Source organism: Cetorhinus maximus, chromosome 18, assembly GCF_964194155.1.
Source record: "Cetorhinus maximus chromosome 18, sCetMax3.hap1.1, whole genome shotgun sequence".
NCBI classification, from domain to species: Eukaryota; Metazoa; Chordata; class Chondrichthyes; order Lamniformes; family Cetorhinidae; genus Cetorhinus; species Cetorhinus maximus.
This window is the reverse complement of record NC_135896.1, coordinates 100,390,785-100,534,963: the sequence shown is the minus strand read 5'-3', so window position 1 is coordinate 100,534,963 and position 144,179 is coordinate 100,390,785.

Sequence of the window (144,179 nt, the reverse complement as noted above, 5' to 3'; positions counted from 1 at the left end):
CTACTCTCACTTTAATACCCATCTAAAGAGTCGTGCTGAAAATGTCACTGTAATGCCTGGTCTCACAAGGCAGCCTGAAAGAAAAATTGATTAGCTTTACGCCTTGAGGAAATGGAACAACCAGTGGAGAATTTCTCTTCAATGCTACTAGAGGCATTAATAAGCCTTAACAGTTATTTTTGTTTTGCAGTTTTCATGTTGTTTGCCTTTCAGCCGTGAAGGAACCTTTGTGAATAATGATAACAACACTTTTTTATTCCACTTTCAGTAACAAGTTATTTTCCTGATTGTTAATATATTACAAAATTCTCATTAGCCTCAACATCACAAGAAAACTATGGCCTAAAATTAGTCAGGCTAATCTGCAATTATTGCTTACAAATGGGGTTTCTATTGGTCAGATAATAATTCCTGCAGATGCTACCCTTTAACTATATGTATGTGGATCTCGAATGCAACACAAGAATACCAACGCATAAATGCAACCAATTCTTGCGTAAATGATGTGTCAGTCAGATCAAGGCACTTAAACCTGATAAAACTGCACCCTAATGACTTTGTTATATTTATTCGTTCATTCGTTTATGGCATCAATCACGGACACAACCAACATTTATTGCCCATCCTTAATTTTCCTGGAGAATGTGATGGTAAACTTCCTTTTTATCTATTGCAGCCCATGTAGTGAAGGTATTCTTGCAAAGCTAATTAGAAAGGAGTTCCAAGGTATTGAAGGAATGGTGATATATTTCCAAGTCAGGATAGAATACAAGATTATGAAGGGCATGAACAGGGTGGATAGGGAGCAGCTGTTCCCCTTAGTTGAAGGGTCAGTCACAAGGGGACATAAGTTCAAGGTGAGGGGCAGGAGGTTTAGGAGGGATGTGAGGAAAAACATTTTTAGCCAGAGGGTGATGACGGTCTGGAATGTGCTGCTTCGGAGGGTGGTGGAGGCGGGTTGCCTCACATCCTTTAAAAAGTACCTGGATGAGCACTTGGCACGTCATAACATTCAAGGCTATGGGCCAAGTGCTGGTAAATGGGATTAGGTAGGTAGGTCAGGTGTTTCTCACATGTCGGTACAGACTCAATGGGCCGAAGGGCCTCTTCTGCACTGTGTGATTCTGTGATTCTGTGTGTGACTTGGAGGGGGACTTGCAGGCGGTGGTGTTCCCATCTATCTGCTGCCCTTGTCCTTCTAAGTGGTAGAGGTCACAGGTTTGGGAAGTGCTATTAAAGAAGATTTGGTGTGCTGCTGTGGTGCATCTTGTAGACAGTGTACACTGCAGCCTGGCATAATCTTCTTTTACCAAATTATATCCCTTTACTTTTTGAAACAGTTTTTATTCAAAATGCAAACATATTAAATCTTTATTACATAAGTCCCTATTTATGAAATTCTTATTGAAAATACTTAGCTTTAATAAGTCTTTAATGATCAAACAGTGACTGGCATTATAAAAAGGACATGAGATTTTTAGGTGTTCTGTATTTTTGGGTACCAATTTGTTATATTTAATTAGTCCAGAGTACAGTAAAGCCAGGATAAAAATGAAAAGGGAAAACACAGAGTGCGGTCATTGGAAAATACTGGTACATTTTATAATAAATTTGAAGGGGTATAGACATAGCTTATGTACAAGTTTATGGCAGTTTCTTCATATAACTGTGTTAATATTATAGCTGTATGTAACATTAGATTAATTGTCAACAAATGTGCATTTGATTGGCATCAATGGTTACGTAGTTAGCTCACAATGAAGCCTAGTAGTTGATGAAGGTCCAAGAGAGCGATCAAGTACCCAGGAAGGGCACTGTTGCAAGGGTCAGTATCATTAGGACAGAATGGGGTTAAAAGAGGGAGAAAAGCTGTCTGCTGATCAGGACAACAGAATGAAACCAGTGCTTATGGCATTACTAACAGTCAGCATTGTTATGCAATCTGTTGTGTTCAGGTTTACAAGGAATAAGCCCAAACTCTGGGGCTTCAGCAGAAAGTGTCTCCTTGTGTTTTCGTTTATTGACCCTGGAGATGCTCATTTTCACCTCCAATTGATTGGAAGTGTCTGCAGCATTTCTGTTAATTATAATCAACACTGCAGAATCAGTTGGCTGCCGTTTGCATTAGGAGAGGACATGTTTAGGCTTCACACACACACACACACACACACATTTACTTACTGATTGTCACCTAGTATTAAAAGGCTCTAATTTAATTGTATGGGTTATGATTAGCAAAAAGTCTATGAGATAGTGATGAGAATCAGACCCAAGGCTGATTATAGCCATCTACCCCTCCCAAGTATTTGCTATTTTATATAACATATACCATAGAGAATTTTTGTGTTTAAGATTGAAGTTCACTACTTGACCTGTTAGACCTGGTGCTGTACAATATTTCACACATTCTCCATATTCTTTTAGAAGTTTGGATACACCATGTGTAATGTTTCACTGCCAATGCTTCTCTTCTCACCCGCTACGAAAAGAATGGATTGAAATTGCTTAGATCTCTTGTAATTAACTTTAAAAAAAATCTTATGGGAAGTGGGGCTGGAGAAAGCTGCAGTATAAATGAACTCAGAGATAAGGGGGATGAACCACTGGTGCGATTGTGTTCTAGAGATTGAACAGTTCATAAAAGGGTGCTGAAAATCACAGAAAAAGAAAAAAACTCTGAAGTCATGGTTGGATAGTGGGAGGAATATTAAAAGTTCTAATTTACATCAGAAAAAGATTAGATATTACAGCCTTTAATACGTTCATCATCAGTGATCACTGCATTCCTTTGGTTTCTTCGACCTCTAAATACTTTGATGAGAGAACTGCTTATAAGGTTTAATAAAAATGGGAGAGAGCCTGTTTTCCTCCACAATAAACAGCCGGCAAATAAAACTGTACTTTGCATTTCCAGAAATCATCAACCCAATTCTAACTCTGTGCACTCGACGAAATGGGACCGTTAAGTTAATGATGGAACTCTTATTGCTGTATTCCCAATGCTCTGCCAACTGGTAACTGTGCAGATTTGAATCAGCTGACACATCCAACAGAAGTGGTGGGGCTTCATAGTAAATTAGGATCCTATGAAGTAATTAGAACCCTCAACATCATTTTTACGAGAAACTGTGAAAGCTACACCCAGTGCCTAACACCAGCCCCCTCCCCCAAAGTATTGTTCTCTCGGAGCCACTGGAGCGCTTGAAGGGGTGTTCCCCTGCAGGTTATTGGATCACACCCTCTGTACCCATCCACTCCTCTTGAAGGGGAGTCACGGAATTCAGTCATGCGTGTGGTCCTTGTGGTTCTGCTGGAATGTGGGATCTGTAAGGATTCTAAGGTCGGTTTGCAATTGCTGGAATATGCTAATGTCGATGCATTGAGTGTGGCACATCTCTTACACTTAACTAGGTCCCTCCTTTGTGCACCTCATGTTTTTTCACTTTCCCACAGCATATGAGGCTTTCACACAGAAACTTAATGATAGACACTTAATGGATCCAAAGAAGGTCATGAAGGTCACTAGATATGATAGGTTTTAGTGGAGGATTCACTGACCATCAATGTCCACCATTTAAAATGAGCATTAAAGGAAGTCTGAATTATTGCATGTGGGGGAAAAAGAGCTCATTAAGAGTTCAGAAGCATTTTTATTCAAAGCAGTTTTTAATAATGAAGGGATAAAAACAAAACACTAGAAAAACTCAGCAGGTCTGGCAACATCTGTGGAAAGAGAAATAGAGTTAATGTCTCGAGTCTGTTCTGGAGAAGTCATATTTGACTTGAAACATTAACTCGGTTTCTCTCTCCACAGATTCTGTCAGGCCTGCTGAGTTTTTCCAGCATTTTCTGTTTTTATTTCAGATTTCTAATGTCTAGAGTATTTTGCCTTAATTTTAATGAGGATGGAGTTTGATTTTAGCACAACAACAACAGTTTTAACACCTGAAATGGTCAAAGGTGAAAGCTAACATGCCAGGGAGATTGCTGGATGATCCACGCCCTCCATTATACTATAAACCACAGCTGCAGACCTTCAGACACCTACCTGACAATTACAGAATGAAGCTCTAGTTCAGCATTGGAAATGATGTGTCAAACATTCATCACAAGGACAGCGCTTCCCGTGGCAACTGGGGTCACCTTCCTTTGCCTGGTTCTGGTTTAGAAAAGTGATCTGCAGTATCAGTCACTGACGTGTCCATTGGCAGCACAACCAGATGGCAGAAGCATCATTTAACAGAAACATCACTTACAACTTTGACCCACTAAATATCAACAGGTACAAACTTCCTGCTGCCAATAAGGGGAGGTGGGGCGAGGGGGCAGTGGACAAATAAAGTTACAACAGGCACAAAGTCTCATGAAAACCTAATTGTTGAAAAGAATAAAACAAACCAAATTATAAAAAAGGACTTTTTTTAAAAAGTCCTGAAACGTGTTAAAATCAACAGTTTGAGGCCTTCTTCCCATGAGGTTTTCAAGGGCATTCTGGGGGACTTGGTGACTAGCACCAAGCTAATGTAATCATGTCTTTCTCCTCCTGAGATTGAATAAATAAATAAACCTGCATCTGTGTCAGACGCGACGTCCACGTGCTTGACCATGTCCTCACTATGTCACCTGCTGCAGCTGCATCTGTCCATGACAGTGTTGGTGGGAGTGACCACCACAAAGTCCCTGTGGAGATGAAGTCCTGCCCTCATTTTGAGGATACCCTCCATCATGTTGTGTGGCACTGCCACCATGCTAAAATGGAATAGATTTCAAACAGATCACACAACTCAAGACTGGGCCTCCAGGAGGTGCTTTGGGCCATCAGCAGCAGCAGAATTGTACTCAGCCACAATCTGTAACCTCATGGCCCAGCATATCCCCCACTGTACCATTAACATCAAGCCAGGGAATCAAACCTGGTTCAATGAAGAGTGCAGGAGGACATGCACATGGTGCAAAAGGAGAGGCTCAAGTATTTGCAACCACTTTCACCCAGAAGTGCCGAGTGGATGACCCATCTCGGTCTTGTACTGAGGTTCCAAGAGCACAGATGCCAGTCTTCAGCCAATTTGATTCACTCCACGTGATATCAAGAAACAGCTGAAGGCACTGGGTACTACAAAGGCTATGGGCCCTAACAATATTCTGGCAATAGTACTGAAAACTTGTGCTCCAGAACTTGCTGTGTCCCTAGCCAAGCTGTTCCAGCACAGCTACAACACTGGCATCTACCCAGCTATGTGAAAAATTGCCCAGTTTTGTCCTGTCCACAAAAATCAGGACAAATCCAACCTGACCAATTGCTGTTCAATCAGTTGATTCTCAATCATCGGTAAAGAGATGGAAGGGGTCATCAACATTCCAAAAAGCAGCACTTGCTTAGCAATAACCTGCTCATTAATGCACAGTTTGGGTTCCACCAGGGCCACTCAGCTCCAGACCTCATTACAGCCTTGGTTCAAACATGGACAAAAGAGCTGAACTACAGAGGTGAGGTGAGAGTGACTGCCATTGACATCAAGGCAGCATTTGACTGAGTGTGGCATCAAGCAGCCCTAGCAAAACTGGAGTCAATGGGAATCAGGGGGAAAACTCTCCACTGGTTGGAGTCATACCTAGCACAAAGGAAGATGGTTCTGGTTGCTGGAGGTCAGTCATCTCAGCTCCAGGACATCACTGCAGGAGTTCCTCAGGGTAGTGTCCTAGGCACAACCATCTTCAGCTGCTTCATCAATAACCTTCCTTCCATCATAAGGTCAGAAGTGAGGATGTTCCCTGATGATTGCACAATATTCAGAAGCATTCTCAACTCCTCAGATAGAGAGCAATCTTGTCCATATACAGCAAGACATGGACAATATCCAGGCTTGGGCTGATGTGCGGCATGAAGGTTACTTGCCACTTAAGTTCAAGGCAATGACCATCTCCAACAAGACAGAATTTAACCATCACCCCTTGACATTCAACAGCATTATCATCACTGAATCCCCCACTATCAACATCCTGAGGGTTACCATTGAGCATAAACTGAACTGGACTAGCCATATAAATACTGTGGCTACAAGAGCAGGTCAGAGGCTGGGAACTTTGCGGTGAGTAACTCACCTGACTCCTCAAAGCCTGTCCACCATCTACAAGGCACAAGTCAGGAGTGTGATGGAATGCTATCCACTTGCCTGGATGAGTGCAGCTTGACACATCCAGGACAAAGCAGCCCACTTGATTGGCACCCCATCCACCACCTTCAACATCCATTCCCTCCACCATTGACACACAGTGGCAGCAGTGTGTATCATCTGCAAGATACACTGCAGGAATTCACCAAGGTGCCTTAGACAGCCCCCTCCAAACCTGTGGCATCTACCACTTGGAAGGACAAGGGAAGCAGACACATGGGAACACCACCACCTGCAAGTTCCCTTCCAAGTCACGCACCATCCTGACTTGGAAATATATCGCTGTTTCTTCACTTTCGCTGGATCAAAATCCTGGAACTCCTTCCCTAATAGCACTGTGGGTGTACCTACACCATATGGACTGCAGCGGTTCAAGAAGGCAGCTCACCACCACCTTCTCAAGGGCAATTAGGGATGGGCAATAAATGCTGGCCCAGCCCGAAGTGCCCACAGCCTGAAAACAAGTAAATAGTGAAAAAAGATGGTGTACGAACCCTATCTTAGCCTTACAGTGAGGACATGAGATGTTAGCTAGCAGTTGTGATGGCAGATTGTTGGCTTGAGGAGCTGCCCTCTTTGCCGTCTCTTTCGTCGTTTTCCCTCGATACTGCTTGTGTTAATTGGAAGATTTTGACACCATTTCTGATAATGAATTGCCATTTTGGTTGCAGTTGGGTATCTGCTTCCCATATGTTGTTGTTAAAGAACAGACCTGCATGGAGACTTTGAAATAGTCTGTGTGTGAAACATTGCCTTAACCCCCTGTGTCAATGGGCTCTCTGGTGTAGCTCTGAGTAGAGCACTTGCTGGGCAGTTATGTGTAGGTCATTCTGACGATATGTCCCATCCATCTCAGCTGATGTGAGTTTATCATTGGCATCTCTACTTGGTGTGTCCGCATCTTAGAGGATGCCCATATTTGCTCTTTTGTCCTTCCAGTTGATTTGCAACATCTGGCTAAGACGGTGCTCCTGTTGTTCTAGGGCCACAATATGGTGTCCATATGTTGTCCAAGGTTCAGCACCACAGAGACCCTTGGGGAGAATCACTGCCCAATAGGCTTTGAGTTTACTGTGGGGTATGACATCACAATTCTGAAACCTGAGTATGTAATGTACTCTAGGCTGGGCTGGCACATTGGATTAGGTGATGTATCTCTTCATCAATGTCAACTTTTTGAGTTAAGTGGTTTCCAGGGAATGGGAAGTGAGGTACATTTTCCAAAACTTCACCATGATTTTCAATTGAAGGCATTTGATACTTTGTGTGGGTTGGTGGAGGACTTTGTTCTTCCTGGTGTTTGAGGCAAGTCACATGCTCTCGTAGGTTTTAATCAATACATCAACTATCTGTTATAGTCCTTCTTCAGAGTGAGCACTAACTTTTGCATCGTCAGCATACTTAGGTCTACTACAGATATGATTGTTGTCTTGATATTGGCCTTGGTTGAAGTCGAAGAGTACCATCAGTCTGATAAGTTATTACCATACTTAGTGGGGAGTGTTGCTGCAAGAAAGACTGAGAATAGTGTTGGTGTATTGACAGACCCCTGCTTAGACAGGGAAGGGGTCTGTGGTGGAACCATTGCATAGGACTGCTATTTGCATATTGTCATGTTGGAGATGGATGATATTTGTGAACTTAGCTGGCCATCCATATTGCTGAGCACCAAAGGGCAGGTCAATTCACTGAGTTGAAGGTGTTGGAGACTAAATAATTTTATTAAAAATATGTATATAGATATCCTCATGGTTAATTTCTAAAATTTTAAAAACTGGACAAAGACCCTTGTAAAATGACTAAAGTTATGTCTGTCTGTGACCCTCGAACAATAAGAACTTCTATGACAGTTTCATAGAAACTGACACCTCATTAACTCTGAAGAGCCCCTAACGACCCCCTGTGGGCTACAGAGACCAAACTCAAAGGCAAATATTTTAAAAAAGGCCATCTATATATCACAAGCCAGGCCTGGCCAACCAGAGCCGATTCATCTGCTAGGACAAATGACTCTGCAACCTCCCTTTAAGACTCAATGGTTGGAACATTAACAATCTCAGGGTCCCAGACAAAGGGATACACTCCCTTTGTCAAAGCCAATGTGGAGAGGTGGGAGTCATGTGACATGACCCCCTAGCTGGGGGAACCAGATATATTGCGTTGCGGTACTAGGAAACCTCAGTGTGTCATTTTTATCATCTGCAAGCAGCAGCACAGAAAGGGGGCTCTGTCCAGCTTTGAATGCCTGTCCCCATCTACACTCTCTATTGGAATCTCTGTGCCATCGCCTACAAGATTAATTCATCCCTGCATGCCTATCTCACTGTGGAAGTCATCCCTACTGGAAAAATGAATTATCCAGCATCAGTCTTCAACCTGCTGATCTCTGTGAAAGAACACACCATTGGACTATTATTCTGGACTCTGGACTCATGTGAAACAATAATTATTTTCTCTGTTAGCTTTGCCCTGTAAATCTTTCTTTCTCTATCACCCTTTAACTGTATGAGCACACAGGGGGCTACACAGCAACCCCTCTCCCATGTTTTGAGTGTTTGAAAATAAACTAATCCACTGAGTTCATCCTATCATGAGTTTGCTATGGGGTTATTAATGGAAAATTGGATTACATCACAACTGAGGGTTTGGGAAACTTGCCACCTCTTATAAAGGGGATGCAAAATCAAACACCTTTCTGTTTGCAGATGGGTGCTGAGAGAAGAAATCAGGACTGTTTAAATTAATCCCCCTCCTGTCATAACAGAAGGTTTTTGTGAAATTCCATGTACAAAGGGATGTTCTGCTCTCTGCACTTTTCCTCAAGTCAGTGAAGTGCTATGAAGATCATATCAGTTGTTCCTCTGGTGGGTCAGAAGCCACACTGGGATTCTGGAAGGGCCTCCTCAGCAATTGGTGAGAGGCAGATCAGGAGTAACCCAGCTTGAAGTCTGCCAACAGTCGATAGCAAACAATGCTGTGTCGCTTTAGTTGCTACAGTTCGACTTGTCTCCTTTCTTGAAGATTGCAACCATCATGGCATGTTAGCTGCCAGTCTCTTCTCATACTCTCTTTTTGCTTCTCTTATTTGATTTTCTTCATTTACTCTCTGAACCTTCTGTGTTCAGCCTAGTTCTCAATTGTATTATGCATCTGACATCTATCATAAGTGTTGTTTTATACAAACTTCTAAAAGTCATTCAATAAACTTTTGCAAATAGGCTAATGGCTTAAACTTAAGCTCTTAGATTTGAAGACAAATTATTGGCCTGGTGAGGAGATTGTCTTCTACCAAAGACAAAGAGTAGGGATATTGGGTATGAACTCCAATTGAAAGTAAATGACTAGTGGTTCTCACAAGGATATGTGCTGTTGCCTCAACTATTCATTCTCATTATTAATGACAGTGATAATGCAATCGAGAACCATATATTCAAGTTTACAGATGACACTAAGATTGGTGTCCTACTAAGTAGTGTAGATGGGAACATAAAATTACAGAGACATTAATAGATCAAACAGGTGGGCAAAACCATGGCAGATGGATTTCAACACAGGTAAAATTGAGATCATAAATTTTAGATCAAAACACGATATATCCAAATAATTTTATTAAATGTTGAAAAGCTAACAGCAGTCAAAACGGATATATGCATCTATGTACACAATCTCTAAAATGCAGTCATACAAATAATAAAAAGATTACACAAATGTTAGCTTTTATATCTAGAGAGTTGAATATAAAAGGAGAAAGATTTTATTACAGCTAAACAAATCTCAGGTTAGACCACATCTAGAGGACTGTGTACAGTTCTGAGCACCTCACAGAGGATACATTGGCCTTGGGAAGAGTGCAGCACAGATTCACCAGAATGTTATCAGGCCTCCAAGGTTAGATTACGAGGAGAGGGAATATAAACTAAACTTGTATTCCCTGGAAAATAAAGGTTAAGTGGTGATTTAATTGAGGTTTTTACCATTTTGAAATGAATTGTTGGAATAGTTAGAGGGGAACTCTTTCTGCTAGTGGGGAGTCTAGATCAAGGGGTTGTAACATTAAAATCAGAATCAAGCCTTTCAGAAGAGAAGTTCAGAAGCACTTCTTCACATAAATCATAGAATGGCTACAGCACAGAAGGTCATAAGCAGCTCACCTGGTCCCACTCCCCAACCTTTTCCCTGTAGCTCTGCTAATTTTGTCACTTCAGATAATTACTCAGTTTCCTCTTGAAGGCCTCAATCAAATATGCCTCCACCATGGACAGTAGGAGTATGGAAGATTCTCCCACAAAAACCGGTAGGTGCTAGCTCAATTAACAACGTTAGAATCTGGAATCAATAGATACTTGCTCGAAAAATCCAGGACAGGAAAATGGAATTAGGATGCAGATCATGCATGATTTCATTTGAATGGCAGAGCAGGACCAGGGGGTGGTGAATGACCTAGTCTTGTTCCTATGTCCTTTTCATTTCCTTCCTTCATCCCCCCCACCCCCCCCCCCCAATTTAGTTATTTTATGCTTACTGAAAAAAATTGCACAAATTTTAAGCAGAAAGCAATTTACCCCCATCACTACACTAAATGTTCTAGTCTTGCAAAAGGTTATATTGTACACTATTTGCTGCTGGAGAATAATGGAAACATTTTGCCAGTAAACCCATTGATTCATTCTCAAAGTAGTAATGCCGTACTTTCTGCTTTCAATATGATGTTAAACACACCAGCAATAAATCTCTCTCCATCCCAGTGAAATACAAACAGAATCAAGCAAATCGGATCAGTTGAACAAGTCAGAAATGAGCTGTTTGACATTTTCAAATCAATCTAATATTGCTTCTACTGTTGATGAGAGCTGGAAAATGGCTCAGGAAATGCCACAAATCACACGACAGGGAGAAAAATATAGTTTTTCATTGAGGAAACTTTGATAGTGACTTGAATATATGAGGTAAATTTTTTGAGCCAATTGATGAGGCACCTTGCCTGCTGCTATTGCATGTTAGAAAATCATAGACTGTGCTGCCTGCAATATTTGATCCTTCCAGGAAGAAAATAGCAGGAACAGGCTTGCAATTATCTGCATTGGTACATGTTTGGAACGTTTAGTTTTATATCTGATCTCAACAACAACTTGAATTTAGATAAGGCCCTTTAAAATAGTCAGGAGTGTTATCAAGAAACAAAATGACAACAAACCAGAAGGAGATATTGGGACAAATAGCCAAAAAACTGTCCATGAGACATGTGAACGGAGACTTGCCCTATGCACCTCCGTTGCTTTTAGAAAGCTGCACCAGTTTCAACGGGAGTTATGTTGCTTGATTTTTTTTCCAATAAATTCATTAGTTGCTCATATATTATGCAACTCTTCAGAGACAGAGGAAGCAACTAAAAGTTGCAAATTTCATTGAATTATATTAAATATTGCATAATTTGTGATGCAGATGTTATATGGAGCATTAACCTTGATTATACTGCTAAATGCTTCTTGACACTTGCGCTTCCATTGGAAAAATAGAAAAGGTTTTTATTCATTAAAGAGTCTGATTTTCAAAGTTGCAGTATCTGTTCCATTCTTCTCTTTGATGTAAATGTACCATCATGTGCCAAGGATAGAGGAAACAATAATTGAAGATAAGACTATATACAGTCTGAGTTAACTAGGTGAATAAATATATGCATCTGATTCATACAATCTGTTGCTTGCAGACCGAGTACAAGTCATGGGACTAATACATCACAACCTGTTGAGGTGGTAGTGATTGACAGCAGTTTAAGATATGCTCCCTTAAATATGTAGCTCATATCACAACACCTCCCCCCCACCCTTTTTCCAACCAAAGGTTGGATTCTTAAAGAATCAAACTATTTATGTGACAGCAAAAGAAAATGACATTGTGTCCGAATAAACCATTATGAAAAGGCAATAAATGTACAAGTCTCTGAAACATATTGGTGGTTTGCTTAGCTGTCCAGATGTAGCTATGGTGATTTTTGCTGGAGGCTGCTGTGCGTTTTCAGAATGCTGGTTAAGGTGCTGTTATTGTTTTGTGTCTTAGACTGTGTTCTGTTCACTATAGGACTGCTCGGTGTTATATTGTTCTGTTTGGGCATCTGTTTCATCACACTGACATGCCATTTGGTGTTCATACTTGATACACTCTTGGTTCTGGGCCTATGCTGATGATTTCTACTGGATCCCAGGTGCCATCAGTTGGGTTTTTGTACTGGAACTTTCTGTCTGATGTTCAGGTTTCAGGCCGGTCATGGGTATCTTTCACCTTCCCCTGTTTTTAAGTAGTGGATCATGTACTCCTGGAACTATCAACGAGTGATAGCTGAGGAGGTTTGTCCACATTTCTCTGCCAAATAGTAATTCTGCGTTGGTTCCGCAGTATGATGAACTTTGCAAGCTCAGGATGGGTTTACATATTCAGTACAAATTGTGCCACACAGCCTGTTGGTTGCTGAACTGCATTGTAGAGTTAGGTGGTCATCTCCCCGTGTAAGTACAGGCTTTCCAAAGGCACCCCTTGTAGCCTGTGCTCTTCATCATTGTCTTGACGATACCATGGATGGTGACCAAGGACAGGCTGGTAAGCCTCTGATCAATAAACCTGTGGTACCCACAACATTAATTATCTGGGGTGACCAGGGTGAGATTTCTTAGTAACATTTGAATGTAATGGATCCCAGGATGGAATCTCCGAGCCATTGTACGTGGTGAATTTGGCAGCGGTTGTTCAAACCATCACTTGGCACTTTCATTGGGTACGCACATTTCCATGTATGAAGTGGAGGATGTTTGCACCTGCACTGGTATCCAGTTTTGCATACAGGTTATGCTGACTCTTCATCTGTGGGCATATAATCTGGATGGTGGTAAAGGCTTCTGTTGGTACCACTGTGCCAATACATTCTTTGATGTCCACCATGTTGAATGTCTGCTCAGTTTCTGTGTCAATGGTCTGGTCATCCTCATCATCTGACCATGTAGCTTGGCTAGATATTTTGTGGGTCTTGTCTTGACGATGCCTGGTACACGCTCTTGGTTGTTTACAATGTTGTACCTGGCTGGCTTTGGATTGTGGCTTCTCATGATGTTGAACCACTTGTTCAGGCCTTTGCTTTCTGCACTGGCACCTCCAGTACCCTCTGGTACCACATGCCTTGCAAACACTGTTAAAAGGTGATCAATTTCTGGGTGCATGAGACTGCAAAGCCCACTTTGCTCACTAATCTTGTCTGCATTGGCTATCGTGCCATTGGTGGATGAATTACGCAGAGTCTGTAGACTCTGACTACCCTGTAGTAAGGTTTTCTATTTGCATCCGCTTTGTAGTGGTGCTTCCATCGTGTAATCTTTGGGTTGGTCCAAGAGGTCTTTTTGGAACACTTCTATTGGGATAGATACTAATACAAACTCAACTCTTCTGTCAGCTAGCTCAGCTACTGTAACGTTGAAATCACACCCTCTATCTCTGCACCTACTTATGAACTGACCAATGTCCCTGTCAGTTATTGCCTAAAAGACATGAATTCCAGACAGTGTATTCTGAATTTGACCTTCACTCACAATTGATCTTCGAGTGTTGACTATATTTTCTCTGGAATTTGAAGATAGTCGTTGGACAGACCTGACATGTTCATAAAAACAAAAAGCTAAAAGCTACTGCGGATGCTGGAAATCCAAAACAAAATAAAAACAGAATTACCTGGAAAAACTCAGCAAGTCTGGCAGCATCGGCGGAGAAGAAATCAGTCAACGTTTCGAGCCCTCATGGCCCTTCAGCAGAACTGAAGCATAGTTTCAACAAGGGAGAAATATAAATTGGTTTAAGGTGGGTGGGGGGGAAGAGACACATTGAGGGTGTGGTGTGAGCAGATAATCAAAAGATGTCAGAGACAAAAGGGTCAAAGAGGTGTTGAAGGTGGTGGTCTTTGTCTGAGAAAAGTGCTAATTAAGAATGCAAGACAGGATATTCAAAGTACAGCTCTAGTGGGGGTGGGGTGGAAAGACTAAAGGTTTTAGTTTTAGATTTAAAAATAATGGAAATAGGTGGGGAAAGAAGAATCTATATAAATTATTGAAAAAAAAGGCGGGTGGGGGAGGGAAAGAAACGGGGTGGGGATGGGGGGAGGGGGAGTTTAAGATCTAAAGTTGTTGAATTCAATATTCAGCCCAGAAGGCTGTAAAGTGCCTAGTCGGAAGATGAGGTGCTGTTCCTCCAGTTTGCGTTGGGCTTCACTGGAACAATGCAGCAAGCCAAGGACAGACATGTGGGCAAGAGAACAGGGTGGACTGTTAAAATGGCAAGCGACAGGGAGGTTTGGGTCTTTCTTGCGGACAGACCGCAGGTGTTCCGCAAAACGGTCGCCCAGTTTGCGTTTGGTCTCTCCAATGTAGAGGAGACCGCATTGGGAGCAACGAATGCAGTAGACTAAGTTAGGGGAAATGCAAGTGAAATGCTGCTTCACTTGAAAGGAGTGTTTGGGCCCTTGGACGGTGAGGAGAGAGGAAGTGAAGGGGCAGGTGTTGCATCTTCTGCGTGGGCATGGGGAGGTGCCATAAGTGGGGGTTGAGGAGTAGGGGGTGATGGAGGAGTGGACCAGGGTGTCCCGGAGGGAACGATCCCTACGGAATGCTGTCAAGGGGGGTGAAGGGAAGGTGTGTTTGGTGGTGGCATCATGCTGGAGTTGGCGGAAATGGCGGAGGATGATCCTTTGAATGCGGAGGCTGGTGGGGTGATAAGTGAGGACAAGGGGGACCCTATCATGTTTCTGGGAAGGAGGAGAAGGCGTGAGGGAGGATGCGCGGGATATGGGCCGGACACGGTTGAGGGCCATGTTCAGTCTGTTTATAGCAATGTTAATTGTAATGGCTTGTTTATCTAGTTCAGGAATATTGAGGTCCAGAAAGCACAGCTCCACGCATTGTTAGAACAAAGTGAACTCAGGTAGGAGATCCACTGCCTTCCAACTGATTGTTGGAAATTTTGTGGTCATATTTTAGATTTTTGCTGAGTTTTTTAATGTTATCTCAAACACTTGACAACTATTCAGGCTGTTTTTACTTATCTTCTAAAATTAATTTAGCTCTGAGCTGCAGTGCCTTTAGTTACCACTGTCGTACCTGGTCATATCTCTTTCTGTTTTTTCCCCAAGATTACTCTAAGCTCCACCCACAAAGCAGTGATTTAGGCACAAATAGGAACTGCTGACTTCAAAAGTAAAATAAACCGGTATAAAAGGATTTTTAAAAAAAATTCTTCTGGCTGTTCAGAGCTGTTACTGGATGAATTCTTCTTCCCAGCCCAGCCTGCAGGTATTTTAACTTCCCCAGACCTCCTGGAGGGACAGGAAGAAACAGTAATGGAGTTGCTCCCGTCTGTGAGTTCTGATTGAAGTTAGACTTTCCAGAGTCAGCTATTTAATTTCTGCTCCTGCTTAAACTTCAAAGCTGGTAGACTTATACTAATTAAGTCCTCCAAAATTTGAAGAGTCTTACTGGGACCTGGTGCCTGCTGACTGGAGCAAAGTGCAATCCCAGAATGAAGGCGTGGCGTGTAGGATCCCTACAGAGCTGCACCAGTTGCTGTTCTGCTAGATGTGGAAGGTTAAGGCTTGTATTCCACTAAGTCAAATCTTCAAAGTCATGCTAAATTCTTGTCTTCAATGTTAAAGTACCAATCACAATACAAGGATTGGTGAAGCAATAATATGGGCTCCTTATTTGAAGATAAGACTATATGCAGATAGAGTTAGCTAAGAGGCTAAGTAAATGTATATCCCTACCATCTGATCCTTATAGACTGAATACAAGTCATGGGTATAATACAACACATCCTGTTGAGGTGGTCGTAATTGACAGCATCTTAAGGTACGCCTTCTTAAAGGTACATGCATCTCATGTCACAATAGTACCATGATTCTAATGCTATAATTACACTCTGCCATGTATAATTTGAAATATTAGGTTAACTATTCCATCACATGGAACTGTTGGAATGGGTGAAAAACAATTTATTAGAACTATCCCAGGGATGAGGGATTTAATTTATGTGGAGAGACTGGAGGTGCTGTGATTGGTCTGCTTAGAGCACAGAAGGTTAAGTGTTTATTTAATAGGAGTGTTCAAAATTCTGAACAGTTTTGTTAGACTGAACAAAACACCACTGGCAGGAGGGATGGTAACTAGAAGACACAGATGTAAGGTGACAGGCAGAAGAGCCAAGGGATAGCTGAGAAACGTTTAATGCAGCAAGCATTGCCTAAAAGGGCGGTTGATGCAGATTCAATGACAATTTTCCAAAAGATATTGGATATGCGCTTTAAATGCAAAGATTTGCAGGGTTATGAGGAAAGAATGCATGAGAGGAACTAATTGGATAGCCCTTCAACACATTCCTGGCTGAATAGGCTATGGGCTCTGACAATTTTCTGGCAATAGTACTGAAGACTTGTGCTCCAGAACTTGACGCGCCCCTAGCCAAGCAGTTCCAGTACAGCTACAACACTGGCATCTACCCGGCTATGTGGATGATTGCCCAGGTATGCTCCATCCACAAAAAGCAGGACAAATCTAAGCCAGCCAATTTCCACCCCACCAGTCTACTCTCGATCATCAGTAAAGTGATGGAAAGGGTCATCAATAGTACTATCAAGAAGCACTTGCTTAGCAATAACCTGCTCACTGAAGCTCAGTTTGGGTTCCGCAGGGTCACTCAGCTCCTGACCTCATTACAGCCTTGGCCCAAAATGGACAAAAGAGGTGAGAGTGACTGACCTTGACATCAAGGCAGCATTTGGCCAAGTGTGGCATCAAGGAGCCCTAGGAAAACTGGAGTCAATGAGAATCAGGGGGTAAACACCCCATTGGTTGGAATCATACCTATCACAAAGAAAGTTAGTTGTGGTTGTTGGAGGTCAGTTATCTCAGTTCCAAGACATCACCACAGGAGTTCCTCAGGTTAGAGTCGTCGGCCCAACCATCTTCAGCTACTTCATCAGTGACCTTCCTTCCATCATAAGGTCAGGAGTGGGGATGTTCGCTGATGATTGCACAATGTTCAGCACCATTCGCGACTCCTCAGATACTGAAGCAGCCCATGTCCAAATGCAGCAAGACCTGGACAATATCCAAGCTTGGGCTGACAAGTGGCAAGTAACATTCATGCCACATTTGGTTCCAGGCAATGACCATCTCCAACAAGAGAGAATCTAACCATCACCCCTTGATGTTCAATGGCATTATCATCATTGAATCTCCCACCATCAACATCCTGGGGGTTACCATTGAGCAGAAACTGAACTGGACCAGCCATATAAATACTGTGGCTACAAGAGCAGGTCAGAGGCTGGGAATTTTATGGTGAGTCACTCACCTCCGGACTCCCCAAACCCTGTCCACCATCTACAAGGTGCAAGTCAGGAGCGTGATGGAACACTCTGCACTTGCCTGGGTGAGTGACAACACTCAAGAAGCTTGACATCATCCAGGACAACACAGCCCTCTTAATTGACACCACATCCACAAACATTCACTCCCTCCACCACTGATGCACAGTAGCAGCAGTGTGTACCATCTACAAGATGCACTGCAGGAATTCACCAAGGCTCCTTCGACAGCACCTTCCAAACCCACAATAACGACCCAAAAGGACAAAACAGTTCAGACCAGTACTCTTATTTCTCAGTTTTTACTGTTTTTTTTCCTTCTGGGTGCCATCTAGAAGGACAAGGACATGGGAAAACCACCACCTGGGAATTCCCCTCCAAGCCACTCACCATCTTGACATGGAAATATTCCTTCACTGTCGCTGGGTTAAAATCCGGGAACTCCCTCCCTAACAGCACTGTGGGTGTACCTACACCACATGGACTGCAGCGGTTCAAGAAGGCAGCTCACCACCACCTCCTTAAGGGCAATTAGGGATGGGCAATTAATGCTGGCCTAGCCAGCAGCACCTACATCCCATGGATAAAAAAGTAGCCTCTGTAGGTTGTTTATGGGCAGAATCTATGGCCATCGCGATATTTCAGTGGGCGGGCGTGCTCAGTTTGCCCGCCATTAATTGAAGGGCTCGTTAAGCCCCTTAACTTGCCAATTGTGTACGATTTTGAGGGGCCCGTGCGAATTTCGGGCTGGAGCATGGGCCAAACAGGCAGGCGGGTAGGAGATTATTTAAGAAAACTTTTGCAATGTCGGGATACGTGGACTCAGAGGGGTTGTTCATGTTTTTGATGAAGTTATAATTGCTGAAAGTGTTTAAAAGTTGCCTGTGTGATTGTTAGCAGTTCTCATCGATTTCCAAGAGCTTCTTGTGTACTTTGAACCCAGTCTGCAGACAGTAAACTTTCTCAGGCCTGCAGCTCTCTGGAGGCCTCCATTTAGCCTGGGGATATGGGTTCTGACATCTCCACTGGCGGCAGCTCCCCTGAGGAGGAAGAAAGGGATAGAATAAGGAGGAGGCCAGGACTGGACAATCAGCCTCCAGGGGAGCCACCTTTGGGAGGCCAGGCGCAGGCACAAGGGGCACAGGGCCAAGAAGTTGTGCAAGGGGCCACAGAAGACGCCACTATCCTGCTGCCAGGGTTTACAGGCGGTGAGGCAGCTACCTCAGTATGACAGAGGTGCAGTGCCGAAGGAGGCTCTGACTCTCAAGGGAGACAGTCAACTATATCTGTCAGATGATTGGCCCTGAGATCTCCCCTAACTGTGTGGGTGGACACCTCATGCCAGCGGCTCTGAAGATCACAGTTGCCCTCCACTTCTATGCCTCTGGCTCCTTCCAGGGCTCGGTGGGTGATCTTTGCGGTGTCTCCCAATCAGCTGTCCACACTTGTGTCAAGCAGGTTACAGACGCTCTGTTCAGACGGGCATTGACCTTCATCCAGTTCTGCTGCAACCAGGCAAGTCAGACACAGTGAGCCAGAGACTTCGCGGCCATTGCTGGCTTCCCCCACATCCAGGGTGCTATAGACTGTACACATGTGGCCATCAAGGCGCCAGCAGGTGAGCCCGGTGCCAGCAGGTGAGCCCGGTGCCTTCATCAACAGGAAGGGCTCCCACTCCATGAACGTGCAGATAGTGTGTGACCACAGTATGCTGATTCTACAAGTCTGTGCAAGGTACCCAGGCAGCTCCCACGACGCCTACATCTTCAGACATCTTCCACCTGTTCAGCTGCAAATAAGGGCTTAGTACAGAAACATCAATGTCCACTCAAACACTCATGATAAATATGTGAAAAAGAAAAATGCACCACAAATAAAAGACCCTCAGCCATGGTAACAAAGGTGAACTTTATTTTGTCCAAAACAAAAACACACACCACGTGTTAGCGATCACAAAAATATGGGTCCCCATTCTAAGGCCAACACAAAATCACCAGGGACATACCCGTGGAGTACCTAGCGTGCCTTATGCTTACGTTTGCGGGTGCTACGTCTAGGTGCCGCCCCATCGCTCGGAGTGGCTTGTGAGACAGCCTGCTGACTCTGCTGTCCGATTGGCCTCGATGACCTTGGCGGGCATCTTCTGGCCCGTGGAGCCTGTGATGGCCCCGCCTTGGAGGGAGTGGCCAGTTCCTGAACTGGCACCTCCCCAGTTGTCGCAGCCTCAATGGAAGAAACGTTGACTGGCAGAGGGGCAGAGGTGTTGCTGCCCTCATCCGGAGCGCCCTTAGAGGAGCTCACAGCGAAGATAGGCAGCTGCTGCGCTGACGTGAGGTCCAAATCTACCTCCCTGCTCACCACAGATGCATGGGCACCGAGTGCCGACGCTTGGTGTCCACAACATCTCCCACAATGGGAAACACCACCTATGGGCAGAACCGCTGTGAAGGCTTGCAGGTCAGAGCGTAACCCAATCATATTTTGATCCATTCGATTGAAGTCCCTCTCTATGAGAGTGGCCAATCTCTCATTGGAGGAAGCTTGAAGCTCTGCTCTGAGGGTCAAACCTTCACATGCACTCTGCCTGGACTCCTCCATCGCAGAGAGCAACTGAAGCATTCCCTCATGCAACCCTGCCAGATGCAAACACACTTCCTGCCACCTGTCCTGCAGCTGCTACACTGGGGACAACTCCAGAGGCATGTCATCAGTGCCGGACTCAGCATGTGCCTCGTCCCCTGCAGCCCTCCGTCTGCTGGAGCCATCGGCACTCTCTACCTCTACCATCTCCTCTAGCGATTGTGATGTGCCCTCTCCACTGTGACCCGGGACACTAGCCGACAGTAAGGTCCCCACCGAGGTGTGTGTGTCTGCGCTGGTGCCTGGCTGGCTGAAATGATGTGCCGCAAGTTGTACATGTTGGCCTTCAGGTGTGGAGGGGGGGCTGCGGGGTTGAGATGCGGGTCGCTCTGGTGGCGATGCTGAAATTAACAACAAGGACAGTGTGTCAGTTAGCGTACATTCAGTTCAACCTTTCATCCCTTTCCCCCCCCCAGCCTCATAAGTCACTCACCCTTCAAGACCCTAAGGAGAGGAACATTGGTGAGGTGGGAAAGAAAGAGTCAAGAGGAGCCCCAACCATTAAACGCACATGCAGACAGGCTGATCAGATGGCCTCAGGAATGCCACATGGCACGTTATGTACCATAGGAGTGGGGAGAGTGCAGAGGTACCGACCTGGATGTATTCTGGCCTGGATAGTTGCAGGGCTGAGGAAACATCGCAAACAGTTGCGACATTTGCCGTGGATCAGAGGAGATTGAGAGGTCACATTATTGGCCTGAATTCTGTTAGGAGCATAGACCGGGTGTGCAGAAGGCAACATTTCCCCTTGGCGCAGGGATGAGTAACGTGGTGGCATTTATTTAAGCTGAGTGCCATGAGGTTCACAGCTGAGGTGCCCGCCCGGGGAAAATGGCAGCGCCGCCCGTTCCTCCAGGGGCAATCGGCCGCCCGCCCGCCTGACCAGCAAATGAAAAATTTTGCCCTAAGTCCCGCGGGCGGGCAAGCGCCCGGCCCGATCATGCACGAAATAGTGTGCGCTGATATCGGGTGAGCATCCCGTCGTCATTACGCACTCACGTGATATTCCGATCGGTGAGGTGCCAGCAAGTGCCGGAAACGCGCCTGCTATTCATTAAGGGGCCACTTAAGGCCATTAAAAAGCCAATTGACGGTGATTTTTCGTTGCCCGTGCGATTTCACACTTGTCGCACAGGCAAAACAGGCAGGCGGCCAGCTAACAATTTCAAAAACTTACTCCACGGGCGGGATAAAAGGGGTGAGCGGCATTGCCAGTGTGAAAAACCACTACATAGTCGCAAAAAAGGAATGAAACCGGACAGATCGACTTAGGCACCGGAAACGACAACGGCCCCTGTCGACCCTGCAAAGTCCTCCTTACTAACATCTGGGGGCTAGTGCCAAAATTGGGAGAGCTGTCTCACAGACTAGTCAAGCAACAGCCTGACATAGTCATCCTCACAGAATCATACCTGACAGATAATGTCCTAGACTCCAGCATCACCATCCCTGGGTATGTCCTGACCCACCAGCAGGACAGACCCAGCAGAGGTGATGGCACAGTGGTGTTCAGTCAGGAGGGAGTTGCCCTGGGAGTCCTCAAGATCGATTCCAGACCTCATGAAGTCTCACAGCATCAGGTCAAACATGGGCAAGGAAACCTCCTGCTGACTACCATGTACCGCCCTCCCTCAGCTGATGAATCAGTTCTCCTCCATGTTGAACATCACTTGGAGGAAGTACTGAGGGTGGCAAGGGCACAGAATGTACTCTGGGTGGGGGACTTCAATGTCCATCTCTAAGAGTGGCTCGGTAGCACCACTACTGACCGAGCTGTCCGAGTCCGAAATGACATAGCTGCTAGACTGGGTCTGCAGCAGGTGGCCCAACCATCTTCAGCTGCTTCATCAATGACCTTCCTTCCATCATAAGGTCAGAAGTGGGGATGTTCGCTGATTATTGCACAATGTTCAGCACCATTCGCGACTCCTCAGATACTGAAGCAGTCCATGTCCAAATGCAGCAAGATCTGGACAATATCCAGGCTTGGGCTGACAAGTGGCAAGTAACATTCGTGCCACACAAGTGCCAGGCAATGACCATCTCCAACAAGAGAGAATCCAACCATCGCCCCTTGATGTTCAATAGCATTAGCATCACTGCATCCCCCACTATCAACATCCTGCGTGTTACCATTGACCAGAAACTGAACTGGACCAGCCATATAAATACTGTGGTTACAAGAGCAGGTCAGAGGCTGGGAATTCTGTGGTGAGTAACTCACCTCCTGACTCCCCAAAGCCTGTCCACCATCTACAAGGCACAAGTCAGGAGTGTGATGGAATACTCCCCGCTTGCATGAATGAGTGCAGCTCCCACAACACTCAAGAAGCTTGACACCACCCAGGACAGAGCAGCCTGTTTGATTGGCACCCCATCCACAAACATTCACTCCCTCCACCACCGACGCACAGTAACAGCAGTGTGTGTACCATCTACAAGATGCACTGCAGCAATTCACCAAGGCTCCTTAGACAGCACCTTCCAAACCCACAACCACTACCATCTAGGAGGACAAGGGCAGCAGATAGATGGGAACACCACCACCTGGAAGTTCCCCTCCAAGTCACTCACCATCCTGATTTGGAAATATATCGGCTGTTCCTTCACTGTCGCTGGGTCAAAATCCTGGACCTCCCTCCCTAACAGCACTGTGGGTGTACCTACACCACATGGACTGCAGCGGTTCAAGAAGGCAGCTCACCACCACCTTCTCAAGGGCAACTAGGGATGGGCAATAAATGCTGGCCCAGCCAGCGAAGCCCACATCCCATGAATGAATTTTTTAAAAAGTAGTGAGGAATTTTGGAGATAGTTTGCTGCTGCTGGCTTATTGGCACTTGGCAGCTTCATCTCAGTTCGGGGCTTCATTCGTAGCATTTCCAGACTTCATTTCAGGTCTCCTTGGTGTCTCCAAAGCTCCCAGAGGATTCAGACCATGTGGACCATTCCAAGTATCAGACAGCCTTTTGTTAGGATTCTGGTCTCTGCTGGTGGCACCTCCTCTGAGGAGGGAGAAAGGGGCAGAAGGGAGAGGAGGCCAGGTGTCCCAATGCAGCTTCCAGGGAGAGGTGCAGGCACAAGGGGCACAGGGCCAGCAGGTAGTCCAAGGCTTCAGGGGCCGCAGAAAACACCAAGGTTTACAGGCTGTGATGCAGCTACCTCAATATGTCTGAGGTGCAATGCCGCAGGAGACTCCGCCTCTCAAGGGAGTCAGTGACCTCCATTTGTCAGACGATCGGGCCTGAGTTCAGCTCCGACTGTGTGGGTGGACACCCCATGCCAGTGGCTCTGAAGGTCACAGTGGCCCTCAACCTCTATGCCTCCAGCTCTTTCCAGGGGTCAGTGGGGGATCTGTGTGGAGTCTCCCAATCAGCTGTTCACAGTTGCGTCAAGCTGGTGACAGAAGCTTTGTTCAGGCAGGTACTGACCCTTATTGTTTACTGCCAGCCAGGCTGAGCAAGCCATCCCAGGTGTCTGAAAGGACCCTCTCATTTGCACCCAAACTCCACTCAATGCCTGTGCAATGAAGTATCCAGCCACTCACATCCAGCATTACATACTGGCGTACCCTGCACCAGAAAGTAAAAAGGTGAAGCATGCTCAGGACATCAGAACCAAAGCAAATTTAACGTTATCGTCACATTGAAATGATTATGACACTACAATTACCGCTGCTGATGTCCACACCAGCAGACATGTAAACCAAACATAAGTGAACAGAAAATCACCAATGAACTGTCCCTCTCATGCTCATGCTGCCATAGACTTACATTTGTGAGCGCTATGTCTTGGTGCCCCACCTCGCTGGCACTGGCATTGGAGCCAGCCTGCTGACTCTGCTGTCTTGTTGGCCTCGATGACCTTGGCGGCCGTCCTCTGGCCAGTGGAGCCTGTGTTGGCCCCGCCTGGGAGGGAGCAGCCAGTGCCATGGCTGGCATCTCCCCAATCGCTGCAGCCTCATCAGATGCGACAGTCACTGGGAGAGGGGTGGAGAAGCTGCAGCCGTCATCCAGAGCGCCCTGAGAGGAGCCCACAGAGACAACAAGCAGCTCGTGCCTCAACGTCATGTCGCTTTGGACCTCCCTGCTCACCATTGATGGACGGGCACCTAGCTGGGATACTGGGTGCCTCATCCATCTCCCACACTGGCACTGACACCTGAGGTCATTTCCTGTGTGGGGATTTGCAGGTCCGAGCACAACCCCAGGAACCCCCTGATTCTGTCACTGGAGCTGCCTCTCCATGAGAGTCGCCACTATCTCCATGGAGGAGACAGTGCGCTCAGCCATGAAGGTCAACATAGTGCTCACGCTCCACATGGACTCCTCCACAACGGAGATCATGGCACGCAGAACCTCATGGGTCTCAGCCAGATCCCCCTGCACACCCCGCTGGACATCCAGCATCTGCCGCCAAATGGGCGATTCCAGAGGCTTAATTTTGCCTTCGACTCAGCATCGTCCCGGTCCCCAACAGTCCTCCTAATGCTGGCACCATGGGCACTCTCTGCCTCCACCCGCATGTCAAGCGAGTGTGAATTGCCCTCACCGCTGTGCACCGACATTCTAGCCACCGATCTAATGCCCACCGAGATGCTGGTATCTGCGCTGGTGCCTGCTTCAGAGAGCGGGTGTACATAAGAACATAAGAAATAGGAACAGGAGTAGACCATTCGGCCTCTCGAGCCTGCTCCGCCATTCAATAAGATCATGGCTGATCTTCTTGTGTTTCGAATTCCACATTCCCATCTACCCCGATAACCTTTGATTCCCTTACCTAACAAGAATCTATCTACCTCTACCTTAAAAATATTCAGTGACCCCGACTCCACCTCCTTCTGAGGCAGAGAATTCCAAAGTAGCAGACACTGAGGGAAAAATATTTCTCCTCATCTCAGTCCAAAGAGGGCAAACCCTAATTTTAAAACAGTGCCCCCTAGTTCTGGACTCACCTACAAGAGCAAACATCCTTTCCACACCCACCTTGTCAATACCAATCAGGGTCTTGCATACTTCAATCAAATCACCCCTTACTCTTCTAAACTCCAGTGGAAATAAACCCAGTCTATCCAACCTTTCCTCATAAGACAACCCATTTATTCCAGGTATCAATCTAGTAAACCTCCTTTGAACCATCTCCAATGCATTTACATCCTTCCTTAAATAAGGAGACCAAAACTGCATACAGTACTCGAGGTGCGGTCCTGTACAACTGAAGTATAACCTTACTTTTATGTTCAGTTCCTCTCATTATAAAGGATTGCATTCCATTACCCTTCTTAGTTACTCACTGCACCTGGATACTAACTTCTTGTGACTCGTACTAGAACATCTAGATCCTTCTGCACCTCAGAATTATGTAGCCGCTCTCCATTTAAGTGACACTCTGCTTTTTTGTTCTTCCTGCCAAAGTGAACAACTTCACATTTTCCTACATCGCATTTGCCAGATCTTTGCCCACTCACTCAACTTATCTTTATCCATCTGCAACCTCCTCATGTCCTTTTCACAATGTACTTTCCTACCTATCCTTGTGTCATCTGCTAATTCAGCTACCATGCCTTCCTCATCTAAGTCATTGATGTAAATCATAAAAAAGTTCAGGCCCCAGTACAGACCCCTGTGGGACTCCACTAGCCTGATCCCGCCAATCCAAAAAAGACCTATTTATGCATACTCTCTGTTTTCTGCCAGCCAGCCAATCTTCTATCCACGCTAATATGTTACCCACTACACTATGCGCTTTTATTTTCCATAATAATCTTAAATGTGGCAACTTATCAAATGCCTTCTGGAAATCCAAGTACTGTACATCTGCAGTCTCCCCTTTATCCAATGTGCATGTTACTCCTTCAAAAAACTCCAATAAATTGGTTAAACATGATTTTCCTTTCACAAAACCATGCTGACTCTTCCCGATTGCCTTGAGCTCTTCTAAGTGCCCAGCTATAATCTCCTTAATTGCCAATTCTAATAACTTCCCCATGACAGACGTCAAGCTAAATGGCCGATAGTTTCCTGTTTTCTGCCTCCCTCCCTTCTTAAATAAAGGGGTTATATTTACAACTTTCCAGCCTGATGGAACCTTTCCAGAATCTAGTGAATTTTGGACAATTGACACCAGCGCATTGACTACCTCATTAGCCACCTCTTTTAAGACCCTAGGATGTAGACCATCAGGACCCGGAGACTTGTCAGCCCACAGCTCCATCAGTTTGCTCAGTACCATTTCCCTAGTGATTTCAATTTCACCAAGTTCCTTTCTCCTGTTCACCTCCTGATTTGCAGCTATTACTGGAATGTTTATATCCTCTATAGTGAACACAGGAGCAAAATATTTGTTCATTTCTTCCGCCTTTTCCTTATTATCTACTATTAACTCTCCACTGTCACTCTCTAGAAGACCAACACTCACTTTACTTACTCTTTTGATTTTTAAATAGCTGTAGAAACTCTTGCTATCCGTTTTTACATTTCTAGCTAGCTTCCTCTCATACTCTAATTTCTTTCTCCTGATTAACCTTTTCATCATTCTCTGCCGTTCTTTATATTCTGTCCAATCATCTGTCCTGCCACTTGTCATTGCAGAGGTGTATGCTTTTTCCTTAAGTTTGATGCTTTCCTTAACTTTTTTAGTAAATCACGGATGTTGGGTCTTCCCCTTAGAATTTTTCTTTATAGTAGGAATATACTTATCCTGAATGCTCTGAAATATCCCATTAAATGTCTGCCATTGCTTCTCTATTGATCTACCCTCTAGCCTAGTTTCCCAGTTCACTTCAGCTAGCTCAGCTTTCATCCCCAAATAGTTTCCCTTATTTAAGTTTAAGATACTAGTCTTAGACCCACTCTTCTCCCTTTCAAACTGGACGTAAAATTCAATCATATTGTGGTGGTCGCTACCTAGGGATGCCTTTGCTATGAGGTCATTAATTAATCCTGTCACATTACATAATACCAAGTCTAATATAACCTGCTCTCTGGCTGGTTCCAGAATGTGCTGCTCTAAGAAACTATGGCCAGGATTCTCCGGCCCCGTTCTGGGTGAGGCGGTGCCCCAGCCAGGAGTCCATTGACTTGCAGTGGGACCGGAAGATTCCGGCAGTGGCCGGGTGTGGAAAATCCCGCCCTACATCTCAAAAGCATTCTAAGAACTCCTCATCCAGACTACTACTGCAAATCTGATTTCTTTCAGTTTATGTGTAGATTAAAATCACCCATGATTATTGCCATCCCTTTATCACAAGCACACAATATTTTCTCTTAAATACTTTGTGCTGCACTGTGGCTACTGTTGGGGGGCATGTAGACCACTCCCACCAATGACTTTTTTCCCTCACTATTTCTCATCCCCACCCAAACCAATTCTACATCCTGATCCCCTGAACCAAGATCATCTCTAACTATTGCACCAATGCCCTCTTTGATTAACAGTGCTACCCCTCCACCTTTACCTCACTTCCTATTCTTCTTGAATGTCATGCACCCCTCAATATAAAGGACCCAATCTTTGTCGTAGTTAAGGTTTGGAATGCACTGCCTGGAAGTGTGGTGGAGGCAGGTTCAATTGAGGCATTCAAGTGGGCATCGGATGATTATCTAAATAGAGACAATGAGCAGGGTTACGGGGAAAAGGTAGGAGATTGGTACTAAGTTAAAATGCTCAGAGAGCTGGTGCAGACATGATGGGCTGAATGGCCTCCCTCTACACTGTAACAGTTGTGTGATTCTGTGATCCTGTCCTGCAGCCAGGCCTCATGATTGCTATCAGATCATCTTTATTTACTTCAATGTGGGCCATCAATTCATTTACTTTGTTATGAATGCTACATGCATTAAGATGGAGCCTTCAGTTTTGTCTTTTTGTTACCTTTGTAACATCTAGTCTTGACTGTTTGATGTATTCTTAGGCTTTTTCTCTCTGTCCCTTCCTGCTATTCTCTGACCCTCATTTCTCATATTACTGTTTTGCTCTCCTGTCTTGACTCTACACCTTGAATTGCTACCTCTACCCAAGCTTGATCCCTCACCCCTCTTGTTTAGTTTAGAGCTCTCTCTACTTCTCTAGTTATACGATTTACGAGGACACTCGTCCCAGCATGATTCAGGTATAAACCATCCCAATGGTACAGCCCCCACTTTCCCCAGTACTGGTGCCAGTGCTCCACAAACCGGAACCCACTTCTCCCACACCAGGCTTTGAGCCATGCATTCGTCTCTCTAATCTTATTTGTCCTATGCCAATTTGCACGTGGCTCCATTAATAATGCAGAGATTATTACCTTTGAGGTTCTGCTTCTTACTTTGGTACCTTGCTCCTTATAATGATGTTGCAGAACCTCTTTCCTAGTCCTACCTATGTCAATGGTGCCTACATGGACCACGACAACTAGATCCTCCCCCTCCCACTGCAAGTCCCTCTCCAGCCCTGAGCGGATGTCCTGAACCCTGGCACCGGCAGGCAACACAGCCATCTGGACTCTCGCTCTTTGCTGCAGAGAACAGTGTCAATCTCCCTCACTATACTGTCCCCTACAAATACTACAATCCATTTTTCTCCCCCTGCGTGAACAGCTTCCTGTACCATGGTGCCATGGCCAGTCAGCTCATCCACCTTGCAGACCTCGCTTTCATCCACAGGTTGTGAACACCTCAAACCTGTTTGACAATTGCAAAGTCTGAGGCTCCTCCACTACTGTCTACTCGGTCCCGTTACCTACCTCACTGACAATACATCCCCCTGTCCCTCACTGCTGACCAAAACAGATGACCCTATTCTAAGAGGTGTGACTGTCTTCTGGAACAAAGTACCCAGGTATTTCTCCCCCTCCCCTATGTTGTGCAGTGTTACGGGGAAATAAAGGGATACAGTAATTATTAGGGGGAATATAGAGGTACAGTAAGAACTTATTGAAAGGGAATGAACTACTTAAAATCTCCAAGCACATTGGCAGCTAAAGGTTACCAGATTAACCTTGCACAGTCTTAAGGGCCTTCAAACAACAGAAAGGCCTTGGAGCCAGACTGTAGTCAGAGGATGGCAAAAACAACTAAGATTAAGTGTGCTCTTCAACAGATAGGGGAAGAACAAATGGTTCTAGTTTAGATAGGAGAGAAGGTCTCTGCCTGGGTGAAAAATAGGGACATATGATGCATGTGCCTGTTACCAGAGATGTCTGTTTAATGCAAACCTATATATTGACGAGATCGGAATCTGGAAACTCTTCTTGTACGTGACCAATAATGTATAAATATGTTGAACACTTGTAATTTGGCAGAGTGCTATCTCAAGCTGCATTGAGATGGTTCTCCCCTTGCAATTGCTCGAATAAACGATCGTGACCTGTACCTGAGACTCCTACGGTCCGTTTGTCAAAGTGACCACATCATGCAGTATCTGCATTTTGGTTTCCAGATCAATAATCCTGATCTGGAACTCCTCAAGCTGTTTACACTTCCTGCAGACATGTTCATCATGGATCGCCTTGGTGTCCAAAAGTTCCCACATTCCACAGCTGCAACATAACATCTGTCCCGCCATTCTAACTTATGTTATTTAGTTAATTTACTTTAATTACTTTCTTCCTATGTATGCTACAACTTACTGTCTTTATTAAACGCTAGTACCACTGACAAATAAAGGTTATATGCTTCTTAACTACAAGTTATGTTTTAGATGTTTGTTTAAATGACTTTATTTTTATTGCTTTTTTTCTTAATTGTTTTATTTTAATTTTAAAGTTTTCAAATTTTGGTTTATTATTTTCAGGTTTATTTCTTTTATTTATAAATCTACCTTAACTCGCCTGCCCTAAGCTGGTTTCACACACACTGTACCTTAGACTGAGCATTTACTGTCCAATCAACTTACGAGCTTCCTGTGACACCACAGTTGCTTTTTTCCACCCCCTCATGCAACCTTACAGCAGCTGAAACAGCACACCCCTCAGCTCCGCACCACTCCGACTCCCAGCAAGGTAAGCCTCACTCAAATCCCCGGTCTGTATTTATAAATGCAACTCAGCTCCCAACTGTCTCCCGTAAGTCTGCTCCACTTCAACTCCCAGCAGGTTGCAAGCAAAGCCCAGTGGTTCTCTGGCATCAGGGGTGGCCCTTCAGGGTCCAGAGAACGAGCGCGTGCTGGTGAATCTAAGGGAGAACAAGGACATGTCATTAGTTAAATCCATCACACTGTCACTGTGCATGCCAGGCACCCTGGTGAGACAATGGAGATCTGCATCATGGTGCCATCGGCTTTCAATGATCCATGGGGACTCCAGGTTTGAGGCTCCCATTAATGAAGAGACTGCACTAGAATGGTTTCACAATCTGAAACTCTCACCTCTGTGCACTGCGCTCTTACCTTTGTCTGACACCCCCGCCTCTCCACACCCGGTTGTACAGGGACCATGCTGGCTCTCGAGCTCCAGGGCCTCCTGCTCGTACCTGCTGAGCAGCAGCAGGTTGGGCGGGGCCTTTGCCTGTACGTGATTTCTCTGCTTGGTTTTGGCTCATCTTCTCCTGAAAGGACAGAGGAGCATGGATTAGTCCACTCTCTACCTGCAGCCCCATTACAGCCTGGCCAACCCCACCTGAGGAACACCTCGCAGGGCACATCCGAATCACGGCCCTCGAGCCACAAGGCACTCAGTCCAACAGCCAGGGCTCACCCCCTTGGCCAGCTCCAATGTGATTGACAGTTGGCACTCAGACTCTAGCATCCCTGAGGTCCATAGGGGGATGGCCACACCTTAACATTTCAGCACACTGACCCACGCCAGCATGGTACTCACCCTTCCTGAGCACAGCAGGTCATTGAACCGCTTCTGGCCCTGCCCCCATGTGTGCCGCACCACGTCATGGTTGCTCACCAGTGCTGCCACCTCCTTCCGTGCCCTCTTGGTGAGGTGTGGTGGCCTCCTCCTCCCAACTCTAGGGACAAGGGTGTCCCTCCTGGCACCATCTCCTTCAACAAGACCACAAGGCACTCATCAGGAAAGCAGGGGGGTCGAATGCCCACCCGACCTGCCTCCCACCTGGCACATCCAGCCGCACTCGACTCCATCAAGACAACAGGAAACAGACGTCCTCCTGTGGCAGCCTTTCTGGGGCTGCCTGGGCTGTTTGTAAGCCGGCTGCCGGGTCGCCATTGGGCCCAGCGGCTGACAGGTCCCCGTCCCCGCTCAGCCCTTCCCAGCCAATGAGGAGCCGTGTTTCTCGCTGGATCGGCCTTAATTGGCTCATCAGTGTGAAATCCCGATCGCGGGCGGCGGGCTGTTTCCCGGCTGCACCTACCCGCCAACCTCAACATTCTGCCCTACGTCTCTATGATCACATGTCTAACTGTTTTGCTTAATAATGCGTAATTGTCATTAAATAGGTTTCAGTCAAGAGCCTACGGATACTGCAGTGTTCACAGTAATAGGTGAAGAGTTGTCCTTTTTAATCCTTACTGATGATGAGATAGCAGTGTGTCTGCGCACGTGTAAAAGAAAATCAGCACTGCAGCATCTGGGGGGAGTAGGACATGTGCTACTCACAACTATCAACCAGTTAAAATCAGGTGCGGGTGGGGGCTGGAGGTAAAATTTCACTTTTGTCCATAAAAGTGTGTACAAAAAAAATGTGACAATAAGAAAATAGGATTGATATCATTCCTGTAACTTAAGCTGCTATTTTATTAAACAACTGATAAAAAATAGAAGCACATTTCATGAGTGACTGAAATGAGGACAACCTGCAACAAGAGGACAGACACGAAAATGCAGAGGGTGATAATGAAAAGTTGAGCTAAGAGATCCAGTCATTAATATGATAAAGAACTGAACTAGATTGCAAGGCTATGAATAATTTAGTTGGAATAGAAAAGCTAATATGTAAGAAAGCTAAATTCATTTCTTCAGCATCAAATATTTAGATGTGTTGTGCTCTGAGAAGGCTATGCTGACTATTAACGCTGCTTTACGTCATACATAAAATTCTTTATTTTCAAATAACCTTTTGCAGCCTTTTAAATCATTCTGATTGTTAATTAATGAGAATTGTGAATAGATTGTATCCTGTACATTTGTCCCACAACTGGGAAACCCATGTAAAAGATATTAGAACCTATTAAACACTTAACTCAGTATTACATTTTTTACTGTGAGATTGAAGCTATAACATGTCCCCAGATGGTGGTAACTTGTTTATAATGGATCATTTCCCCAATATTTTAAATTGCTGTATTAGACTGGTTTGTGGAAAAAATCGAAGGGAAACTTGCAGGATGCAGAAATCTCTTCCCATTGACTTCAAATATACTTACATATTTTATAGTTTTCTAGGTAATCAACTCCTTTTCATATTTAAAAGTGAACGTACTTAGGAAGAATGTTTCACAGACGATCCCAGTTCCAGCTTATTTGCTGCACAGCGCTGCCTTGTGTAATACACATTGTACCTCCCCAACACCTTCCTTCAAAGATCACTTCCCTGACCAAGCTTTTGGTCACCCCTCCTAATCTTTATTTAATGCGATGCCTTGGGACGTTTTTCTGTTAAATACGTGACACAAAGTTGTTATTATAAAATGTTCAGAAGGCCATTCACCCTTTCACACGGCTACCTGGTCTTGATGATGTCTAAAGTTTCATGTTTAATATGCATCACCAAATGTAAACATATTCTTTTTAAAAAGACGGAGCTTTTCAACAAATACATGAGCCTAGAGTTGCCTCACCACTGTTGCCGCTTTTAACAGATAAACGTACATATGCCCTTGGCCTGCAGAGGAACTTTCCTGCATCTTCTCATTTACATTGCCATTGGTCTAAAGCCAGTGGAAGCAGCTGAACCACCTGGTAATCTCTGCATCACCTTTTAAAACATTAGTTCAGTGTGCTCACTTCAGCAGCAGACTGGTTAGAGAGGAGCAGTGCTTGTCTCTTTTTATTTCATTATCAAATAACTTTACTGCATGTCTTAGCAATATTTTCAATTCTATTTGTACTGAATTATGAACACTTGAGGACCATCTGAGGCCACAGTTGTACCGAGACTCAGCACCGAGTCAGAGGAGAAAAAGGAGTGCACAATTTCACTCATTCAACCCACCAGGCATTCCTGGAGGATATTGAATTCAGGACACACTCTTGTGTATGGCTGGCATTAAACCATTCCAAGGTATCACTCATGCAACCTGGAAGAGGTAACCCTGAAGCTGAGTGCCAACAGTACCATTAAATGTTCCACCCCCTCAGCAGGGCATGCAAGATAACACATCTGGGTGCTCTCTCTTTGTTTACTTGCCAAGCCTGGGCACCAGCAGACCCTTCACCCTTTTAAAGCAATTTGGATGATTGACTATACTGATGACCTGCTGTATCATCCTGGCATTCCTAAAAGCCCCATAACCCACCTCTGTCTCCTTAATGCCAAGCTGACCCTTGTCCATTTGTGATTTCTACCCTCCTTTGCTGCTAGCCTACCACAGGAATGGCTAGCACAGGAGGAGGAAGATGTTGATGATGATGAAGAATGACGAGCGCCAAGCCTTTCACAAGTCATAGCTGAATAATACTGCCACCTCACATTCCAAACCTCTTGTTGATCCACCCCTAACCCCTGCCACAGTATATACCAGTGCAACATGGGAGCAAGAAGTCATGAAACAAGAACCAACTCAATCCCCTGAGCCTTCTAAACAGCACAGCAGCCATCCTGCAGTCCTGGCTGTCAGATTGCACTTGGAAAAGGTACATGAATAGATTTTTTAAAAAGATACATGTAGACACACAGGAGAATCTTAATGTGAGGGAGTAGGCTGATTGTGTGTACTTGGAATCCACTGTGTTAAAATAAAAGACCATGTCAGTGTTTATTCTGTTATTGATGGATGTTTGAGTTATACAAGAAAGGGTGCATTCAATTGGAGTTGACCTATTCACTCAGGTGATGATTAATGGCACTGTCACATAAGGGCAAAGAAGCTTGATGTGTTGTCATGTGGTAGGATGGTTTGCGGGAATGTTTTATTATTTATGAGTGGGGTAGAGGAGTTAAGGCTGTGGTGTCAAGAAATTCTTTATACAGAAGAGAAAACTTCAGTGTTGAGATGTGCTGTGATGCCTCTTTCAAAAAATCCTGCCCGAGTCTCCTTTGCTCCAATGGTGCCGCTCTCTCTCCCCATTAATGCTATACAAGACGACAGGGAATGTTAAACCAGCTCCTGAAAAGCCCTTGATGTGGCTTGGTGGTGGTGGGCCAAGGGGAGTGGAGTGGGGGGCGGGTTAGGGGTTAAAATTTTATCAATTTCTGACCCTATGAGGAGCAGTAGGAAGCAGATGCAGTTATCTTTACGGAGAAGGCAAAATAAGCTTTACAAAGAGTGTTTCAGAGCTCCAGGAATCTATATGCGAAGAACTCCAGATTCTTCTGGGTTAGGGGCTCCTCTGATCCTACAGTGCCCCCTGACTGAACGTATTTTACCCCGAGTGTATGAACGGAGCAAATCCAGGAAACTCTCAGCCATTGGTGATTGTTTTGACAATATGCAAGTGAGGCCAGTGATGACTGGACAGGTAGATTACAGGAAGATTAAAACATTGCAGAGAAACTGACAGGAAAAGTTTTTCAGCAGAAGCAGCATCGACACTTAAAAGAATTCAAATTAAAGAAAGAAAGAAATGAAAAATGGCAAGGATGTTGCCATTCTGCGGCAGGTGGTGAGAGAACCAACAGAAGGGAAAAGCTTACTTAGCTTCGTCCCTGTATACAGCAAGGTTTTACTGCAAAGTGGCGCAGATGTTACTTGCCATGTGGTGCCAGGTAATGACTATCTGAAATGACAGAGCACCTCATCAGCTCAGTTTGACATTCAATGCCATTACCAGCACTGAATGAATGTGCAACATTATGGGATAAGGGGAGTGGGATTAGGCAGGATGCTCTTTCAGCAAGTCAGTGCAGACTCAATGGGCGGAATGGCCTCCTTCTGCACTGTAAAGATTCTGTGATTCGGTGAATACTCTATGATCAACATCCTGGGGTGGGGGGGGGAGTTACCATTGAGCAGAAACTGAACTGGACCAGCCATATAAATACTGTGGCTACAAGAGCAGGTCAGAGGCTAGGAATTAGAGGCTAATGCGATGAGTAACTCATCTGACTCTCCAAAGCCTGTCCACCATTTACAAGGCACAAGTCAGGATGTGAGGGAATACTCTCCATGTGCTTGGGTAAGTGCAGCTCTATTAATGGTTAACACATTCCAGGATAAAGCAACCCCTTGATTAGTATACCCTCCAACATCAATGCATTGTCACTTCAGTGTGTACCATCTACAAGATACATTGCAGCAACTCTCCAAGGCTCCTTCGACAGTCCCTTGCAAACTTACGACCTCTATCACCGAGAAGGACAAGGGCAGCAGATGCCTGGGAACACCACCACCCGGATGTTCCCCACCAGCTCTCACACCAACCTGACTTGGAACCATATCACCATTCCTTTAACATCCTTGGATCAAAATCTTAGAATTTCCTCCTTAACAGCTCTGTGGGTGTATCTGCACCACATGGACTGCAGCAGCTCAAGAAGGCGGCTCACCACCACCTTTTCAGGGGCAATTAGAGATAGGCAACAATGGCTGGCCGATCCAATGATGCCCACATCCCTCAAATGAATTTAAAAGAAAACATTCATCCTCTTTATAAATTGGAAAATGTTCTGAGAAAACATTTTGCACGTTAGATTTATTACATTCAATTTCACAAGTATTATCTTACTCAGCAGTTTATAATCCTCACCTTCCAACCTGAATAGATGAAAATATTAAATCCTGACTGCAGTAAATCATTCCTGACATAATCTTGAATTATTGAAATGATTTTAGCTTGAAAGTATGTAGATTTTGTTAAACTCTGTGTATTTTTCCATTACAAATCTTCCTACTTCTCAATGTCCCCGAATGACCAAATCCACAGCTAGGTTCAGTCAACCTTGACCTTCCATGTTTCCATCTGAAAATATTAGCTTCTGTTCTTAACCAAAGTAAATCCCAGCTTTGAGAAATGCTGCACACGTAAATGTTCTGATTAAGTTAAACCTGACTTCAGCGTTCATGATCAGGAAAGTCTGAATTCAGAACACACCAATCGATTTCGGGATCTGACCGACACACAACAGGTGGGCTGAGAGGGCATCTACTCTGCCTGCCCAATTTAAGTCAGCAGGATGTCTACAGTTGGGCTTCATGATAGCAGAATTGATACATTAACTAGTGCTGAGTCCGCACTAAGAGGCTGCTCAGGCATCCTGAGGGCCGACGGGTGGGAGCAGAAAACCAGGTGGCTCCTATTTGCAGAGCTAGGGCAAACACTCGTTATGGGCGAGGGGCCCAAGGAAAGTCTGACAGTGGGCAGGAATTGCTATGGGAACAGACATTCTCACACTCACCCTGACCCCAGAGGAATTATTTAAACATATTTTTGTGAACTATTTTGAAGCAGACTGTAGTGGTTCCATTTTAAGGACTGCTGCTTTGTCTGTTCTATACACTTTACCACGTGCACTCCCCACCTCAATTTAAATATATATTAATGAGTCTGTTGCCGGTTTCAAGTGGCAGTGCCAGTGGCTTAAATTGAGGTTCATTGTAAATTGAAACAAATGAACAATAGTTGCTTTTACGTTCATATCTTTCCCTCTCAACCCGCTTACATACAAACTGGACAAGGGAGATCACAGAATCACTGAACCTTTACAGTGCAGAAGGAGGCCATTCAGCCCATCAAGTCTACACTGGCTCTCTGAAAGAGTACTCCAACTCATCCCACTCCCCTGCCCTATCCCCATAACTTTGCACATTCTCTCTTTTCAGGTAGCAATCCAATTCCTTTTTGAATACCTCGATCGAACCTGCCTCCACCACCCTCTCAGGAAGTTCGTTCCAGACTCCAACCGCCCTCTAGGTGAAAAAACTTTTACTCACATCACATTTACTCCTTTTGCCAATTATTTTGAATCTGTGCCCTTTGGTTCTTGATGCTCTCTTGAGTGGGAACAGTTTCCCACTAATTACACTGTCCATACCCCTCAGGATCTTGAATACCTCTATCAAGTGTCCTCTCAGCCTTCTTTTCTCCAAGGAAAAGTGTCCCGACCCCTCCCATTTATCCTCATATCTACAGTTCTTCATCCCGGGAATTGTTCTTGTGAATCTCCTCTGTAGTCTCTCCTATGTCTTCACATCCTTCCTCGAGTATGGTGCCCAGAACTGGACACAATGTTCCAGATGAAACCTAACTAGTGTCTTACACAAGTTCAACATGACCTCCTTGCTTTTGTACTCAATGTCCTATTAATAAAGCCTAAGATACTAAATGCTTTGTTAACTGCTCTCTCAACATGCCCTTCCATCTTCAATGACATATGTACACCAACACTGAGGTCCCTCTTTCCCTGCACCTCCTTTAGAGTCTCTCCCTTTATTTTGTACTGTCTCATCATAGTTTTCCTGCTAAAATGAATCACCTCATACTCCTCTGCATTGAACTTCATCTTCCACTTCTCTGCCCAATCCACCAACATGTCTATGTCCTTTTGAAATTCAAAACTTTCCTCATCACAGTTGACATCATTTCCAATCTTTGTATCATCGGCAAATTTTGAAATCATGCCCTGCACACCACAGTCTAGGTCATTAATATATATCAGGAAGAGCAAGGGTCCCAACACTGACCCCTGGGGAACTTCACTACAAACCTTCCTCCAATTTGAAAAACAACCATTTATCACTACTCTCTGTTTCCTGTCACACAGTCAATTTCTCGTCCAAGTGCCTACTTTCCCTTTTATTCCATGACCTAGAACTTTTCTCACAAGTCTGTTGTGTGGCACTGTATCAAATGCCTTTTGAAAATCCATATACACCACACCAACAGCGTTTCCCTTATTAACTTTCTCTGTTGCCGCCTCAAAAAACTCCAGCAAGTTATTTAAACAAGATTTTCCCTTAATGAATCCATGCTGGCTTTCCTTAATTATCCTGCACTTGTCTGAGTGACTATTGATTTTATCCCGACTATAGTTTCCAGAAGTTTCCCTGCCACTGAGGTCAAACTGATTGGTCTGTAGTTGCTGGCTTGATCCTTGCACCCCTTTTTGAACAAGGGTGTAACATTCACAATTCTCCAAACCTCTGGCACCTCCCCTGTGTTTAAGGAAAACTGGAAGATTATCACTAGTGCCTCTGCAATTTCTACTTTCACTTCCCTCAGTACACTTGGATGCATCTCATCTGGTCCTGGTACCTTATCTATTTTAAGTAAAGGTAGCCTTTCTGGCACCACCTCCTTCTCAATTGTAAACTCTTCTAGTGTACCAGTTACATCCTCTCTCACCCTGGCCTGGGTAGAATCTTCTTCCTTTGTAAAGACAGATGCAAATTACTCGTTCGACACCTCCACTATTTCTCCAGCCTCCACATGCAAGTCCACTTTTTTGTCCCTAATCGGCACCAATCTTTCTTTTACCACCCTTTTATTATTTACATGTTTATAGAAGACCTGGGGATTCCCTTTTATTGTTTGCTGCCAGTCTCTTTTCATGCTCTCTCCTTGCTTTTCTTATTAGTTTCTTCACTTCCCCTCTGGTCCCTCTATATTCAGCCTGATTCTCCATTGTATTTTCAGCCTGAAATCTGTCATACATGCACTTCTTCCTTTTCATCATCATCTCTATCTCTCTCGTCATCCAGAGCGCTGTGAATTTATTTGTCCTATCTTTCCCCTTCAAGGGGATATACCTTGACATTTCCTGCAATACCTTTTCTATGAAGGTGGCCCATTGTTCAGCCACCGTCTTTTCTGCCAACATTTGATTCCTGCTCCTTGGACTCAGGTGCATTCTCATCCCATTGAAGTTGGTTTTCCCCAATTAATTATCCCTGCTCTGGATTGTTCCCTGTCCTTTTCCATGATTAACCTAAACTTTATGATACAATGGTCACTGTGTCTAGAGGCTCTCCCACTGACATTTGATTCACTTGGGCCAACTCATTCCCCAGAACCAGGTCCAAAAGTGCCTGTCCTCTCGTTGGACTGGAAACATACTGCTGCAGAAAATTATCTAGAACACATTCCAGGAACTGCACAGGTCCCACCTGCCCCAGAACCAGTCCCAATGCCTCAGAAATCTAAAGTCCTCCCTCCTACTCCATTTCTCCAGCTACGTGTTGAACTGCTCAATCTTCCTATTCTTATACTCACTGGGACGTGGCACTGGGGGTAATTCTGAGATTACTGCTCTTGAGATCCTTCTTTTTAATTCCCTTCCTAACTCCCTAAATATGTTTTCAGGACCTCATCCCTTTTCCTACCTATGTCATTGGTCCCAATGTGGACCATGACCTCTGGCTGTTCACCCTCCCCCAAAAGAATGTCCTGTAGCTGCTCTGTAACATCCTTGACCCTGGCACCAGAGAGGCAACATATCATCCTGGAGTCATGTCTATGGCCACAAAAATGCCTGTCTGCTCCCCTAACTATGGAATCCCCTACCACTATAGCACTACCACTCTTCCTCCTCCCTCCTCCTGTGCAGCTCAGCCACCTGTGGTCCCACGAATTTGGCTCTTGCTACAGTCCCTCCGAGGAACCATCTCGCTCACCAGTACCCAAAATGAAAATGCAGTTAGAGAGCGAAATAGCCTCAGGGATTCCTGCATTATGCCCTGTTTCTCTTAGATACTCTGGTGGTCACCTATTCCCTCTCTGCCTGTGTACTTCATGACTGCGGGGTAACCACCTCTCTAAATGTGCTGTCCAGGTAATCCTCAGCCTTACGGATGCACCACAGTAACTCCAGCCCGCCACTCAAGCTCCATAACTTGGAGCTCAAGTTTCTGCAGCTGATGACACTTCCTGCAAGTGTAGTCATCGAGTGCACTTTATCCTGCACAACTTCCCACATCCCACAGGATGCACATTCCACATGGCCGAGCTGCTCTGACATACCTTAAATTTTATATAAAGTATTTACTACCGAATTTATTTACTCATTTATTTAAAATATTTTCTTAATTAATTTAGGATAATTCCAATGTATACTATAATTTACTGTGCTTATTAAATGCTAGTACCACCCACAAATACAACTAAAAGTTATACCTTTCTTAATTACACAAATATGTGTTTTGGGACTTGCACTGTTGTCAGCTCCTGACTGTCTCTCTTGTGCTGTTTTCAATCTCCATAAAATTTTCCCCATAGATTCACTAAATCTAGGCTTATTAACATTAAACGGATTATCTAGATGGTTTTATGTTCAATATAATGGACATACGATTGAACACAGTTTAATATATGGGCACTAATCAATAATTGATTAATTATTTTTTCATCCTACAAATTGCATACCTATTTACTGTTACTTTTCTAGTCAAGATTATTAAGGTCTTTGGTGTTTTACATTTTTATCTACATTTATTGACGTTAACTGTTTTAAATCTTATTCGGGGGATCTGTACAGCTTTTCCTAATTTACAAGAATTGTGGAACTATTTATTCAGTTGCCAACACAGCTCTCCTTTTCCTCCATTTCATGCCATCGCTAAAACCATCGAATTCCACCTCTGAAAGATTGCTCGACTCCTGACTGAACTCCTACATTCCACCCTCCGTAAACTTGAGGTCATCCAATACTCAGCTGCTCATGTCTTAACTCACCCCATTGCCCTATCACCCCGTGCTCACTGGCTGCCAGTCAAGCAACACCTTGGCTTTAAAATTTCTTTGTTGTTTTCAACTCTCTCCATGTCCTCGCCCCACCCTATCTCTGCAACCTCCTCCAGCCCACAATCCTCCAAGATATCCGTGATCCTCAAGTTTTGGCTCCGAAGTCCCAATTATAATTGCTCCGCCGTCTGTAGCTGTGCCTTCGGTTGCCTGGGCCATAAGCTCTGGAATTCCCTCCCTACACCTCTTTACCCCTCTACTTCACTTTCCTCCTTTAAGGCATTCCTTAAAACCTACCTTTTTGTCCATGCTTTCGCTTATCTGATCTTAATATCTTCTTATGTGCCTTGGTACATACACATGTTTTATAATACTCCAGTGATGTACTTTGGGGTGTTTCATTACATTAAAGCTGCCATATAAATGAAAGTTGTTGCTTTCCATTTGAATTCACAGGTGTGAGCTTTTGTAATTCTGACAACGTTTGACAACATTAAAATTCTTTATTCAGTTTCTCATTGGTGCAAAGCCATTTCAGTTTCATTGCCACTTAGTTAATGGAGTTTGAATTGAATGTCAAGATATGCACTTATTCCAAATTAGAATGGAGTATAACTATATCTTGCAGGACATCTTATACAACTGCCAGTTTAACACAATGATATAAATCTTCTGAGCCTGAAGGTTGTCGGTTCAAACCTCCGCTTTTGAGTTCAACACACGAGTAAGGCTGACAGTGTTGAGGGAATGTGGCATTGTCACAGTTTGAGGGAATGTTGAGGGAATGTGGCGCTGTCACCGTTTGAGGGAATGTTGAGGGAATGTGGCGCTGTCACAGTTTGAGGGAATGTGGAGGGAATGTGGCGCTGTCACAGTTTGAGGGAATGTTGAGAGAATGTGGCGCTGTCACAGTTTGAGGGAATGTTGAGGGAATGTGGCGCTGTCACAGTTTGAGGGAATGTGGCGCTGTCACAGTTTGAGGGAATGTTGAGGGAATGTGGCGCTGTCACAGTTTGAGGGAATGTGGAGGGAATGTGGCGCTGTCACAGTTTGAGGGAATGTTGAGAGAATGTGGCGCTGTCACAGTTTGAGGGAATGTTGAGGGAATGTGGCGCTGTCACAGTTTGAGGGAATGTGGCGCTGTCACAGTTTGAGGGAATTTTGAGGGAATGTGGCGCTGTCACAGTTTGAGGGAATGTGGAGGGAATGTGGCGCTGTCACAGTTTGAGGGAGTGTTGAGGGAATGTGGCGCTGTCACAGTTTGAGGGAATGTGGCGCTGTCACAGTTTGAGGGAATGTGGCGCTGTCACAGTTTGAGGGAATGTTGAGGGAATGTGGCGCTGTCACAGTTTGAGGGAATGTGGCGCTGTCACAGTTTGAGGGAATGTGGTGCTGTCACAGTTTGAGGGAATGTGGCGCTGTCACAGTTTGAGGGAATGTTGAGGGAATGTGGCGCTGTCACAGTTTGGGGGAATGTGGAGGGAATGTGGCGCTGTCACAGTTTGAGGGAATGTGGCGCTGTCACAGTTTGAGGGAATGTTAAGGGAATGTGGCGCTGTCACAGTTTGAGGGAATTTTGAGGGAATGTGGCGCTGTTACAGTTTGAGGGAATGTTGAGGGAATGTGGCGCTGTCACAGTTTGAGGGAATTTTGAGGGAATGTGGCGCTGTCACAGTTTGAGGGAATGTGGCACTGTCACAGTTTGAGGGAATGTTGAGGGAATGTGGCGCAGTCACAGTTTGAGGGAATGTTGAGGGAATGTGGCGCTGTCACAGTTTGAGGGAATGTTGAGGGAATGTGGCGCTGTCACAGTTTGAGGGAATGTTGAGGGAATGTGGCGCTGTCACAGTTTGAGGGAATGTGGAGGGAATGTGGCGCTGTCACAGTTTGAGGGAATGTGGCGCTGTCACAGTTTGAGGGAATGTGGCGCTGTCACAGTTTGAGGGAATGTTGAGGGAATGTGGCGCTGTGACAGTTTGAGGGAATGTTGAGGGAATGTGGCGCTGTGACAGTTTGAGGGAATGTTAAGGGAATGTGGCGCTATCACAGTCTGAGGGAATGTGGAGGGAATGAGGCGCTGTCACAGTTTGAGGGAATGTGGAGGGAATGAAGCGCTGTCACAGTTTGAGGGAATGTGGAGGGAATGTGGCGCTGTGACAGTTTGAGGGAATGTGGAGGGAATGTGGCACCGTGACAGTTTGAGGGAATGTGGAGGGAATGTGGCGCTGTGACAGTTTGAGGGAATGTGGAGGGAATGTGGTGCTTTGACAGTTTTCCTTCATTCAGGTGAGGCAAAAAAAATGAGAGCTGGTTTCTCCAGGACAAAAGCAAAATACTGTGGATGTTGGAAATTTGAAATAAAAACAAAACTCTGGAAATGCTCAGCAGATCAGACAGCATGTCTGAGAGAGAAACAGAGTAAACATTTCAGGTCTTTGAGCTTTGTCTTGCTTTGAAATGTTATTGACCAGAAATGTTAACTTTGTTTCTCTCAGTTATTTAGGGCTGCTTTCTCTACATGGCTAAGTCAGGGTAAGTACAGACACGAGTTATTCATGCTCTGCTATGCCATATCAAGAATATAATATCCCATTTTTAAACATTGGCGTGAATGAATTGTCATTATCGTGTTTCCTCCTCCATTTTCTGCCACTTGGATTTGCCAGTCTGTTACCTCTTATAATTTTGAATGCTCAACAGCGATCAGATTGAATTTCTTCATCGTGGAACTTGGTGTCCACCATTTGAGACCCAGTTGTACACTTACACGGGCACACCAATCTTGTGTCATGTTAGCCTACTTTTATCACTTTTTCCCAAGTCTTTGCTGACAAGAACAGCAAGAAATTCAAAGGTACAAGCAAAAAACTGCGGATGCTGGAAATCTATTCTGTTGAAGGGTCATTCGGACTCGAAACGTTAACTGTGGTCCTCTCCGCAGATGCTGCCAGACCTGCTGAGCTTTTCCAGGTATTTTTGTTGTTGTTGAGCATGAAATTCAGTCTGGGGGGGGAGGTACTGTACATTCATCTTGTTCACAAGTACTGGCCACCTGGGTACAAGCAGAAAACATTGAGGCTTCACATGGAAAGTGTTAATAAACCCCCAAATTAGGAACATTTATACCCAATGCTCTGAAAGCAGAAGGTACATCCTAAAGAGACAAGCTTGCAATGCCTGATGGCCTTTTCTGTTCTGAAAAAAACATCTCCCTGTGCTCATGAACCTGGACTGATGTAAATACAGCGTGTGAATGCTCATCACCTTATAAATATTCGGTGAGACCACATCTCTAGTTCTGTATGTAGTTTTGCTTCCTTATTTAAGAAAGGATATAAATGCGTTAGAAGCAGTTCAGAGAAGGTTCACCCGAATGATACCTGGGATGGTGGAGTCATCTTATGAGAAAAGGCTGGGCCTGTGTCCATTGGAGTTTAGAAGAATGAGAGGTGATCTTATTGAAACATATAAGATCCTGAGGGGACTTGCCAGGGTGGATGCTGAAGGACATTTCCCCTTGTGGGAGAGACTAGAACTAGGGGACAGAGTTTAAAGATATGGGGCCTCCCACTTAAAGTGGAGATGAGAAAACTTCTTTTCTCTGAGGGTTGTGAATCTTTGGAACTGTCTTCCCCAGAAAGCGGCGGAGGCGGAATCAATGAATATTTTTAAGGATGAGCTAGATAGATTCTTGATTAACAAGAGAGTCAAAGGTCATTGGGGGTAGGCAGAATGTGGAGTTGAGGCCACAATCAGATCAGCAATGATCTTATCGAATGGCGGAGCAGACTCGAGGGCCGAATGGCCAACTCCTGTTCCTAATTTGTATGTTCGTATTGTTGAGTGCTAGCAGCAGTAGAAACATTTAGGCTCAAATTCACATGTTCACTGTGTTAACATTATTCTTTACAACTTAACTCAAAGGACAATAAATCCTTTGCATTTCACTAACATTATTTAACTAGAAAACATTTGTAGCATATCTTTCATCTGAAAGAAACCAACTAAAACCACTGGCTTAAAGAGAAAGGTGTTTGAATAATTGCATTGTCTTAGATGAAACATCAATTTTAACTTATTTTTTACAACTTTGGCACGATGATACATTTAAATAACAGGTGCAGCATCGGGAACATGAAACCCATGGAGTATGTTTAGGGCTCCAAATGGATGCAGAGAACGCACACCTATGTAATGTGAGGAGCAGATTTGTGACTAGTTTTGACAATTTATCACTCACTTAGTCTGTCTCACCCCGTTCTGACTTCCTGCTACCATCCACACAACTCACTGTACCTCCTAACACCATCTGCAAACTTGGATATAAAACTCTCTGGGCAGGATTTTGCCTCAAGGGCCAGGAAACCGATGTTGGGATCTTATCTAAATCCCGACACTGCCTCGGACCCAGTGGGGGGGTGGAGGGGGGACCGAAGGGAGAAGGAAGTAGCCACAGCCTGTGGCGTTTGGAGAGGTGGGCTGTGAATTGGCTGGCGGGCGGGTTGGGCACCCCATTTAGGGATGGATGTGGTATTCTGATGTCACCATGGCATCCATTACTGGGGCCGTTGTTTGAAGAGAGGAACACAAGCCCAGGGAGGTGGAGGAAAGGCAAAGGCTTGGCAGCTGCAGTAGGGCCTGCCCTCCCTTCTCAGAGACAAAGTTCAAGGTCCTCCTGGAGGCTGTAAGGGGGAAGGGAGGTCCTCTTTCCAGAGATGGGAGGACAAGGCCACCCAGCCAAACAAAGCTGGCAAAGCTGGACGTGACTGGGACAGTCTGCAGCAGAATTGTGTTCTGGAGGAACTGTTGATGAATCTCACAGCAACAGAGGTGAATTCCACTGCCCTCTGTTGCACAAGGCCCCATCTGTCTGGAATTAAATGTACTGTCCAGCTGTCTCAGACAGAGAGAGCATCAGTGACCAGCGCAATGTAGTGTGGTGTACAGCTGTTTGGGAGATGCCACTCGGGCCTGCAGGTGATTCTTGGAAGGAACCAGAGGCAAAGAGGATCAAGGCCGTAGTAACTTTAACAGCTCCTGGCAGGACACGACAAGCAGCGCTGCGAGGCCTGAGACCTTCCCGAATGAGGACACAAATCTTGGTGGCCACCTGCTGGGTAGGCCAAGTCTCTTATGGCACTGTCCAGGTAGCTTCTTCTTCACTGGTACACTCGGTGTTGAGGATATGATCTCCGTTACTTTCCTGCTCCTCATTCCTCTCCTCCGCCCTCCTCACACCTGCAGTTTTGCCTCTGCTGCTGAGGATGTTGATCCTCAGCACCACCTGGCCCAATACCTGAGAACCTTAATCTCATTGTCAGATGTTGCCTTAGTGTATTCAGCCGCACTCGATAGTTTCTGGAGCCCTAACCCCTCTCCCCTTATGCCGCATGACGCCAGGTGTGTCACAGCCCCCATACGCCACACAACCTGTGCAGGCTCGATGGCACTTGTGTGCCAATGGCTGACTGCCCCTCTCAGCCGTGGTTTCTTTTTGGGGCCCACCTAGCTCTCTGGTCATCCATGACTGGCTCTTGGCTGTGTTGCCACTTCCATGCACCTGATCTGTCCCTGATCCGGTGTGCAACACCACCAAAATCCCAAACTGACCCCACCAGCTTATCCAGATCATAATGAGCTTCTCAATAGGGTTAATTGGCCTAACTTCCAAATCTGGTGTGTTTCTGGGACTGGCCTTCACCGCACCCTACCCCCCACACCCCCTCCCCACCACTATTCCCCTGCACCACAGCGCCCCCCCCACCCCCAACCCACCCCCACATCCTGGCAAATATAGCTGGTGGCAGGAACTGCGACATAAAACCAGCATGCCAGCTGGTGGCACTAACTTTTGCGCCCTCCTGCCTTCATGCCCAAATCCCATTGGGAGATAAAACCCTTACCCATCATTCCTTTCCCCAAATCACTAATACATCCGGTGAAAAGCTGAGCCCTCAGTACAAATCCCTGGGCCAGAATCTTCTGTTTGGTGAGTGGGGCTGGGCCCCGATGCATAAAATGATGTGCGGTGACATTGGGCGTGCGTCCTGGCGTCACCGCGCGTCATTCAGATCCTCAGTTCGGCAGGCGCACAGCACAGTCGGCTGCGCGCCCGCTGAACTGTCAAAGACCTATTAGGGCCACTTAAATTCCAATTAAGATAATTAACTGAGTGCCTGTCCAACCCTTAAGCTTGGTGGGGGGGCAGGCAAAGAGCCCAGGCGGCCTTCGCATTTTTCATGAAACCTCATCCACGGGCGGGATGAGGACTCATGAAGGGTTTATAAATTAAATAATTTTTTAAATTAAAATTCATTGACACTGTCACATGAGGGGACATGCCTTAAATTTTTTTTTTTTCATTAAAATTTTTAAAAATCAAACTAGTCTCCCTGAGGCAGCTCTGTGCCTCAGGGAGATTTCTGCGCTCTTTCGCACACAGGCCCCGACTCAGCCTATTCCCTCCGCCCGCACAGGGAGCGCTCAGCGTTTCCGGGTGCATGTCACGCTGGGCGGGCCTTCATTGACCCGCCCACGCAAAATGGCAGCGATCGGCCGCCCGCACCCACTCCTGCCCAACCCCCCACCGACAGGGAGAAAATTCTCCCCCTGGGGAGCACCACTTACACACCCGGCCGGTCTGGGAATTCTTTATCCCTATTCCCTGCTTTCTCTCTCCTAACTAATTACTGACCCATGTCACAAAACTACCTCAAATTCCGTACACTCTCAATTTTGCTGATAATTAAACACTTTCTGAAAGCCCATTTAGACACGATCCATTGGCACGCCCCTATCTACATTCCTGACCTTCTGAACAAATACAACTAGATTAATCAGATATAACCAAACTATCAACAAATCCCACTGACTCACTTTCATCAATTGCTATTTGACAGAGTATTCAGTCACTCTGGCTGGGAGTTCCTGCTCCCGCCTGTGATCCGGTGTGTTCCCCGTGTGTGCCTAATTAATGTGCTGGGAAGTGGACAACACGGCGTGAAAACCCGTCAATGCGGCCGGCAGGGAAAACGCCATTTTTCACGCCCACCACCACATTTAGTGTACGGATGGGAAAATCCTGCCCTCTGTTTCCGGTAGATTCCAATAACCTCCCCACAACTGATGGTAAGCTCACGGTGCTGTAACTGTCCAGTTTCTCCCTTCTTGCTTAAATAATAGAAAACTATTTCCAATTCAAAGGCATAATTCCTATATCTAGAGATCCTTATAAGATTAAGACTAATGTAAATGCACTTGCAATTTCTTCAACTATTAATTTCCACTCCATAATATTAAAAATAATCAGGATCTAGCAATATGTTTAAAGTCCCATTATTTTCTCCATTATCATGTGGTTACTTATACTCAGTAAATATACTCTACTAAATTCCTAACCTGGATTTAGTTTTAGGTTCCTGGTTATTTTTGACCTCTCCCTCCAACTATGAAAACTGAAAGATAATCATTTAACAAGTCTGGCATTTTCTTGTAATCCATTGTATCTTGATCAACTTCAAAAATACTTCATTGGTTGTATGATCATGAAAGGCTTTATTTGAATGCTGGTCTTTTCTGTCTACCTCCTCCTTTATCCTAATATTTGCATAAAAGCTGTTAGCTTTGAAGTCCCTAGTAAATTTTTCTCGTACTCCCCTTCCCCTTTGTGCCGTGTGACCCTCTCGAGCTGCTGAGTTTCTGCTTGGCGGTAGGAGGTAAGATAAACAAAACAACTGCATGGTCAAGCAATGATTTGGAACATTAACATGTGGCACTATAAGGTGCTATGATACTTCCCATCTACAACAGATGATAGGGGAGTGCTAATTGTAACCAATGTTGGACGTTTCTTGAGGGAGGGGGGAGTTAGGTAGCAGTTAATTCCTTGGAACCAGCCAAAAACTCTGAAGTTTCCTCCCCCTAACAAAATCTGTAAAATAACAATCCTTTGGTTCCCGTCTTTCCCTGTCCTTCTGGCGCTAACTGAATTTGAATCATGCCAAGCCTTCAGATGTGTGCAAATAAATCAAGTAAAGCTCAGTGAAACAATAATAATTAGTTTTTAGTTGATCAGACTGCCTTGTGTCTGCCTCAATAAACTAATTTATTCCTTGTTAAAATGCTGCTGTATACATCATCTAAACATGATGACAGGGAATAATTGAAAAGACTGCGGGCAGTGTGAAAGGGAAATATATTTGTGTGGGAAGGTTCTACTACACTGTCCAATTTATGACTTCACCCTATCATTTAAGGCTCCAACCATTGTGTGTTTTACTATTACTTGGCATACAGGGGTCTATAGATCCCGGTAAAGAAAGGAGCTAACTTTGATGACAAGAAGATTCCATTCTTGCATATCCATTGATTTCAAAAGAAGCTATAAAAGCTTTGATCATTTAAAGACCCACCTCAGGGAGCCAAAATAAAATCAAAACTTCTCAATCGTGTAGCATTCTTCCTTTGTGTTAATGCTGGGACCTGCAGTCCCGGGGGGGGGATATGGGAACAGGAGGAGCCTTTTAACAAGGCCAGATGTACACTGTCACTGATGGTCTCTGATGTCTGCAAACTCCGCTTCTCAAATCCTTCATTTACTGAGGCTAAAACTCACTTGAAAGATTTACATTTTGACATTTTAGGGGCTTGACAGATAAACAATTTTCTATATTTGAACTGATAACATGATCCTTCTTTGTCATAACAGCCATGTCATATTCAAAGTAATAAAAGTAATTGAATGGGACTTTTTATTGATTTATACTTGTCAGAGAAAAAAAATAACTTTAACTCCCATTTTTATTCATGCAGTAGTTCATTTTACATTAAGTAGGCCTAAGTCATCAATGAATCCACCTTGCTACTGGGAGTGTTTACGCTCCTGTTAAAAGTAAGGGCTAAATTTTTAGCTCGGCGGGTGCGTGCCCGACCCGCTCGAGCATAAAACCACACGCGTTGTCTTCGGGCAAGGATTCTGATGTCAACACGCAGTCACACGATATTTCAGTCAGTGGGCAGCGCGCCCACTGACAATTAAAAGGCCTGTTCAGGCCATTAAAGTATCAATTGACTGACATTTTACGTTGCCTGTCCAACCTTACGGTTGGGGGGCAGGCGAAAAGGCCAAGCGGCCTTTGCACTTTTTAGAAAACCTCATCCACGGGTGGGATGAGGTTTCCTAAAGCAAATAAAAATAAAGTTTAAAATGTAATGAATACCACGTCCCTGCTCATGTGACAGAGTCACGGAGGGGACATGTTTTATTACATTTTTCATATCTTTATTATTTTTTTTTAAATTCTGTGCCTCAGGGAGAGTCTCAAGCCCGGAACTGGCGCCACCCGCACAGGCAGCGCTGAGCGCTGAGCACTGGCGCTCACGTTTCATGCTGGGCGGTACTTCCGGTCCTGATCACGGGTGGTGGTCTGCTTCACCGAGCCCTCCTGCCAAGCCCACCCGACAAGGGGTAACTTCTGCCCCAAGTTAATGTTGACCCTTGTCATATTTGGTCTGTCCTTGTTCCTGTGCCTTGTGAAGATTGTGCTGTGTGATTGGCTGAGCAACATAAATATAAAGGGACGCATTTCACTATTGGCCATAAGTTCAGAGCACAGACGCCTCAACATTTACATTGATTATCTGGGATCTAATGGGTTTTGACAGTTCTCAGCTGCTGAACTTGCCAGCAAAAGAACAGCCTTACTTCCTGGAAAGAGAAGACTGGCACTGTCTTTGCAGCTCATCCTCACCTTGTGGACGTGGTGAGTAATGGGCCAAGCAACGGAGCGAATTGTTGCCCCTGCTGTGCCCCAAATCTCAGGAAACGTGCCTATTGAATTCAGGGTTCCTGTAGGGTGGGGTGGGGTAGAGGTAGGAATGGGGTAGGGGTGGGGGTGGGAGGGAATGGGGGCGGGGGGGAGTGGGGGGGCGGAGGGAGTAAGAGGGTGGGAGTGGGTGGGAGGGGTTGGGGGTTGGGGAGTGGGGATGAGAGTGGGAGGGAGTGGGGGATGGGAGGGGTGGGGGTAGTGGGGGTGGGGGTAGGGATAGGGGTGGGAGGGAGTAAGGGGGCTGGAGGGAGTGGGGGTGGGGGTTGGGGAGGGGGGATGAGGGTGGGAGGGAGTGGGGGTGGGAGGGGCTGGGGGTTGGGGAGTGGGGATGAGGGTGGGAGGGAGTGGAGGAAGGGAGGGGCTGGGGGAAGTGGGGGTTTGGGTAGGGGATTGGGAATGGGCTGGGAGGGTGTGTGGAGGGTGTAGGTGGGGGGGAGTGGGGGTGGGGAGTGGGTTGGGAGTGGGGGTAGGGGTGGGGATGGAAGTGGGAGGGAATGGGGCGGGGGGAATGGGGGTTGAAGGTGGGGGAGTGGGGATGGGGGTCGGGGGAGTGGGGGTGGGGGTGGGGTGGGAGTGGGGATAGGGGTGGAGGTAGGGATGGGGGTAAGGGTGGGGGTGGAAGGGAGTAGGGGATGGGAGGGAGTGGGGGCAGTGGGGCTGGGGTTTGGGGAGTGGGGGTGGGGGTGGGAGGGAGTGGGGATAGGACTGGGGGTAGGGGTGGGGTGGGAGGGAGTGGGGGTGCAGTGGGGGTGAGGGTGAGAGGGAATGGGGGCAGGGGAAGTGGGGGTGGGGGTGGGAGGGAGTGGTAGTGAGGTGGGGATGAGGGTGGGAGGAATGGGGTGGGGGGAATGGGGGTTGAGTGTGGGGGAGTGGGGATGGGGGTGGAAGGGGGTAGGGGGTGGGGGATTGGGGAATGGGGATGGTGGTGGGAGGGTGTGGGGGTGGGGTGGGGGTGAGGGTGGGAGGGAATGGGGGCAGGGGGAGTGGGGGTAGGGGTGGGGGAGTGGGGGGTTGGGTGGGAGGGAATGTGGGTAGGGGTGGGTGTAGGGGAGGGAATGGGGGGTTGGGTGGGAGGGAGTGGGGGTGGGGGTGGGTGTAGGGGAGGGAGTGGGGGGTGTGGGTGGGAGGGAGTGGGGGGTGTGGGTGGTGGGAGTGGGGGTAGGGGTGGGGGAGTGTGGATGAGGTGGGAGGGAGTGGGGAGGGTGTGGGTGTAGGGGAGGGAGTGGGGGGTGTGGGTGGGAGGGAGTGGGGGGTGTGAGTGGTGGGAGTGGGGGTAGGGGTGGGGGAGTGTGGATGGGGTGGGAGGGAGTGGGGAGGGTGTGGGTGTAGGGGAGGGAGTGGGGGGGTGTGGTTGGTGGGAGTGGCGGTAGGGGTGGGGGAGTGGGGATGGGGTGGGAGGGAGTGGGGGTGGAGGTGGGTGTAGGGGAGGGAGTGGGGGGTGTGGGTGGTGGGAGTGGGGATGGGGTGGGAGGGAATGGGGAGGATGTGGGTGGGAGGGAGTGGGGAGGGTGTGGGTGGGAGGGAATGGGGGTGGGGGTGGGTGTAGGGGAGGGAGTGGGGAGGGTGTGGATGGGAGGAAGTGGGGGTAGGGGTGGGGGAGTGGGGAGGGTGTAGGGGAGGGAGTGGGGAGGGTGTGGATGGGAGGGAGCGGGGGTAGGGGTGGGGAGTGGGGAGGGTGTGGTGGGCGGGTGTGGGTTTGGGGGTGGGTGTAGGGGAGGGAGTGGGGAGGGTGTGGCTGGGAGGGAGTGGGGAGGGTGTGAGTGGGAGGGAGTTGGGAGGGTGTGGGTGGGAGGGAGTGGGGGGGTGCGGTTGGTGGGAGTGGGGAGGGTGTGGGTGGGAGGGAGTGGGGAGGGTGTGAGTGGGAGGGAGTGGGGAGGGTGTGAGTGGGAGGGAGTGGGGAGGGTGTGGGTGGGGGAGGGAGTGGGGGTAGGGGTGGGGGAGTGGGGAGGGTGTAGGGTAGGGAGTGGGGGTGTGCGGTAGGGGTGGGGGCAGGAGGGAGTGGATGCTTGTTATATGGAGTATTGGTGGCTTCATGTGAGTCTGGAGGACAGTGTCATTTCTGTGATGTCAAATTACCCTGAGTCATCTGAAGATATGACTGTCACGGAATCATTGCACTTTTTAATATTTCCTCCAAGGTGATTCAGATGAGGTGTGAACAGAGGACAATGCAAGTGACAGTTACAGAGGAAGCAATTGTTGTACATCAGCACTACATTGTGCAGCAAGCTTGACTATTATGTCACCATAACTGTACTTGGAGAGAGGATTATTTTCTGGAACAAGTCTCCTCTGTCTTTACATCTCTGAGTAAAGTAGGATCTAATGTGGATTTTCTTTTAAAATAAAGGCTATGTGAATCTCCTGTAGATTTGTTATGAGAAATATGGCAAATTCAAGTGAGTTGATATGAAACATGGATTTTATGAAGAGGGACTTGAGCACACAATCTTCTAACTCAGAGACAAGAGTGTTACCAACTGAGCTATGACTGATACTCTAACCACCCTGTGTTCTCAGCTACTCAATTTCTCCTAATAATATATTTATATTAGGAAATATCTTTGATTTCAGAGACTTAAGCAGAGGCAGTCTTTCAGCTATATTACAGGTTCTGAATGTTGCAGACTGTTGTAATATGTCTTTAAAGGATAGCAGCATGACAGCACTAGAAAGGAAGTGTGTCATGTGATCCACTTTAGTTTCACTTTGGCCTGTGAGCAGAGCACACACACGCAGCTCTGCTGCTGATGTATCTTTAAGCTTTATGTGTGCCTAGTCTTAATAAACAAACTCACAATGTGTTTACCCATTCCCTTACAAGTGATTGGTGCCTTAATATCGTTATAAAAACAGGATACGGCCAAATATTGATCTGTATGCATCTACCACCCTTCATCTGTTGGCAATATGTTGATGGTGGCACCAATCAATGTTGCACTGACTTTCTTCTCCAACTTAACGTTGGATTGAGTCACAGAAGTGAAGTTAAACAAAAATAGACCATTGAAAATTGATAGGCATGCTATGGGCAGGTCCATTTAGTGCAAATGAGTGTCAAAGTGGTCTCAGGAACTCCACTGTCACTTTGTAGCAAGCTGTCTCAACATACAAACTGAGCATTATCAAGTCCGACTGTCTGAGCTCCGCTGGATCAGATAAAGATGACCACAAATGGTGCTGACAAGTTGAAGGATTATCCTCGCAGGGTGTGATATTGCCCTGGCACTGAAAGAATCATGTGCCCTGGCATCAATTTACTTGTCAACCTTGGCTTGATCCAATTGTTGATGCTGAACCCTTTCCAAGCATTAAAAGCAATCTCTGTGGGTCCTTGATGAAAATCTTAGGCGGATTTGACAGACCTACATATCATCCTTCAAGAACAAATATCTCTGGCACCTGCTGTGACCTTCACTATTAACGAAGGCTTCCGAGCAGTTCATGCAGTATTTAAAACCAATAATATGGGAAGACTTTCTATTAAAAAAGGTTGATATCTGAAGAAGAATGTTAAACAGGTAAAAACGTGATGGAAGAAATAATTTAAATGTTTTAAAACAGCCCCATGAGCCCTTATTTTGTGTTTCTCCCAAAATGTGTGTTGGGAATGGCAGCCTGCCAGTTCAGTCCAGAGCCTGCCTGATAGTGCACGACGTCACACAGCCAGGCCTTTTGAATAATTAACATCAGCCTCAACACAACGTTGGCCTTAACTGGCAGCTAACATAATGGGGCAGGTGAAAAATGGTGACTCCTAACTCAAACAGGTGAATGTACGAAGGAATTTGCGGCAAATAATATTTCAGCCTTGTGAAGATTGGAAACGAATTGATGACATTTGTCAGCCTTTGCCAAGGTTGTGGGTCGGCAAGGAAAGTAAGTACAGGCAGTGTGAAAGGGCAACCCCGTGTAAAAACATGAAACTGAGTACGTGGGTAAGAGTAACACTGCACCTCACACATTTTTAATGACTCATAGGCGGCATGTGTTACATGAGATGGGTGGGAGACAGTAGCCCTGTTTGACTCTCGAGGGCAGTGCACCTTGCCTGTCAGGAGGTGGCAGCAGGGCTCAACAGTCCTTCAGTACATGGGTAGAACGTGATTGTAAATCTATTGCACTAGCCTCTGCACTTGATTTTCTGATTCATGCCTCCCACTGAGCTTTGCAAAATCAACTAATTCATTAAAGGATCACACAGTAATTGACCCTTAATGTCATGACATCAGGGTCAAAAATATGTCGAACAGATGAACATTGTGATTTGTCGCATTGACAATGTGCTTAATCCTGCAATACGTAGAGGAGAGATCAGCGCTTTTAAATAACTGGGGAACCACTATTGTTTGTGGAACTGCCTCCATACAGTTTCATTACATCCTATCCTGCTGTGGTGAACCAACCCCATTCATGACAGTAATGACAAGGACTTAATTCTGTCACAATGCACAAAATGACTTCCCGGAATCTATGTCCATCCATTCATTTTCATGCATCAAACACGGAAGGAAAGTTGGGATACTGCTAAGAAGGCTCCCTTCAGCACATTTGGAATTATGCACCAGATCAATCGAGTACAGTTCCTTTTTGATGTGTCCATTTCTGTACAGTGGATGCTGGCAGGATTATTAAAACTGTGTGATCAGTTATATTTTCAAGTTACTTTAGAGAAGGGCTGGTCCTTCCCTCTTTGTTGCTTTCAATAACCTTCAAGCCTACAGAATCGACCAGTGAATGCTGATTGCCTGAGCTGTGAAATCAGGCTTTGTCGCACGATTAGTGTCAATGATACAGAAACCCTGAAGACTATGAATGGTGCTGCCATGCTTCAGATTGCCCTGGCAGGGATGGCAGGGTGCCCCACTCCATGTGTGCGTCTGAAGTGTCAAGAATGGTCAGATTGTGATGTCAACAGATGTTCAGGCTGATTTGACATACGTTTTTGAAATTTAGACCGCCCAGGTCCATTAAGCACCTTGTGCTAATCCCTCACAGCTAAACGTGCATTCAGCTGAATGAGAGACCTGCAACTTGTGCTATTAAAGGACCAACCATCCAATTTACAGGCAAAATAAAAATGGAAAATGCTGGAAATACTCAGCTGGCCTGGCAGCATCCATTGGAGAGAGAGGAACAGAGTTAATGTTTCAGGTCACTGACCCTACAACAGATCAGGCAGATGAGTTGCTTTTGACATGCTTCAGTGTCAAAGTTTGTGGAGGTTTTTGTGCTTTGTTTTTGGAAGCCTTTTGCTGACTTGGTGCATCCATTCGGGGAGGATAGAGCGTTTGGGCTTGTCTCCACACCAAGTCTGAAAGATGTATGGGCACAGTAGTTGTAGTGCTTCTTGCTTTTCAACATGACCAACAAATGGAGTAGAGGCTGCAGGGAGGAGGAGGGAGCTCCACAGAAGGCCTGGCCGACTGACAGCAGGTTTTCAGAGAGCCCTTCTCCTACCTCCGCCTCACCCAGAAGCAATGCCTGAGGCAACTCAGATTCAACAAGGAGTTGGTCACAAGACTGTGCCACCTCCTTCCAGAGGACCTGTAGTGACACACCAAGGTGAGAATGGCACTACCAGTGGCCATAAAAATCACAGTCGCATTAAACTTCTATGCAAAGTTTGAGCAATGCCAGTATCTGTGCTGGTGACCGCACGTGTCAGCCAAGTGACAGTGCTTTTCATCATGGTGTGGTTGCTCTATCCCCTCATCGTGGTGTGGTTGCTCTATCCCCTCATCGTGGTGTGGTTGCTCTATCCCCTCATCGTGGTGTGGTTGCTCTATCCCCTCATCGTGGTGTGGTTGCTCTATCCCCTCATCGTGGTGTGGTTGCTCTATCCCCTCATCGTGGTGTGGTTGCTCTATCTCCTCATCGTGGTGTGGTTGCTCTATCCCCTCATTGTGGTGTGGTTTCTCTATCCCCTCATCGTGGTGTGGTTGCTCTAACCCCTCATCGTGGTTTGGTTGCTCTATCCCCTCATCGTGGTGTGGTTGCTCTATCCCCTCATCGTGGTGTGGTTGCTCTATCTCCTCATCGTGGTGTGGTTGCTCTATCTCCTCATCGTGGTGTGGTTGCTCTATCTCCTCATCGTGGTGTGGTTGCTCTATCCCCTCATCGTGGTGTGGTTGCTCTATCCCCTCATCGTGGTGTGGTTGCTCTATCCCCTCATCATGGTGTGGTTGCTCTATCCCCTCATCCTGAGGCCATCGTGGCTGGGCAGGAGGCAGTTCCTGGATGTCTGAAGACAGAAAATCAGAAAGGGAAGGTTGGGGTAAGGGAAGGGGTGGAAGTGAAAAGCAAGAGGTCCATGGTCACACCATCTGCAGCTTGCACATCAAAGGTGAGGTGGAGCACTTCAATGTTTAGGCTTAAGTCCTGAGTGCCAGTGGCCGCTAATGGGTGACTGATAGGGTTGTGGTGCATTGAGCAATGTGAGAGGTTAGTGGATGATGGGTAGGAGATGCCATGTGAAGATGTATTTATTCACCTTGACCATCCATGTGAGGTCATTGAAATTTTTCAGGGCCAGTCCTTGGGAGTCAACCTCCCACAGCCACCAGCTCCCATTCCCTTTGGAGGGCATGCTTTGAGAACCTCCTGACCCCCTGAAGAAACATGAATTCTCTCCTGTTGACATCCAGCACTAAGGGCTCTGGTAGTTCATCTGTTAATCTGGGATCTCACTCTCTTCCCTGGTGCTCTATTTGTTTTGTTTCTTCATGCAGCCAATTGCAGTCCTTGCAGTCAGCAGCACCTTCCTTTCACACAGTGGAGCAATCCTTTAAGAGGGGCAGCCTGCTTTTAAGGGGGTTGGTCAGCTCAGTTGGCTACATGGCTAGAGTGTGGTGTAGAATGACACCAACAGTGCCAGTTCAATCTGCATACTGACCAAGGTGGTCATGTGGCCTGCCCCTTGCCTTGCTCCATTATGAGCAGTTTGTAAGGCTGCTAAATGGCAAGCGAGAGGGAGATTCCTGTTAAGAGCAGGAGGCAAGCATGCTGCCGGCAACAATGGGATCGGCACAGGCAGGTCCTGAGTCATGTCCTCCATGCCCAGAAGCAGACGCCAACTAATTTCAGCCCCTTATCATTCACCGATATTAGTTAGTGGTAAATTGGAGTGAAGTTCTTATATGCTTAATCATTTTAGAATCCTCTTCGCCCCCAACCACCCAACTGGAGTTAAGCTCATTTTCTGCAAATCTACTTCCAGTCATAAACATGAACTGTCCTTTTTTTTGGAAAATGTTGTCAATTGTATATTATCTGCTGGGCCATAAGGGCTCATGAACCAAGTTGCTTTACACATTAAAGAGATGTCAGCTATGTGGAGTAGTGATTGAACTCCAGCGTATTATTTGAAGAAACCATCTGCTGTCGGAATTTCAGCAACATTCACAAAGCAACCATTGCCCAAGTCCGAGAGTAGAACATATCGTTTAATTGCAGCTGAAATGAATACACATTTCTTTGACTTTCTGTACAACAATGATTGTAACTTTGTCACAATCTGATAAATTCCATTATCTCTATAAAAAAAAAGAGAATTTCAACTTCTAACAACAGTGTAAAATGGCAATATTGGATTCGACTGACTTACTTCAATAAAAGAGTAAATTGGGATGTCTGTTATCACCTGTTTGATGTTATTGCATTAAGTTAAAATTATCACAATGATAATGTTTGAAATAATATATGTTGCATGATTACTCAAATAGTGTTCAAACAAAACACTCAACAAATTTTGGTAATTGAATCTACACAAACAGCAGGGTGCTTGGCATGAGTTCAGGTTAGCTTTCTCCTGATTTATCAAGTAGCTGAGGGCTGTGTGGTCAAATCTGGGGCCTTCCCCTCCTGAAATGTGCCATCACATGCACTGTAGTGTAATAAACAAGGCACTGGTGGTTGCTTCATTCAGGTTATTTGGCCTTCCCATGAATTATGTGTGTGGAGTAAAATGGAATCTGTTTACTTGTTTGTCCAAGTGCAGAGAGTTCTAAATCGACTGATCAAACAAGTCAGAAATACGTTGGAAATGTTTTATACCAACATATTTTCAGGTTTGTTTTGAAGCAGTTTCTTCAGAATTGACATCTGTCCTGTCAAACTCAGTGAGAATCTCCACTGCAACAGTCCATTGACAGAAATCTCTTCAGCTGGCAATATGTAACAGAAACCATCTCCAGTCGCTTTGAGGGTGTACTCTCGATTTATCTATGGCACGGGGTATGAAATCCCGATATCGCTAGGGTTGCATGAAATATTTTTGCAACCTTCTCCTTTTCGGCTACAATGCTATTTTGACTTATGAATTTTTGACTTTGGTGCCAACCATTTGTCAATCTCAATTTACAAGCATTTTTTATTCGAGAAACACTTTCTTCAGATTCTCCTTTTGCACAAATCTGACTTTTTCTAAATATTTGTCACATACGGCATTGTACCTTATGATAATTTTTTTGATGGTTCAGTGGCAGATTGTCTTGTTACAATAGTGGGCTGTGCCTTAGAGCACAGCATATAACTGGGTAACATCATTTGATACTGAAACATTTGTTCCTGCCTTAGGTAGAGATCCTGGTATTCACTTTTTATGTAGCTTCCTAATGGTGCCTGTGATAAAAATTAAACATTTGAGTCTGTAGAGTCTCAACATTCTTTTTCTTTTTTTCATTTATACTCTCTGTTCTGGTACATATCAAGTTAAAAACAAGATTCAGTCGGACAAAATGGTCCAGTTTGTTTTGATGCAGCATGGCCAATATGAGGGGATGAATTTTGCGAGGGTCCAGCTTGCATTTGGCAAGTGTAGGTCAGGGAATTTGGCACCAGACCTGGTGCACCTGGTTTCCCTGGTGCCTGATTTTTTTGATGAGCCGTTTGGGAGAGGGGAAGGGACTGAGGTCATGCTACTGCATTTCAGCTGCATTTAAAGACAACAATGCTCATTAAAGGTATGTGCTGAATGTCACATGGTCAGATGAGGCTGTATTCACTGCAAATCACTCATCCGTTTTTTTTTAAAAAGTGGATATGCAAAATCCTGGGTTACACTCTGCCCAAGTAGGCACCTTAAAGCCACAAAATAAGCTTTTGATACAACCAGTTTTGAGGGGCCATTATTCATTCTCATTGTATTTTGCTATAAATACTAATTAACTTTTTGGGTACAACTCGATTTGTGAGTGTTTCTTTCTTCTGCTGGTATTTTGCTACATCGTTCTAGGTCTATGTTAGTATTCAAAAGGTAGCTTGCAATTTGACCCTTCTTTTTACTCATTCTTTAGATGTGAGCATTTCTGGAATGACCGACTACTTATTGCCCTTTGGCTACAACGGAGAGACTTGCTCGGTCACTTAAGAGGGCAATTAAGAGTCAACCACATAGATCAGCCCAGAAGGACAGCAGATTGCCTCCCCTGAATTTTATTCCAGATTTATTAATTAATTGAAGTTAAATTGTTGACAGAAGAGGAGAATATCAGAGTAGGAACAGTATTTGACAAGCAATCTAGAGGTCTGGAGGAATACTCCAGAGATTTGAGTTCAAATATCACCTTGGCAGTTGGGGCAATTTAAATTCAAATAGTCATTTGGCAGTGCAGAACTTAAGTATTGCTGAAAAAAGAGACATTTGTCAAAACTTTTCATCTTGCACACATCAGGACAATTGGCAAGAATGCCAATGTAAGGGGAAACAACAAATCTATACTATATGAGAAGAGGGTGCTGATTGGTTGGCAAGTGGACTCTAATTGGTAGAGGTGTTTCCATGGAGAATGCACCAGTTGATGGTGATTGACAGTTAACTGCCAAGCATTGACTGGTCACGCCATTGGCCTAAGGAATGAACATGTACACACATTGCATCTGTTTCATCTAAACTAAATAAATTCTGGGCCCACACTATCGGAAGGATCTGAATGCATTAGAGAGAGTGCAGAAGAGGTTTACGAGAATGGTTCCTGGGATGAGACACTTCAGTTATGAGAAAAGATTGGAGAAGTTGGGACTGTTTTCCTTGGAGAGTAGAAGGCTAAGAGGAGACTTGATAGAAGTTTTCAAAATAATGAAGGGCCTGGACAGAGTAGATAGGGAGAAACTGTTCACGCTCATAAATGGATCGAAAACCAAAGGGCACAGTTTTAAAATGTTTTGCAAAAGAAGCAAATGCGAGGTGAGAAAAAACTTTTTCACACAGCAGATAGTTAGCATTTGGGATGCACTGCCTGGAAGTGTGGTGCAGGCAGGTTCAATTGAGACATTCAAGAGGGCATTGGGTGATTATCTAAATAGGAACAATGTACAGTGTTATAGAGAAAAGGCAGGAGATTGGTACTAAGTTAAAATGCTCAGACAGCCAGTGCAGACATGATGGGCTGAATGGCCTCCTTCTACACCATAACAATTCTGTGATTCTGTGAAGTGACAGCCATTCACTGGTTCGTTCCTCAGAGCAATGCCTTGATTAATCAGCGTCCACATGTCAGGGTCTAAACACACTGCAAAATTAAGATGAGGAAGAGGCAATTGCAAAGGGGCAATGAATGGAGGTGCAATAATCCATGACCCACATAGACTACATAATTACTACAGCAGGATCTACATCTCGTGCATAAAGGGTTTCTGCCTCTGCCACCTGCACTTCACAAAGACAGGCTAAAACAGAATAGAGCCATCTGCTGCAAAGATACTTGCTCTCAAATACCTGGATCAATGGCAGCTTTTCCTATAGAATTGAAGGTTACCCCAACAAGAAACTTTCATGTTACCAGGACCAGTGACTAAAGAAGTGTGTCAACTGTGGTTCAATTGGTAGCATGATTGCCTCTGAATCACAAAGTTCTGGGTTTAAATCCCACAACAGGGCTTGAGCAAAAAAATCAAGGCTGACGTTGCAGTGCAGCACTGAGGGAATGCTGCACTGTCAGAGGTGTTGTCCCTTTGGATGAGATGTTAAACCAAGAACCCACCTGTCTGCTCAGGTGGATGTATAAGATCCCATAGCAATATGAAGAGCAAGGGGGGTCAGGAGGAGATATCCCTGGTGTTCTGTCTTGGCCAATATTTATCCCTCAATCAATGTCACAAAAGCAGAATATCTGGTCATTGTTACATTGCTGTTGTGAGTAATTGGCTGTGATGTTCCCTACATTACAACAGTGAGCACATTTCAAAAGAACCATTTTGTTGGCTGTAAGGAGCTTTGAGGCATCCAGTGGTCATGAAAAGTGCTTTAGAAATGCACAACTTTCTTTCTTCTTTCAATTTAAGCCACTCTAATAGACATTTGCAACAACTGGCACTCTACAGTGTATTCATGTATCAATAGTCACATTTGCAAGGGACAACACCATTAAAACATTTCCAATGGAAAGAAGGCATTGGCTAGACAGGCGCACAGTTTTCTCGGGTATGAATGCACATGGTACTGTTATGACGATGTGCTAGATGGAATATTAATTTGCGATTTTATCAGCTGGTCATATATATATTGAGCCATTTTTTAAAAGTAAAGGATACTTTTGCTAAACAAATAACACTGACTTGAAGTAGCTGCTAATTTGCACCTTGAACTCACATTCTATTCCATGGAGATTGTTATGGCTCAGTGGATGGTAAATGTCGAGCTGCTCAAATCCCAGAGAGAAACTTGAAACAGCTGCCACAACTGTTTTGCAATTTGTATTTTTATTTCGAGATGAGTGCCTTGAATTCAACAGTAATAAGACCACTGAATCTTAGAGGTTTTTCACAAAACCAAATTAAACAGTTATTAATAAAAGAAATGATTTTAAGCACATACATAGGTCTACAAATTACTACTATAATAACTCCTAAATCCCCTCATTAACCTAGCTCCCAGTTACACCTCTGTTAAGGCAACAGCAAAACAACATAGGTTTCAACAGACCCAAAGAAAGCACACAATACCCTGGACAGCGATATTTAAAATGAATTCTCTTATCTTTTGTTCCTGGAGACAGCAGCTTGGTACATAGAGGCTGGATGTTAGATCTTTGGGGAGAATTTTCTCCCCGTTGGGGAGGGTTGGATGTGAGTGGACATGGGCGGGCGCATAGTCGATCACCGTCCACAATTGGCTGCGTGCAATATTTTACGTGGGTGGGCCAATTAAGGCCCACCCAGCATGACGCATGCCCGGAAACACTGTGCGCCCCCTGTGCGGGCGGTGGGGAGTAGGCTGAGTTGGGGCCTGCGCTCTTTCGCGCATGCACACAAAACAGCGCAGAAATCTCCCTGAGGCACAGAGCTGCCTCAAGGGGATTAGTTTGATTTTTAAAAATTTAAATAAAGAAGAAAAAAAGTTCTAAGACAGTGTCACATGAGCCGGGACATGTCAATGAATTTTATGAAAAATTTTTATTAAACTTTAAAAACCTTCATGAAACTTCATCCCGCCTGTGCATGAGGTTTCATGATAAATGCGAAGGCCGCCTGGGCTCTTCGCCTGCCCACCAACCTTAGTGTTGGACGGACAGCTCATTTTATTAGCTTAATTGTTGTTTAAATGGCCTCAATAGGCCTTTGACAGTTCGGCGGGCGCGCAGCCAACTCTGGTGTGCGCCCGCTGAACTCAAGATCTGAATGACGCACGGTGATGTTGGGTCACATGTTCAATGTCACGGCGTGTCATTTTACCCATCGGCGAGCGGGCCCCGCCCTGCTCGCCTAACCAAAGATTCTCACCTTAGAATTCCTTCTTCCTCACACATAGCCTCATCTCCTTTATGCATGTTTCTCCCTTTTTAATGTAAATCCCATTGTCCCAATATGTCTTTGCAACTTTACTTGTTCCGTAATATAAATCTTTAAAGCGCTCCTATTATTAGTAATCTTTGGAGAAAATAAACACACTGTTTGGCTTAGCCTCTGTTGGCTAGGCATAACACTTTAACACTTTACCATCTCTGAAATTCACTACTCTGGTTTATCGAAAAATGCAAATGTTCTTCACACCTCACATTCTAAAACTTCAGGCATGTTTCTGTATTTAGCATTTCAAACATAGTTTCTCTTCTGATACGTCAAAGCACCCAGACCAGCTGTCTGTAATTCAATTAAAACCCACACACACACACACCTACACACAGAGAAACTAATCCAAACCCCACTATTAACCTACCTTTACAACGAATTACAATAATATCGTGAAAATGATTATATTTTCATGGCAATATGCAATGTCTATGGAGAACCCAAAAGAGACAATGACACCCCTGGAGATGTGTTCAGCTCCTTCCTATCTTGTCTAGATGGAGGATGGATCATTCAATGGCTGGGACATTAAAAAAATTAATCACCTCGGCTATGAAACAATGGCTAAAGGGAAGCTATGTGAGGCATGAGCTAGTCGTTTATAGTCTCTTGAATAGGGAGCTGACATGGACCAAGGTCAAGTGATAATGCTGGCATTGGGATCTAAGCAGAGAAGACGCAGGCTGTGACAGGGAGCAGATGTCTCCCTCTCTCTGTCTCTGCCTCTCTACAACATTTCATCTAAGTCTGTACTCTGTTTTGCTGGGAAATGTTTACATCCCAGCACCAAACAGAGACTCAGTAAAAAGCTGTTGAGTTTTCGATGACAGTGATGCCAGGAGAAAAGGGGGTCTGTCAGCCATGACTGAAAAGCAACTGCTTTAGTGAAGAACCAAAGTCTGGACACCATCAGTGAATCTTTATTTATTTACCTTTTTGTCTGCATCTTACCTGGCCAAGTTTATCATCTGATACTCTTTAAAGTTGTATTATTTCCTGCATGCTTGGGCTGTGAGTGTGTGTTTGCTCATGTTAGTGGGAAGTAGGACGTCTTTGTACAATTTAACACTTCTAATATTTCCACCTGGGTGGATTTTAGTCCAATAAAACTAACCCCTTTCGTGGTTAACTTAAGAATACCTGCCTGGCTTTTTCCTTACAAGGCTGCACACAGCCAAGTACACACTGAATTGGCAATACCACAACCTTCTTATTTTCAAACCTCTATTAGAACCAACTGAGGGGAGTGGGAAAAGGGAGGAGTTAGTTCAGCCCTCCTCAACTGGTCCCAACAGCATCCACATGGCCATCAGGCTTTTTATACCAACCCCCTGCCCTGAAGAGAAATGATCAGTTGGTGTCAATTGGTTTCTGGGCACAAATGATCATTAAGCACATCAGTGGATGTTATCCAGGAATCAACATCAGAGTGTCTGACAATGAAGTACAATGGCCGTGGACACTATGGCAAATCAAATTTCAAATGTAAAAGTCTGTCTTTGGTGAAGGTGACTGTTCAAAGTTGATGTCATTCAAAACCCCTGAGAATGCAATCATAACATGTTCTCAGTCATCTCTTCTGCATAGAGCAAGCACACATGGACACACCTCCTTACACAGTCATACAAATACATTTACAACAGCACTAATTATGTATGCTTAGCTGAGAGCGCAGGCAACCATTACTCTTGTTGAAACAGCTGTGCCCCAGAGAAAACATTTTTTTACTGACAGCTCAGACTCTCTGATCTCTGCAGTCAATTTCACAATGTTTACTTACTTAAGATTAAGCGACTTCAAGGGCTTACAGTTTCTGTTATTGATACTTTAAAGGGTCTGGATGATTGACACTTTTATTGCCTTTTAGTGGAATGACTTTTTTAAACATAGTACAAAGTTATGGATGAATTTTCAAAGCATTTTTTTTACACACCGTATTGCCGCTATATAGCTCATTGGTTCTATACAGTGTATAGAATGGTCAATGTGCCTGGAAGTGCCATAGCTAGGCATGGGGGGTGCATGAGGAGCCATATGGGGTAGCTGGGGGGCGCGGTGCGGCCATGAGGTAGGATAGATGGGTGATGAGGAGTGTGTTGGGGGTAATGGGAATCAAGGGGTGAGGGCTAGAAGGCCTTACTTTTTTTTAAATTATAACTGGAAGTCCAGCAACACTTGAGGTGGGCCTTTTAAGAGCCAGCCTCAGCACTTGGCAGCCCCTGTGTCTGCCTCTGAACTTTTTCCTGGGTTGCCTGGCCCAACTACAGCCCGCGCTGTCCCCTTTGGAATGAAAACGCCATCCCTCTTGGTACTTTTTCCCGAGGCAGCTGTTCAAGCTGGGGATTGTCCGGACTCCTGCTACCCGCCTGGAGTGAAAATCAAGTCCTTTGTCTCTACATTACAACAGTGACTACACTTATAAAGTACTTAGTTGGTTGTAAAGTGCTTTGGAACGTCTTGCAGTCATGAATGCGCTGTGTAAATGTAAGTTACATTTCTGGCAGGCATCATGGGCTGGACTTTCCCCTCCTGTGCTGAGCAAATCGGCACTGGGACTCTCAAACTGGAGGTTTGCAGGCCCACAAATAACCAGGCCACTTATCAAGGACATCATTTTCCAAAGGGCAGGAAATGTGACGGTCAATCTGACACTCTTGTAAAGGGATGTTGGGATCGCCAGTTAAATGCTTGCTGCAAATGCAATTTTCTTTGACACTGATATTTTCATCAAAGCAGGTGGATTCCTGAAGCTTGTGTGAACTACGCCAGGTAAATCAGTTCTGGAACCTTGGGAGATGCCTGTTGTGGTTTTGGGTACCTTTTGACAGGTAAGTTTAAAAACTCTTGCTAACTTCAAATGTTATATTTAGATGCTGTTTGACAAGTTAAATATGTTTCTTAAGCAGCTATTGATCATAGAGTTTTGTTCTTAAAAGGTAAGTGAGTATTAATTTTACTGGCATTGTGCATGTGTTCATGTGCATTAGGATACTTTATCCAGTGGATAAAGAGGGGGCATGTGTATTTTGGAGGATGCATGGGGGGATGTGGAGGGGGTTTGGAGGATTTGAGGCATTATAGAGGGGGCATGGGTGGCATGGAGGGGGTGGGTAGGACAGTGAAGGCTAGGGTACCTAATAACCCTGTGGAGAACAGGGCCATGTCGCAGTGAATAGAGGTGGGCCTTCTAACCTGTCAGCCTCAGCATCTGCCAGCCTCCATTGCTGCCTTGGACTGGTTTCAGGAAGTGGCAGCTACAATTCCAGCCCATCCCCGTCTCTGAAAGATAACATTTCCGTGCGAGTGGACTGACTTTCAGAAGTAGGAAACTCAAAGTCGGGAAATTGTCTGGCTCATGCTCCCTGACTTGAAGAGGAAAATCTGGACCCGTACATTGAATCCTGAAAACGTTGCTTGGTTCAGTACAGTGAATGTAATCTTGCTGGCACATGATCAAACCTGCAGTCAATGTCAATGGTTGTCAAGATGCATAGCTCTAATGACTACATATTTTCAAAAGTTTCAAAGCATTGCTGAAAGGGATAATGATTTACTTACAGCTGCTTCTCCTTGGAACTAATTACATTGCTAAGCTTGTGTTTGGTAATGCTATCACTTCAGTATTGCACAATATAATCATCTCTTTTTATGCCATATCCTTCCCTCTGCCTCTGACTTTTCAACCTGATGCATTAAGTCACTAGTTCTGAACTTTTAATCTTTGTCTTAACTGTTCACCTATTTTTCTAACCTGTATACACACTGGCTGCCTGCTTCACTCACAATCTCTCTGCCAACTGACTCAGGAAGGTTATCCAATTGTTACTGGTCTGACTCATCCTCCCAATCAACATTTTTATTGTATTTATTATTTGGACTATATAGGAGTTTTTAATTATACTTGAGTTTTAGTTTATCATGCATCGTCTAACTTAATGGAGAATCAGCACCCACTATTTCTTAGCTTTCTATGCTGTTTCTGCAAAGAACATTACCCCAGCAGGTTGCTATTCTTTACACTATCAAGGGAAACAATATACCAAGGTACACAAAATAAATATCTTGTCATCTAAATTGGACTTATCAAAATGTTGCACCGTCTGCTTCTAGCATTTGGACATCTCCACGATGCTGTGAAAAACTGTTTAATGCTTTATAAATGCTGTGCAGAGGTCAAATTGAATCTTGTCATAAAATAGTGTGCAGTATGTGTCACTTGTGTGGCTGCAGGAAGTTGATATATGTTAATCCATTTCCTTTTTATGTATCTTGCAGTCACCTGTTCAAGGGTTCCACTTAAAAGGTGGCTGAAGATGGCCTATTTATGTTGCTGGCTAGCTCAGGTCAAAGGTGAAACTTGCAGTAGCTGTTTGGTGTAGGGTGGTGTTGGCAGTGATGTGGGAGGTAACACACTGAACTATTCTAAACTACATCTCTATTCCATACACAAGTCCCATTGCCCCGACAGTACAAAGCTAGCATTCTTGTCTTGTGTTGATCAAGAAAACTTCATAAAGTAGTTCAATCCTAATTATGTTTAGCACTGGGGCATCAGAATTACGACAAAGGTATGTTCATTTAAACAGGTGAGACCCCGGGAAAAAACATGAAATTACTGTAGTCGTGACAGAGCTAATTAAAAATCCATTAATACAATTTTAACATGTTGTTTTAATGGGAGTAAACATATTTAAAGGCTGAAAACATTATTGTATTCAATTTTAAATCCCTTCAGAGTGCTATATGATATGTTTGATCTACTTCACAGCAAAAGGAAAGTATTAGCCTAATTATAATGCCGTAATTAGTTCAAGTTATTTTTATCACTTCCTACATTTGATTTTTTTCCCTGTGTGTGTGATGGATGATTTTAATCAAAGAGGGTTGGCTCTGAATTAAGAAACTAAGACTGGCCACCAGCCACTAACCATTGCTGTAGTGCTGCAGCATGAAGCTGTCAAGGTGCCATTATACAGGGAGGCAGGGAACACGTCCCCATGTGCTGTGAAATACAATAGGCTAGTTTTTTTCTCTGGGATAGGGTATCTTGCAACATGTCCCATTAAATGGGCCTACAATTACACATTTAGGTTTAAAAAAAAAACAGAGCGCAAGGTTGCTGGAAGTGTGAGCTGCTAACAGTACAGTGAGAACAAGGAACTGGGACCTGAATGAACAAAAAGGCAAAACTGAGTATTGCTGAAAAGGGAGACATTTTTTGTTGAAGCTTTTTGTCTTGCGCTCATCAGGACAATTCACAAGAAAATACCAATGTCGGGGAAACAACAACTTTATACTGTATGAGAAGGGAGTGTTGATTGGTTGGCAAGTGGACTATGATTGGTAGAGGCACTGAATGGAGAATGCACCAGTGGATAGTGACTGACAGTCAACTACCAAGCATTGTTTTAAACTTAAACCAGGTAGCTTGACTCTGATTGGTCAGGACATTGCCCTGGGGAATGAACCATAGAATGTCACACCCCCACCACCCCCACCGGGAGTGCCGATCCTCTCTCAGCGCGTGTTTCATGCTGGCTGCCAGTTAATTGGCCATTCGGGGTCCGATCGCAGCTGGACACAGAAATCGCGGCCATTTCCAGGCTCGCCAATCAAGCATGCCCGACACATGGAAATTCAGGCCGTGTTGTCTGATTTGTGCACACTGTTCAACAATTGTAAAAGGAAGAGATAGCCTGTGAATTGCAAACCACCACAAGTTGCTAGCCAATTCCCTATTTTATTTTATTTCATCCCAGATTTTTTATCCCACCCTGGATTGAGTATGAAGCAAAAAGGTGCAGACCACCTGGTCGATTGGCCCGTCCGCCAACCGTAAAAGTGCGCAGGCTAAGTAAAATCTCTAATAATTGCCTCCTTAATGGGCTTAATTGCTCGCATAATTGTTGGTGGGCGCGATTTTGACTCCCACACACACTCACTGACTGTAATATTGCATGCAAGCGCGAAGTCTTCTTGCGTTATTTCATGTGATGTCAGGTCAGGTGTGCACTGCTCATTCAACGTAAGATCCTGGCCCATTTTTGTTTCAGCAAAATCTGGGTCATATTATGTGTTGTCACTGAATACTGAAAGAAATCCACTTGACCGCAAGAGACTGAGCCAGAATTTATGGAACCAAATTTCCTTGCTTCCAAAAACAGAAGCAGCAAGGACTCTCGTCCTATGTAGGTCAATCCATTTCACCACAGAAAAAAATCAGAATAAGGAATGAAGCTCCAGTTTACAACTATATTTTCATTACTGCAGAGGTGATTATTTCTCACTCCTAACTTTTTTTTTTAGTTTGGGTTTTGCTTCACAATTTGAAAACTGTTAGTAATCTATTTGACTATGGCATATATGCTGCTGAAGCCCATTTTTCTTTTTTATATAATAAAGCCAAAATATTCTCTGGTTTATTATCAGTGGAAACTATTGTTAAAATACATAAAACTAATTATCTTTCAATGTGTAGTTTTACACAGTATACTCTCATGTTTAGAAGATCAAATGCTAAGTTCTTAAACTGATCCTATTAGATGAACAATTAACAATTCCTTTTTCAGTCCACTGGAGTAAAAGTTCCATACAAATATCAAAACTATAAGAATACTTACCAATATAAATCTTGTTTAATACTAGAGCATATTTTGAATGCGCTATTTTTAAATATGAATAATTGAAATGTGCACATTTGCAGTGTTTAATAGATATAATTGGATATTTCATTGACATCCTCATTCATATCTCACACTCTTTAAATATTCACCGTTGAATTCATTCTAATAAATAACTTAAAACAAGGGCTTGCAGTTTTCTGTTTGTGATCTATCTTTCTTGACCATTCATTTCCAAACCCTTTCCAGTACCCGAGGCAAATAAAGGCTTCTGCAATAATGAGTACACTGGGGAAACTGGCCATGTGCAGAATGTGTAACTCTGTGGATTCAACAAAGCAACATCTGACACAATTGGGCTCAAATCACAATGGTGCTAAAAATGTCTAATTTATTGACTAGATGTCCTATTTGACAAAAATGGAGCTCATACTTTTTCAAATTGGTTATCATAGAATTATTGAATGATTTGGTACAGAAGTTGGCCATTCCTCCCACCAGGCCTGTGCTGGGTCTTTGAAGGAGCATTTTGATTCGTTCATTTCCCCACAGCCTTGCAAATTTTCCTCCTTCAAGCGTTTGTAGAACTGTCTTTTGAAAGTTATTATTTAATCTACTTCCACCACCCTATCAGGTAGTGCATTCCAAGTCATAAGAATTTGTTGATTTTAAAAAAATACTCTTCACCTCACCTGTTTCTTGCGCCAAATATCTTAAAACGGTTTCCTCGGTTACCGACCCTTCATCAAAATCCTTCATTATTTTGAATACTTCTATTAAGTTTCTTTTTCACCTCCTCTACACCCAAGTAGAACAACTCCATTTCCTCTAGTGTCTCCACAAACTGATATTTTCAGCTACGTACCATTCCAGTAAATCTCCTCTGTACCATCTCTTAAGGCCATGACATCCTTCCTAAAGTTTGGATCTCAGAATCATCCATAATACCCCAGCTAGGGCCTAACCAATGATTTCTAAAGGTTTTGTGAAGCTTCCTTGCTTTTGTATTATATGTTTCTTGTTACGGACAGGGAAGGAGAGAGGAACTGAAACCCCCAAATCCCTTCTCTTATCGTTTACAATCAGTAAGGTTTTTTTTTGGAAGGGAGATGTGTGTGCTTCTAAGCCCCCTCTAATGTGCAGCCAAATTAAATAATCAGCAGCAGACTTTCATGGGTTTAAAAATAAAGAAGATTATTTATTCAAACACTCTCCCTGAGTCTACAGTATGCCAGCCCACACCACACGCTCAAGAAAAATACAGTTAATGAAGGTGTGCATTTCTACAAGTGTTAAGCCAAAAGAATAGTTAACAGTTCACATGTTTGGCTTGTTGTTGGAGATCAGCCATTGGGGGCACTGTAGAGAAAGGAATCCTTTCCCAATCTTGGATGGGTTCAAATAGCTTCAGTCAGATATCTGGATTGCTGCAGGGTTCCCTCAAAGAGATGAATGTTGGCAGGTCATGAAGCCATGCACTTGTGATTTTTGTATCAGGCGGTCAAATTTCTTTACAGATGGACTTGGAGTTTTGGAATCAGGCTGGGAAGCTTTTAAAGACTTTACGGTCTCCTGGTTCTTAAAAGGCAAAGATGACACCGTCTTTTCTGCAGCTGCTGCCTCTTTCAGTGCCTTTTACAGGCTGCCCAGGTTTTCTCTGGGTCTTTAGTTAGAAACTCGGTATCTCCAGCCAGTTTTGGTCACATGACCAATATTGGTATTGTCTGAGCAGAAGGCTTGGAAGTCCAAAAACATGACAACACACTTGGAGATAGATGGTGGTTTTTCACATTTAGTTTGTGGATAATTAATCTTTTCAGCTCGCTTTTGTGAAGCATTGATCTTGGCGACAAGAAGTCTGGAGGTCTATTGACTTTAAATTTTGGGTAAGTCACAGACAATAACATATGTAAATCCCCCAGATAACATTTAATTTGTTCCATCATATGTCCATTCTAGAGGGAGCCCCCTCACCCAGGGTGATTCAAATTAGAACTTGCCAGAAGCTTGCAAGTCTGTGCTGAATAAAGAAAGGGCACCTGACTCTTGGCAGCCACCTTATGAGTGTATTTTTAAATATAAAAGACAGTTCCAGAAGCTTTCTCAGGAGCACAGTCCATGTTTGAAGCTATGAATAGGCCAGGCCTCCACTGGGCATTACATTCTGTTTATAAAGCCAAGGATCCTGGTTGCGTTTTTTAACATCCTGCCATCATCAAAGATTTGTGTACATCCAGCCCAGGTTCCTGCATCCCCGTTAAAAATATATCATTCAATTTATATTCCCTTTCCTCCATCCTCATGCCTTCCAAAATGCATCACTCACAACTTCCCTGCACTAAATTGCACCCTTCATTGTGCCTGCCCATTTCAACAGTGTATATCTTCCTGAAGCCACTTCACCAATTAAAACTTACTGTCAAGTACCATTTATAATGATTTATTCAAAACTAATTCAATGGTATAACAAGATTATGCTCTATCACTAATTCAATCCTCAAATAACATGTCACTGTTTATATGGGGGGGGGTGGGAGGCGATGGTGTAGTGGCATTGTCACTGGGCTGGTAATCCAGAGACCCAGGATAAAGCTCTTGGGACCTGGATTTGAATCCCACCATGAATTTGAATTCGATAAAAATGTGGAATTAAAAGTCTAATTGTCATAAAAACCCATCTGGTTCACTAATGTCCTTTAGGGAAGGAAATCTGCCGTCCTTACCTGGTCTGGCCTACATGCGACTCCAGGTCCACAATAATGTGGTTGATTCTTAATTGCCCCCTGAACAAGGACAATTAGGGTTGGGCAATAAATGCTGGCCTAACCAGCAATGCCCACATTCCATGAACAAATTTTTAAAAAGTCAGGAGACTATTTTGTTAAGTAATCCCAATCAGTAGTTTAATTAATTCACAACTGATTTAAATTTACATGTATTAGCTAGTTATAGTCAGCCAGCCTGTGCTATTTCACCAGTTTTTATGAGCAGAAAGTAGTTGCTGTTACCGCTGGTCCTGTTCGAACATTACTGGTTCCTGTCAGTGGCATTGAGGAATTCCACCTACTGTAGTCTTACCTCACTCTGAGTCTAAACTGTACAAGCACAATGGGAAAAGAATTCTCTCTGAATATGTAATAAAAACACAGCTAGAGAATTGTATGGTGAAGATGTGACACCACCACATCAATAAGCATTTTTTTTTTTTGCAGTAATGTAATGCCAATGAGCTTTTTGGGCATCATTGTTCAAATTCACAATGAGAAGATGCTAATTAATTGTGAACAAAACAGGAACAGCTGGGAGGTCTCAGCAGCTCATTCAGCAAGTGTGCAGGGGTCGGAACAGGTAAGATATTACAGCTGAACAGTATTTAAAAAGCTGGGGAGGATGGGTAGAGAGGAGACGTGCACAACAGGAGCCCTCCGAATGGGAGTTCCCCATCTCAAGTATGAGCCCACGTACCTCCCCACCTCTTTAAAAAAATTACAAGCACATCCAACTTGCATCAACAGCACTCCCTGCTGAAGACAGGCTGGCAGCTGTAGTTGATATCTCAAGTTGTTAATGTAACGATTAATGCCAGATGGCGGCAAAGTGTCTAATAGAAAGATAAGGTGGTGTCCCTCACGATTACATTGCATCAGCATAGACGGCCAAAGACAGACAAATGTGATGGGAACATTCGTGGGCAGCATAGGGTTGTTCAGCTTGTGGGCACCGAATCTGCATTTGCTGTCTCCAGTGTAGGAGGTGAGCAGCGAATACACAAAAGCAAGATGAACAAAGGAGACTTAAATTCTTGACTCATCTGCAGAGTGGGATGGGGGGAGATAAATGGGCATTATAGAACCATAGAACCATAGAAAGGTTACAGCACAGAAGGAGGCCATTCAGCCCATCTTGTCCATGCCAGCCCGAGAACACCCAGGTGCTCTTTCTAATCCCACCTTCCTGCACCCGACCCATAGCCCTGCAGCTTACAGCACTTAAGGTGCAGATCCAGGTACTTTTTTAAAAGAGTTAAAGTTTCTGCCTCTACGACCAACTTGGGCAGTGAATCCCAGGCACCCACTACCCTCTGCATAAAAAAGTTCTTCCTCATGTCCCCCCTACACCTGCCATTTATCTTGAATCTATGTCCCCTGGTTCTAGAATTCTCCACCAAGGGAAATAATTTTATCCTGTCCACTCTATCTATTCCCCTCATAATTTTATACACCTCAATAAAATCACCTCTCAGCCTTCTTTGTTCTAAGGAAAATAACCCCAACCTATCCAATCTCTCCTCGTAGCTACACTTTTCTAACCCTGACAACATTCTTGTAAACCTCCTCTGCACTCTCTCCAGAACTACTACGTCCTTCCTGTAATGTGGTGACCAGAACTGCACACAATATTCCAGTTGTGGCCTCACCCGTGTTTTATACAATTCCAACATTATATCCTTACTTTTATATTCTATACCTCTGCCAATGAAGGAGAGCATTCCATATGCCTTCTTTACAACCTTGTCTACTTGAACTGCTGCTTTCAGGGACCTGTGTACTTGTACGCCAAGATCTCTCACTTCACCTACCCCTCTTAGTATATTCCCATTTATTGTGTAATCGCTGTAACTGTTTGACCTCCCTAAATGTATGACCTCACACTTCTCTATGTTAAAATCCATCTGCCACTTTACCGCCCACTCCACCAACCCATCTATATCGTTTTGGAGATTATGGCTATCCTCTACACTATCCACTACTCGGCCAATCTTATCCTGAATCTCTTGTGTTTACACAAGAAGGTGCCATGGGGAGGAAAGCAGGTGGTAAGGTGGCAGAACAGGGGGAAGGGTCATTTCAGAAATAAAGCAGAGAGGACACTTGGAGAAAGGTTAAGTGAATGAAGGGAGTGGAAAGGTTGAAATGGCTAACATCATGTCAGCAGTTCTCAACTTATGAAAAGAGAAAGTTCAGTAGGAGGCCAGAGGCAGCATTCCACATGGCTCAGGGGGGGTGGCAGAATAATTATATTTCTATGGGGGGGGTCTTCTGACCAGTAAAATGAGCATGAAGGTAAAGATAGTAAAAGAGCTCAGAATCATGCCAAACTCTGAATGTATTGAGGATGTGGACACAGGGGGATGCAGCTGAGGGCAAGTCGTCCAGGGGCAGAGGTCGAAGGTTAAGGGACAGTGAAAATGTGTCAAGAGATATGATTGAAAGGTGAGACAGGACTGGGAGAAAGTGAAAGGGAATAAAGATTGGGAGGTGGGCTAGCTCCAAGAGTTGTCGAAACTTGCAATCCTTGCTAACTAAAAGGAAATAAAGTTTTATTGTTAAAGCAGTGAATGAGGTGAAGAATATGGAACAGAGGAGCAGGACCCATTGAAATAAAACGAGTTAATGCTGTTGAACTGACCCTAATTAACATCCAACACCTCTAAAAGTGATGATCACAGAATCATAGAATTTTAATGACACAGAATGATGCATTACTATTTAAGTGAATGCATCTGACAAAAGGCAAAGGACACAGGTCGAAGGCCTGGTAGCACCATTGTTAAACCAGGAGTTAATACTGTCCCTCTGAATATTGTTCCCTAAGTGCAAAGACTTAAACTAGTTCAATATTAGACTAGTTGCAAGATGACAACTTCACTTAAATAGGGCCACTGTACAAAATGCTGTTCCACTTTCGTAAAGTTTTCCCCTCTGTGGCACTGTGACCCAATTTTTCCAGCACAAAGTAAAGTCATAAGCAACAAGGAAAAACTGTTCTGGAATTGTAACCAGCGTGCAAGGACAGAGACTGATCTTGGCATCAGTGCCCAGTCCGAGGGCAAAAAGCTGAGGACAGGCTGAACAGGTGAAACTGGAGGGAAAGGATGACAACATTGATGCTAATTTGGTGAGTGTATTTTGGGATGGCCAGGTGCGGAGGTGCAAGAAGAGGGTCAGAATTCCCCACCCAAATAAAGACTGACCATCTCTTTGCTCTTCCTTGAAAAGGTACTGGGTATTATGCGATTCAGCCCTCACAGCAATCAGTACCGGGGGCTTAACTCTCCTGAACTGAATTTGATGGGTGAACTACTGATATGGCAGCAATAAGAGTGTTGTCACCAGTTAATGTAATTATCATGCCTCAACCTCCACAACCACTTCAAAACCATCCCCAGCATATAGCACACAATAAGTAAATACTATTCTAATATGTACTCAAAGCCGTTGGATGCTTCCCAGTTGAATGTTGTCAGTTGGTTATTGTTTCATAATATCAAGACTATCAGGCACACATTGTTAATGTCTTAAGTCACTGTGACTGTCGTATACCGAGTCTATCCACCATCCTGAGTGACCTATATACCTCGTAAGATATCTCCTTGCTATGGACGACCCAAGAAAAGTTTCATCAAGCAGGCACGCCGATGACTCTGAGGACCTGGAACAGAAAACTGGGTCAAGTAACTACATATTTGTTGGATCTTCAGTAAAAACCTGTTAAGAGCTAAGACAGGGTTATTTGGCGGAAAAGTAGTCAGTAGAGACAACCCATAGCGGAACAAATATGGGAGAAAGCAGAACCGATCAGAATCCCAAACAATGGCCAGAAATTTTTGTTGAGCGGGCACCTAACCCGGTCAAGCATAAACTATCATATGATGCTGGGCAAGCGTCCCGATGTCATCGCGCACTCGCGCGATATTCCAGTCAGCAGGCACACGCTAAACTCAGACGCTTGCCCGCCAACAATTAAGAAGGCTATTAAACCCATTAAAGTGCAATTAACTGGGATTTTTCACTGCCCGTCCAATATTACAGTTGGCGGATGGGCAAATCAGCCAGGCGGCCTTTGCATTTTTCAGGAAACCTCATCCAAGGGCGAGATGAGATTTCTATTATGAAATTTTTAAAAATCTGAGCACAGAGTTTTTATAATGTCTACGCTCAGGTGACTGCTTGTGTTGGGTGGACATTTTTTTCCAGATTTAAAAATCTTTATTTGATACTTTTGAAGCCTTCAGCTCCCCGGGGCAGCTCTCTGCCTTCAGGGGGCTTTCTGTCAGTGCTCGCCCGCGCCCGCGCTGACTTCAGCGCTCACCCTCCTCCCGTCCCCAACCCAGGCAGCGCCAATCCTATCAGCGCGTGCTTCACGGGGCCAGCCAGCGTGAAATTGCAGTCGGGGGCTGATCGCGGGCAGCGGTCTGTTCCCCAGCTGCTTCCCAGCCCGCCAATCACGCCCGCACAGAGACCTAAAAAACCCTGCCCAATGATAAATTGGCCTGACCTAAATAGCCAAGGAGCAGAACCAGGTTTGCTTTGTTCAAGGAAGGGTACGGAAATAGTGAAATTCTGAAACATGAAGGAACATTTTATGTTTGGTGCAATTCATTTAATGGCCTGGATTTTGCTGACAGTGGTGAAGAGCAGCTTTCAACGTGAAGTTGCACTCAAACATTTAGCAGGCCTGTCAGGGGAGCCTTCCAGTTATCTGACATTTGTTTAAATTTTCCACCCTCCACAGGGAATCTGTGGCATCTGTTCGCAGAGCAAGCAGCAGAGAGGTTTTTCAACCAACCTGATTGAAAAAAGCTCACCCTAGCACACAGATTGCAAAGTAAAAATACAGGAAATCGAACTTACATTTAAACCATTATACAGGGAGTGAAACAAGCATTGGGAGATACACATGGGATTAAAGGAAAGAGATGAGCAAATCAGAAAAAGTATTTTTATATTATTTTAATAATTTTAAAAAAAATCTGCAATGAAAATTTTCTTCCAAAGGCAAAATTAATTTTTCAGGGCCAGAGAGGTTATTAAAAGTAATTATCACTTGCTACTCTTACAAAAAGTTCAGTTACTCCTGATTGAACAAGCCCTAACCTTTATAGCAGTATTTAGAAGGTGAATAGTGTGTAATTAGCCAAAGTTCATGTCATGGAAGTAACCTCAGTACAGATCCTATCCATGAAGACAATGGAACTGAGGCTAGTTTAATGAGCCAATTGGGAATTCAGCACCCTTAATGCTACAGCAGCACAAATAATCAAGGAAATTCACATATAGTAATATTTCAGTTGGCATAAATCAGTTAAGTACAAATTTCATAGGATTTCTTATTGTCACAAAAATAGATAATTTGGGCCAACTGGTCTGTTCCAGAATTTATGCTCAACACAATCTCATGCCACTCTTTCCATCTAACCCTATCAGTATATTCTTCTATTCCTTTCCCCTTGTTGGTGATTCCCCTTAAATGCATTGATGCTGTTTGCCTCAACTACTCCTTGTGGTAGCATATTCCAAATTATTACCACACTTTGGGTGAAGATGTTTTTTCCTGAATGCGAGAGAAGAGAGCCCCAGTCTGCTTAGCCTTTCCCGTGAAGTATATCCTTTCAGTTCTAGAATAATCCTTGGTGATGTTTTGTGAACCTTTTCTACTATCATGCGGTTTTATAATATGAACTGTGCACAGTAGCCCAGGTTTGGTCTAGCTAAGGTTAAAGTTTAACATCACTTTTCTGCTTTTCATCTCTATACCTCTAGAAATAAACCTTAGTTTGCCTTTTTTACAACCTTATTAATCTATGTCACTACCTTCAGTAATTTTTGCATCAGTATTCTAAATCCCTTTGCTCCTCTTGAAATTCATTTACCAGTTACACACCCATTTTGCAAGTTTATTAATGTCTTATATTTTGTCACATTCTTCTGTCAGTATTAACGATAGCACCTTAATTTCGTGTCACCAGAAAATTTAGACACTGTATATCCTATTCCTGAGTCCAAATAGTTCATGCAAATTGTGAACAACAGTGAACCCATCACCGATTCTTGTGGAACACCATTTCCTACCTTTTACCAGTTGCTACCCTTAATCCCCACTCTCTGTTCCCTGTTCTATAGCCGATCTGTTCTGGTACCGGTTTTCTTGATTCCACATGACCTGACCTTAGTCATTAATCCACTATATGGTTCCATTAGCCACTGTGTTTGAAAATCCAAATATATTATCGTTATCTACTCTTACTTTGGAAATTTCAATAAGATTGGTCAAACATGGTCTTACCTTTTCAAACCCGTGCTGACTATCCATTATTATAACTTTGGTTTCCGGATTTTTTATTGCATATTTGAGTAAAAATTCTATTATCTTTCCTACCACTGGCATTAGGCTAATTAATATATTGGTACGAAGACATGTGCTGTCTCCCTTTTTAAATATAAAAGTGAGATTGGCCACCCGGAAGTTCCCTTGCAGTATTCCCTCTTCAACTGAATCTTTGTATTAATAATGGGGGAAGACAGCGGCCTAGTGGTAATGTCACTGGACTAATAATCCAAAGGCCCAGTCTAATGCTCTGGGGATAGGACATGGCTGCTGGTGGAATTTAAATTTAATGAATAAAAAACAATCCAGAATTGAAAGCTAGTCTCAGTAGTGGTGACCGTGAAACAATCATTGATTGTTGTAAAAACCCATCTGATTCACTAATGTCCTTTAGGGGGGGGAAACCTGTAAGAAAACCATCTTTACCCAGTCTGGCCTACATTTGATTCCAAAGCCCCAGCAATGTGGTTAACTCTTAACTGCCCTTTGAAATGGCCCAGCAAGCCATTCAGTTCAAGAGCACTTAGGCATGGGCAACACATGCTGGCTTTGCCAGTGACACCCACATCCCAGAAAAATTTTTTTAAAACTGCTCACCGTTTTATATATTTCTATTTATTTGTCACTTTTTTCCAGTTTAGCATCCCTAGCTTCTTTCTCATTCTCCCAAAATGAACTTTTACCAATATATTTATTAATATCTTTCGCAATCATTATTTTAAACCTTGTTAGGTTATGATCACTATTGCCTAGATGTTTCCCTACATTTACTTCTGTTATTTTCTATGGTTCATTTCTGATTACAAGGTCCAGTAGTGATTTTTCTCTGATTTGGTTTTATTATTCTATATCTTTTACTCATTTTGATTTACTAACATGTTTCTTCCACTATTAAGTGGCCATTGGGAATAAAAATGTTAGTATGATTGATTCCTTCTTATCCTTTATTTCAATCTATTTATTTGCTCAGGAGATAAAGTGGTTCAGTTTTGCTCTTTTGCCATTACTGAGCTGAAACTTCCCAGGAAATGCCAGGCTAATAGGTTTTGAGGCAGAGGTAGATAGATTAAGGCAGATGTGGAGGGATTCTTGACTTATTGACTAGAGTCAAAGGTTATTGGGGTAGGTGGAATGTGGAGTTGAGGCCACAATCAGATCAGCCTTGATTTCACTAAATGGCTTGATGGGTCGAATGGCCTACTCCTACTCCTACTCCTAATTCGTATATAATTATGCATGCATGTATGGTGGACATTCTTTTTACATTATTAAATTTAGTCTGCAGATTGTACATTAGATACTCTCATTGTTCAGCAAGTTCATCAGGCTTGGTAGTTGTGGGAATGGTAAGTAATCTAAGTCCCTGAAGTTGATCACATGATGCACATGGGGTACTGCAAACAATTTCTCACTGATTCTCAGATCGCACATAGAGCACATAATGAGGTCATATATGTCGATGAAAGCTTTTTATAATTGATATGGAAAAGTTGATCTCTGTCTCTCTTGACCAATAAACAATGTTCCTACTATCCCTCTTCCGTAATTTCCATTTAGCAAAGTTGTGTATATGGAACAAATGAAAATTTTTCACGTGAAGACTTCATCGTTTACCTGGCTTTCCCAAAATTATTGTTTTAATTTCATTAGGATCAATCTGGAGATTCCTGTAGTATCTAGTATAAAAGTTAATGGTGAATAAAACCCAGCAAAGGCCAATAATGCAGCACGTGTCCAGATTTGAGGCTTTCATGCCTTTGGTTTGTTTTCTCCATCTACCACTCCACCACCCCCGTCCCCCACCCTGACAACCTTACATCGAGCATCCCCTGGCTGCTTTGTTAAAGCCTTTGCCATGTGATCTTGAATTCATTTGCTTCCTTATTTAGGATGAGCACTTTATTTCCTGTACTGTGGCATCCTCATCTGCATTCTGTTCCAAACAGACAAAAACAAAATTTGAAACATAAGCCTATTGCTTGAATCTAATATGTAACTTAACTTCTCTAAAATCATTCTCACTTTATAAATGTTTAAAGGTTAACATTCAATTTAAATAGCATTCCAACCTATGTGAATTTTATTTGTTTTTCACTTTCTTTTTAAGCCTCGTGACTTTCTTCCCATTTTCTCTCATCTGCTGCAGGGGAAACAAGTGTACAGACTCTGCCATGAAACCTTCATTCCATATGGACTGACCAGTGAGTCACACCTTCCACAGAATCAAGAGAACAAGCAAATCATTTCACTTAGAAAGCAGCTAGAGTCTAACCAAACTCTTTCAGCATATAATCAGTGTGCGGCTTGCAAATTCGTGCATAATTTATGATGCCATCATACACATGACTTTCTGCCATTTCCACCCAATTAACACTGTTTTCTTGGCCTATCCATGCAGACTGATAGGCACTGTGGCCCATAGAAGAATCAGATTATAATGAAGGCTGTAACACTGCTCGGCAAATCTTGCTCCCTTGTTTTGGTTTGTTCCCCTGCTACTGCCAATTAAGAAATTTTACACTCACCCATCAGCACCCTACACCAGGTCATACAAACTAGGGGGTAGCTATCTCCACTGGCTAAAGAACAATATCTGTGGAGGCTTTAATTCACCAAGGGAATGGTGCATGCTGCAACCAAATTCCACCACAGCCACGACATTGTCCCAGTATATCAAAGGCCCAGCTGCTCTGAACTTCTACACATTCAGTTCCTTTGAAGCCGTCACTGGGAACATTGTGAATATCAGCAGAATCTACCCAGGTTCAGCTGAAACTTAGCAGCTTCTACGATCAGCAGTGTGAAACGAATCATAGCTACATTGTTTGTATAATTTATCTCCTGCCCCATGGAGAACAGAGAGAGCTGTTCAAACTCTATACAATGGCAGGATCCCCACAGGTACAAGAGCTATTGATTGTACTATCTGACCCTACAGTTCCTTCTTTTTAAGCTGTCCCTCAAGATCGAAGACGACTTGCTTTCACTCTGATTTGATGCGTTCTGAGATGGCGGCTAAGTCCAATGTGCGATCTGCCACATATGGGGTAGGTGGTGTTTGAAGGGTTGGGTAGATTAGTCGTTTGGAGGTTTGTGCGCTTCCTCCGACACCTCAATTTTGCCTCTGTACGTTCCCGATGAAGTCTTTCCATGTGTTTGGTGCCTTCCAAATGGGCCTGCTCCATTTCGGTTGGTCACAATGTCAGGGACTCCCATCAGTCAGCAGGGTTAACCTTTTCAGGGATGCATTGAGGGCATCCCTAAAACATTTCCGCTGTCCTCCTGGAAGTCTCCTGCTGGGACCGAGTTCCAGATGGAGTGGTTGATCCCGGAATCTGGTGTCAGGCATATGAATGACATGTCTTGCCCTACCTCACATGATACTGCTACCCACGTGAATTCCCAATGTTCCACTCCACTGTAACTATCAGTACAATCCCCACCGCTTACACCACCTATCCTTATCCGTGGGCAGCTGCCTATACTGAGTAAATGGTGCTAACCACTTACACAGAAGTCAATTGCAAAGGTGCCACTTATAACATATTGAGCGTGCTGACTATTTTGGGCATCTCAGTAAGTACTTACTATGTACTTAAAATAGAAAAGACTGTGCTGATTTCTGACAGACAAAGCTTCAAACAGTTTCAATCAGTCATTTGCACCAAGAATGCAAGTGCCTTAGTGACGAGATTCTGGATCAACCTGCTAACAATCAGGAGAGGCAGGTTCTGACATTTGCTGATTTTACAAAAAAAAAGGCTGGTTACTTAGTTTCTTTATTTTACCATCCGCCGCACATAAACCAACAGCCAACCAATGTGTTAACGCTGACTGCCAACATAAATGGTGGCTCTATCACCTATTTCAAATATAGCTCTTCATTTTAATGATGCCCTCCAAAGCAAGTCTCAGGGTGTTACAGGGCGATCAAGGCTATCTTCTACAGTCATAGCTTATGACAGCTGCAGCTTCCCAGCAGACCAGCTGAATGCACATTAGAATGAAGGCTATGCCTTCACTGGAGTTATCACTGAACACATCATTGCCATGCCACAGAGTGCTTTGGGTACCTAATACAAAAGCAAAATACTGCAGATGCTGGAAAACTAAAATGTGAGTGAAAATGCCTGAAATACTCAGTTGTTATGGCACAATGGATGGTAAATGCTGAGCTGCTCAAATCCCAAAGGGAAACTTGAAATAACTCCCACACCTGTTTTGCAATTTGTATAAATTTCAAGATGCGTGCCTTGAATTCAGTAGTAATAAGACCACCAAGTCTTATAGGTTTTTTACAAAACTAAATTAAACCTTTATTAATAGAAGAAATGATTTAAAGTACATACATAGGTCTACAAATTACTACTATGATAACTTCTAAAGCCCCTAGTTAATCTAACCCCAGTTACACCTCCATTAAGGCAACAGTAAGACACATAAGAGAGAATTTTTAGCCAGCGGACGGGCGCACACCTGGTCGGTTCGAGCGTAAAATGATGCGCGATGACGTCGGTCGAGCGTCCCAACGTCATCGCGCACTCACACGATATTTCAGTCGGCAGGCTTACGCCAAAATCGGCAGCATGCCCACCGACAATGACAGGCCGATTAAGGCCATTAAAAAGGCAATTAAAATAAATTTTTCGCTGCCTGTCCAACCTTACGGTTGACGGGCAGGCGAAAAGGGCAAGCGGCCTTTGCATTTTTTAGGAAACCTCATCCATGGGCGGGATGAGCTTTCCAAATGCAAATAAAAACAAATCAAAAGTTTTAAAATTTAATTAATAACACGTCCCTGCTCATGTGACAGAGTCAAATGAGGGGACATGTTTTATAACATTTTATAAACCTTTATTACTTACTTTGAAAAATATTCATCTTCCTGGCTCTGTGCTTCAGGGAGATTTTCAAGCGCACACATGCACGAAATTCGCACTCATTCTCCTCTCCCCCCCACCCCACCCCCCCACCCCCACACAGGTAACGCTGAGCACTGCCGCTCGCCTTTCACACTGGGCGGGCCTTAATTGGCCCGCGAACAAGAAATCGCAGTGTGGCCTTGATCGTGGGCAGCGGTCAGCTTCCCAACTGCCGCCCCACCTTCCAACCCCCGCCAAAACAGCCCGACGAAGGAAAAATCCTCCCCATTGATTTTAAAAGACCCAGGCAAAGAAACGCAATACCCTGAACAATCCAATTCAAATTGAGCTTTCTTAACTTCAGTTCTTTGTAGACAGTAGCTTGAGGCTTAGATGCTGGAGGGGTTTCACACTTGTTAGATCTTAAAATGCCTACCCTTACTCACAGCCTTCACTCCTTTATACATATTTTCCCCTTTTAATGCAAATTACCATTGTTGCGCTATGTCTTTGGACTTTACCACTCTAATAATAAAATCTACCATAGTACCAATTTTACCAGTAATCTTTGGAAAAAATAAATACACTGTTTCCTAACTTCTGGCAAGGTGTAATATTTCACTGCCTCTTTTGAATTCAGGCGAGTCTGGTTTATTTAAAAATGCAAATGTTCCCTTTACACCCATGTTTACCTACTTAACATTTCAAACCTAGCTTATCTATGCGCACACACACACAGAGACACACACACACCCCATAGACACAGACCCCACTATTGCTCCACAATAAATTCCAATAACACTATGAAAATTATTATACCTTCCTAACACAGTAGGTAGGGCAGAATCTGTGCAGCGAGAAACACAGGCAATGTTTCATGTCAAGGCCTTTCAATTTAGTATATTGCATTCACTTCTCTGCAATGGGGGAACCAAACAGAGACTGGATGGCTGCTTTGCAGAACACTTCCTTTCAGTCCGCAAACATAGCCTCAATTTTCCTTTTAATTCTCTGCTCCACTCCCACTCTGATCTCTCTGTCTTTAGCTTTCTATGCTGTTACAATCAAGCTCAACATAAACTAAAAGGAACTGCATCTCCTCTTCCAATTAGTCATTTTGCACAACATTGGGTTCAACAATTTCAGATCATGACCTCTGTCCCCATTTTGTTTCTCTGGTTTTGTGTTTTCACGTTGTTTTTGGACAGCAGCTGTTGGCGATGATTCTGCTTTTCCCACTTACACCTCCTCTGGTCCCATATGTTGTTTCTTTACTTGCTCAACTCCCATCTCCTTTTCCCTTGCAATGTCATTTCTTTCATTGTTGATCTCTCTATCAGATCCAGACCTTCTCTTCTGTTCTCCCCGCTTTCACTTGCTTAAAACTTTTACCTCACTAACTTTTCCCAGTTCTAATGGAAGCTCATCAACCTGAAACATTGGGTGAACTATCCAGTCCCGATGGTGGTGGGTGTCATGGCAAGCAAGAGTGGACAATATAGCGAGAAGGCCAAAAATCGGGTTTACGCCATTGTGAAACCAGTTTGCGATCATCTGCTCCACCTGTCAATGGCGGGCCGCATTTCCCACTGTTGCACATCTGGAACCTAATTTCAATACCATAGCATCTCATTATAAGCCTTGCTTGCCAGAATCAACCTCCTACATCAAATTTACCACCTATGTTGACGTGACTTCAGAATGGTGTGCTTCATGGCTGTCTTTAAAAGGTGTGCACCAGGCAAGCTGAATTTCGAGAGGAACTCGGAGGTGAGTGCAGGCTACCTTGCACAGCGCTCATGAGTATAGCCCGTAGGACATCCAGGAAGATGCTCGTGAGTGCATTCAGGGGGCCGCAAGCAAATCACTTTGACCCGGCTGACTTTCAGTGCAGTGGTGGGGCAAGAGCTCCAGTGCGGTTCAGGCCGGGGTGTGGGGGTTGGGGGGCAAGGCAGCACAGGCTGAAGGAAATACTCAAGCACATGCCGGGAGGGTTGGTGGGGGGTGGGTAAAGGAAGTGGCCAGGCACTTGGAAAATCTTGTCAAAAGTGAACGTTCTTCTACAGCTGAGACCGTTCAGCAGCAGCTCCATTGACATTGCTGGGAGTCGGGCTTCCTGCCCACACAAGGAATGCAAAAGCATGAATGAGCACCAAATGCTCCAGAAATTTTCACCCCTTGGACGCAGACTGCAAATTAATGTGTGTTTTAGGGGGCAGCAGAACAATTGGTGGATTGGGCAAGTTGTAGAATCCCCTTGTGAAAGGGGCCATGGTGCAGTCACTGGTGGAGGTGCTCACAGCCCCTTGGCAATATCATCATCCTAGTTTGGACCAGTCTCCCCCATGGTTCAAGCTAACAGGGCAGCCTTGCAGTGCGGGTTAGGAGAATGCCTGTGCCTGAGCTGAGAGCACAGCCTGCAGTCCAGTGGGCAAAGCTGCTGCCAATCGGCCAAGTGGAGTGGGGTGGAGGTGGGTGGGGTTTCGGGCAGCCATGAAGTGCACTACACACTGGCCATCCAAGTAGTGACCAGCACTCTCCTGCAGGTGTGAAGGGGCCTTCAGACTTAACCAAGAGAGGTTCTTAGGATGCATATGTGAACCCACACGTCTCTCTTTGATCCTGCAGGAGAAGAACATCAGGACCATGGAGCTGGTGATTTAGTGGGATGCCTCATGGCTTACAGGGAGCAGAGAAGAAGAAGGAGAGCGGCAGAGGTGCCTGTCTTGGCAAAGGCAGGAGCACCTCCCTCAAGATGAAGGGGCAGCAGGGCCTGCCTAGCAAGGCCAATTAGGGATGGGCAATAAATGCTGGCCTAGCCAGTGCCACCCACATTTCATGAACGAATAGATTTTAAAAATCTCATCATCATTCTCCACGGATCTTGTAGCTTTGAGGGTCTCCCAAGTGCACCTGCCGTGTCTGGCCAGTGCATTGGTCTCATCACCGTCATCCACTTCGACATCCTCCTTATTGGAGGATAACTGCAGCTCCTCCAACTCCTCCTCAGTCAGGTCCTCCCCACTTTTCAGTGCCAGATTATGTTGCACACAGCAAGCTACGATGCTGCGCAACACTAATATTGCAGTGTATTGCCATGTGAGTGCAGTCGATGGCACCTTACATGTGTGGGAAACCTGAGATCTGTGCAAATCCCAGCGCTCTTGCTTCCTGGCTTTCCTGATCCCGGGTGAAATGTGCACCAGACCTGTGGAGGCACCGGAACCTCATTTTCAAAATGCTTATCACTTGTTCCACCAAAGTCTGGGATGTGGTATGAGCCTTGTTATACCGTTGCTCTGCTGCAGTCTGAGGCTCTCGCATGGACATCCTTTGTGGGTAGCCCTTGCCCTTGAGGAGCCAACCCTGCAGCATCTCTTGACCCTGGAAGATGTCAGGGATCTGAGACCTGCTAAGGATGTAAGAGCCATGGATGCTCCCTGGGAATCGTGCGCAGACCTGTAGGATGCGCTTGTGGTGGTTGCGCACCAGCTGAATGTTCAGCGAGTGGAAGCTCTTGCAGTTGCAATGCAGGACCAATGTCCTGGACCAAGGTCTCCATGGCAGCCACCATCCTGCCAATGTTGACCTCAGTGCATTGGCATGCTGGCAAGAACACTTGGACTTAAAGCAGACGGACTCCTCCATCATCCCTCGCAATCTGAGGAGTGCACCAGACATCCCTTCCTGCTGTTCCCGTGATTGTCTTTGCAGCTCCAACAACTGATTGAGGACGGAGTCCAGAGGCTCATCATCTGACTGGGACTCAGCAGATTCCTCACCTCCAGCAGGTCTCCGAGTGCCGGTGACCAAGGATGTCCCTTCCTCCACCTGCTGTAGGACAGATTGTGGGCTGTGCTCACCAGATTGTGATCCCGAGGCTGCTCCACATCTCGGCCCCCCAGAGGTGTGTGTCACTGCGCTGGTGAAGGGTGTGGGTGAGCACCATGACGGGTCATCAGAGGTGCTGCCCTCATGGCCCTCATTCGAGGTGCTCTCGGCGCTGGGGTCAGGGTCAAGGTTGCCTGAGGGCGACGTGACAGATGTGCCCCGGACAGAAAGTGGAGATTATTAGTGCTTGAACACAGAACAGTGGACTCAGAGTAGCATTGAGAGAGCGATCATGTGCAGGATCCTCACATGAGTTTTCACTGCTGACCTCACTGTCGCTGCAGGAGTGGTCGACATCTTCCCTGGATGCTCCTACGCGTGACACTCGAACAAAGTGGGGAACTTGATGTCCTGCACTCCACCCTCACTCTGGGACCTCTCCCGTTGATTGTGAGCAAGGTACATGCCAGGCCAAATGAGAAGGATGCCAGGCATACGTGTTTGCTGAGTGGAACCATGGACAGGGTGAGGGGGCAGTCTCCAGAGGGGATGAGGCCAGATGGAGATGTGAGGGTGTGCATGAGAGAGTGAGTGATGCCGTCCCTTGAGCTGGCAGTGAGTGAGATGCCAGTGAGTATGTCATGGCCTTGTGAGCGGGTGAGCTTAGAGTGATGAGATGGTTGCCTTCCCCAGGCAGCATGGACGAGATCATTGATCCATTCTCTGCACTGGATGGCCAACCTATTATGTGCAGCGTTGGCACTGACCACCCCTGCCACTGCCCCCCAAGCCGGAGTGGTGAGACTGATGTGCCAGAGCAGGGGTAGAGGACTTTGTGGCAAGCCTCCACAGTGACCAAAAGGCTTCCCAGGGATGCGTCACTGAATTGGGGGGTGGGGGAGGGGGCTACACTCTTCTTGGCTTTCAGGGCCATGTCTTCACCGGATCAGTCCTGTGCTACAAGCATTGAGAAGTGTGCGCAGGCTGCATTTTAAGTATGCCGCCCGGCATGAGGAAGCGGTGAGGTAATGGCATGGCAGGCTAACTGAGGCCTGCAGCCAGCGATCCAGCCTGTTTCTCATGACTGCATTAGTTATGAGGAGGGAAGAGGACGATGCAACCCGAACACCGCCATACCGGCCAGCGGGCAAAACGACATTCTTCATGCCCGCTACCATACTGTGTGCAAATCTGGAATGATTCTGCCCATTGATTATATTTCTCTCTCCACAGATGCTACCTGACCTGCTGAGAATTTCTAACATTTTCTGCTTTTATGCCAAGTGCCTAAATTGATCTGAAGTGAACCTCAGTGCAATAAGAAAATGTACCCTTTTAATTTGCTGTAGGGTTAAATCCACCCCTTAATTGGTTAACTTCCAAACTGAGCCATGTATCTGGACCTCACCCTTAGTATTTCAAAGTAGCTAACCCTGGAAAGAATGGTGGGGTCAACACTTGGCATATCAGAGTCTGACACACTGCCCCTTAGGAAGAATTTAAGCTTACATCTCCTATGGGAATATCATTGAAATTACTTTCTGTTTCTACCAAATGAAATGTTGTTCAAAATAAGGATATAATATTCATAAATACAGGTGCAGTCTGGGGCTCGGCAGGAGTGTGGAGTTGAGGTTTCAATCAGAATAGCCTGGAGCAGGCTCGAGGGGTTGAGTGGCTTACTCCTGCCCCTGAATCGTATGCTTGTACATACGTTCATGTGATTCACAGGTTGTTGTAAACTATCAATGCAACTTGAATCAAAAATTCTGATTTAACCAAACATCAACTCTTAAAACCATTTTGCTACATTACCTGTAGCAATCACTCCTGACTGACCATCTTATAACCACAGGGTGCTCAATGGTGATCGGAGAGGGATTCAGTCATGGTCAGTATCTACACAGGTAGGCTTTAATACTAGATTCTTTGTGTCTGAAAATGCAAATCTAGTTTTCTTTATGCTTCTAACTTATAAGATGTGTTACTCCTTGGAAAATACACCTCATATAAAGTAATGCATCCAACTGGTTATGTCATTCCAACATAGGTGCTTTCCATTGCTTCCAGGTGAGATTTTTCCAAACACTCCAAGTTGTATCCCATGCCTTTTTTTTGTTCAAGTTTAAAATTCGTTTTCTAATTGTACATCATTTTCTTAGCTGGAAATGACATATATGTTCAAAGACACGTATTGGCCAGGAATTTCCTTCCTCAATAGCAGTCAATACCAAAAGGTTCACCACTATTGAGGGACGGAGTAGCTGCGCAGCCTCTGGCGAGCTCACCTGTGCTGAAATTTGGAAGCTCCTGTGTGCCTGAATGAACTCCAGAACCCCAGGCTGATGGCCCTGTCACTGCAATTGCTTAAGTGGTAGGGACCGTTCATTCGAAACTCTGCTTTACCTCAACTTGCATGGACTCCTCCATGTAAAAGGTGGGGGCCGATAATCACGGGTGTAAATCAAGGAGTCGGCCCTCAGGTCCCCATGCAGATGATTGCTAATTGTGGCTGGAATGTGTGGCGTCTCTGAGACAGGGGCTGTTTGCACTCGAGAAGTGGCTGGATGGGAACCACGACCCCACACAAAAGGCACAAAAAAAAGAACAAAAGTTGAGATAATTTCTGGTTGAAACCGAAGGAAAGAACTGTCTTGCTGAGATGTGATAAGGAAAGAAAATATTGAAAATAACTAGCAGGCGGATTGCCCTGCCAGGCATCTTGTTGCCTTGACTCAGGCTGCAGCTGTACAGCAGAGTGAAGGGAATTGCAGCTGGGTAGCAGTCTGTTTGAACACTGTCAATTCACCTCTGGGACCTGGCTTTGAATCAGTTCAGATATAAGAAGTGATAGTTTCTCCTTCCTGACAGCTGTCAAGGGGCCGAACTGAAATGACTCAGGGAGCCTCACTTCAGCTCCCAGTGGATGTGAGTCTACAGCAGGTAATGACTTGGAATTGACTTGCTGCTAATTTGGTCATTTTGTCCAAACAGGTCACACCGACTCGACGTAGAAAATAGAAATATCAGACGGAGGCGATTGATGGGGATAGTTTTCAGAATTTGGATGAAACAGTCTGTCTGGGTTATTGGCACAGCTCCACATTATATTTGATCAATGTCATAATTGTGACTAGGAGGTTGCCTTCCCTGCCAGTGAGAAACCCCTTTATCTTCATGAGCTCACAATATAAAAACAATAGTTTTTTTTTTACTGCTCTTCTGACTCCAATGCTGTGTGTACAATGCAGACTCGCATTCTTTATTTACAAATGTGTTAACCTCATGTAAATTATCGACATTTTCAGTTTTTATTTTTTTTTCCACTGGGTAGTCTTTTCTTGATCTAAATTACCAACGAAAGCTGCTTCTGTGCACGTGGTTTGGTTTACGTCTGCTTTTTCACGGCTATGGAACGATGGGGATGATTCCACACTCTGTAAAGAAGCATAAGTTCTTCAGCTGTGCTCCTATCAGTGTGACTCAGAGAGGTCAATGGTTATTGGTGGGGGGGCGGTGGTGTGGTGGGGTAGGGTGGGGGTGTGGTGGGGTGAGGGTGTGGTGGGGTGGGGTGGTGGTGTGGTGGTGTAGGGTGGGGGTGTGGTGGGGTGAGGGTGTGGTGGGGTGGGGTGGGGGTGTGGTGGGGTAGGGTGGGGGTGTGGTGGGGTGGGGTGGGAGTGTGGTGGGTTGGGGTGGGGGTGTGGTGGGGTGGGGTGGGGGTGTGGCAGGGCAGTTAGTAAGGTGCAGCTGATATCACAACCAGATCAGCCATGATCGTATTGAATGGTGGAGCGGGTTCAAAGGGCTGAATGCCCTACTGCTGCTCCTATGTTCCTGTGACTCTTCACAGAATCCCATAATCATCATTTAGGTTTATCTTCACTAGAACAACAGTTTGTCAGGGTACTTAATGTAGGGAAGACACCAAAATTGTTGGCATAAAGTTAACATTAGGTCCAGTTTCTGACCAGCCTGAGGTGCCCTTTCCCCCCAATACTAACTCTGCCACTTCCTTCCCAGTTTTATATAATTTCTCCTTCACCTGTCAGCTAATAACAAGAAAGAAGCAACTTGAATTTATGTTTCATCTTTCATGAACCTCCAGAGGCTCCGAAGCACTTTGCAGCCAATGAAATACCTTGTAAGTGTCGTCACTGCTGTACTGTTGGGGCTGATACTGCTCTGCCACAATTTTGGTCTTCAAACCCCTGCGGTAATTGTTAACCAAACAGGCAGGCACATTGATAGAGGTACAAAGGCAAAATACTGTGGATACAGGAAATCTGAAATATAAACAGAAAATGCTGGAAACACTCAGCAAGTGTGGAGAGGAAAACAGTGTTAAAGTTCCAGGTCGATGACCTTTAATCAGAGATCTCGAGAGATGTAGCAGGTTTTAAGAAAAATCGATGGCAGCAAAGGGGGAATGGCAGGAAAGGACAAAAAGGAAGGACTGTAATAGGATGGGAGGCAGGACTGTTTAAACAACAAAAAAGAATGATGTTGCAAGGCAAAAGCAGGTCGCAATGGGATAGGTTAAGAAAATCCCAACACCTGCAGTCTGGAAAAATGAAGGCGGAGGTTATGGTCTGAAAGTGTTGAACACAGTGTTGAGCCCAGAAAGCTGTAAAGTGCCCAATCGAAAGACGAGCTGATGTTTCTCGAGCTCCCATTGAGCTTCAGTGTTACAGACAGAGCTGGAGCGGGGTAAAGAATTAAAACAACCAATGACCAGAAGCTCGGAGGCATGCTGGTGAACTGAACAGAGCAGTCAGGCACTCTGCGCTTGGTCTCCCTGATATAGATGTGACAGCAATATGAGCAGGAAGTATGGTGTACTCAGGTGTAAAAAGTACAACTAAATCACCGCTTCACCTGGTAGGAGTGTTTGGGGTCCTGACAGTGGGAAAGGAGGAGGTAAATGAACAGGCATTACATCTCCTGAGCTCACATGCAAAGTGTTGATTTGAATTTCTTTTAGATTTGGGTTCAGTCTCAGATTCTGAAATGTTAAATTCAGATAGTGGGGATAAATTAACATCCAGGACACACAAGTAAAGAAGAGATCTGGAATGTACCAAGACTGCAAATCCATGGGCCTAATATTCATGTATGAGTGACGGGATGAGCCTTCCCTGTGAACTGAGAACAAAGAACAAAGAACAAAGAAAAGTACAGCACAGGAACAGGTCCTTCGGCCCTCCAAGCCTGCGCCGATCATATTGCCCGTCAACTAAAACATTTTGAACTTCCGGGGTCCGTATCCCTCTATTCCCATCCTATTCATGTATTTGTCAAGCTGCCTCTTAAACCCCACTATCGTACCTGCTTCCACCACCTCCTCTGGCAGTGAATTCCAGACACTCACTACCCTCTGTGTAAAAAACTTGCCCCGCACATCTCCTCTATAGTTTTCTCCTCTCACCTTAAATCTATGTCCCCTAGTGATTGACTCTTTCACCCTGGGAAAAAGCTTCTGACTATCTACTCTGTCCATGCCACTCATAATTTTGTAAACTTCTATCAAGTCGCCCCTCAATCTCCGTCGCTCTAGTGAGGTCACTGATTCCAGCAGAATACTGGCTGGGTCAGGGGAGGCTCACTTATTAACAGAATAGGGGGTAGTCTCTCAGGTAACTGACATAATGGGTTGGGCTAAAAAATATGGTAGAGGCAAGTCACTTCCGAGAAACTACAACTTATCTTCCAGTATAAGTGTGGCCTTGCTCAGAGCAGAACATTCACCCACCTCAAACAAGAGGGTATAATCAAGGCAGGGTCTCAGTGCTGAGATTTGAGTTGGCTGGGACTCTGGGTGACAGAATGATCCTGGAGCTCTTCTGGTATTCGAAGCCAAAAACCTTTTTTATTTATGCAGCCAGGAGCTCATTGTCATGACAGGGAGGTTGGCTGGGCCTGGATAAGCTGAGTTGTAACCCAGGCTGCCAGAAGGTTGGGTGGACCACAGCTGCTGGCTGCCTCAAACACAGCTACTGATGTCGGCAGGGAGAGGCCAAGAAGGAATCCCCTTAACCAGAAATGTTCAGGACCCAGGGTCCAGGCATACTGATCAGTGCAAGTGGAGTCAACCTAGAAATCTGGGCCTGAGCTCTGGTATGGGCCCCAGTAATATCTGTCGCTTCATCATTAAACTTGGTTTCATGTGAAGATGAACTTTTGGTGTTAAAAGAATAAATAACATTTTGGTGCACTTGTCGCAGAACAGCATTGCTTTTTCTGCCCTCCCTGCCACCTTTCCCCCATCTAACCCGTCCCACCAGGTGCCACCCAAAATGTACCAACATTAAACATGCGCTCACCAAAGCCATGAGCACAAGGTGACTTCTCCCCAATCCCAGACTCTCCAGTGAGGTCAATTCCCATTCCAATGAACTCCCTCTGGTAAAGCGGGGCTGATGACTCTTCTTGGGATTTTGTTTATGGTTCCGTGCACCTCTGCTGAAGCAAAGCATTTTTTAAATCCAGTATTAAAATGTCTCCAATATTTGAAGCTACTCGAGAGTTATCAAGCAACGAAATTTCTTTCTAAGGTAATACTGGTTAAATGGCAATCACTAAAATGACAGTCTCTAAATGCAGAAATTGAAATAAAACCCTTTTGTAAACTGTGTTTGAAGCTCAGTTCCAGATGTTTAGCTTGCAAAATGATTCAAATAATAAAGAAAGACAGAAATACCAGAACTGGTATTTGTATAGCATCTTTCACCATACCAGAACATCCCAAAATGATTTACAGGCAATGAATTTCTTTTGAAGTATAATCACTATTGCAATGTTAGAAAACAAAACACAGACAATTTGCACACTGTCTCACAACAACAGGTCTAACATTCCTGTATAGGTAAATGGATATGCCACAGAAACTGAGGTCACTGATTTCATCGGAATTCTGGGCTGGGTCAGGGGAGGTCCCCTTATTAACATAACTAGGGGGTAGTATCTCTGGTACCTGACATAATGGGTTGGGCTAGAAAATATAATGGAGGCAATTCACTCCAGAGAACCTACAAATTAAACTGGAACCTGGAAATAACATGTTCCAGACTTATCTTCCAGTATAAGTGGGGCCTTGCTCAAAGCAGAACATTCACCCACCTCAAACAAGAGGATGTAATCAGGACAGGGGTTGGTCTGCCAGGAGTTTCCTCAGCTCAGTGCTGAGATTTGGGTTGGCTGGGACTCTGGGTGACAGAACAATCCTGACCTTCCAGCCAATAGAAATGGAGCTCTTCTGGTATTCGAAGCCCGAGTCCTGGTTTGGAGCCAAAAATGTTTTTTTTTATGTGCAGCCAGGAGCTCAGCGAGATGACAGGGAGGCAAGTTAACAGCAACATAGTTTGGGTTGTGTTGGTTATAGGATAAGTGTTGGTCACAACACAGAGAAATCCTAGCTCCCTTTTCCAATAATAGCATGGGATCTTTGACATGCACTTGAGAGGGAAGACATGATCTCAGTGTAACATCTCTGAAAGACAGCACCTCTGACAGTGCAACAGTCCCTCAGTACAGCTCTGGAATGTCAGCCAAGATTATGCTTAAGTCCTGGAGTTGGACTTGAACCCACAACCTTCGGACTCAAAAATGGAGAATGTTGCCACTTTAAGGCTGACATTCAAATTGCATGGTTTTTTGTGTGGTAATATTTCTCTGGTTTAATTTAACAATGCTCGTGGTTTTAAAAAGCCTGATGATAACCCAGGCAATGTATTCAAGTCTCCTGATTGTTTTTCATTTTGCCACTTGTTGGATTTTTGTATCTTTTTGAAAACACTCACCGAAGGTAAGATGTAGTGTGGAATAAATTTCACAGTGCAATTCTTTACTCTGTATAAATTAACAAATACTTTCCCTCTTCCCAGTTTATGAAACAACAAATTTGAACATTTGCTTTAAACCCACTTTGGAAATGTTTTTCACACTTTGCTCAGTACCAAAATACCTGAAAATGGTCCGTTTAGTTAATAGAAATGAACTCTGGCTTTTCATAATTGCTCAATTATAACACTCAACTGTTATTTGAGGTGTCAGTGTCAAAATTCAACTTTGCAGCAAACAGCCTACTTTCTATCCAAAACGTTCTCCTCAGTGTCAGATCTTACTCTGATCCATCAGCCCCTGAATTTACTTTCTTTCTGCATCATCTTGAAAGTATTTGCTGACTGTAGTGATTGCAGGTAAAACCTTTCCTACTGTCTTCAGGGCTCACGTGATTGTACTGACGAATCAGCCCTAAGCGCAGGTAATCTTAGGGGCGGAGCTTTCTAGTCATGGACCTGGTTCGAGCATGTAGCTTCTAAACAAGGTCTGTAATAAAGTTATCTGTTTCAAGTAAGAAACCTGTCCGGTACATCAAGTTCATTACATTTGGTGAGGAGGGTAAAACAGCTCCGACGCTGCACCTCACCCTGGTGAATGTGAGTACATCAATTCTTAAGGAAAGAAAGAAAAATATACTCACCCAATCATGCCACTGTTCAGCAGAATTGACCCTTATGACGAGCCCATGGAAGACTGCAACCAGTGCATAGGTTTTTATTTTGTGGCTAATGAAATAAACATGGTGGAGAAGCAGAAAGCAATTATTTTGAGTGTCTGTGGTAGCCAGTCACATGGGGCAGAATTTCCTGCCTGTCGGGCGGGTGGGCCCGACCCAATCACTGGCGGACGGGGAGCCGATCCCTGCCGGAGAAGTGGGCTCCGCCGCCATTTTACATAGGCGGGCCACAGTTAAGGCCCGCCCAGCGTGACGTCCGGCGGGAAACGCTATGGGGGCTTCCTGTGCGGGCTGGGCGGGATTCCCCAAAAGTGAGAGTGCGCTCTTTCACGCATGCGCACGAAGGAACGCACATCTCCCTGAGGCTAAGTGCAGCCTCAGGGAGATCGCTTCCATGTTGAAAAATATTAAAAATAGAAAAAAATTGCCTAACATGTCCCTCTCATTTGACAATGTCACATGAGATGGGTCATGTTCATAATTTACATAATAACTTTATTAAACTTTTAAAAACCCTGCATGGATCCTCATCCCGCTGGTGGATGAGGTTTCATGTTTTTTCTATTTGCCGCCGGGGCACCTGGCCGACCTGCCAACCTCAATTGGCCATTGACAGGTCGGTGGGCCCACAGCTGATTTCGCTGTCCACCCGCCTTCCTGAATATTTAAATGGGGCGGGATGATGTCGGGGGTTCCGCCCAATGTCATCCTGCATCATTTTACACGTTGGCGAGCGGACCCCGCCCCCTGCTCGCCAGCGGCAAAATTCTGCCCATAACCTCATCCACAGTCTGACGGCCCCGAATGCACTCAATTCTAAATCTTTTAACCAGTTAGTAGACATCATGAAGACACATTTTCAGCTGAAGCCATCGGTAATTATGCAGAGGTTTAAGTTTAACTCCTGAGTAAGGGCCCAGGAGAGTCCATCGCAACTTATATCGCGAAGTCGAAGCAGTTGACTGAGCACTGCGACTTCAGAGACACACTCGGTGACATGTCCCGGGACCGGTTGGTTTGTGGCGTTCATGATGATGCCGTTCAGTGTCATTAACTCACAGAAGTTAACATTTATTTGAAGCGTGCCATGGAGATAGCGCTAGCCATGGAGAGTGCTGCAAGAGACTCGCATTACTGACTGTGCAACATGGCACCGTTCTTCAGTTGGGGTGGGAACCAACTGCCAGGCGTGGCTCGAAAACCAGAGAGACAGCTGCAAAGCGGGAAACAGTCCCTGCTGCTCGATAAACAAATAGGCCCAGCGGAGGCGTTTCAGCAGCGATTCAGAAATCAATCTGTAACAGACGGGGGTAACCATGTACCAGAAACCCGCAGATTTAAGGAGGCAGAATGCCATTGCTGCCACAAAAAAGGACATCTAATCAAGCAATGCAGGGTGAAATCGAGACAGCCCATCTGACAGCAGGCCAAGATGATTGAAGTGCACAATATAACTGAACCAGAAGCTGCTGATACTGATTTCCATTCCCTAGACAATGTCAAAGCAGTAAAAACTGAACCAATCACCATTACCCTTCAATTGAATGGGAAGCCTCTAGTCATGGAGATAGATGGAGATAGGGAGCCTCAACCAAAGAGATGGGAAAACACATGTTTAGACACCTAAATGAAGGTACCCAGCCACTGAATCTGGAGTAAACCACTGCTCAATTGAAGACATAAACTGGAGGATCCATACAGGTAAAGGGCATCACCACAGCACCTGTGCCCTATAAGCAACAGACAGCCCACCTTCCAGTGACCATAGTGACAGGTGAAGGACCTAGTCTTCTGGGCCGCAATTGGTTACAAAAAATTAAGCTCAACTGGTTGGAAATATTTCAAGTGAGAACAGGAGGAATACCTGAGCTGTTAAGGAAATACAATGGTGTATTACATAACAAATTGGGAAAGATAAAAGGCTTACAAGAAAAATATATGTAGATTCAGAGGTGACACCCTGGTTCTTTAAGGCCAGGCCTGTGCCTTATACCCTAAAGGAGAAGGTAGATGCAGTATTGTGCCGCTTGGAGAAGTTAGGCATCATCCAACCAGTCCAATATTCGGAATGGGCAGCGCCCATAGTCCCTGTGATGAAACCTGATCAAACTATTCGCATTTGCAGAGACTACAAATTAACTGTGAACAAGGCTGCTAAAATAGATCAATGTCCTAGCCCGAAGATGGGAGATTTGTATGCTAAGCGAGCTGGAAGAAAATCCTACACCAAATTGAACATGAGCCATGCATACTGTTATGACACAGCAGTTGTTAAAGGCGGAGTTATTTAAAATCCCAGAGGGAAACTTTAAACAACTGTCATAACCTATATTTTTAAGTGGTATGTTTGAGATGCAGCTCTATATTCAGGAATGAGACCACCAGTTCTTGAGAGGGTTTTTATATCAAACTACATGAGACATTTATTAATTTACACAAGCTAAACATTTACATATGGCTACAAATTACTACTACCATAACTTATAACAAATTCCCAAACTATTCTCCATTAAGGCAAAACAACCCTCAGCTCGGCAAGCGGGTGCGAGACCTGCTCGCCGAGGTGTAAAATGATGTGGGGTGGCTTCGGGCATGCGCCCCAATGTCACCGCGCGTCATTTAGATTTTCATTCGGTGGGTGGCCCACCGAACTGTCAAAGGCCTGTTAAGGCCTTTAGTGAACTAATTAAGCCAATTGAGGAAGCTGCCTGTCCAACCTTAAGCTTGGTGGGCAGGCAAAGAGCCCAGGCGGCCTTCGCATTTTTCATGGAACCTCATCCATGGGTGGGATGAGGTTTCATGAAGGATTTATAGATTAAATAAACTTTTTCATTAAAGTTCATTAACATGACCCAGCTCCAGTGACACTGTCACATGAGGGGACATGTCATAAATTTTTTTTTTTTCTTTATTAAAATTTTGGGAACTTAAACTAATTTGCATGCATGCACGAAAGAGCGCAGGCCCCGACTCAGGGAAACCCCCCACCCCACCTGCACAGGGAGCGCTCAGTGCTTCCGGGTGCACGTCACACTGGGTGAGCCTTCATTGGCCCAACCAAGTAAAATGGCGGCGTGGACCCGATCGGGGGCGCCAACGCCCCTGCACAATCCTCCCGATGGGGGGAAAATTCTACCCATAGACTTTAAGCAGACACCGGGCAAAGCATTTTCACCTTACAAGTTCAAAATGAGGTTTCTTTCACTTTGGTTCCTTTGCAGACAGTTGTAGGCTTACAGCTGCTTTGATGTTACATGCCCCTGCCCTGCACACACAAAACTACTTTCTGTTATACCCAGCAGTCCCCTTTGAATGCAAATTTTCATTGCATCACCAGGCCCTTTGAACTTCACCTCTTCTAACAATAAAAGCCCTTTCATAGTACCAATTTTATTAGTAATATAAACATATTGCTTGGTCTCTCCTGAATAGGTACAAGATTTCACTCCCCTTCTTGAATACTCTATTCAACAAAATGCAAATGTCTTCTATCTCTGTGTTTACATCTCAAAACTACTATGCATCAAAGCACTCAGACTAACTGACTTAAATCCAATTAAAACACACACAGGCACACCCACAGACTAAAGCTCTATTTAAAAAAAAAGAATTTCCAATAATATTGTATACATTAATATCCTCACGACAATAGCAACAGCTAGAGCTGGACAGCATGTCGAGAGGGTTTGTAACCATCAACACACACAAAGGCCTGTACCAATACACACGTCTACCCTTTGGTGTATCATCTGCGTGTGCAATCTACCAAAGGACCATGGCAAACATATTGCAAGGACTTCCCCACATAGTAGTGTACCTGGATGATGTCCTGATCACAGGATCAATGGAAGCCAAACATATGGCCAGCCTAGAAGAGGTTTTAAGAAGATTTTTGGAAGCTGGTGTACGATTGAAGAAAGAGAGATGTACATTCCAAACAGCAGAAGTCACTTAGTTGGGTCACCAAGTAGATGCCCAAGGGTTGCATCCAGTAGAGGAGAAAGTCAGGGCAATCAGAGAGGCGCCCTCTCCTACTAGTGTCACTGAACTCAAGTCCTTTTTGGGCATGATACATTATTACAGTTGCTTCTTGCCAAACTTGTCAACAGTGTTAGCCCATCTACAGTTATTATTGAAAAAGAACCATCGTTGGTCATGGAATGCTCAGCAAGAAGAAGCCTTTAAAAAAGTCAAGAAGCTATTACACTCATCATGTCTACTAGTACAGAATGACCCATCAAATGAATTAATATTGACCTGTGATGCATCTCCTTACAGTGTGGAAGCGGTGTTATCACACAGGATGGAAGATGGTTCCAAAGGGCCAATGGGCTGTCTCCAGAACCCTCTTAGAAGGGTTATTCCCAACTAGAAAAGGAAGATTTATCAGTAATATTTGGAGTGAAAAAATTCTACCAGTATCTGCATGGATGACATTTCACCATAGTGTCGGACCATAAACTATTAATGGTGAGGATAAAGCCATTCTGCAAATAGCTTCAGCAAGAATCCAGCATTGGTCTTTGATTTTATCGGTGTATGAGTATTACCTTTATGCACTGTCCTGGTGTGCACATTGCAAATGCAGACGCATTCAGTTGCCTTCCGTCACCAGATAGCATTGTACAAGCTTCAGTGCCACAAGAGGTTGTGCTTGTGTTGAATTTCCTGGAATCTTTGCCAGTCTGTGCGAACCAAATAAGGAACTGGACAAACAGGGATCCAATTTTGTCAAAAGTCTGAGACCAGGTGTTGCAAGGATGGTGGAATTCCCCAGTGTCTGAAGAGATAAGACTATTCCATGCCCATAAAACAGAGTTAAGCTGTCAAGATGGGATCTTGTTGTGGGGATCCAGAGTCGTTGTCCCCTCGCAAGGAAGAGAACCACCCTTGACAGAGCTTCACAGTGCACATCCAGGCATTTTGAAGATGCTTGCGTGAAGCTATGTCTGGTGGCCAGGCATAGACAGTGACTTTGAAAGCATGGTCAGTGTCAGCAACAGCACAAGCTGCCCATTTCAGTTCCACTGCATCCGTGGGAAGGGCCTGGTTGACCCTGGGTTAGACGACACATAGACTATGTAGCTCCATTTTTAGGTACCATGTTTTTCTCGATCATCAATGCACATTCTAAGTTAATGGATGTGTATGGAGTTAGAGAACTGACATCGTGTGCAACTGTTGAAAAGCTGTGCCAATGTTTTAGTCTACATGGCCCACTGCAAGTCATTGGGCAGAATTTTCACGTCTGCGTGGGGGGGCGGGTCTCGCCCGCCGACAGGTAAAATAATGTCCGGTGATGTCGGGCGTGCGTCCCGATGTCACCGTGCGCCATCACGATATTTCGGTGGGCAGGCACGCGATGATCTCCGATGCGTGCCCGCCATTAATTAACGGGCCACTTAAGGCCTTTGAGCCAGTAATTGACGCCAATTTTTTTGGGGCCTGTGCGATCTTCAGGTCCTCGCACGGACACAAGGGGCAGGCGGGTAGGCACCATTTTTATAAACCTCACCCACGGGTGGGATAAGAGGGGTGAGTGGGGTCACGAGTGTTCCTTGGCAGACATTTAATGTTTAAACTTGCTTCTACTCGCCTGTGTGAGCTGGAATAATTCAAAACTCTTCACAGCTGCTTGGACAGGAGTAACAGGCTTCAGCTCAGGACTCTGGAGTAAACATCATTTCTGGGGCCTTGCGGATTTCAGGAAGCCTTCCCTCAGCCTGGGAATGGGAGGTGAACTCTCCACTGGAGGCACCTCCTCCTCTGAGGAGGAAGGGAGAGCATATGGGGGAGGAGGCCAGGAGTCCATATGCAGCCTCCAGGGGAGCCACCTGTGGGAGGACAGGCGCAGGCACAAGGGGCGCAGGGCCAAGAGGTAATCCAAGGCAGAAGGGGCTGCAGAGGACGCCACTATCCTGCTGCCAGGGTTTACAGGCAGCTCCCACGATGCCTACATCCTCAGACACTCCCAGGTGCCGGGGCTCTTCAGTGCTCCAGCCCGGCTGGATGGATGGCTGCTGGGTGACAAGGGCTAATCCCCTCAGAAGGTGGCTCATGATGCCTCTTCGCCATCCAAGAACAGAAGCTGAGCAGCGGTACAATAGGAGCCACGGCTCCACAGGGCTGTGGTGGAGAGAGCCATCGGTCTTCTCAAGATGCGCTTCCGATGCCTGGACCGCTCAGGGGGCGCACTCCAGTACCCCCCAGATCGTGTGTCACTGATAGTGGTTGCATGTTGTGCTCTCCACAATCTGGTACTGGAAAGGGGAGACGCTGTGGACAAGGAAGACGGGGATGTAGTTGCTCAGGATGCACACGATGAATCCAGCAGTGAGTCCGAGGATGAGCACACACAGGAGAACGCTGAGGGGGTAGATGCTGACCCGGGTATACTCCAGGGAGGTAGAGACACCCGGGAGGCTCTAATCCAATGAACCTTCAGCTAGCCCACCACAGATGGACCTTTAACACCACCCAGGGCTGCAGGCTCCACACTCGATAGCTGAGAGCAACATCTGCCTGGTTAGGAACATTAACTTTGTGCCTTGTCAATAAAGCTCAATGTCAAACAACTCACTCACAACATCATGGGTTCCCATCTGCCTGCAGAAGTAAGGAATCACCCTGAGTCATGTTCACATAGAAACATTTAATGAATTCACAAAATAAAACAGAAAATAAAATGAATGTAAAGATGTTCAGCATCACACCAACTTATAATCAACTCAGAGCGGGGCAACATAAAAGCACCAGTGAGAAGCCTGTGGTGTGCCTAAGGTGCCTTAAGTTTAGGTTTCCGGGTGCTATGTCTAGGTGCTCCTCCCTCGCTGGCACTGGCATTAGGGACAGCCTGCTCACTCTGCTGTCCTGGTGGCCTTGATAACCTTGGCGGGCATCCTCTGGCCCATGGAGCCTGTGCTGGCCCCGCCTGGGAGGGAGCGGCCAGGACCATGGCTGGCATCTCCCCAGTCATCGCAGCCTCATCAGATCCCATGGTTACTGGCAGAGGGGCGGAGGAGCTGCTGCCCTCATCCGGAGCGCCCTGAGAGGTGCCCGCAGAGATGACAGGCAGCTGCTGCGCTGATGTGAGGTCACTTTGGACCTCCCTGCTCACCGTGGATGGACGGGCACTGAGCTGGGATACTTGGTGCCCAATCCATCTCCCACATTGGCACTGACCAGCTGTGGCCAATGCCGATGTGAGGGCTTGCAGGTCCGAGGGCAACCCCAGGAGGCCCCGATTGTTCTCCTGGAGGAGTCTCTCCATGAGAGTCGCCACTCTCTCCATGGAGGAAGCATGGCGCCTGGCAATGAGGCTCATTGCATCGGTGATGCTCCGTGTGGACTCCTCCAGCACGGAGACCATGCCACACATATCCTCATGTATCTTGGTCAGATCCTCCCGCACACCCTGCTGGATTTCCAGCGTTCGCTGCCTCAAGGACGACTCCAGAGGCTCATCATCAGCCACCGACTGAGCATGTTCCTGGTCCCCTGCAGTTCTCCGACTGCCGGAGCCCTGGGCACTCTCTGTTTCCACTCGCACCTCCAGTGAGTGTGAAGTGCCCTCACCGCTGTGCCCCGGGACACTACCAGATGATCTAATTCCCACCGAGATGCTTGTATCTGCGCTGGTGCCCGCCTGGCAGAGATGGTGTGATGCTGGTGATTCTAATTGTTCTGGGGTCTCAGGGGTGAGAGGTGGGCCCTCTGCCTCCTCCTCCCAGCCCTGCTCCAGTGATGTTGAAAGGAAGAACAAGGACATTTGATTGGTTCAAGTGGAGACAATGTCCATGTGCATGCCTGGCCCCTGGATCAGGAGATGCTCATCCTTCCATAATCAATGGAAGCTTCAATCACTGAACATTCAACAGTGGAATAGCTGCTGGGACACACATGGTGACCTCAGTGCGCAGCACTCTTACCTCCCCCAGGCACCCCAGCCTCACTGCCACCGGTGGACCTGTGCGCATGGTGGCTCTCCAGATCCATCACCTCCTGCTCGTATCTAGTGATTATGGCCAACTGGGCCTGGCCTCCACCAGTCCACATCCACTCTGCGGTGTTGTGTGTGGTCTTCTCCTGAAAAGGAGAGAGGAGCATTGATTAATCCACCCTGTACCTGGGTTCCCATCGCATCCCTGCCACCCCCACCTGAGTGGGACATTACAGGGCTCCAGTGAACCCTGACCCTGCAGCTGCCGCTCACTCACACCAAGAAGCCAGGGCTGACCCCCCCTTGCTCACATGCTGCCTCCCTCACATTTACCACCCACACGGTTTCACTTTGCAAAGCAAAGACGCACAAGCACGTGGACGCCAAGGGCAGCGGGTGGATGGAAGCTCCCTTCCCAGCAGGTCAGCAGCCTGACTTGGACATGTTTCGGAGTTCCAGCACTGAGCCTGGGTGCAGATCCTTGAGGTAGTCCCCAAAACAGTACTGTGGGGGGAGAATTTTCCCCATGTCGGGCGGGCCGGTTGGGAGTGAGCGCGGGCAGGCGTGGACACAATTGCCGCCCGCAATCAGGTCCAAGCCACCATTTTATGTGGGTGGGCCAATTAAGGCCCGCCCAGGGTACTTCACGACTCCTGTGCATAGCGGGAGTGGGCGGGCGGCCTGTATAAAGGAAGGCCTGGCAGCCTTGGAAAGGCTGCTTGCAATGGCTGGGTGAAGGGGTCTGCAGAGGGGCAATGTTGGTGACGCAAGTGCGGAGGGTAGGCCATCGGGGCAGGCCAGACCCTTGGTAGGCAAATCGGGGCAGACCAGACCCTTGGTAGGCCATCAGGGCAGGCCAGGCTGGAGGGTAGGCCAGCGGGTCAGGCCAGGCCGGAGGGTAGGCCATCAGGGCAGGCCAGGCCGGAGGGTAGGCCATCGGGGCAGGCCAGGCCGGAGGGTAGGCCAGCGGGTCAGGCCAGGCCAGAGGGTAGGCCATCAGGGCAGGCCAGGCCGGAGGGTAGGCCATCGGGGCAGGCCAGGCCGGAGGGTAGGCCAGCGGGCCAGGCCAGGCCAGAGGGTAGGCCATCGGGGCAGGCCAGGCCGGAGGGTAGGCCAGCGGGTCAGGCCAGGCCGGAGGTTAGGCCATCGGGGCAGGCCAGGCCGGAGGGTAGGCCATCGGGACAGTGTGCCCCTCGTTTTTCAGATGAGTGCCTAGCTGGCCCCCTGGAGGAGGTGGCAGGGTGGTGGGAGATCATTCTTCCGAGGGACAGGAGGTTGAGGCCTCCCCACCTGACCAAACATGCATGGGGGGAGGTGGCCGAGAGTGTGAGCTCCCATGATGTGGTGCACATGGCTGCAGTGCCGCAAAAAGTTCAATGATCTCCTTCACTCGGGATGGGTGAGTACCATGTTGCCTCAAGTTACTTAACGCAGCCGTCACCCTTTCCCCCAAACCGCACCCCCCCCAACACACCCACCCACTCTGAGTACAGAAACATCATTGAATCCCTCATGTCATGTACCCCTCACTGGGTGTGACAGCAGAGATTGCCCATGCCCACTTCACCCTGAGAGGGTTGAGCTAGGGTGTGTTCTGCACCCGCAGCATGTGTGACACTGACACCCAGAGTATAGAATGGGGGTGAAACTCTAGGGTCTGCACCTAGGCCGAGCGCTGGAACTGGGAAGCCTGTCGGAGTCACGGTGTTAACATGCTGGGAGGGGAGCTTCCAGTTAGCGGGGCACCAATCCATCTGATGATGTTTGCGCTCCACATGCTTGTGCCTCCTCGCTTAGCAAAGTGACACCTTGTGGTGCCACATGTGAGGGAGGCAGCATTTGAACAATGGGGGGTGGGTCAGCCCTGGTTTGTTTGGGTGAGTGTGTGACAGCTGTGGGGTGATGAAGAACTGGAGTCCTGCAATGTCCCACTCTGACTGGGTTGGCAGGGATGCGATGGGAATTCAGATACAGGCCGGACTAATCAATGCTCCTCTCTCTTTTCAGGAAAAGACTGCGTACAATGCATCGGAACGAATGTGGACTGGCGGAGGGCAGGCCCTTACGGCTTTCGAGCAGTAGGCCATGGACATTGAGAGGCGCCATGCCCCCAGGCCCACCGGTGGCGGTGAGGCTGGGGTGCCGCGGGGAGGTATGTTTGGCGAACATTCAGGTCACCATGTGTGTCCCAGAAGCCATGGCGCTGCTGAAAGCTCAGTGATTGAAGTTAGCAACATGGGTTTACCATTGATTATGGAAGGATGGGTGCATAATGATCCGGGGGACAGGGATGCACATTGACATTGTCTGTAACTAATCAAATGTCCTTTTTCTCCCTTTCAGCATCACCGGAGCAAGGCCGGGAGGAGGGGACAGAGGGCCCACCTCTCACCCCTGAAGCCCCCGAGCAAATGCACTCACCAGCGTCACACCATCTCAGCCAGGCAGGCACCAGCGCAGATACTAGCACCTCAGTGGGAATTAGATCTTTGGCTAGTGTCCCGGGGCATGGCAGTGAGGGCACTTCACACTTGCTTGAGGTGCGGGCAGAGTCAGAGAGTGATGCTGGCAGTCGGAGGACTGATGGGGACCAGGCACATGCTCGGTCGGTGGTTGATGATGGGCCTCTGGAGTCGTCCATGAGGCAGTAAATGCTGGAAGTGCAGCAGGGTATGTGGGACAATCTGGCGGAGATACATGAGGTTATGTGTGACATGGTGCCCGTGCTGGAGGAGTCCACACGGAGCATCACTGATGCAATGAGCCTCATGTCCGAGTGCCATGCTTCCTCCATGGAGAGAGTGGCGACTCTCGTGGAGAGGCTCCCCCAGGGGAACAATCAGGCCCTCCTGGGGTTGCCCTCGGACCTGCAAGCCCTCACAGCGGCATTGACCTCAGTGCCAGTGTGGGAGATGGTCTGGGCACCAAGTATACCAGTTCGGTGCCCGTCCATCTACGGTGAGGAGGGGGTTCTGAAATGACCTCGTCGGTGCAGCAGCTGCTTGACGTCTCTGTGAGCTCCTCTCAGGGCGCTCCAGATGAGGGCAACAACTCCTCTGCCCCTCTGCCAGTGAACGTGGCATCTGATGAGGCTGTAGCGACTGGTGAGATGCCAGCTGTGGAACTGGCAGCTCCCTCCCAGGCGGGGCCAGCACAGGCTCCACGGGCCAGAGGACAACCCGCTAAGGTCATCGAGGCCAACAGGACAGCAGAGTGAGCAGGCTGTCTCACTCACTCCCAGCGAGGGGACAGCACCTAGACGGAGCGCCCGTAAGAGTAAATTTAAGGCACCTTAGGCACACCACAGGTTTCTCACTGGTGCTTTTATGTTGACCCATAGTACTCGGTGTGATGTCCAACACAGTTTTTGTTTTGCTTTATGGATTTACATTTGTTCCCTCAATAAATTTTGACATGTTGCCATGCCTCAGGGTGATTCCTTACTTCTGCATGTGGACGGAAAGCCATGATGTTATGAGTGAGTTGTCTGACATTGAGCTTTATTGACAAGGGCCTCAGTTAATGTTATTTATCCAGGCTGATGTTGCTCTCAGGTATCGAGTGTGGAGCCTGCAGCCCTAGCCTGTGTTGAAGGTCCATTTGTGGTGTTCTAGCTGATGGTTCATTGGATTAGGGCCTCCCGGGTGTCTCTGCCTCCCTGGAGTATACCCGGGTCAGCGTCTACCCGCTCAGCGTTCTCCTGTGTGTGCTCATCCTCGGACTCACTGCTGGATTCATCATGTGCATCCTGAGCAACTGCATCCCTGTCTTCCTCGTCCACTGTGTCCCCCCTTTCCAGTGCCAGGTTGTGGAGAGCACAACATGCAACCACTATCAGCGACACATGATCTGGGGGGTATTAGAGTGTGTCAGGTAGGAAAGCCTATCTGCTGTGTTAAGTGACCCATGCTAACATGGTCCTCACCCTTCCTGAGCGCAAGAGGTTGTTGAAACACTTGCGGCACTGGACCCAGGTGTGTCGCACCACATCGTGGGAACTAACTATTTCTGCCACCTCCTCCCAGGCACGTCTGGTCATGTGGGGTGGGCCTCCTCCTCCCATCCCTGGGAACGAGGACCTCCTGCCGTGCTCTCCCCTCCTCCAGGAGGGCAGCAAGGCTCTCCTCGGAAAAGTGCGGGGTACAGTGCCCCGCTGACCTACCCTCCATCCTGGCCTGCTCACCAGCAGCGCTCTGGGGAGCCCTGGTGCTTGTCATGTTCCACAGGGATCGAAATAGGCTAAAAGGTAGAGATAAAACAATGGATGGAAATACACTTAGAAATAATGGAAGTAGGTGGGAAAAGAAAAATCTATATAAACTATTGGAAAAAAAAACACAAAGGAGGGGGAAAATCGGAAAGGGGGTGTTTTCTTTTCCCACCTATTTCCATTATTTCTAAGTGTATTTCCATCCATTGTTTTATCTCTACCTTTTAGCCTATTTCGATCCCTTCCCCCCACCCCACCCCCACTAGGGCTATCTGTACCTTGCTCGTCCTGCTTTCTACCCTCAATTAGCACATTCCTTAGATAATATCACCACCTTCAACACCTCTTTGTCCTTTTGTCTATGACATCTTTTGGTTACCTCCACCTGTCACTGGCCCTCTATCCAGCTCTACCTGTCCCTCCCCCCCCACCCCCCGCCCCCCCCACCCCCTAAACCAGCTTATATTTCACCTCTTTTCTATTTTTACTTAGTTCTGTTGAAGGGTCATCCGGACTCGAAACGTTAGCTGTGCTCCAATCACAGATGCTGCCAGACCTGCTGAGTTTTTCCAGGTATTTTTGTTTTTGTTTTGGATTTCCAGCATCACCAGTTTTTTGCTTTTATCTTAAAACAACACCATATCATCCTTCATCAAATGGGATAGCAGAAAGAGCTGTGCAAACTTACAAATCAGGAATGAAGAAGTTATCCGAAGGTCCTTTAGAAACTTGAATTTCCCATTTCCTACTCAGTTATTGAATGAGTCCTCATGGAACCATAGGTTCAACACCATCTGAATTACTGATGAAACGCTGCCTTCATACAGGGTTAAGTCTGGTGTTTCCAAACTTAGAGGGGAAGGTAGAGAAGAACCAGAGTAATCAAAAGTTGAATCGCAATATTCATAGCAAAGCTCAAAGGTTTTACTGTGAGAGATACAGTTTTCGTGCTGAATTTTGGGAATCGTCCTCTTTGGGTTCCTGGTATAATTGTCTCTGAAACCGGACCCTTGACATTCCAAGTGGAAGCAGAAGACCGGGTTGTTCAACAACATGTGGATCATCTGAGGAGTAGAGAGACATTCCAACAACCAGTTACTCCTCCTGTAATTGATGTCGAGCCTTTAATCCCTGAGGTATCAGATCTCTGATATCTCTGTGGAATTACCTAATCCTGAACTGCCGTTGTCTCAGGATGTCCCTGATGCTGTAGTTCCTGATCATGTCGATCCAGTGCGAGAATCTCAAATGGCGGAGCTACACCACTCTAACCAAATAAGAAAACTACCTCAGAGACTTCACCTTTGAAACTTATGTGTATGTTGCGGTTTAAAATGTTCTTTCTAAACAGGAAATGTAAAAAACCTAAAAGGGTAGGAAATGTAGTGACTGCAGGTAAAACCTTTCCTACTGCCTTCAGGGCTCACGTCATTGCACTGACGAATCAGCCCTAAGCACAGGTAATCTTAGGGGCGGAGCTTTCTTGTCGTGAACATGGTTCGAGCATGTAGCTTCTAAACAAGCTCTGTAAATAAAGTTATCTGTTTCAAGTAAGAAACCTGTCCGGCACCTCAAGTTCATTACACTGACAATGTCCAGAATTTAAATTATACATGAAAACACCAGTCTGATGATCCACTGAAGCATTCCTGTCGAGTCAGAAATAAAAATGCTATTTAAAAACTTTGGCACTTTTTATCACCAAAACTCCACACATTATTGTAAATAGGTTACGATAATTTGGATAACTTTAAGAAAATGGGCAAATTGGCAGCGTCCTTATTGAAATAGAATTTCCGCACTCCAGAAATTGTGCTGCACTTTGACTTTGAGTATTATGGGATATCATTTCTATTGGGTTATTTTAGTTTTTCTGACCCAACTCGTCCAATATCAGCCAAATCGGTGCAAAAGATGGTGAAATTTTAACCACAAATTACACCCAGTGCAAATTGACTTTCCACAATCATTTTTACACCAGTTGAAAAAACATTTTACTGGAAACCTGTCCCGCCCACAGCCTCACACTGGAAACCTGTCCCGCCCACAGCATCGCACTGGGAACCTGTCCCGCCCACAGCATCGCACTGGAAACCTGTCCCGCCCACAGCATCGCACTGGAAACCTGCCCCACCCACAACCTCGCACTGGAAACCTGCCCCGCCCACAACCTCGCACTGGAAACCTGCCCCGCCCACAACCTCGCACTGGAAACCTGCCCCACCCACAACCTCGCACTGGAAACCTGTCCCGCCCACAAATTCCCACTGGAAACCTGTCCCGCCCACAGCATCGCACTGGAAACCTGCCCCGCCCACAAATTCCCACTGGAAATCTGTCCCACCCACAGCATCGCACTGGAAACCTGCCCCGCCCACAACCTCGCACTGGAAACCTGTCCCACCCACAGCATCGCACTGGGAACCTGTCCCACCCACAGCATCGCACTGGGAACCTGTCCCACCTACATCAATTGCCATGGCGCTAGATTGAGTTAATCACCATGGCGAGTTTCCTCTAAAGGCAGCCATCTACAGGACTTTGAAGGGCAGCATCTTAAATATAAGCCTGTTTTAACACACAAAGTTACTAACAGACATAATTAACTTACTAAGGAACTGACTACTCCTGTACACCAATGAAACCAGAAAGTGGCTACTATTTTTTAATTTCATGACAAGCGGGCATCACATGACAGCATTTATTGCCCATCCCTAGTTGCCCTTGAGAAGGTGATGGTGAGCTGCCTTCTTGAACCACTGCAGTCCATGTGGTATAGGTACACCCACAGTGCTGTTAGGGAGGGAGTACCAGGATTTTGACCCAGCGACTGTGAAGGAACGGGGCTATATTTCCAAGTCAGGATGGTGAGTGGGGTGGAGGGGAAGTTCCAGGTGGTGGGTATTCCCATGTGCCTGCTTCCCTTGTCCTTCCAAGTAGTAGAGGTCGCAAATTTAGAAGGTGCTGTCTAAGGAGCCTTGGTGAATTCCTGCAGTGCATCTTGTAGATGGTACACACTGCTGCCACTGTGCGTCGGTGGTGGAGGGAGTGAATGTTTGGGGATGGGGTGCCAATCAAGTGGGCTGCTTTGTCCTGGATGGTATTGAGCTTCTTGAGTGTTGTAGGAGCTGTACTTATCCAGGCAAATGGATAGTATTCCGTCAAACTCCTGACTTGTGCCTTGTAGATGGTGGACAGTCTTGGGGAGTCAGGAGGTGAGTTGCTCGATGCAGGATTCCTAGCCTCTGACCTACTGTTGTAGCCACAGTATTTATATGGTTAGTCCAGTTCAGTCTTTGGCCAATGGTAACCCCCAGTTAATAGTGGGAGATTCAGCAATGGTAATGCCATTGAATGTCAAAGAGAGATGGTTGGAATCCCTCTTGTTGGAGACACTTGTGTGGCGTGAATGTTACTTGCCACTTAAGAGCCCAAGTCTGGATATTGTCCAGTTCTTGCTGCATTTGGACATGGACTGCTTCAGTATCTGAGGATTCACAAATGGTGCTGAACATTGTGCAATCATCAGCGAACATCCCCACTTCTGACCTTACGATGGAGGGAAAGTCATTGATGAAGCAGCTGAAGATGGTTGGGCCGAGGCCACTATCCTGAGGGACTCCTGCAGTGATGCCTCTAGCCAAAATTGGCTCTCCCAATTTTGGGCACAAGCACCCAGGTGTTCGTAAGGAGGACTTGGCAAGGTTGGCAGGGCTGAGTTTGTCATTGTTGCTCCCGGTGGCTAAGTTGATGCTGGATGGTCCACTCATTTTCATTGCTATATAGTCTTATAAATTCATTTTTATTCATTTAAAAGCAATTGGTGGACTAGACACTCTTATTAAAAATGCTTATTTTTTGTTACAAGCCCATTTTCAACTGTATTCAAAATTGCACTAGATTATCACTCAAACAAATCAAGATATATAGTTTAAAGTAATTGTTTTTGAAATTGGATTCTAAAATGCTACCCAATTGAGCTAATTCATGAATGATTTGATGTTGATTATTATGCAAATGAATCAGAGTAGAAGCTTGAACTCATTAAAATCAACTTAGAAAACCAGCTCAATTTGTTGAGCAGTTTGTGCTGTGGTTGCCAATTGCACCCAAAGTGGAATCTCTTCCTCTTTATGTCTAAGATAAAATGGATCGTTCTGTGAACATGACACTTAAAAGGAAAAAGAAAAGATTAAAATGCATAAAAAGCGAGCAAAAAATGACCTTTGGGCCTTCAGGAACATTTACTGTTAGTGTATGTGGACGAGCAAATCTGTGGGGAAATGCTGGATTGAAGCTGCTAGACTTGTAGCCAGTTTTAAAGAAAAAGTGCAGCTTGAAAGAGTCAGGATGTAAGATTGAAGCAAAAATTCAATCCACCTAATTCTGATCAATGTAAAGGTATGTTAGCCCCCAGGTGAGATCTGCACCCCTACATGGAAATATCAAAGTTCACAGTATTGAAGGAGGTCTTCCAGCCTGTTAAGACTACGCAAAATTTTTCCTAAACCAATCCAAAACCATTCCTACAGTCCATTCTCTTTCTGTAGATCAGCATCTTTCTCTTCTTCAAATGTTCATTCCGTTTTCTCTTACAAAGATTATGATCTCTGTTTGAGCTGTGTCGGTTATCTTGCTGCAACAATCCTCTGTGAAGAGAAGTTTCCCCTCCCTCTCTTAATAATGTTCAATTATTGACCCCTCATCACTCAATCCCCCAACCACAGGAAATAATCATTCTTGTTCACTTTATCAAAGCCCTTCATAATTTGATTAAGTAACAAGTAACATTCGTGCCACACAAGTGTCAGGCAATGACCATCTCCAACAAGAGAGAACTCAACCATCGCCCGTTGATTGTCAATGGCATTACCATCGCTGAATCCCCCACTGTCAACATCCTGGGGGTTACCATTGATCAGAAACTGAACTGGACTAGCCATATAAATACTGTGGCCACAAGAGCAGGTCAGAGGCTAGGAATCATGCGATGAGTAACTCACCTCCTGGCTCCCCAAAGCCTGTCCACCATCTACAAAGCACAAGTCAGGAGTGTGATGGAATACTCTCCACTTTCCTGGATGAGTGTAGCTCCAACAACACTCAAGAAGCTCGACACCATCCAGGACAAAGCAGCCCACTTGATTGGCACCCCATCCACTATCTTCAACATTCACTCCCTCCATCACCAATGCACAGTAGCAGCAGTGTGTACCATCTACAAGATGCACTGCAGGAATGCACCAAGGCTCCTTAGACAGCATCTTCCAAATCCACGAACTCCACCTAGAAGGGCAAGGGCAGCAGATGCACAGGAACACAACCACCTGCAAGTGCCCCTCCAAGTCATTCACCGTCCTGACTTGGAAATATATCGCCGTTCCTTCACTGTTGCTGGGTCACAATCCTGGAACTTGTGTAACTACACTACATAGGCTGCAGCAGTTCAAGAAGGCAGTTCACCACCACCACCTTAAGAGAAATTAGGGATTGGCAATAAATAGGAACATAGGAACAGGAGTAGCCCCTTCAGCCCACCGAGCCTGCTCCACCATTCAATTAGACCGCGACTGATCATTGACTTCGACACCACTTTCCCCCGTTACTTCCATATCCGTTGATGACATTTGTCTCAGAATGTTGCCCTAGCCAGAAACACCCATATTCCCTGAAGAATTTTTTTAAAATTAACGAAAGCTGTGCGCACGGACTGTTAGAGTGACATTCACTCTTTAAAATCCAAACACCTCACTTCTTACCCGTTTGTGGAGGTTAATGTAGGGACCACTGTGTTTCACTGTGTGGTCAGGTCACTGCTCTACATTACAATCCTCTCTTTACCCATGTCTCCTCATTAAGATTGTATATTTTTTAAAAATCTCATTAGGAGAGTGAAGTTCCCAGTCCTGTCGAAACCCAAACTGTGTAAAAAAATGTTTTCCCATTTTGCCTTTGGCTCTTTTGCCAATCATCTTAAACCTGTGCCCTCTGGTTATTGACCCTTCCACCAAGGGGAACAGTTTCTCCCTATCTATTCTCTCCTGGCCCCTCATGGTTTTGAACACCTCTAGCAAACTTCCTTCAAATTTCTCTTCTGCGAGGTGAATAGCCCCAATTTCTCCAATCTAACCTCAACTGAAGTCTCTCATTCCAGGGACCATTCTCATAAATCTTTTCTGCACCCTCTCTAAAGCTATCACCTCCTTCCTAAAGTGCGGTGCCCAGAATTGGACACACTATTCAGTTCCTTGCTTTGGTACCCTGTGCCTCTATCTATAAAGCCCGGAACCCCGTAAGCCTTTTCAACAACTTTCTGAACCTGCCCTGACACTTTCAGTTGATTTGCGCAAATATACCCCCAGGTCCCTCTGCTTCTGCACCCTCTTTAGAATTGTGCTCTTTATTTCTTATTGTCTCTCCTCGTTCTTCCTACAAAAATGTACTTTGCTGCATTAAAATTCATCTGCCATATGTCCACCCATTCCACCACAGCCTCTTGAAGCCTATCACTATCCTCCTCACCGTTCACAATACTTCCTAGTTTGTGTCATTTGCAAATGTTGGTAGGAAGATGATAAATGATAGTGTTGGGGAACGAAGAAGGGCTAATGGGTGAAGTTACAGTCGGCGACCATATCGAGGACAGTGATCACAATTCAGTTAGATTTAGCATTACCATGGAAAAAGACAGAGGTAAGGCCTTGTAAAAGGAGTAAAAGCCTTGAACTGGGGGAAGGCAAATTTTGCAGAAATGAGAAGGGACTTGGCTGAGGTGGACTGGACAGCACTGCTGGAGGATAAAACAGTGAGAAACCAGTGTTTTCTAAAAAGTGAGATCCTAATTGTACAAAGTAGACATGTCCCCTACAAAAATAAGAGTGGTACTGCCAAAGCTAGACCCCCCTGGTTGTCTAGAGGAATACAGGGGAAGATCAAACATAAAAAGAAAGCGTACGATAGGCACAAAGAACTAAGCACTGCAGATAGCCTAGACGATTATAGGAAGTGCAGGGACAAAGTAAAAAAGGAAATAAGGAAATCAAAGAGAGGGCATGAAAAAAGATTAGCAAGTAAAGTTAAAGATAATCCAAGATGTTTTACCAATACATTAATGCTAAAAGGTTAGTTAAGGAAAAAGTGGGACCTATCAGAGATGAAGATGGAAACTTGTGTGTAGATGCAGAGGCTGTGGGAAGGGTTTTGAATGAATATTTTGTCTCCGTGTTTACAAAGGAAAGGAAGGATGTAGATATTGTAGTCCAGGAGGAACACTGCGAGATATTGGATGGGATAGTCATAAAGAGGAAGTACTTGAAGGGTGGAAATCCTTGAAAGTTGATAAGTGACCAGCGTCAGATGGATTGTTTCTGAGGCTGCTGAAGGAAGTCAGGGAGGAGATAGCAGATGCTCTGAGGATGATTTTCCAATCTTCACTAGATACAGGGGAGGTACCGGAGGACTGGAGAAATGCAAATGTAGTTCCATTGTTTAAAAAGGGATCAAAGGAAATGCCAAACAATTATAGGCCAGTTAGCCTTACATCGGTGGTGAGAAAATTAGTAGAATCAATCCTGAGAGTTAGGATTAACTGTCATGTGGAAAGGCATGGACTAGTCAGGGATGGTCAGCATGGATTTGTTAAAGGAAGGTCTTGCCTCACAAATTTGATTGAATTCTTTGAGGAAGTGACAAGAAGGGTTGATGAAGGTAGTGCAGTGGATGTTATGTTCATGGATTTTAGCAAGGCATTTGACAAGGTCTCACATGGCAGATTGGTCAGGAAAGTAAAAGCCCATGGGATTCAGGGTAATGTGGCAAACTGGATAAAAGGTTGGCTTTGTAACAGGAAACAAAGGATAATGGTCGATGGATGCCCTTGCGAATGGAAAGTTGTCTCAAGTGGTGTTCCACAGGGCTCGGTGTTGGGACCCTTGCTGTTTGTGTTATATAATAACGATTTGGACGTGAACGTGGGGGGCACGATTGGGAAATTTGCAGATGCCACAAAGATTGTCCGAGTAGTGGATAGTGTGGAGGATAGCCATAATCTTCAAAATGATATAGATGGGTTGGTAGGGTGGGCGGTAAACTGGCAGATGGATTTTAACATAGAGAAGTGTGAGGTCATACATTTAGGGAGGTCAAACAGTTACAGGGATTACACAATAAATGGGAATATACTAACAGGGGTAGATGAAGTGAGAGATCTTGGCATACAAGTACACAGGTCCCTGAAAGCAGCAGTTCAAGTAGACAAGGTTGTAAATAAGGCATATGGAATGCTCTCCTTCATTGGCAGAGGTATAGAATATGAAAGTAAGGATATAATGTTGGAATTGTATAAAACACTGGTGAGGCCACAACTGGAATATTGTGTGCAGTTCTGGTCACCACATTATCGGAAGGACATAATAGCTCTGGAAAGAGTGCAGAGGAGGTTTACAAGAATGTTGCCAGGGTTAGATAAGTGTAGCTACAAGGAGAAATTGGATATTGGGTTATTTTCCTTAGAACAAAGAAGGCTGAAAAGTGACTTGACTGAGGTGTACAAAATTATGAGGGGAATAGAAAAAGTGGACAGGATAAAATTGTTTCCCTTGGTGGAGAATTCTAGAACCAGGGGACATAGATTCAAGATAAGTGGCAGAAGCTGAAAGGGGGACATGAGGAAGAACTTTTTTATGCAGAGGGTAGTGGGTGTCTGGAATTCGCTGCCCAAGTTGGTGGTAGAGGCAGAAACTCTAAACTCTTTTTAAAAAGTACCTGGATCTGCACCTTAAGTGCTGTAAGCTGCAGGGCTATGGGCCAGGTGCAGGAAGGTGGGATTAGAAAGAGCACTTGGGTGTCATCAGACTGGCATGGACAAGATGGGCTGAATGGCCTCCTTCTGTGCTGTAACTTTTCTATGGTTTCTATGGTTCTATGGATGAGTAGAAAACAGATTGCTTCGGAGCACAGCAATGACAAATCTATAACTGGCATCTAGCACACTGACTTCTCCTCTCATCCTCCCTATTCTTCCTCATGAAACGAGACCTAAGGTCAGGGTAACAATTGAGACCAATCACTCCCTTGTGATACGTGCAAACTTCTCCCATGAGAACATTGCAGACTTGGCTCCCGTGAAATTCAGTCCAAACCAAGAGCCGACACGTAGACCAGGATATGGTGATGAGAGGTGCTTGAAGCATCGATAAAGGTGAGGCTTTCAGGGAGATTCAAGCAGGCAACAAGGGAAGGACACCTGGAGGTAAAGTATGAAGGACACCTTTGGGCCTCGTGCACATTAATGCAACCTCAGGGACATTCATAACACAGCAAGGAGAAAGGATTTGAATGTGGCAAGCAGGAATAGAACAGTTCATTACTGAAAGGTATCACAACCAAATTGTGCAAAGCCCCCCAAAGAGCAATGATCAGATAATCTCTTTTTTAAATGATGATGGCTGAAGGTTAGTGTTGACCAGGATACTGAGAAAACTCTCTCGCTCCTCTTCGAATAATACCATGATACCATTTACATCCTGAGAAGGTTTCCTACAAAATAGTCTCAGTTTAACCTCGCAGAATCTCTCAGTTCTAAATGGAATTTAGAGAATGAAGATTTATGACCCTACAATTAACAACTCGGGTTAATGAAAATTACTAATTCCACCTCAAGAAAAGCAAGAATTGAGTTTTAATTTATCCCTAAGGAAAAAGAAATTCAACTTTGCCTAAAGCTAAGGGAGTCCGGTTCCATGTGTATTAATGCGTTTAAACATGTATCTTGCATTTGCATTTTTATTTGTCCCTTTTAGAAAAAAGTGAAAGAGGAAAGGTCATAGAAGTTGGGTGTAGGAAAGGAACAGGATAATGATGTAAATTATTAAAATTGGTTTAAGAATGAGAGTTAAACATTAACAGAAGTTAGATGTGGTTGTTGATCCCTCCCTTAACTCAGGGATCAAGCTGAAATGAAGGGACAGATCACATGTGACACAGTTTCTTTTAAAGGATTCTCTTCTAGGCACGAACATAGTAAAGAATTAGAGGAAAGGATTAAGATTGAAATGAGAATTCACTTTTCACCTTGTCAAAGAAAGGACAACATTTTGAATATTTAATTTGGCATATTATTAATCGTCCATCCATGGCAAAAGACTATAGTGGATATAAAATATGAAAACATCATTCCAAAGGCTTAACGTGCCTCATTTAACAAAAAGAACAGCAATATAATCAGGATAATCCTCTTTATGAAGAATGAGAAAGCTTGACACATTTCCCCACAGTTATGTTCATAGCTATCTCACAAGTCTTTAACTCTATTATAAAGTAAATTCACTGATCCTGGACAGATGGAAATGTGGGTTGGCAAATTCGTGCTATGGATTGTAGTTCTAGTTCCAACCACTGTGTCATTCAATTACCACTCCCTTCTGTGAGCGTGGGATCTGCGGAATTATCCTTTTTGCTATTCATGTTTCTCTAGATAAATGCTATAAGAAAGAAAAGTGGAAGAAAATCTGTTTCTACGGGATATAAGTAAATCCAGGAGTAGATATAGAACAGTTCATCCATATTTATCAGTATTTAAGCCTTTGTGCCGATTGTTCATCTGTTGCTTCGTGCTTTGTAAAAGTATCACACCTGAAAGTGTCACATTTCAGAATCTGAACTCAGGGGTCAGGTTTCTGTGGACTTGCCTGTTAACTTGCTCTACAAATATTCAATTCACTAAATATTAACAAATGAAAACAATTAATTTTCTATATATTCATGACAAATGACTAAGCCGGAGAAAACTGGTCTCATTCTTCTGGAAGATAACCAACCGCAAACTAAATAGCAGGACATACATGCTCGGATCTTCTTCTGCCATAACCACCCAAAATCAAGTGTTAAATTGACTGAAAATGTGATGCAGCCACATTCTTACCCCTACCTAGTTTTAGTAAGCCCAGCACAGAACAGAAGGCAGCAAGGTACCTCTTCTGTGGGCAACTACATGATGCCACCTATGGCCTGAAAATCTGCCCAATTTCCTTCCCTTCTGCCATTGCTACTGCTGACTCCAGGAACCACCAGGTGATGAGCGGTGATAGACTGTGGGGCAGCAACGGAGGCTGCGTTGGTGGGAGAGGGCTTAGCAGTGGCCATCTTTTCTTCCATAAACATCTCAATTACTCAACTCCTGAAGCCTAAGGCCTCTATTACCAAATTACTGGCATTGCTTCTGTCATCTTTAAATGAACTCCTCCCTCTTCATGTGGCTCCAAAACATGCCCCTCCTCAGCACTTCTGAATCATCGTCTTCGACAGTGGTGGGGCCATTTTGTAGGGGGGGGTCAAACTGAGAGCTGTCCCTGCGTAGACACTGAACCCAACTTTGAATGGGATCACGACAGGGCTGGGGCTGCAGTTGGAATCCTATCACAATACTCATCAAGTGAAAGTGGATAAGTCCAATTCCCCAGCCACCAAGAAGTGACCAATCAAATTGGTCCAAAACTGAGCTGAACTCTGAATTTCAGTGCAACCTGAAAACGTACCAGTAGAAGTGCCACTTATACCAAAAGCCCCCTTAAAAACTAAATAATAAAGGCTAAGTACTTTTCGAACAGTTCATTCCCGGGAACGAGTTTTCTGTGTTGGAATATAGGTTCAGCTTGGAGTATTTAGCTGGAGTTTGAATTAATAGTTTGAACTTTCTTGTCAAATTATTTTCTCAAATTTTTTGATCCCTCTGACAGCAATGCACTCTGTAAATCTCAGCAAGCCCCTCCCTTTTCACTTAGGCTCCAGAATGCAGGCAAAGATATTTCCCTCCATTCTGAAACCACTGAACATTTACAAAGTGTGTCATGATTTATTGTTGGCCAGTCCTGTCACTATTTCCTTCCCCTGCTGCCCAGTGATGAATAGATCAGAAGTCTATGATGTATTTTCCTATATAATACTAATACTACATAAACAAGAAATTATTGGAGATTGATCTTTCGATCTTACTCCCCTTTCTTCTGTCTGTGCTCCATGAAGTGAAGCTCAATGTATTCAAGCTGCTTCCATTTCTTGGTGATTCCCCCACTGCCACCTCCCCCCACCCTGGCTCTTACCAGTTTAAAGACTTTGCCACCTCCCTATTTAACCTTCCCACTCAGACATGAGTCCTATCCAGGTCCACATGGAGCCCATCCCATTGGTACAGCTCATCCTGTCCCAGAACTGGGTTCAGTGTCCCATGGAAAGGATCCCCTCTATCCCACACCAGCCCTATAGCCATATGTCAATTCATGTCTTCTCCTATGCCAATTTGCTTGTGGCTCGGGCAATAGTCCTCGAGATCCTGCTTTTTCATTTAAAGCCTAACTCCCGATATTCTTTCTGTGCCTTCCTATGCCTTTTGTTCCAACATGAGCCAAAACAACTGGATTTACCCCCCTTCCTTTCCAAATTCCTCTCTAGCTGCCGTGAGCTATCACTCATCCTGGCACTGGGTAGGCTACACTTCCTTTGGGATTTCACTCTCGGCAGCAGAAGCCCCCATCTATCTCCCTGATTCTAGAGTGCCCTATTAATGCCACATTTTAATTATGCCCCCTCCCCCTTCCCCGTGTCCACACCCACCCCCCGCTCCCCACCCCAACCAGGCACTGATTGAATCATACCTTCCACAGGACCAGTGACTGCTGCACCTCCTTCTTAACCTCTCCTAAATCCCCACTACCCAGCTTCTTATCCATCCTATCAGTCACACTTCCTATCAGTCACACCCCTCCTTTCCTGAACCTGTGTTTTCCTCTGGGGTGTGACTATATTCTGGATAAAACTGTTCAGAAACTCCTCCCCCTGCCCTATGCATCAGAGTCTCTGCAACTCAACCTCCATCTCAGTGACTCTGAGCCAGTGAGATTTGAAATGGGGACATCTCCTGCAGACATGTTTGCTCTGGACAATCTCACCATCCACAAACTCACACACTCTGCAGTTTAGACACACAACCTGCTCTGCCATATCTTAAACCAGCCTTATTGTAATTAATTAATTAAAGTCATTTTTCAATGATTATTTGTCGTTGTATTAAGTAGTTTAACTAGTTAAGCTACAAATGTAATTTAGTACTCATATTTTCCCTGTTCTAGTTTAAAATATTGACCTAGTTTAGAGAAAGAAAACATTAATTTTTTGGAGTAACCTTTTGTTCTGTGTGAAACAAAGTGCAGACTGAGGAAACAGAACATGCTGGAAAAACTCAGCAGGCCTGACAGCATCTGTGGAGACAGAAACAGAGTAAATGGCCAGAAGTTTCCCGTCGGTGATTTGGGGGCGGGGCCCGCTCGCCGACGGGAAAATGATGCGGGATGACATTGGGCGGAACCCCCGACCTCATCCCCCCCCATTTAAATATTCAGGAAGGCGGGGGGAACAACGAGATCAGCTGTCCGCCCGCCGACCTGTCAATGGCCAATTGAGGCCATTGACAGGGTAGTTAAAACAATTGAAGGCCCTGCCCGTCCAACCTTAAGGCTGGTGGGCAGGACAGGAGGCCCAGCGGGCTTCTGAAGAAACAAAAAAAACACAATGTTTCGAGTCCGTATGTCTTAATTGGCCCCGCCCACTCAAAATGGCGGCGGGGCCCGTTTCATTGGCGGCGATCAGCTGCCCGCCTGCCGCCAAGCCAGTGGGGCCCGCCCGCCCATCAAGGGCAAAATTCTGCCCCGTGTTTCAGAGTCACATTGTGTTATTTTTTCTCTTTCCACAGACGCTGTCAGACTTGCTGAGTTTTTCCAGTGTTTTCTGTTTTTGTTTCAGGTTTCCAGCGTCCGCAGCGTTTTGCTTTTATCTCCAGAATGAGAATCTTCAACCCTTTCTGAAAAATACCAAGAAACAAGAATGCTGATCTCTCTAAAAGCTGTGGGAGGAGAATGGAACTGAACACAAAACTAAGGAGTAAACCTGCGGACAAGTAAGGTCTTAGACTGGAATCACTGAGAGCAGCTCATTGGCACTGTTGAAAAATTTAATTTGCAATATAGTACCAGTAAATCGAAGATATTCCAATTATATAAACAATTATTATTAAGGAAAACAGGAAGTGACCATTCAGCCCCTTGAACCTTCATTCAATCAGCTGATCTGCATGTCAATCCCATTCATACACCTTTGCTCCATTTGTCATAACCTTACCTAACAAAACAACAATCTACTGTTCTCAGCCTTCAGGTCTTGGCGAGGAGAAAGTTTCAGATTTCTATTACCCTCAGTGTGAAGAAGGTGCAAACTCAAAACTTGTTTGAAATGTGGACAGGTTGATGTTGCCTTTTTAAAACACTTGCTATCGCACATCGCTGGATTTGTCCCTGCCTTTGTGTCCCCTTGCTTCTGTCACCTCTCCTGTGTACGCTCTTCCACATTGTTTCTAACCTTCTCTCTGTATGTTTCATGGTGCAATGTTCCTGTCATTGCAAAACAGCATCCCCTCCAACTTGCAATGAGCCCGAGAGATTGCCTGAAACTCTTAAGCTAATTTTTTTTTGACTTCTGAAACATCCACCAACAGAACTGAATGACATTCCATTGCATTCATGGAACCAAAACATTTCATTAAGATTTATTGCATGTAGAAGTTCATTTTCAACAACTTTAGCATGGTACACAATATACAATTATACACTTTTATGTGCACATGCATAATAATGCTCAATTTTCCACTAAAACTATCTTTGTTTTTGTAATGATTATATTGTATTAATAGCACCATGGCCCACCATCATCTTCTTCAGAGTATTTATGGATGGGCAAAAGACTATGGCTTCACCATCCTGAAAACAAGTGTCCAAAATGAGGTATTCACATGGTTTCGATCGTAGACAAAATGAAGTACTTTTCTCACTGTAAAAATAAATACTAATTGTGCGGTCAGATGAGACCTCCTTAGACTAATTTTGTTAGAAATATTCTCCTCTAGTTTCCTCTGGATCACCTGCCACTTCTCAGTCTGAAAATCATATGGAGGTGGCGAGTTTATTCACAGTTGTCTGTAATTGGCTTCTTGGAGCATGTGAGTATTTCAGTCTGATTGGGCTGCATTCAATAGCTCAGCTGAGATCACAAACTACATACAGGGGAGATAGCAAACTATATATGTGGGAAATCTTGCACACAAATCTATATCTTACCACTCTGCTGTGTGACATTTTGAAATGCCTCTCAGCTTTACCATTGGGCTCATGTATAAATAATATATCAGCCTGATAGCCGAATGCAATCCTCACAAGTAAGAGATCGCCTCCAGATAGCAGTAAAGAAGGAGCCAGAAAACTAAAACCAGTTAAAAAGAAACCTTAAAAACCACACAAAGGATACTCCAGGACAGCACGGGGAGATATGGTACATTGTTTGTCATCATCCAAATGATGAGTTGGATCAATTGAAATAAGCACTGTCTCTGAAAGTATGTTTTAAATTAAATTACATTTTCAATTGTGCTGTTTTCATACTGCGACAGTAACTGCTACTCGAGAGTCAGGAGTTTATCCTGGTCAGCAATGGTATTTTATTTTACGTATGCCATGTTTTATAGGCAGACAGTTTATGCCAAATCAATTAAATACATCAGTGACACAGTTAGCACAGAGGGTATTTGGGAATGTCCTGGCTAACATTCAGCTCAAGTCAGCTTTTCAATTTTCATTTCAAGAATGCGCTGTCTGGTTATATTTCAAAGCCTGTCTCCTTCGTGTTCCCTCTATTAAGTAGCAGAGTCTCCCACATGATATTTCTCCTATTTCATATGTTCGCATGAACGTTGGCCCAGACTTTGTGACTTTTTTGACCATGAACTATTTTACTATCTATTTTGCTAACTAGTTTGCTGTCATTTCTCCTCTAAAACTGACTGCAACTTCAGGATTTAGTGCAAGCGCACATTTGGTAATTCTGAAGTTGTGGTCTGGTACCCACTGTTCCACCGTGGACACCCCTACCCACCCACACAGTCCACACCTGCAGCCCCTCCCACTCCCCACCTACCCCCAAACCAGCAATCAGCAACAAAATTAGTTGATTTGGCAGGAACTGGCCCTTTCCTGCTGTCATGTTGCTGTTAGAAACACCTGAAAATGTTACATCTTGTCCAATAAGGTGTAACTGAGTTTTAACAGCAATCTGCATACTAATTATTGCTGAACAATGGATCTGGCCCTGATAAAGTAATTTTATAATTGTCGAGTGTTGTTAAATGTCGCCATTAAGATTAATTACCAAATCTGTTAAAATACACTTTTTAAATAACTTTGTTTCAGTTTTTCATCATATTTCAGCTTCTACCTTCATCCTATTTGAATATCCCACTCTTTATTTTGCTCTATGTAATACCTTTCAAAAATGATTTGATTGTTGGTGTTTTTCGTTTGCTGGTGGACAGTTTGTGAGAATTCTTCAATGTGATTGGCTGCCTGGACAGCTTGATGACATGGTCACAGCTCCATGCTCCATTAAAGAATACAACAATCTACTGCCACACAGCAGGAGAAGGTAACATTCTCGCCACAGAAATAGCTAGATATCACGCCAAGGCTTTCTGCGAGGTCAGTGGTGAGTGTCCTTGCTCATCACCAATGACAAAATCCAGGCCATTGTTAAATGTTAAAAATAAAGAATAAAAATAAAAAAAGAAACTTAGTCTCCATTAAAATCATTACTCTCTATCACACAGCCCATTCCTCCTGATACAGCCCTCATCTCTGATGATTAGGCTAGACCACATAAAGCACTACTAGGTTCTCCTCTCATATGCAAAAACTGTTCACTACCCCTGGAGTATCCTGGAATGCAAAGGTAAGACTGCAAACCACCTTTTTAACCCTCCCTTGTCTCCTCCATTCTCACCATCAATAACAAGTGCAAGGAGTTTGTGCATTTCTTTCAGATTGAAACCATCTGATCAGCTGTCTATGTTACTTCCCTCCCTTTCCCTAGCCCACCAGGAAAGGCTCATCCCTGCCGAAGCCCTGGACTTGTATCTTTCTCTAGTTTCATTTCTGTTTCCTTTCATGCCCTCTCCGAGCTCATCTTATCCGTGACACCCTCTTCCTCCTCTCTTAACTTTGTTCCCACTAAACTGCTGAGCACCCAACTTCCCACATTCACTGACATTGCAAACAGTTCTCTCTCCGCAGGTTCTCTCCCTCCCTCCTTTAAATCCACAGACATCGCCCCCTCTCCTCAAAATATCGGCTCTTGACCCTTCATCCTTACAAACTATCATCCCATTTCCAGCCTCCCGTTCTTCCCCTTGAACACATTGTCACCTCCCAAATCTGTGCCCATCTTTCCAGAACTCCATGCTTGACTCTATCGAATCAGGTTTCTACCCATGCCACAGTACCAAAACCGCTCTTAGCAAAGTCCCAAATAACATCCTATGTGCCTCTGAAAAAGGCATATTATTATACCTCCTTATCCTTCTCGACCTATCTACAGCCTTTGGCACAATTGACCTCACCATCCTCCTCCAAAACCCCTCTGTTGTCCAGCTGGGCTGGACTGCTCTCAATTGGTTCCATTCATATCTATCTAATTGTAGCCAAAGAATCTCCATCGATGGCTTCTCTTGCAACTCCTGAAGGGGTTTGACAAGGTAGACACTGAGAGGACGTTTCCCCAGCTGGGGAATCTAGAACACGGGGGCACAGACTCAGGATAAGGGGTCGGCCATTTAAGACCGAGACGAAGAGAAATTTCGTCACACAAGGTGTTGTGAATGCTCTACCCCAGAGGGTTGTGGATGCATCATACTGTATTTAAGGCTGAGATAGACTTTTGCTCTTTCAGGGATCAAAAAGTATGGGAAGTGTGTGGGAAAGTGTAGTTGAGGCAGAAGATGAACCATGATCATATTGAATGGCAGAGCAGGCTCATGGGTCCGAATGGTCTGCTCCTGCTCCTATTGCTTATGTTTGTTACTGTCAAGAAAGACAATTAGTTTGAGTGCAGTGAGTATAGCAATGGGGAGAGGGTACGCATGTCTGAGGTCTTTGGTGTCCCTACCAACAGTTTGTTGCTTATTCCACCTATGAGTTTGCTCATTATCTGTTGAAGAGGGAATGGGCGTTATACAGATATGCATAGACATTCAATTTTTTCTAGTAGAATTCAAGAAACGAGTTTAGTACTTTTTAAAATCAGAGATCAACTGTGGTGGTGATGCAGTGAATGGAAGAGTTAAATCTATTACATTTAGCCTTTGGGTGGAGTTGGAATGGCCTCTTTGTGTCCTGTATCCTAACAATGCAATTAAGCCCAGTGAGAGGACAACTACTGATGGATCATTTACGCTTTGGTGAGATACTTCTCTTTTCAAGACCACTTTTTCAGTATAATTCTTATCACAATTGTTGTTTACAGAAACTAATTGAAAAGAACGTGCATGTTTCGGCGAGCAGGCCACTACATTTTGCCTCAACAGCTTGTACTCCATGGAGGTTTGTCCATGTGTCAACTGTGCTGATAATTGTCTACTAAAAGGTGACATAATGGCCTCAATATTATACTGAGCCTATAGCAGTTCCTGCAGTAAGTGCAAATGGCTGTTTATGCCATTTCCCTGTGGATTTCACAGTCTCCCACCATGGTTCAGATCAGCAATTGCTGGAAGCCCTGTGGAATTATAGGTCTAACATTTTTAATGAGATATATGTTTTGACACAGTTTTTCTTGAAGATACATCGAAATAGTTTAATGAAACATTTTCATTTTATACAACACCTTTCAAGACACAGCATGTCCCAAAGCACTTTACAACCAATGAAGGAAATACTTTTGAAGTGTGGTCACTGCTGTAATATAGGAAACATGGCAGCCAACTTGGGCACAGCAACATCCCATAAACAGCAATTTGATGGGGGCCGGATAATCTGTTTTTGTTCTGTTGATTGAGGGGTAAACAATGGCCTGAAGACCAGGGAGAATCTCCCTACACATGGGATCTTTTACACCCTCTTGAGTGGATAAACACACCCTCATCTGAAAGACAGCACCTCTAACAGTGTCAGCCTAGTCGAGATCTTGGATGGGTCTTGAACACGCAACCTTCTGACTCAGTGGCAAAGGTGCCACCACTGAGCCAAAGCTGACACACGTTTGCATATATTAGTGTTGTGAAATAATTTAGGCTGGATATTTTGCATTATTTCTCTGTTAATTAACATTACACTGCTTCCTACCACCCTGACACGCATGTTTTATATAGTGTTTCTAAAATTTATGTTGATTACTCTAGTTATAAGGCACTATGCATTCACTGACCGACTTGGGGCCCCAAGATTATCTGGGGTGAAGTTATTATCTAGAAGAACACTTCAGAGTAGACGAGAACACAAAGAAGAGTTCAGGGCCTAGAGGAGGCAAGGGGAGACTTTAATTTGGAAAGACAAGGGCATAAGAAATCGGGTCAGGAGTAGACCATATGGCCCATCGAGCCAGCTCTGCCATTCAATACGATCATAACTGATCTTCGGCTTTAACTCCAGTTTCCCGCCTTCTCTCCATTTCCCTTAATTCCCCGAGAGACCAAAAATCTGTCTATCCCAGCCTTAAATGTATTCAACGATGGAGCATCCATAACCCTTTGAGATAGAGGATTCTAAAGATTCATAACCCTTTGACTGAAGTAATTTCTCCTCATCTCAGTCCTAAGTGATAGGCCCCTTATCCTGAGACTGTGCCCCCGTGTTTTAGATTCCCCGACCAGCAGAAACAATCTCTCAGCATCTACCCTGTCAAACCCCTTCAGAATCTTGTATGTTACAATGAGATCACCTCTCATTCTTCTAAACTCCAGACAATATAGACCCAGTTTACGCAGCCTCTCATTATAGAACAACCCTCTCATCCACGAGACCAATTTACAAGTTGGGACCAAATTAAGATCTGGAAGAGAGAGCTCAGGACTGTGCAAGCTGACAAGAGAATTCCAGCACCAGAAAAAGCGGGCATAGGCATCAAAAAGACCTTGGAAACTAGAGGAAATTTGGAAGGAGATCCTGGGAAACAGAGGGACCCTGGGAAAACTTTGCAGATTAAGAGCTGGAGGTTACTGAGGGGTGGAAAGGTCAGGCAAAGGGCCTGGGGAGGTCATGAAGAGGAAAAGATGGGAACTAGAGCTATGTGGGTGAGGAATATTGGGATGTGTGCTGGAGTTAAAGGCTTGGGAGAAATGCTAGGGTCTGGAAACCACAAAGAATCTGGAAACACATGAACTGCAGGAGGAATTAAAGACAAAAAGTGAACTACTGTATTTCACAAACACAGAATCACAGAATTTTAATGTCACAAAAGGAAGCCATTCGGCCCATTGTGTCTGCACTGGCTCTCCAAACAAGCATTATGACCTAGTGCCATTGCCCTGCCTTTCCCCGTACCCCTGTACATTGTTTCTATTCAAGTATTCATCTAATGCCCTCTCGAAAGCTTCGACTGAACCTGCCTCCACCACACTTGCAGGCAGTGCGTTCCAGGCCCGAACCACTCATTGTGTGAAAAAATTAGTTACATTGCTACATACTACCAAGAAAGAAGATTGAATTTCCAGAATTAGATCGGCAAAAACTGCCTAGAGGACTGACTCAAGATCATAGGCTACAGCACAGAGCTACATCACCAGCTGAATAGAGGCTGAGGCCAGGACAGGAAAGGAAACAAATGAACAGCCTTCTGACCCAGATATGATTCCAAAGCATGGTGTTGCATGACTAACATACATCACCATTTTTAGTGACAGTGAGGTGAGTTTATACTTGGGCAGGATGTTCCCCCCATCGGGGGTGAAGTTGGATTGCGGGTGCGCTTCCGGTTGGCGCCCCCGATTGGAGGCGCGGCGCCATTTTACACGGGTGGGCCAATTAAGGCCCGCCCAGCGCGACGTCCGCATGGAAGTGCTGAGCACTCCCTGTGCGGGCGGGGGGAATCCCTAAACCCAAGAGTACGCTCTTTCACGCATGCACACGAAAGAGCGTACTCACCTCCCTGAGGCTAAGTGCAGCCTCAGGGAGATCGGCTCTGTTACAAATATTAAAAACAGAGAAAAATAATCCTGACATGTCCCCTCATGTGACACTGTCACATGATTTGGGCCATGTCCATAATCTTTTTAAAAACCTTAGTAACATTTTTTAAAACCTACATGAAACCTCATCCCGCCCGTGGATGAGGTTTCATGTTTTTTTCTAATTCCAGCCAGGGCTCCTGGCCTGCCCGCCAACCTTAAGGTTGGACCGGCAGGTCCATTAATTAGTTTAATAACTCTGTCAAAGGCCTCAATTGTCCATTGACAAGTCGGCGGGTGCACAGCTGATTTTGCTGCGCTCCCGCCTACCGGAAAATTTAAATGGGGCGCGGTGATGTCGGGAGTTCCACCCGCCATCACCACGCGTCATTTTACACGTCGGTGAGTGGGCCCCGCCCCCTGCTCACCGATGGGAAAATCCTGCCCCTTATGTTATGCATTTAGGTCTTGCCTCAGGTACAGTGGTCTTTGTCCCATAAACAGTCTGAGCATCATAATTTACAGGTGTACCTGTACTTCTCAATATCTACCTACATAACAACACAGCCCAAGTGGACATGACCTGACTGGATATTTGTGTATATCCCCTCATGTGCTTCCAAACTTTTGAAAGACACTCTTGGTAAGACGATAGCAGATATAAATTGTTAAGTTGCTTTATTTCACAACAAGTGAATCTACAGTGAAACATTTATGAACAGATCAACTGAGTTGAAACAATACAAATTACCTCCACATAATGAACAAAATAATGAACATGTTATCCTTCTGCACATCAGGAGGCTACCCTCATGATCCTTTTGCATGCTAAAGTTCAGAGCCTGGTCAAAGCATGCCTTAATTACTTTCTTTAGAAAATCTGATTGATTATCTCTGTCCCTGTTTTAATCACACTGTGGTCACAACGTAAAATGGAAGGCCAACCCTGCTGAGCACTCTTTTAGGATTAGAGACTTCTCATCACCATGAATGTAAAGTGTTTATTGATTGCCAGATTGCTAGGATCTATTAATAAAGACATGGTAACATGCCGCTTGGAAAATCACAATATGATTAGGCAGGGTCAACACAATTTTCCGAAAGATTTTGATACTTCTAGTAAGACTTCTTGAGGGTGTAGCCAGCAGGGTAATTAAGTGGGAACCAGCGCGTGTATTATATTTGGGTTTTCAGAAGGCATTCCAAAGGTGCCGGTTGTTTACCCAATATTAGAGCTTATGGGATCGGTGTGATTTATTAGTATGAATTGAGGATTGGTTAAATTCTGGAATTAGGATCTGGAAAAACGTATGAATAAATGAGTCATTTTCAGGATGGCAGAATGTAACAAGTGGAGTGTCACAGGATTAGTGCTTGGGCTTCAGCTATTTATAATCTATATCAAAGTGTGATTTACCCAAGTTTACAGACAATACAAAGTTAGGTGGGAATGGAAGCTGCGAGGAGAATGCTTCTCCAAGGAGGTGTAGTAAGTGATTGGGCAGGAAGGTGACAGGTGGAGTATAATGTAGGGAAGTGTGAAATTTCAAACCCTCCATCGTTTTCACATGGTCCATCTCTGACACTTCCCTTCCCTTCCTTGACCTCTCTGTCTCAATTTCTGGTGATAGACTGTCCACCAATATCCATTACAAGTCTACCGACTCCCACAGCTACCTCGGCTACAGCTCCTCACACCCCGCTTCCTGTAAGGACTCCATCCCATTCTCTCAGTTCCTTCGCATCCGTCGCATCTGTTCTGATGATGCCACTTTCAAAAACAGTTACTCTGACATGTCTTCCTTCTTCCTTAACCGAGGTTTTCCACCCACTGTGGTTGACAGGGCCCTCAACCGTGTCCGGCCCATCTCCCGCGCATCCGCCCTCACACTTTCCTCTCCCTCCCAGAACCATGATTGGGTCCCCCTTGTCCTCACTTATCACCCCACCAGCCTCCGCATTCAAAGGATCATCCTCCACCATTTCCACCAACTCCAGCATGATGCCACCACCAAACACATCTTCCCATCACCCCCCCCGGCGGCATTCCGCAGGGATCGTTCCCTCCGGGACACCCTGGTCCACTCCTCCATCACTCCCTACACCTCAACCCCCTCCAACAGCACCTTCCCAAGCAACCACAGAAGATGCAACACCTGCCCCTTTACTTCCCCGCTCCTCACCGTCCAAGGGCCCAAACACTCCTTTCAAGTGAAGCAGCATTTTACTTGCATTTCCCTCAATTTAGTCTACTGCACTCGCTGCTCCCAATACGGTTTCCTCTACATTGGAGAGACCAAACACAGACTGGGTGACCGCTTTGCAGAACACCTTCAGTCTGTCCGCAAGCATTACCCAGACCTCCCTGTCGCTTGCCATTTCAACACTCCACCCTGCTCTCATGCCCACATGTCCATCCTTGGCCTGCTGCATTGTTCCAGTGAAGCTCAACGGAAACTGGAGGAACAGCACCTCATCTTCCGACTAGGCACTTTACAGCCTTCCGGACTGAATATTGAGTTCAACAATTTTAGACCATGAACTCTCTTCTCCACCTCCACCCCCTTTCCGATCCCCCCCCTTTTTTTCCAATAATTTATATAGATTTTTCTTTTCCCACCTACTTCCATTATTTTTAAATGTATTTCCATCCATTGTTTTATCTCCACCTTTTAGCCTATTTCAATCCCTTCCCCCCACCCCACCCTCACCAGGGCTATCTGTACCTTGCTCGTCCTGCTTTCTACCCTTAATGTCACCTATTATCACATTCCTTAGATAATATCACCACCTTCAACACCTCTTTTTCCTTTTGTCAAACATATTTTGGCCATCTCCACCTATCACTGGCCCTCTATCAAGTCTACCTGTCCCACCCCCACTTAAACCAGCTTATATTTCACCTCTTTTCTATTTTTCCTTAGTTCTGTTGAAGAGTCATACGGACTCAAAATGTTAACAGTGTTCCTCTCCGCAGATGCTGTCAGACCTGCTGAGTTTTTCCAGGTATTTTTATTTTTGTTGTGAAATTATATACATTGTTCGAAAGGATGGAAAAGTAGAATATTTTTTAAATGGTGAGAGAGGAGTAAATGCTGATATTCAGAGGGATTTGGATGTCTTTGTTCATGTGTCACAGGAAATGAGCATACAGATACATCGAGCAACTAGGAAGGCACATGTTATGTTAGCCTTTATTGCAAGGGGGTTGGAGTTTAAGAGTAAGGGAGTCTTACTGCAACGATATGGGGCTTTAGTGAGACCATGCCTGGAGGACTATGCACAGTTTGGGTTCCTTAACTATGGAATAAAATACTTGCAATAGAGGAAGTACACAAAAGTTCATTAGATTGATTCCAGGGGTGAGAGGGCTTCCCTATGACAAGAGGTTGAGTAGAATGGGTGTATAATCTCTGGTGTTTAGAAGAATGAGAGGTGATCTCATTGAAACATATAGCAGTCTTTGAGGGTTTGACAGGGTTGATGACGAGAGGCTGTTTTCCCTGGTTGGAGAGTCTAGAATGAGAGGCCACCAGTCTCAGAATCAGGAGTTGGCCATCTAGAACTGAGGTAAGAAATTTATCCCCTCAGCGGGTTATGAAACTTTGGAATTCTCTATCCCACAGAGTTGTGGATGTTCAGTCAATGAGTATATTCAAAACTGTGATTAATAAATTTTTGGGCACCAAGAATATAAGGATAAGATGGGAAAGTAAAGTTGATGTAGAAGTTCATCTTGATCTTATCAAATGGCAGAACAGGCTCAAGATGGCCTGTGGCCAATCCTGCTCCTATTTCCTGTGTCCTTACAAAAGGCTAACAAATTGTTTATTACTTATAATGTTTGGGGCCATGGAAGCTCAAACCTTAACTCAGTATCATTTTTACCTCCTCCGTCTCAGTATCATATTTAGAAACTTAGACAAATATACTTCAAAAATCCAACAGTAACACAAAAACTTTAAAGTAACCATGCACTGAAACAACTGGCCACACACAGCAACAAAATTGACAACATTGAGCATCTCCTCTCTTTTACTTCTAATGCCATGTAATGAAACTGAGCATTAAGCTAAGAAACCTTACACATACGAACATACAAAGATACAAATTAGGAGCAGGAGTAGGTCACTTGGGCCCCTCGAGCCTGCTCCGCCATTCAATAAGATCATGGCTGATCTGATTGTAACCTCAAGTTCACATTCCTGCCTGCCCCCGATAACCCCCTTGCTTATCAAGAATCTGCCTACCTCTGCCTTAAAAATATTCAAAGATTGCTTCTTTTGAGAAAGAGAATTTCAAAGACTCACGACCCTCTGAGAGAAAAAATTTCACCTCATCTCCATTTTAAATGGGCGACCCCTTATTTTTAAACCATGACCCCCTCGTTCTAGATTCTCCCACAAGCAGAAACATCCTCTCCAAATCCACCCTGTCAAGGTCCCTCAGGATCTTATATGTTTCAATCAAGTTGCCTCTTACTCTTCTAAACTCCAGCAGGTACAGGCCTAGCCTGTCGAACTTTTCCTAATAAGGCAACCTGTCCATTCCAGGTATTACTTTAGTAAATCTTCTCTGAACTGCTTCCAATGCATTTATATCCTTCCTTTAATAAGGAGACCAATGCTGTATACAATACTCCAGATGTGATCTCAACAATGCCCCATATAACTGAAGTATAACCTCCCTACTTTTGTATTCAATTCCCCTCGCTATAAACAATAACATTCCATTAGCGTTCCTAATTACTTGCTGTACCTGCATACTAACCTTTCGCAATTCACGCACTTGGACACCCAGATCCCTCTGCATCTTAGAGCTCTGCAATGAGCTTGAGCTGAAGAAGTAGCTTTAATTGTAAACTTCCACCATTGAATAACCTCTCGATATGGAATTACTTGGATCAGAAAGTACTGAATGTGGCTTTCAAATGTCACCTTAACATGTCAAGTCCCGAATCAGCAATTAATTGAAAAATCAAAATGGGGCTTGAATGCTGCTCCTGTTCAACAGCTTGTCAATCACTGTGCATTCCCAATTTCTTCAAACACCTTTACTATTAAGGGAAACCACTTTAAGATGATGAAGTATCATAGAAAATTGCACATTAACAAGTGACCTGCCCAATGTATACCTGAAATTGTTAGCGGCTTAACATGCTGTAAATAGTGACTTTGTAATTGAAAATAATTGTAATGGAAACTAGTTCGTCCTATTGTCCAATTTAAATATGGACGGTTTTAAAAGGTGTGGACTATAAATGTAACACAGCCTTCTGGGTTCTGGTCATTTATTTTGCTGCTGTAGTAAGCAGCACAGCAAAAGACCTTAATGGAGGAAAAATCATCGGTGTTTTCATGTTTGTGTTAGTCGAGGAAGGTTGTAATATTTTATTTGAACCACAGTCAATTCTCGTTGTTTGATTGTTATGGAAATTAAGCAGAATTGCCTCTGGGCAATTGTGCTGAATTTGCATATAGCAAATTAGTTTGAATGCAAAAAAAAGCCTTGAGTACGACCCTCTGTAATCTTGAAATTTCCATTAGTACAGGTATTTCCCTCTGATCAAAACAAAGGAAAAAAGTGTTCTGACTTCAGTCAGTTTTAACTAGATGCTGATTTAGATTCTACATGTCAAAGTCAGGTCTAAATGATCAGTAACTGTTGCAAATTGCACCTGAAAGGTCAAGTGGAAATAATACTTAATTCTCTTCTGTAATCTCATTTGCATAATTATTCACAACATCAGATCCAGGCTCTGCAAGAAAAAATTGGGAGCTGAATTTAAAGAGATAAAAACAATTAAAGGGAAATGTCCCAATGGTAGAGAATAAAATGTCAGCAAAATTTTGGACAATCTAAGGTACCTTAACCCCTAGACAACCTTTGGCCTTCTTCTTAGGCAGTCCCTGGGGATCGAGGGCAACTTGCTTCCAATCCAGTTCAATGGGTTCTGAGATGGCTGATGAACCCAATGTGTGATCTACAGACTCTTGAGACATGCGGGGCAGGTGGTACTTGTACGGTGGGTATGTAGTTAAGTTGTTTGGAGGTTTGTGTGCCCTCTCCAATGTCCAATTTTGTGTGTTCCAAATGAAGTCTCTCAGTCTATTTGGTGCCTTTCTAAATTAACCATCTCCATTTTGTTCAGTCACAAGCCATGGACTCCCATGGGTCAGTGGGAATTTGGATCTCTTCAGGGATGCTTTGAGATCATCCCTAAAGTGTTTCTGTTGTCCTCCTGGCAGTCTCCTGCTGCTTTCGAGTTCTGAATAGTGCAGTTGCTTTGGGAGTCTGGTATCGGGCATAAGAGTGACACATCCTGCCCAGCGGAGCTGGTTTTGAGTGATTAGCACCTCGGGAGAAGACCTTGCTGTTGGATCGCCTTTCTCCCATTAGATTTGGAGGATCTTGCAAAGGCATCACTGATGGTGCTTCTCCAGTGCTTTGAGGTGCCTGCTTCAGGTTGTCCAAGTCGCTGAAGAAAAGAGGAGCATGGGGGTCACTGCTGTCCCAGGAATCATGCGCACAGTCTTGGGTTTGAGATCCTGGCCCTCAAATGCTTATTTCATCAGTTGTCCGAAGTCTGAGCTGGTACAATGGAGCTCATGATGAATTTTGTGGTTGACGCCTGTCTTCAATAAGAAAGAGCTGCCAATGTACAGAAGCTGGTTCACATTTTCCAGGGGCTCACCATTGATCCTACTAGATTGGGGGGGTGGTGGAGAGATGGGATGCTTGTGCCATGAGAGGTGGTTGGAAGAGGACCTTAGTTTTCCAGGTAATAAAAAACAGAAAATGCTATAAATACTCAGCAGTCCTGGCAGCATCTGTGAAGAGAGAGAGATAAAGTTAACGTTTCATGTTGAATATCAATTTTCAGAACTGAAGGAAGGTAGAAATGTGATGGGTTTTATGTTGTTGAAGAGGGGATTGGCGGGAAGAAGGAAAGGCCTGGGAGAGGGTACTGGGCAGGAGAGATTAAATGATAAAGATGTTGTGGAACAAAAAGCAAAGGGAGTAGTCATGGTTGTAGTGAAAAAACAAAGCATTTGTCCAAAGTGAGTGCGAGTGTCGGAATAATGAACAACTCTGTCCGAAAGGAAAATCACCATAAACAAGATTAAGGCCGGCACATGGCAAGAAAACAGAATCAAAATGGGGGACAGGGTTCATTGTCTGAACTGCTGAGTTCAACGTTGAGTCCAGATGCTGTAAAGTGCCTAATCGAAAGATGAGGTGCTGTTTCTCGAGCTCGCGTTGGGCTTCACCGGAACACTGCAGCAGACCGAGGACAGAAATGTGATGGCGAGAGCAAGGTGGTGAATTCAAATGGCAAACAACTGGAAGCTCAGGGTCTTGCTTGCAGATTGGGTGCAGGTGTTCTGCAAAGCAGTCACCCAGTCTGCTTTTAGCCTCCACAGTGCAGAGGAGACTGCATCATGAGCAGCGAATGCAGTAGACCAAATTGAAAGAAGTACAGATAATTGCTGCATCACCTGGAAGGAGTTTGGGACCTTGGATGGTGAGGAGGAAGTAGCTGATTGCATGGGAAGGTGCCGCGGGAAGGGGATGAGGAATTGGGGGTGATAGAGGAGTGGATCAGGGCACCACACAGGGAATGGTACCATCCGAAAGCTGACATGGGAGGGGAGGGGAAGATGTGTTTGGTTACAAAAAAGCAGTAGCAAGTCTGAGGATTGGGAGTGTATTAGAAGCTAGCAAAGGGCCACCACAAAGCTGATAAAATTGAAGAAGTAGAATATGAGAGTAAACCAGCCAGGAATATAAAAACAGATTGTAAGAGGTTTTATAATTATATAGAAACGAAGAGAGTAGCTAAAGTAAAAGCTGGTCCCTTTGAAGCAGAGACAGGAGAAATTATCATGGAGAATGAGGAGATGGCAGAGGCACTGAATAAATATTTTGTGTTGTCTTCACAGTAGAAGATACAAGTTTCATACCAGTAATAAACAGCAACGTAGGGATTAAAAAGGGTGAGGAAATTAAGGAAATTAATATCAACACAGAAAAAGTATTGGTGAAACATGAGGTACTAAAATCCAGCAAATCCTCAAAACTTGATGGCCTATACCCTAGGGTTCTAAAAGAGGTAGCTGCAGAGACAGTGGATGTGTGGGAAGGATGTTTCACCTGGCTGGGGGGTCTAGAACCAGAGGATACAGTCTCAGAATAAGGAACAAGTCATTTAGGACTAAGATGAGGAGAGAGTTCTTCACTTACAGGGTAGTGAACCTTTGGAATTCCCTGCTCCAGAGAGCTGGAGAAGCTCAGACATTATGTTCAAGACTGAGATCAACAGATTTCTACATGTTAAATCATCAAGGGTTACGGGGATAGTGCAGGAAATTTTTTTATTCATTCATGCCTGGGCCAGCATTTATTGCCCATCCCTAATTGCCCTTGAGAAGGTGGTGGTGAGCTGCCTTCTTGAACCGCTGCAGTCCCTGTGGTGTAGGTACACCCACTGTGCTGTTAGGGAGGGAGTTCCAGGATTTTGACCCAGCGACAGTGAAGGAACGGCCGATATATTTCCAAGTCAGGATGGTGATTGACTTGGAGGGGAACTTGCAGGTGGTGGTGTTCCCATCTATCTGCTGCCCTTGTCCTTCTAGGTGGTAATGGTCGTGGGTTTCGAAGGTGCTGTTGAAGGATCCTTGATGAATTCCTGCAGTGCATCTTGTAGATGGTACACACTGCTGCTACTGTGCATCGGTGGTGGAGGGAATGAATGTTTGTGGAAGGAGTGCCAATCGGGCAGGCTGTTTTGTCCTGAATGGTGTCAAGCTTCTTGAGTGTTGTTGGAGCTGCACTCATCCAGGCAAGTGGGGAGTATTCCATCACACTCCTGACTTGTGCCTTGTAGATGGTGGACAGGCTTTGGGGAATCAGGAGGTGAATTATTCGTTGCACGATTCCGAGCCTCTGACCTGCTCTTGCAGCCACAGTATTTATATGGCTAGTCCAGTTCAGTTTCTGGTCAATGGTAACCCCCAGGATGTTGATAGTGGGGGATTCAGTGATGCTAATGTCATTGAACATCAAGGGGCGATAGTTGGATTCTCGCTTGTTGAAGGTGGTCATTGCCTGACACTTGTGTGGCGCGAATGTTACTTGCCACTTGTCAGCCCAAGCCTGGATATTGTCCAGGTCTTGCTGCATTTGGACATGGACTGCTTCAGTATCTGAGGAGTCACGATTGGTGCTGAACATCGTGCAATCATCAGCGAACATCCCCACTTCTGACCTTATGATGGAAGGAAGGTAATTAATGAAGCAGCTGAAGATGGTTGGGCCAAGGACACTACCCTGAGGAACTCCTGCAGTGATGTCCTGGAGCTGAAATGATTGACCTCCAACAACTACAACCATCTTCCTTTCTGCTAGGTATGACTCCAACCAGGGGAGAGTTTTCCCCCTGATTCCCATTGACTCTAGTTTTGTTAGGGCTCCTAGATGCCACATTCGGTCAAATGCTGCTTTGGTGTCAAGGGCAGTCACTCTCACCTCACCCCAGGAGTTCAGCTCTTTTGTCCATGTTTGAACCAAGGCTGTAATGAGGTTAGGAGCTGAGTGGCCCTGGCGGAACCCAAACTGGGCAGTGAGCAGGTTATTACTCAGCAAGTGCAGCTTGATAGCGCTGTTGATGAACCTGTTCTGCATCTATCCCATTTATCATGGTGGTAGTGCCACACAACACAATGGAGGATATGCTCTGTGTGAAGACAGGACTTTGTCTCCACAAGGACTGTGCGGTGGTCACTCCTACCAATATTGTCTTGGACAGATGCATCTGCAATGGGTAGATTGATGAGGCTGGGGTCAAGTAGGTTTTACTGTTTTGTTGGTTCCTTTACTACCTGCCACAGACTCAGTTTGTTCAATATGCCCCGCAGGATTCAGGCAGCTCGGTCAATACCGGTGCTACCGAGCCACTCTTGGTGATGGACATTGAAGTCCCCCACCCAGAGTACATTCTGTGCCCTTGCCACCCTCAGTGCTTCCTCCAAGTGATGTCCAACATGGAGGAGCACTGATTCATCAGCTGAGGGAGGGCGGTACGTGGTAATCAGCAGGAGGTTTCCTTACCCATGTTTGACCTGATGCCATGAGATTTCATGGGGTCTGGAGTCGACGTTGAGGACTCCCAGGGCAACTCCCTCCAGACTGTATACCACTGTGCCACTACTTCTGCTGGGTCTGTCCTGCTGGTGGGTCAGGACATAACCAGGGATTCAGATGGTGGAGTCTGGGACATTGTCTGTAAGTATGATTCTGTGAGGATGACTATGTCAGGCTGCTGCTTGACTAGTCTGTGAGACAGCTCTCTCAATTTTGGCACTAGCCCCCAGATGTTAGTGTGGAGGACTTTGCAGGGTCGACAGGGCTGGGTGAGCCTTTGTCGTTTCTGATGCCTAGATCAATGCTGGGTGATCCGCCCTATCTTATTCTTACACAACTTTTCTGTCGCAATTTGATACAACTGATTGGCTTGTTAGGCCATTTCAGAGGACAATCAACAGTCAAGAACATTGCTGTGGGTCTGGACTCACACGTGGGCCAGACCAGGTAAGGATGGCAGATTTTCTTTGCTAAAGGACATTAGAGAACTAGAGTCCATAGTTACATGATCATCATTATTAATAGTAGCTTTTCTAGTTTTTCTGAGAGTTCCTCAGATACTGAAACAGTCCATGTCCAAATGCAGCGAGACCTGGACAATATCCAGGCTTGGGCTGACAAGTGGCAAGTAACATTCATGCCACACAAGTGCCAGACAATGGCCATCTCCAACAAGAGAGAATCTCACCATCGCCCCTTGACATTTAACAGCATTTAACGGCATTACCATCATTGAATCCCCCACTATCCATAGGCTAGCCATATAAATACTATGGCTACAGATCAGAGGTTAGGAATCCTGCAGCGAGTAACTCACCTCGTGAATCCCCAAACACTGTCCACAAGGCACAAGTCAGGAGTGTGGTGGAATGCTCAATACTTGCCTGGATGAGTGCAGCTCCAACAACACTCAAGAAGCTCGACACCATCCAGGGCAAAGGAGCCCACTTGATTGAAACCACATCCACAGACATTCACTTCCTCCACCACCGACGCACAGTAGCAGCAGTGTGTGCCATCAAAAGATGCACTGCAGCACCTCACTAAGGCTCCTTAGACGGCACCTTCCAAACCCATGACCACTACCACCTTGAAGGACAAGGGCAGCAAATACATGGGAACACCATCACCTGCAAGTTTCCCTCCAAGTCACTTGGAAATATATTGCCGTTCCTTCACTGTCGCTGGGTCAAAATCCTGGAAGTCCCTCCCTAACAGCACTGTGGGTGTACCTACACCACATGGACTGCAGTGGTTCAAGAAGGCAGCTCATCACCACCTTCTCAAGGTAATTAGGGATGGGCAATAAATGCTGGCCAGCTAGCTACACCCATGTCCCATGAATGAATTTTAAAAACTAATGAATTGTATTGAAATTTTCCCAATTGTAGTGGAATCTGAATTTATGTCTCTGGACCATTAGTGTAGACGTCAGATTACTTCTCCCGTAACATTACCGCTATGTTCCCGTTTCTGGTAATTTATGAAATTCCACCTTAATTTCAATTGCAACTCTCTATTAATTATTAAATTTTGGTATAAACTTGCACAGGGTTCACACATATCAAGTTACTCAGTACTTCAGTTACAGATCAAATAATTAATAAGCAAACCTGAGGGAACACGGGCTTTTTTTGTGACTTAGTGGCAAATAGGCAACAACCAACCCATTAAAATAAAATAAAAACCTTTCACTTCTCCCCTCTGGTTACCTGACTGCGTGAATGTGAGTGTCATTTCCAGATAAATTACCTGCCTCATGATGTCTTGAATCATTCGCTGATGGTGAAGAAAAAACCTGCATTTGCGAAAATGGTCCAAATGTGCTTAAAGTCAATAGGTTTGTGCAGAGAGTGCAGGTTAACTGCCGTGAAAGATAGGAAAAAAGAACAGCCAGCAAAAAGAAGGGAGGAATGAGCAGAGAAACAATCAGAAGAAAAGCAAATTGAGGGTAGGCAGCATACAAAGGTTTGGATACCCAAGTGTGTGGTTAATGAAACATCTGACAAAGGAGACTGCAGCTACATTACTTTAGCAGGATAATTAGAAACTGGGAAACTGTGGGAGACAGCTTGAAGGGAATGAGGCAGTTTGGTGCAGAGTGTGTTGGGGAAGGACAGGTGAGATCAAAACCTGCAAGGAGAAAACCCAAGAAGATGATTATTTAGAAAGGGGAAGGCTAAAGTAGGTGAACGCAGATTATTGAAAGCCAGACTGAAAGTGACAAATTGGAGACAAGGTCAAAGAAGAAACTGCATTTCCTGGTAATATTAAAAAGGCACACAATGAACACAGTCAGCTCATTAGACAAATATGTATTTCAAAAACAAAACTAAAGCAAAATATGAATATTTTGAGGAATTTTCCAACCAACTATATTGCTGCCGCCCACCAGATCAGTGTTGAAAGTTCCATCTGATTCCCCATCAAAATGTACATTAACTGCCCTGTGTGGGGCTGTAATAGTGGAACAAGACAACCAAGAATAGAAATTGGGAGTAGGTGATTTCAGGAGATGCATGCTAGAAATTCTTGTTAGACCTTGTTACCCATTAATTGAAGCTCTAGCGACATCTTCATCATGAGAACAGCATGAATTAGGTAACAGACTGTCAGCCTAGTATTGCTTCACCATTTATGAAACACTATCTTTGTGAATTTTATATAACCTTGGGGAAATTCAAAATAGTAAATTGTATTACCACGAAAAGTGGTTAATAATATATATATATATAAGTACACACCAGGGTTCCAAAAAAACAATCAGGTGTTTGCATTAGTTTCCCTGTTTAGATTTAAATTTCATTTCCTCTTTTCCTTTCATGATCCACTCCCCTACCAGCCATAGACTATAATCTGACAGAGGAAGGACAAAAAGGGAATTTTTATATACTCAGTTCTGGAAAAAGCCACTTTTGAGCAATTTGCTCTGTGATTTACAATGGTTATTTATGCTCAGATTTATTTTTGCTGAAAAACTATACTGAAGATGAAAGGTGACAGTGATACATAATTGAAATTTTTCCACATCTGCCTTTATAATAGCCCAGATTTTGTCTAGAGGTTAATGGTGAAACTAATAGTCATCACTAATCAGAAAGCAAATTCCGCATCTGCACACACGCAGTTAAATGCAAAAATCCTGATACTCTGCCCCTTCACAGGGTGTGGTGGAACAGTTCTTGCCAATAGACATATCACTGAAATCAATGCAATGGTGTGAAGTTGGGGTACTTGCACACTAGTTCCCCACTAAACTCTCCAGAGAACATTAGGGGGCAGATGCACTCAGATATAAGTGACTTTTTAACAGTGTTATAGGTAATAATTACTGACAAACAACCTTCTGAGCCTGAAAACTTAACTTTACAAATCTTGAGTCTCATTCCATCAGAATTTAATTAGTGTAGAGAGATTTGAAAACTTCTTTTTTTCCTTTATTGGCCTACCTCTTAATCTCGTCTGTCTTTCCCAATCTTATTTTGTTTTCTCTACATGACTCAGATCCAATTGATTTATATAGTTTAGACTTTGCATGCGAATTCAATGCCCACCCCACGGTGAGTTTGGTGACGATGGGGAGGCATTTAGTCGGGCGGGAAGGTGTCGGGTGGGGACACATTGTAGTTGATGGTGTGTATATGTTGCACTGTCACAATGGGATAAAGTTGATGAGCCAACTGGTGTATTCCTTCCCTTTTCATGTTTGTACTCAGGAATTTTTGCTCCGGTTTGTTTTGTCTAATGGGCTCATACCCATGAGTTAATAGAAAGTACGGACCTGCATCCCATCAATGAGAATTGCATTTCATTTTAGGCTTCAGAGCTAAAAGGAAAATAATTACACATCATTAACTCTGTGCTCTTCCTATCTTCATGTTCAGTGCAGAACAAATATTGGAAAACACTTTTTTTGGCATCCTAGGGATATAGGAATATCCCTATTTTCACTAAGTCTTCACAATTGCCCTAAGACACAGTGCTCCATGTATAATATTGACAGGCCCATATTCAGCTGTTCAAGGTAGAGAGGTATATTATGTTAAAATAAATAAAACTAGATTTAAAACTGAAGAATCCTACAAAGAGCATAATGTCCAATATTAGAATCCAGCTTTCAGTGAGTATTACCTGACATATTTAATTAATCTGGACTGTTCCTAATTGATGCTTCATTGTTACCATCGAGACTATTAGTATCGAGATTAGTAAAGGGGAGTTCCACGGTAATTTGTCTCATGTGGAAGATATAACGTGCATGAAATGCAAGCTTTACCATCGCAGCATTAGTAACAGAACATATATTGATTTTATTTCAATTCACTGATTGTGAAATAGGTGCAACATATGGGGAAGATTTCCTCTGTTCACTATTTG